The 144,179-nt window shown below is 41.8% G+C and overlaps 1 protein-coding gene and 1 long non-coding RNA gene across 2 annotated transcripts; one reads left to right on the top strand and one right to left on the bottom strand.

The window, feature by feature from the left end:
* Nucleotides 1-23,754: 23,754 nt before the first annotated feature.
* pik3c2b (phosphatidylinositol-4-phosphate 3-kinase, catalytic subunit type 2 beta) lies at nt 23,755-126,168 on the top strand. The gene is given in 34 exon segments (XM_084704004.1): nt 23,755-24,172; nt 28,591-29,358; nt 29,360-29,429; nt 29,768-29,868; nt 30,306-30,466; nt 31,465-31,585; nt 40,532-40,643; nt 40,877-40,956; nt 59,754-59,817; nt 59,913-60,059; nt 60,226-60,259; nt 61,739-61,934; nt 66,689-66,811; nt 75,524-75,691; nt 89,150-89,261; nt 90,569-90,711; nt 98,798-98,986; nt 99,437-99,530; nt 99,795-99,889; nt 100,268-100,448; nt 100,612-100,719; nt 100,886-100,978; nt 108,506-108,635; nt 108,777-108,913; nt 109,158-109,327; nt 111,818-111,974; nt 112,892-113,001; nt 113,440-113,641; nt 113,769-113,893; nt 114,057-114,174; nt 115,343-115,430; nt 115,771-115,877; nt 115,976-116,104; nt 125,370-126,168. Coding segments are annotated over 33 exon segments (4,797 nt in total). The 5' UTR covers nt 23,755-24,172; nt 28,591-28,618; the 3' UTR covers nt 125,562-126,168.
* On the bottom strand, nt 121,733-122,702 carry LOC146273460 (uncharacterized). Its single transcript, XR_014766426.1, has 2 exons — nt 122,146-122,702; nt 121,733-121,913 (listed from the first exon to the last, which is right to left on the bottom strand). It is a non-coding gene; the product is annotated as an uncharacterized LOC146273460 (long non-coding RNA).
* Nucleotides 126,169-144,179: the final 18,011 nt, after the last annotated feature.

The following is a 144,179-nucleotide window of genomic DNA, read 5'->3' as shown; positions in this document are numbered from 1 at the left end:
CCAGCTTGATACCAAATTTCTCCAGCAGTTACCATGGTGTTTAACACATATTTCCAGCTGTAACCAGCTCTATAACACACCTCTCCAACAGTAACCAGCTCTAAAACACGTATCTCTATAACACATCTTTCTGCAGTAACCAGGCTACCACAGCTTCACGTACTGGTGGGCACCATTCAGACCAGCATCTTTAATTCATAATGGAAATTAGGCCATAATGTGGAGGTGGGCCAGGTTGCAATCAGCTCTAACTGCTTGGCTCACCCCATGTGATTTAAAATAGCACCAGCTACCATGACTCCCACACTTACACAGTACACAGGCATGGAGGAGGGCCATATGTGGACATATTCTATGGCATATGAAAACTGAACAGGATATTTAATTGGGGTGTGCTTGCCTTCGGCGAGCACAAACCATTGTAATCTCACATATATATTTATTATTTATTTTAATTGTTTATTTTCGCACCCCTAAGGCTCAGTCAATATTTGGACTACATAGACAACGTCGATGTCAAAAGGTTCGTAATGGTCGCGATTGCGTTGGTTTTATTGGGATTTATGTACCGTTGCATGGTTTAGGTTTTAATTAAGTTTTTGTGGCAAAAGTGAAGCTAACGGTGGCTAACTTGCTAGCCACAGTCACTGACGCTACTGACGTCACTAACGTCACGAAATATCGCGTAACTACCTCTAGCAGAACATTAGTTTAGCAGCTCGTTAACTTCTGGGAGATAGCTAGGCTAACTGCTTTACTGCAAGGGAGCTGCAGAAACGCCACAAGCAAATAGGACAGGGTGATAACTATTTACTAATTTTACTTTGTGATACGAAAAACAATATAAGCTGATATAAGGAAGTAGTTATATCTACTTTCGGAAACAGTAGTCTATTTCACTGAAGCATTAGCATCATGACATTAGCCTCTGTTGTCCAGGCAACACTTACTACAGCGGTCTATGATGCATCTGTTTTCAATCGTTAAAATAAACATTCCTCACAATTACATTTTCGTTGTAGGATTTATTATGATATTAGATTACAAGTAAACGATTTGTTGGTGAAATTATCATTACCTGTGGTTTCAAACCAGTGTAGCTCACTGCAACGCTGTACTGTAGCCTAGTCTAGTACAGTAGCTAAAAAAAAAACATCTCCACAGCTGTTTACAGTACAGTAGCCTACGTAGGAAGTCAAACGGCACATGTTCGGCACAACCATTACTTAAATCAAAAGTCTTTCAATAGGTGAAACTATCTGACTAGTGACTACTAACCTGAACTTCATTGCCACAGCCTAAACTTCAATCTGTTCATGAAAATAATTCATTTCAGCCTAAAACGTACAACGGAAGTAACGTTAAATCAAATTCAACCAACGCAATTGCTACCAAGACAGTCTACTGTAGTAGTAGTTGTAGCCTACAATTTACCAGGGCAGCTTCTCCACACAGCAGGGCTATATCGCATTTTGCCTTTTTACAGACAATGATCGCTACCACTGACATTTTTATGAATGAGTGATTTTCCCCAAAATAAATGTCAAGCTTATTTACGTTTTTGGGGGCATATTTTCAGTTAACAGATGGTACTATTTGAATCACGATTCCTTCTGAGATAGCTGCTGGTAACGTCGTTGTTAAAATAAGCTTCAAAGGGGGTTCTTTATTATTGAATGAATGCAATATGAGTAGGCTAAATGCCTGAAAATATTACGAGAAGGGAAAAACTTACAATGACGTTTAAGTCATAGAGATTAGGTCCATTTTTACACCGGTCTGCCAAATGTATTTGTTTTGATTCAACTATGAGGTTGCTGATCACCATTCCCTCTTGCAGGGGAAATGAGTAGACAACTATTTCATTCTACTCTTCACTCTTAGTATTTTGAGTTGTAAATGAGCAGAAAAAATATGCTTTTAAATCTATGTAATCTTTATAAATAATAGGTAGGCTATGCATTTTAATATAAAATATACAGAAATGTAATTTAAATATGGACCCCTGCAACCAACGCAAGTAAGCAAGCACACCCTACAATTTCCCCAGAAATTGTACCCTCTCTAGTTGCCATTTGATTTCCTGTGTAAAAGCTGAAACGCAAAAGCACTGCATCTGCCAGATATTTGTCTTGTATGAATAATTTAATATATAACTGGCCTGCTTAGTCCTTCAGTAACAAGGTTAGTCCAGCAGTAACAGGGTTAGGGTTAGTCCTTCAGTAACAGTGTTAGTCCTTCAGTAACAGGGTTAGGTTAGTCCTTCATTAAAACAGTTAGGGTTAGTCCTTCATTAAACAGGGTTAGTCATTCAATAACAGGGTTAGGATTAGTTCTTCCAGGCAGAAAACAACACAATTTGTCTACTAGATTATTCAAAGAACGGGTCAATACACTGTTTATAGTGTGTTTGTGTACGTGTGTGTCTGTGTGTCTGTGAGTGTGTGTGATAAATACCCTCAATACGTCTGATGCTGGGACACTTTTACAAACCCAAGATGCTACCCCAACACCCAATAGTTTATATCCAGCCTTCCAGTCTTTCACTTGGATGACCAGCTCTGCTGAAGGGTATTCAGAGTTTCCTCACAGAAAATGTGTTAGTCAAGGTGGTAGGGTAAGATTTGCTGATGGACCGGGGGAGTTTACTAAGTCACACAACAAATCACACGTACCTTTAAAAAGAATATATAAATACCAAAGACAAACAAACTAACCATTCAAAAACTGATATTCCAATAACAGGGTTTCTGCAGGTTTCAGTAAGTCAAATTAAAGACCTTTTTAAGACGTTTTAAGACCATAAAGATCGAAATTTAAGACCTACACGACGCCTTACCAAAATTCAAATAAAATCAAAGAATTTGATTTAAATAAATTCAGTCATTGAAAAATTGTTAATTAACAATTAACAATTTAAAACAAAAAAAATAATTTTACACATAGGTTAATCACATTAGTAACCTTCCACACCCAACATTGTGCCAAATCCCCAAAGCCCCGCCCACAAAAAAAATGGTTGGGAAGTTTGGGATTGCTCGGTTGGGGAAAAAGTATGTCCGAACAGGAGCTGACCAATCAAATTTTCAAGGCGAGCTTTATACGATGATGGACAGATGATCAACAGTAACGTAATCAACCACGTCACCAAAGAGCGATTGGGTTGAATTTGTTTTGTCAACAAACAACATCCTGCGTTGCTCTGATTGGTTGTAGGTATATCCAATGGAGGAAGAGGCATTTGTTTTACGAGTTCGGTTGAAACACGCCCCATACTCACAGCCCAACGGAGCGGTTTCAGGATCATATTCTGACTAGAATTATGAGTATAACAATGTCAGGCTACAAAACCTTACCCCCAAAATGAAATAGGGTAAACAAACTTGCCCTCAAATAGAGGAAGTGTGTGAGTGAGTCAGATGGCTGAGAGGTGAGGGAGTCAGGCTAGTAATCAGAAGGTGGCTGGAACGATTCCCCGCCATGCCAAAATGATGTTGTGTCCTTGGGCAAGGCACTTTACCCTACTTGCTTCGGGGGAATGTCCCTGTACTTACTGTAAGTCGCTCTGGGTAAGAGCGTCTACTAAATGTAAATGTATTGAGTGTGTGACTCCAGCGCCGTCACACCCAATTTAATATTTTTTTGTCAAAGTTTGCAGCAAGGCTCGTACCCGGAGCTGTACTGCTTGTAACCAACAGCGGAATTCGCTGTAATCTAGCCATGTCTCGTTGAAAGTAGGCCTACACTTTCCCATTTTCCACACGTAGCCGAACTTTAACAAACTGTGAGGAGACGCAGACGTATTTTGCGGGCAGGTATTGCATTTATCACAGGATTTGTAGTTTTATCACCGCATATGTACCAACACCAAGATCCCACAGAAAGAACTACAACACACCGAACCAACGTTCTGAGGGCACCTTCTGCTGGTTTTGTAGTCCACTCTATAGGCTACGACTCAATAAATATTTTTTTGCTACTTTATAATAACTTTCTGCGGCCAGAGTTTCTGGAAATGAACGAGGGTACAACTTTTTTTTATACCTGACAAGATTAAATGTAATACCTCGGATGAAAATCCAGCCGTTTTTAAGACTTTTTAAGGCCTTAAATTTCAGAATTTAAGACTTTTTAAAACCCTGCGGAAATCCTAGATAATCGACAACAAACGTTGATGCCACATCACACAAACAAAAGAAGGCTCATTCAAATGTACTGTATTTTTTATAATCTACTAAAAATATATATGTATACACTAATTAAAAAATGTTTTTCTTTTGGGAACTGACCCCAGAACTAACGGTATGCAGATCCCGTCTACGTCCCTGTTTTATCAGCGCCACCTATCACCGCCGAGTGACAGAGACAGAGACAGATGTTATGCCGGCTTTATCCTTATGTAAGACCATGAACCACAGCCCACAGGCCCAGGTTACCAAGCCCTTGCAGCAGTGAGTATAAGCTAGTCAGCGTCCGAATGAAATAACGCTGCGATAATGCTACAGTTCTGAAGTGACTAGCGGGTAGACATCACTTACCTTTGAGGCAGTTTCCTCCATTACCGGGGAAGGTGCTTCGACGTGTAGGCTGCTTGAGCATATCAGCATTTTATGACGTCAACCCCGCACAAACAATGTAGCATACTTTTCAAAGCGCAAGGTGCAATTTAAAGCAGATACATCAAATAAATGCTGTACGTAATATTCCCCAAGTGGACGGAAGGCCGCCGGAAACTCGTTGGATGACACGAGAGGATTCTGGTAAACAAATGAACACTTCGTTGACAGACCACGGATGAGTTTGGCGTTTTGGCTACCGCCCTTCTGAAAATAAGTCTGCAACAACAGTTTCACTACTTAAAGGTCTATAGTTTCAACCTCTCTCCATCCCTACTAGTCAGTGCACCCACAGCATCCGGCCTTATAAAACATCCAGCTTGCCCTATCGTTTATAGCGCAATTACGGTGCGACACCTCCTGTATAGATTTATAACAACATTAACTTGAGGTAACAGGCTGCTTTTTTGAAGTATGATGTAGTTATTACAATAGATTTGTAGCCTGTTTTTGATTTGCGCAGAGCAGCAAAATCACACACCGCAGCGTCATCCAGCGATGCGCTGCGCACAGGGGCTAGGGAACGTGAGGCGGCTGCACCCGACCGAGAACGACTGCGGATTAACGGGGGTAGAGGGGGTATTGGAAACGTTCTAGACCGCAACACCAAAACTGCCCCATCCATATCTAAGCATCACAGCGTTTCCTTATCTTGATGTGTAAGCACGAGTTGCTAGCACGGGACACCACCCGATGCGCAAGAGTGAGCTATTAATAGATAGCACTTTGGCGAGTGATGCACTGCTTACCTGTGTTGCCTCTGGTGTGACCGAGGGGATTTCGGTGTAGTAAGACCTCTCCCTCCGCTTCAACTTCCAGCTGTCAGCTCTACGGTAACATGTGATGCGTGAGCAGTCTGACTGTGCTCGTTTTCGTGTATTGCGGTACAGGTCTCTCATGTATTCTCTCCTCCCTTTCTCTCTCTCTTCTCCTTCCTCCTCTCGTCGCTGTTTGTGAGTCGCAATCGTATCTTTAGCTGGAGCGCGCGCACCCGCCTAGAGCCCACGCGCTTGCTGCTCTGTGGGTCGATGGTGTTACCGCGCTGGGCGCATCTTGGTTACCGCTGAACAGGTGAAGATGGAGAGAAACGGTGAAGAAAGAATGTGGTGCATTGTGGGAATTTATAGTGGGTGAAACCTAATTTAGTCAGGATGGATTTTATTTATAACTTTATATTTACAAATATGGTCTAACTAACGTAAGAATTTAATACATTTACATTTATGCATTTAGCAGACGCTTTTGTCCAAAGCGACTTCTAAGAGAGAGCTTTACAAAAGTCCATAGGTTACTGATCATAACAACGAGACAGCCCCAAACATTGCCAAAACTTTAAGCATACATTGTGAGAAACCAAATAACTGCCGAAGGGAAGAACCATAAGAGCATGCAGTTAAACAAGTTACAATGAAACAACATGAAACTCAAAAAGTGCAAGAGTGTACCTGTAGAAGAACAATCAACAGTAATAACTTTCATTCCAGTAATGCATCAAGCCTGAAGCAACATGTGATTTTTTGGTATAATTCTCTCTGTATGTCTCTTTCTGTGAACCCACTCTGTCATGACTCTCACTTTTTCATCATCCGCCAAAATGTGGAGGTTTACAGGAAGTTGACCATTTGATTTCCTGTGTAAAAACTGAAACTCAAGATATTTATCATGTAGACATTTCAATATATAACTGGCTTGCTGATGATGCAGTTATTGTTACGGTGTGGTACAGAGTGGACCAAAACGCAGCACAGATACAAGTAGGGGTTTATTGGGTGTAGTCCTGAGTTCTGGTCTGGTTAGATGAATCAGCGGATCGGCAGGCAGACAGGGACTGGGTTCTCGGATGATGATCCTGGGTACGAAGAAAACAGGTTTACAAAAGGCAAGTGAATCAAGCAATGCTTGAAGGTCAAAAGCGCATACTACCACAGTAGCTGTGACAACGATCTGACGAGGAGTGGTTGGAAAGCCGGGTTAAAGTATGCAGGATGATGAGGTAATGGGCGGCAGGTGTGTAGGGTCTAGGCAGGATGATACAGGAGAACCAGCTGGGGGTGTAAAAGGGACAGGAACCTGGCCGTGGCCGTAACAGTTATAATATATATATCTATTATACTATGTAGGCTAGTCTATGTTCTCATAAACAAACACTCCTTCTCTCACAACACTCTTTCATTCTCTGTTACGCCCAGAGCCGTGCCTCAGTTTGAGTTTTTTTTTCTGCCCCTAGTGTTTCCCCGTGTTCTCTCTGAGCATGTGATTACCTGCCCCTTTGTCTTGTTAGGTGTGTTTGTGAGGTTTTCAGATTGCTAGTTTGTTGTATTTTGTTTCATCTGTGTCTAGTTTGGTCCATATGTGTATTTATGGGTCCAAGACTAGAGGGACCCCAATATAATGATGTTTTTTTTTTTTTACATAGGGAATCCTTAAGATAATTTTCAGGAATGACTATCAAAGTTGCTACTGTGATCTTAAATTAAAGCTCAATTCCAAACAAGATTTTATTGCACTAAAAAGTTCAAAATATATGGAAAAAAAGATCTAAACAGCCTTCAGGGTTTATTATGAAAGTCTTCCAAGAGTTATAGGTCATTTCAAACCTTTGCATTTAGCACAAGGAGCTCATCTTCACACACTCCACTTTACACACAAGAGCTATGGATTCTTGAAGGCAAATGTGTTGCCCCATTGGACCAGACCCAATCTATTACCCACAATGCCTTTCTGTCAGGGCAACAATCAGGTCTTTGACAGATGGAGAAATTAACATTATATCAGCCCCACACTGACAAAAGGCGTAGCAGAGATGGAAGGAGAGAGATATAGGGAAAGAGAGAAGGTTGAGGAAGGGAGAGAGAGAAAAGCAGCTATTCTGTACAGCCTACATATGAAGTGCCAAAGACTAATCACTGTTAGACACTAATGCAGGGTGCTGATGGAGTAAGAAACCAGCCCACTTCTAACCGCTCAGGGGAACTGTGATCCATGTCGAAGGATCCATTCAGCTTCATGGTTCTCAAAACATGGTGCTAAACAGGCAAAACACCAGTTCACACTTAGCTTATTTAAGTTTACCGTAGCACAGGTACATGATCCATCCTTCACAAAATCCTCCTCATACAGCTTCAAACCCTCAACCACGCTTCTTTGCGTTCAGGAGGTATATTGGATGCTAACACACATTGACACAGCGTGTAAGTGGTAGTACGGGCTGAACATAACAAGATCCATCCTCCCTCCTTCTCCCTCCTCCCATCCTTCAATGATTTCAAATTAGAGCCATTGATAACAGTCTGTCACCAACCTTGTGTTTGTGTGTACAGTATGTGTGTCTGTGCAAATAGTGTGCAAATAGTGAGAGCATATAGCATACTGCTGAAGTGAACATCGAGACCGCCGCATTGACTGCAAGTTATCAAGGCTGTAGTATAATATTGAGTTGAGCTAAAACTTAGTCTCTTGGGTAGAGCTGAAGGGTCAGCAGTTAGATAACCAGTTTAAACTGGTCAAAGAGTAGCTAGCCAGGGAGTCATCTTCGGTTTCAGGGTACTCAGGGTATTCTTTTGTTTGACAGTAATTGGGGGCGTTGTATCTGTGCATCAGCATATTTAAAGCAACTAGCACTTCAGAGGCAACCTCGCCTGGCAGCCTCGGTGCACAAAGACACAGTCGAACAAAGACAGGGAGTCTACCTGCGGGAGTCCACCGAGGAAGGCCGACGAGGCAGATCACCTCTTCTGATAAGTATCAACCTATTTATATTCATATTTAGATTATATTCTACTTAGAACTTATTCATAGCTAGCATGTGTTTCCTTAGCATTCCTGTTCATTACACTACCAGTAGTCGTAGATATGTCACAAAGTATATACGGTCAACTTCTAACCTTCACTACCTATCCAGATCTTCTCCACCTGCCCTCTCTCTTTCTTTAGGGCTCTGGAGCTGCCAGTCTGCTGTGAACAAGGCAGACTTCATCCCGGCGTTTCCATCCCATGCTTCTCTTCATGCCCTTGCGCTGACAGTTCTTTATCGCCCACCAGGACCGTTAGCCGACTTTGTGGAGGAGCTGGACATGCTCCTTAGTGTCCTCCCAGATTATGGAACCCCCCTGATAGTCCTTGGGGACTTCAACATCCACCTCCAAAGAACGCAGTCTGTCGACTTCTTGTCTCTCCTGACCTCCTTCGACCTGACACTGCTGAGCACACCCACGACCCACAAGGCAGGCAAACAGCTAGACCTCATCCTGACACGTAACTGTATCACTGACTTAACCTCTGTAACCCCACTGCACATTTCTGATCACTACTTTATCCAATTCTCTGTCTCTCTCCCTCCAACTACGGCTACCTCCCCTCCCCTCGTAACTTTCCGGCGCAACCTCCGCTCCCTATCCCCCTCCCATTTATCCTCTATTGTAACATCCTCCCTCCCATTGACGAGTTCTTGTCCCACCCCACTAACACTGCCACTGACACCTTGTTAACCACTTTAACTGCATCACTTGACTCTCTCTGTCCCCTGTCAACCAGGCCTGCACGATCTTCTCCCTCCTGCCCGTGGCTTACAGATGTTATTCGTGAAGAACGGTCCACCCTTCGAGCAGCTGGGGGAGATGACGCAAGTCCAAAGACGGTCCGGACCTTGATAAGTATCACTCTCTCCTTAAATCCTTCTCTTCTCACATAACTGGTGCTAAAACCCTCTACTTTCTGAACAATATTAACTCTGCTTCAAAACCCACAAACTTTTCTCTACCTTCACCCTTCTCAAAGAAACCCTTCTTAACCCACCAAACCCCAACCCCCCCCCCCCTCCACCCTGACAGCAGACAACTTCTCCTCCACCCTGACAAAAAAGTCTCAGACATTAGCAGTCGGTTCCCTAAACCCACCTTTCCTACCCCCTCACCCTCCATGACTGACCCACCATGCCACCGCTCCCATAACGCGCACTACGCGCCGTGCGTAGGGCACCAAGGTCTGAGGGGGCACCAAAAATTTGCCAACTGAAAAATCATCATAGTTATTATAATTATAATGCCGATATTATTTCAGTAGGCCTATATAAAAATTACGCACCTTTTAGGCATGTTTATCACAAAACAGGCTAAACAAGAGATATATTTAATTGCTCAAAACGTTACGATGGTGCCCCCCCCACCCCACAAAAAAACAAATACACACTCAACTTCACCCAAGCTCGCCGTGGGTGCCCTTTTCTATCTCAGTGGCCTGACAAACTTTGACAGTAGGCTTGGTAAACTTTTCGAAAATGGCCTCAAAAAGACGACAGGAGTCAGGGGCAGAAAAAGAAATAAACTGCAAGATGATGCCCGTGCATCACTTTCAGGTAAGTCCATGTTTAATTATTTTTAAATACGGGAAATATGCTGCTATAACTTATAGTTAGCCTATGCATACACCTCGAACTAGCTGACGTTATTGCTAATTTTAGCACACTCAAATATGTTAGGTGCAAACTACATTTTGATTTTACTGTTAAACAATATCTATGCATTTGAAATAACTGACGCCAGCTAGATGTTACTTTACTGTACATTCTATGATGCTTTTATATTCGATTGATCAAATAGTTTTTAAATGAGTAATAAAGGTGGAGAGCTCCTAGGCTGCATGCTTTCAGTTTTAAATGTTTATAATTAATTTGGAAAACCATGCTAAGAAATGTAAGGGTGGGGCTGAAAAATTAAGAGACAAAAATACATCATGCACTCAAATAAAGGCCCCAAAATTTCGCATTGCGCACTCGCATTAACTCCATAACCAGCATCATATCAAACACTGAATGTGGATGCATTGACAGGGCAGCTGTGGTGGTGGTGGTGGTGGGGGCGGGGGAATTATGCGTAGGGAACCAAAATGGCTAGCGGCGGCACTGCTGACCCAACTAAATGTCTAAACTCTCTCTCTCCCCTGTCTGAGTCAGAGCTGTCTGACCTCATTCTCTCTCATCGCACCACCTCCTGCCCTCTTGATTCTGTCCCCTCCCCACTCTTTCAAACCATCTCCCCCTCCATCATAACTTTTCTGCTCCATGTCCTAAACTCCTCTCTTACCTCTGGCACCTTCCCCTCTGCCTTCAAACAGGCCAGAGTTACCCCTCTACTCAAAAAACCCTCCCTTAACCCTGCCGTCCTCCAGAACTACAGACCGGTATCACTGTTACCCTTTTTTTCAAAAACAATTGAACGTGCTGGATCCAACAAACTGTTTAACTTTCTCTCTCAGAACAACCTGCTTGACCCCAACCAATCGGGCTTCAAGACCGGCCACTCCACTGACACTGCCCTCTTTTCAGTCACCACTGCCCTCCAGTCTGCCAGAGCGGCTTCAAGGTCATCCGTGGGCATCACTGGCACTGCACTCCAGTGGATCTCATCCTACCTATTGGGAAGATCCTACCAGGTCTCCTGGGGAGGCAAACTGTCAGACCCTCTCCAGCTCTCCACTGGTGTCCCACAGGGCTCCGTCCTTGGAGCCCTCTTCTTCTCTCTGTACACCACCTCACTTGGACCAATCATCACCTCCCATGGCTTCTCCTACCACTGCTATGCTGACGACACGCAGATGTACCTGTTGTTCCCCTCGACCGATCCGGAGATCTCAGCTAGGATTGAGGCCTGCCTCAGACATCTCCGCCTGGATGACTGAGCATCACCTCCAGCTGAACCTTGCCAAAACAGAACTTCTCATCATCCCGGCCAAACCCTCCATCTCCCACAACCTCTCAATCACCCTGGAATCTGCGACGGTGACCCCTTCCTCCTCTGCCAGGAACCTTGGGGTTACCATGGATGATGAGCTCTCCCTCACGGCCCACATTGCTGCAGTCTCCCGGTCATCCAGATTCACTCTCTACAACATCCGGAATATCAGGAGATATTTGTCTGAGCACTCCACCCAGCTGCTTGTCCAAGCACTTGTCCTCTCCAAGTTGGACTACTGCAACTCGCTGCTCGCCGGTCTCCCAGCATGCGCAACCCGCCCTCTTCAGAGGATTCAGAACACAGCGGCACGCCTGGTCTACAATCTACCCAGACGCTCCCATTGCTCCCGTTACTCCGCTCCTCATTTCCCTCCACTGGCTACCCATCACGGCCCGCATCAGATTCAAGACCCTGCTACTGACCTTCCGAGCAGTGAATGGGACTGCACCCGACTACATCAAGTTTCTCCTGCAGCCTTACACCCCCACCCGCCACCTACGGTCTTCTTCAGACAACCGCCTGGTGGTCCCACCGCTCAAGACCGCCCGGTCCCAACACAAGCTCTTCTCCTGTCTGGCCCCCCAGTGGTGGAATCAACTCCCCACCTCCATCAGAGACACAGACTGTCTCTCCACCTTCAAGAGAAGGCTCAAGACGCACTTGTTCCGGGAGTACAATGGTACTTAGGAATGGTTTGCTGAACCCAATGCTAGTTTCCTCAAGGATCCAAATGACTCTTGCTTAGAGACTATTTGCTCTTGTTGGTTAGTGGTAACTGTTTTAAACTGTTGTATTTGCTGCAAAATATTCTATTTTAGTTCATCTTATTTTTATTTTTACTGTTGCTTGCTTTTTCTACAGGTACCCTTGCACTTAGAGATTCATGTTGTTTAATTGTAACTTGCTTAACTACATGCTCTTATGGTTCTTCCCTTTGGCACTTATTTTTTGGTTGTTCACAATGTGTGCTTCTTGTTTTGGCTACCCGCAATGCTTTGGAGCTATCTTGTTGTTATTATCAGTGACCTATGCACTTTGTAAAGCTCTCTCTTGGAAGTTGCTTTGGATAAAAGCGTCTGCTAAATGAGTAAGTGTCTATGAGTCCATTTTCCCTCAGCATTACCCATGCTGTATGTCTAGCTTTATTGACACTCTGAATGGGCTCTACTGCTGCCTTTAAAAATATAAAGCTGCTGTGTTTCTTCAACAATACTGTACCTAGTTTGTTACTATGCAAGTAAGTATATGCTTCTGTGCTTCTGTAATTACGTAACTCTTCGCCATCAACACCTTCAGAAAATAAAAGGTAATTTACAATGTCAATGTAGCTCGTAAGACGGGATGGATGAGGGACTGTTACGGTACTGTCGTTACGACTTGTTAAAACATCCATGGTGTGTATCCACCTCCGTTTTTTGTCCATTTGTGCTTCATCCATGGAGAAACACCGGCTTTTACAGCAAACAAGATAGCAATCTCGAGCTATCAAATGTACACAAGCTTCGAACCGGAAAAGATATTCTTAAAAAATGGACAGAGGAAGATATTAGTAGCACAATGCACTCATATGCCAAGAAGGCTCTGCAGGTCAAGGAAAGCAAGATGGAGGTGATTTTGGTGAAGCAGGTGGGCTCGGACTCGGGGCAACCGTTGCCAAATGCGCCAAAACCACGAGCCGCCAAGAGAAGTAAAACACTTGAGGACAATGAAGGTCAGTCTGTGCCCAATTCTGTTCTGCTAACAGTAATGGAGAGGGTTGAAAAAATGTAAGAAGAGTCAATGAAGAGGTTGCAGTCGTTGGAGGCAACAGTTAAAGACAATACTTGTTCCATAAAAAGTGTCACTGATGCTATGGAATATATGGGGAAACAAATAAAAGAAGCAACAGACTAAGTTGACACTCTAGAGGAAAAAGTTGGATTCCTAGAGAAAGAAAACGGTGTGCTCCGTGACAGGTGCAATTAGCTTGATAATTACAAGACGAGGTGGAATATATGTGTCGCTGGGGTCAAGGAAGAAGCAGGAGAAAATATTTTTTAAATTATGGTGGACCTACTCAGCCAGGTCTTACCAGATATCGCAGACCAACTGGCCTCGACATCGTTCACAGACAGGGACCCCGCTCGGGAGATGCACGTTCCAACCTCCGTATCATTGTGCAGTTTCTATCACGAACCCACAGGGACAAGATTTGGCAGGATGTCAGAACATCGACCGTGAGGAAAGAACGTCGGTCATTATCAGGAAAATAAGCCCCTTCAGGGCGAAACAAAACCCCTCCGCTTCGCGTCGGGGTGCTGTTCGCCCTGTCGGGGCTTATTTTCCCAATAATGACCGGCGTTCTATACATTATCCCTTACATAATGATCTTATCACTGACAACAGATTCATTCTGTTCCTTGATTTTTATAAGGAGTTTGACTCGCTTGAACATGGCTTTATCCTGCAAGCGCTTAAAAGTTTGGATTTGGAGATGTTTTTTGCAGAACGGTGAGGACCCTGTATGAAAATGGTAGTAGTGCAGTAAAATTGAAATTTGGTGATTCCCCTAGATTCAGAGTGTCACGTGGAATCAAACAAGGGAGCCCAATCTCCCCGTACTTGTTTTTGATCGCCTCCCAAATCTTAGCTCTACATGTCACTAACAGTGCTTTGGAAGGAATAACATTGGCTGGAAGAAGTATCATCCTTAGTCAACTGGCTGATGACACAACCATCTTCCTGAGAAATGCCTCCCAGATTCCCCCTGCGATAGAGTTGATCAGAGTATTGTCACAAGCTTCAGGTCTCAAATTAAACTTAAGAAAATGTGAATTAATGTGATATGTGATCCCTGTGAGGGATCAGGTTAAATACCTGGGAACCATAATAACTAAAGACCACAATACAAGAAGTCCATTACATTTTAGCCCAATCATTGAAAAAACAAAAAAGAAATTAAACTCTTGGCTACAAAGAGACTTATCCTTGAGAGGAAGAGTGTTACTAACAAAAGCGGAGGGAATTTCCAGACTTGCTTATTTGGCGGCCTCTTTGGATGTTGATTGTGGGGTATTGAAAATAATTGACAATATGTTGTTTAATTTTTTGTGGAAAAACAAAACTCATTTTGTCAAAAAGTCTGTAATAATGAACACAAATCGGTGTGGGGGCTTAAATTCTTTGGACTTCACAACTTTAAGCAACACATTCAAAATCAACTGGCTAAGACAATTCATTAATAATCCAACATCACTATGGAATTTTATTCCAAACTATATTTTCTCTCAAATTGGTGGCCTGAATTTTCTGTTATTCTGCAATAGTAGTATTAGCAAAATCCCAATCAAACTGTCAAATTTTCATAAACACATGCTTTTGGTTTGGTCTCTCTTATTTAAACATAACTTCTCACCCCACCGATATTACATTTGGCATAATAAGGACATTCTCTTCAAAAACAAATCTTTATTTTTTGACAAATGGTACAGGAATAATATTTTACTTGTTGGCCAACTCAATGACACAAATGGCAGACAGTTATTCAGAATTTTTGCAGAAATGTCAAATTCCTGTTTCGATTAAGGAGTAGTTGTCTTTGATGCAATTTTGTTGTTACTATTCCTTATATAATTCCATATTGGAACAGTTTAATAGAGAATGTCCCTTGGAAAAACGTTTGGTCTTTGCCTTTCATATACATGCTTACTAATAAAGTGAGAGAAGTTACATTTAAATTAATTCACAGATTATACCCAGTGTGCTTAAGCGGTATAAACTAGATATTGTTACGGCGTCATTATTGATTGTTGACATGTTATTCTGGAGCAAAGACGAATATGAATAAATCATGTCTGATAGCCACAAAATGGTTGTGATATTGTTGTAACTTTATGTCAACACTACAACGATAGCATTAACAACTAGATAGGGTACAATTTCTGGGGAAATTGTAGGGTGTGTTTGCTAGCGTTGGTTGCAGGTGGGTCCGTTTTCCCTTCTCAGAATCAGAAGGAATTTTATTCGCCATGAATGTTTGCACAAACAAGGAATTTACTTTGGCAGGGAGGTGCATACATTAAACATATAGGAATATTGAAACTTAAATATGCGGACTAACTATTAGGGCTGCCGCGATTCGCTGAAAATGCGTCAACATCAATATTTAAAATCGACGCATCTTTTAAAACAAATTTTTTATCATAAAAAATACAAAAAACGCTTCAATTCATTATAACAAGTGTTCTTCTTCAATATCACATCGTAATTGGTGCTTGCATGACGTCAGTTGTTGTTGGCTCAAGTCATCGGTAGGCTCCAGTCAACGCTCAAATATCATGGCAGATGCAGAGTCCGACTTGGTTCCGAAACCCGAGTCCTTAAATACCCGAGGCTTCAAAAGTATGGGAATACTTCGACTTAACGCTATCACCAAACAATAAGGTGGTTTGTACACTGTGCAAAGTTTCAATGGCTTACCACAGCAGCACTTGCGCTATGCACAAGCACCTGAAGATAAAACATACAGGCGCAAAAAAGGCAAAACCACCGTTGTCTGGTGTTGTCTATTCATGTTTATAAGGGATAGCCTTTTTAATCTATGTTGTCATTGTAGCTGCTAAATACACGCATTATTAAAGCTATAAATTTGTCTGCCTGCTACCTTAGAGTTTCCATTGAATAAATGTTTAGGTAGGTTAGAATCGGGGTTTATTCTACGTTGGTCGATAAGATGGCTCTCTAGGTTAGCTCTTGCTATTTTGCTAACTTGTTAACCGTAACCATGACGCTTTGCTAGGACAATGGAGGCGTATGAAGTGATTTAAAGACGTTAGCCTTACTCCGGCTCTAGAGTGTGGTAAATGTAGACTACCCGGTTCTTAGATAATTGGCGAATATCGCTATCGAATCATTACCGAACTGGCATAAGCACCAGCCCAGAACCAGCACCTTGGAATTTTTGGTTTAAAAGGGGTGTGTGTTCGTGTATGTTGGGATATGTTATGTACCTTATCTAAATATTTTAATTAACGTTGGAGTTGATAGTTTAAACCTACAGTTTTGTTTAAAAATAATTATTATAAAAAATGTAAAAATAAAACTAAAAATTTTGGGGGGAAAATGAATCGTTTAGATTAATCGACTAATCGATAAAATAGTCTACAGATTAATCGAAAGAAAAATAGTCGTTAGTGGCAGCCCTACTAACTATACAAAAGGAGCAAAGTCTAGCTAATACTAAGGGGAATAAAATAAAATAGTAGTAATAAGTAGTCATAATTTACAATCTAACCTAAAAAAAACAGATAGTGCAAGAGAACAATACAATAGTGCAAATTGCAATGTGCAGGGTGTCATTGTGCAGCTTGTGGTTTAAAGTCAGTGAGAGTCCTTGGCCTTGTTAAAGTGGCCAACAAAGGATGGGAAGAAACTGTTCTTGTGGCGTGAGGTTTTGGTCTTGATGGACCGCAGCCTTCTGCCGGAGGGGAGTCTCTGAAACAGGGAGTGTCCAGGGTGGGAGGGGTCGGCCACAATCTTCCTCGCTCGCCTCAGCAACCTTGAGCTGTGCAGATCCTCGAGGGAAGGCAGATTGCAGCCAATCACCTTCTCAGCAGTGCGGATGATACGCTGCAGTCTGCTCTTGTCCTTGGCAGTGGCAGCAGCATACCAGTGAAATTTTCAAGCGTTTAGCCTACTCATATTGCATAATTCATTAAGAACACCCATTGAAACAAGGATCCCCCTTTGAAACAAGCTACTGTAACAACGTTGTCACTGGCAGTATTTCAGATAGAATTGCGATTCAAATAGTACCGTCTACTAACTGAAAATAAGCGCCCCAAAACGTAAATAAGTTCGATATTAATTTAGGGGGACATGGCTAATTCAAAAGCAGTTTGCTCGAGGCAAGCTGGCTGCCGTTGCTATCCACACTTCACTGATTGTTTGAAAGCGCCGGAAATTAGAACGTTTCTTGTGTAAGGGATCATGTATAGAACGCCGGTCAATATCGGGAAAATAAGCCCCGACAGGGCGAAATTGCACCCCGACGCGAAAACGATGATTTACCACTTATATTCTCATTTTCTTATTCTCATCAGTTCAACATTGATAGAAAATAAACTTAAATAGCATATAGCTACATTTTTAGGCCGAATCCCAATACTCCCCCCTTACCCCTTCCCCCTAGCCCTTAGCCCTCGAAAGTAAGGGGTAAGGGCTACATAGCCCTAGGAAATGGGACACCACTTGGTTACAGGTACGTCGTCTAGCACGTATCGATATCTCCAAAGCAAGTAGTGTTATGCACTGATATTAAACGAAATTCGCTGCTAATGGAGTTAACTTAAAACTCTAGACATGGTAGTCAGAGAAATGCGAGACTGTTGTGCAATTCAGCGCTGTAACATTAGAGTAACAAACTAGCGATTTTTAGAAAAGTTTCGATTTGGAAAATGGTTGCAAATATATATGTTCAGGACTGTGTATAACACAAAACAAGACTGTCATAATTTTTTTATCAATGAATTAAGCCGAAAATATTACATTTATCGGACTCTCTGGATGATCTGGCCGCCATTGTTGCCGGTCGCGCAGGATTCACATAGCCCTAGGTTTCAAGTAAGCTCCCGATCTTACTTGGTTTTAAGGGGTGTATACCCCTTAGTCTTAGCCCTTCCCCTAGCTCAAAAAGAGTATTGGGACACCACTAGCTCTCACGGGAACGCGCAAAACTAAGGGGAAGGGGTAAGGGGAAGGGGTAAGGGGGAGTATTGGGATTCGGCCTTAGCCTAATGCATTAAAAATGATGAACAATGCTTTGATAGGCTACACACTATAGCCGTTAAATGTATGGATGTTAGTTTGTGATTTCAAATGTTTAGGCATCAGGCATAGGCCTATATCTCAATCCAAATTAACTGTGTATAATTATCATAGCAATATAATTGTTAACAGTAGCCTACAATTGCAAAACGAACAATCCACCCTCCTTTTCCCCGACACAAAAACCATGTACTGGATATTGATTAATAGTATGCTATTTACTTTAAACAATGTAAAAAAAGTCCATTAAGATGAGTTTAGAAGGTGTTTTTTGATCAACGAAGTAAAGGTCTAAAAAGGTCCTCCTACGTAGCCTATCGTTTACGACGTCAATCATGGTGTGTCATTTTTTGTTGTTGATTGAAACGGTGGATGAGGGAGCTGTCATTGTACACAATTTAAAGGGTTCGTTCTTTCTGGAAGAAGTCACGTGGCCGTGTGCATTGTATTTGCCGTGGTGGATTGTATGATCCATGTTTTACCTCTCGGGCTGTTTAAGAATTGGGTGCACGCGCAATTAGCTTGACTACTTAAATCTGACTTGAATTAGTAGGATTGCGTGAGCTCAAATTGGCCTTTATGGAACCGCTTTAGGCCCGCTTGAGTAATTAAACTTATTCAAGTCTGGTTTAGGACTTTAGGTCTAGCTTTTTTGAGCGGCCTTTATGGAACAGGCCCCAGGTAGGCTATCCACTTTATTCCTAGCTCCCATGATCCATTTCCTGAATTATGGGCGCGACTTCCGGAGCCGGCGGTTGTCATGGTAATGCTCATAAACAGTAATTGCGGTAATAATTCTGATGCAAAATTAAACATGTGGGAACACAGCCTGTTACACCTGAAACGGGACAATTTGATCATACCTCTGCATTCTACTATCGAGGGATGGTGGAAGGACGACCTGAAAAAGTGGCCTCAAATAACGTAAACTAGCATATTTAGCTACAGGGCTGCCAACAAAAAAAAACCTTGGCGTGAGATTTGGTGCGAGGGGCGAGCTTTCGCTAGCTTCACCCTGGTTTTCTATCCGGTGGTGTCCCAAGCATAGATATATACGGTATAAAGGCCCAAGAACCGGGACCACATTATTCCTCAATATGCCTTCTATTCTTAAATGTTACTATATTAATGAATACTGCAAAAAAATAAAAAATTGCAATACAGTTGGGCTTCTACGTTTTGTTGCAAAAACAGGAATTATGGCTATTAACTTCATCAAAACATAGACTGCACATGATAAATCAAGCAGGTTGATTATGCTACCAGGAAAGGGATGAAGTCACACTGAAAGTTAAAATAGCGTGGTAGATAGTAGCCAGGGCAACCAGCCAGGTCGCATGCTCTCGTTGTCCAGGTCTCGTTCCATTATGACATTGACAGCTTCTATATTTCCTCGGTTATTGCTTAAGTCCTTTCTTGGTTATAAATGGGAAGATCGGTTGAATACGGGTGGTAAAGGATACTTAAAAGCACGGATCAGTGGTTAAGTAATAGACTTTAATCAGTGGGGAACCGTCAGGGCCCTCTAGGCCCTCAGAGAGGGCCTAATATCTTCTAAAAAATATATATTTTAAAAGTAATCTGTTATAATTGTATTTTATTAATCCATAATGTTACAATGTTTCTGAAATAAACCCTTCAATCCTGCCCTATTCAGTGTATGTTGTAATGTAAAGAGTTAAATGAAAAAATCCTGTGTGGTCACCCTATCAGAATTTTGCTGCCTCCATTGTTGGGAGGAAAATGCTATGCAGCTAGCTCTGTGAATGGTGGTCCAGCTATTAATTTTACAGAGGGCCGCTTGATAGAAATTGAATGAAAGACTAATTTTAATTGAGAGTAAAATTGACCAATCATATCTTCCCTTTAAATGGGTGGGCCTTGTTATCGCCAACTTTATGACGTTAAGTTCCGCCCGCTGTGGGAACGGAGAAACCTATGAGAGAAACGCGATCACAAGTCTAATAAACTAGCTAGCCTGTTCGTTCACTTCACAAGTGAAGCTGCGAGTAACGTTCCCGCTAATGAGGAGGACATTTCTCATTTGTTATGCGCCGCTTTCTAGGTTAACTTTTAATGATAAGTTGGAATTAATCAGCAAAGGAAGACCTACACCAGAACTTAATTTTGTGCAGAAAACCTAAGCTTTTGAGAGCCTATATGTTATAGTGTTGTGCAGAATGACGGGTCAATCTGTAGGCTAACTATATATACCAACGCAACGTCATTATGCACAATTACCTTATGCAGAATTACCTTGAATAGTGCAGCAAGGGCTTGCTCAAATAGTGCTTAATGACCAACACAATTTCATGTAGGCCTTAATGCTGTGCGCGCTGTATCGTATTTTTTCCCGACGAGTAATTTAGGTCAGAGGGCCAAGGTTTAAGAGTCACGGTTCACTACTGGCTTTAATAGGTTAGGGTATTATTGTAACAAATATTCTATTGACTACCTCTTAAAAAGAACACGGCAAGTTATATTATGAACTCGTTATCGCTAAAAAATTTGAACAAAACCTTAAATGAACCCGAAAACATTTCACCATTGTGTTGCTCCAGTGAAATGAATTGGATAGTTAAAAAGTGCCGAGGTCACTAAATATTCTCTCCATTGAAATGCACTGGTTGAAAAAACGTGGCATCGTCACGTTAATTTAGAATGTGTCCGAAATATTAGATTATTTTTCGTGACTGGGATCACTATATGAAACGGGCGATTGTAATCTACTGCCCTTCTGCTTGTTTAAGGTCCAGGGTGGCTCATTATTAACACACACGGCTTGGCATATCATTAGACAAATCGAGGAATTCCAACCTCCTAAACTACTGGTAGGACAGGAGGTTCCCTACTACTTGATTCAAATGGGTGATTTTTTTGGTGATTTTCTGCGAATAAATCGACTGATTCATACTGTATCGGCAGGGATGGATTAACGAACGGGCCTACCGGGCCCAGGCCCAGGGGCCCATGAGTTTAGGGGGGCCCTAAGCCAGAGCCTCCGCGCGTGATGTCGCTGTTATTAACATTGTATTGATATGATGATACGACACGATGCGCCGTTGCCGGTATATGCTAGGCTTAAGTCATTAATGTCAGTAACAGGGCCCCAATAGTCCTACTTAGGGATGGATTACCGAACGAGCCTACCGGCACCAAGGGCCCATGAACCCAGGGGGCCCCTAAGCCAGAGCCTCCGCGCGTGATGTCACTGTTATTAACATTGTATTGATATGATGATATGACACGACACGATGCGCCGTTGCCGGTATATGCTAGGCTTAAGTCATTCATGTCAGTAACAGGGCCACAATAGTCCTACTTAGGGATGGATTACCGAATGAGCCTACGTCGTCATTCATGTCATTAACAGGTAGGGATGGAGATTCGAACTGATTTCACTATTCAAATAGCATCCGAAATTATTTTCGAATATCCGGATAATCTATTTTGTTAATGTGGTTCCGGTATGTAATTAGCCTGACGTGACGCAAAGCATACAGTAAACACATGAACCACCACACATTCTGGCAATAATTGGGACTGTTAAACTATTAGATTAAATAAGGGTTGAATAAAGAAAACAAATGAAAGATCAATTTATGAACATGACGAAAAGACAATGAACTTGAAAAAACGCTGCGTCTTCAGACTTAGGCTCTTAATTTGGCGGAAAAGCGATTAGCCTATTATTATGTGAAATAAAAAGTAGGATACATTGGACTAAATTAAACACATTGGGTAGGCTATCCTCCATAAAAACGAAAGACACACAGAGAAATATTACATATTAACTTGGATATTAACTTGGAACCGGAATCCTATAGGATACGGTGCGCCACCACATAATGCAAACATAAACAGCCGATTACGCTAACTCTACATGGCTACTGGTAAGAAAATAAATAAGCCACAACTGCATTAGCCATACGCATTTTTATTCAGGAGAATTAGCATGTAAACATGCTCAGGGGAGAGGCGAGTACGGAGTCGATTTACGAGCAGGCCGACGTAGAAAAGACTGCAGGAACTGAGGTTGCTGCGAGGTACTGCTTAGCCAGGACACTATGCTTCTTGTAGCGCCAAATGAAATGAAAGGAGAACTTGCAGCAGAACACAGGCGTAGCCTACCTTTTTTGATGGTTTTCATCATTTTATAACGTCACAACTATTAGAATTCACAACACGACGGTTTTTCAATAAAACATTTTTTTAAATCAAACTACACTCATAAGTATTCGAAAAAAGTATTCGAATACTAACTTACTTTAGGATATCCGGATATTCGATTAACCACGCCCATCCCTATTAACAGGGCCCCAAAAGTCCTACTGAAAAACTAAAGAGTAGCCTAAACATTCACTTTGAAGATGTCACAAGAAAGAAACCATCATGATACTTTTCAAGTGAGTGTTTATCCCCTCAGTTTATCCATAGGACTTTAGAGGGGCTGAGTACTCCATGCAATATGGGCCCTTCAACCCTGTAGGGAGAAATCCAAAAAGCAAGTGCAAAACAATAGCATTAGAGCTCTGTCGAAGCACCCCCACCCCCATACACACAAATGTGCTGTTTATGTGGCATTTCTGTAAAGTTGTTCTTCATGAAGACTCCATTATGATGTTATCCACCCCTGATCTGTCTGAATGGAGCCCCTCAATCATAACACATAACATTTCACTGTATGCTCTTTTAAATGTTTTACTGGTAGGCCTTAACTAGGACAAGTGAGATTCCTTACATGAGCTTTAAAAAACTATTTTGAACAGTTTATATAAAAAAATAATAATAATCTTGCGTTAATAAAAATGAACTGCGTTTTTTGCGGGGGGGGGGGGGGGGGGGGGGGCCTTGACACGTCCAGGCCCAGGGGCCCGTGGTTTCTTAATCCGTCCATGTGTATCGGGTGTGGTGGTGGTGAAGCTCGCGAAAGCTCGCTCCTCACACGCCAAGGTTTTTGAAAAAGTTGGCAGCCCTGCAAATGTGTAATTGAGGGTCGAACTGCACAGGGATCTTCTCCTAGACAAACATCACATTCTGTCGAGTGTTTGGTTCCTTAGAAAGACTCTGAAAAGTGTCAGCATTCCCTGTACAGCCTAGAACACTGCATTTACCACCGTTGTCCATTTTCAATATGCTAGAAAAACGTTCTTCTTTGTAATTCTGTGGAAGTACACAAAGTAGCGCACAGCACAATTTGGGGCGTGACAAAGGTAAGACCAGAGGCAAAAAGGTGGAGCTTTTTTTCAAAACCTACCGTTTACAGCTACATTTTTTTATTGTTAGATTTGCATAGGATAGCGATGTCAATGGACTTTGAGGTTCATTGTATGTCCATTTTACCCACTGAAGTCGTTATTCAACTGTGACATGGTAAATTCGGTTCTGCAATCAATGAACCCTTTAACTATTGATGTCCCTGCAAAAGCTGATATCAAACTTGCGTCCCTGAACTGTGTATAGTGGGGCAAGGGGAGTTTCTAAAGCCTAGTAGTGCATTGTGCGCAGCAAGCTTGTGCCCCAGTAGAGTTTTATGTCTAACAACGCCCCTGGAATGAGGAACGTTCACGCGTAGGGAAGTGGAATTCTGGCAGGGAGTGAGATTTTGGCACAGCACCTGTTAGTGATACAGCCGGTAGATGTCGTTGCATTCTGTGTTATTCTCTTGCCGTGCCCCTCCAACCCCCAAGCCCCGGACGCTAAGGAGAGAGCGATGCGCAGCCGAACAGCAAACCCGAAAACCTTATCAACTCGCTAACAAAATAACCGGGACGCGGTAGAGGGGACATTGTTCCACAATTAGGCTACTGCATGAAACGGGGAGGCGGGGGACTGGTTTCGACGTGATTAATGATTGGTTTATTTACAATACCAAAGGCTGGAAAGTAGGTTACTGTCTTGAAATTGCTGATTACAGTTCAGAAACAACGATATTTTGATCAATATTTATATGCGCTGGAAGGAAAATATAGGGGATATTATGGAACCAGTACGTTGGTGGCGGCCATAAAGGAAGAACAGGTATGGCATTTTCACTTGGTATATAAATCATCAAACACGGTTTGTAGGCTACACTTTATATTTTGATGCATTTTGTGATCCGTGAAGTTGGTGTCCACTTGCGGTGAAATACCGACTAGCGCAGTGTGAGACCCTAGCTTCAGCAGTAGCCTTCGTTTCCTTAGCAGCAAACCACCACCAGCGATTACGTTTTACAGAATTGGAAAATGCCAATCATCCCACATATAAATATATAGCATATATCAGTCACTTTTGTAGCCTTGTTTGAATATGTCGCAACAATGTTACAGTTGAGGCTATGATTGGTTAAAATAGCTAAATAAGACAATATAGGCGTTAAACGTAGCCAAGCAAGCAAACTGAACTGCCCCAGCAAGCTTTTAGGAGCCAATACTTAAGTCACTGTATTTGTAAATAGTCACTATTTCCGTCTGCTTGTTTCCAGTCACGTCAGGGTCCTTTGACGCAACTAATATGCCATTGATGAAGATGAAGTTGTCTCTTTTTTGATTGTGTCTTAGTCTAGCCTACGAAAAATGAATAATTTCCGACGATGCAGGTGTTTGAGTAGCCTAGCCTAACATTTCGGCCTACATTCTTATCTTTAGTGCACGATTGGCTTCCAATAGGCCAAGTTAATGTTAATGACTTGAATGGCATGGTTTCTATATTTTAAATTCAAAGACAGTTGATTTCTGTTACAGATAGGCATATCGTGTAAATGTTATGGCAGGTCTGCCCATGTAGGCTATAGCCTACAACTTTAAAAGCAGTTTTCATATGGGCTACTTCACGGCCCATAAAAACATTAGGCTGACATCAACTGTATTCAGAGGAGAAGTCACACAAATCTTTGCACATTCATTAAATGTACGATCAACTTTATGGTGACCACCGGTAATTTCCGTTTAACACGTGTGAATGCTGTAGTCAAACACACTACTGCTAAAAATGTAGCTACAAGTCGACAATAGCTCGACATGGATCAAATCTTAACTTAATAATGACTCATTTATGGTTTTACCGTGACTGTTGCTGCACAATTTATCTACTTAAAATTGTGAATTAGAGCGTGTTGTCCCTTGCGGTGCTCAGGAGTTGCTAGTAATTAGAGGCCCGTCATAGCGTGATCACAGTTAAACAAACTGGTCTTACAGCTGATCTTATCGTTCCGATGTGACAATGTTATTAGCCTGACTATCGTCTAGTTTTATGTGACCAGGAACCATGTAGGCCTACGTGTGAGAGACCTGCATTTGCTGGCTTTTTATACCTGAACCATGACGTCGCAGTCAGTAGACAAGTCTGAGTCGATGGCAGTTGAGTTATTATGAGTCATTACAGACAGACATGGTATCAATGCTGTAAAGAGCTACATAGTGCCCACCCTCCCTGTAGTATTTTTAAATCAAATTATTTATTCAGAAGTCCAAAATTGCAGACATGGGCTGTCTCTATTGGTTAACTGTCAACTAATATACGGCCCCCATTCTACAATTCAGATATGCACACACACAATTCAAACATGCACAGACATGCTTGACTCCGCCCCCGTCGAAGGTACACTTGGCTGACGTACGCCCGCACCCGAGATCGAATGCACCACCTCCGACATCTCAAGTGAGGTTAGACCACTACCAACTACTCCAACGAAAAGCTAGCGATTTGCTGGCATGGGTGGCCTTTATACTTACCTGAGTTTAACCTACACATACATAATACAGACATACACACAGACATGTACACAATACACACATGCATATACAATACAGAGATGTAGATACATACACACAATACAGACATGCAAACACATAAAAACAAGATGACAGAGAGAGGTGCACTGATGAACGGATGTGACAGATCACTTCATCATCAATGTAGCATCACCTGGCAACAGTGGGGGTGGAAAAGAGAGAGTGTGTTGGTGTGTGTGTTGATGAGTAGGTGGGGAAATGGAGGGCATGTGTGGATGACGGCAGCCCCTTTGTCTCTGGACTGCAGCCATTTGAAGGTGTCGGAGACTGACCCTTTTCACGTGACACTCACACACACAAACACCCATACACAAAAACACCCACACACACTCTCATCCCCCATCCCCAGACCTTTGTTCTTTCACTCTGGGACACCTCCCCCCATCCCTAATTGAATGGGATTATATCCCAGTGGGGGTACATTCCAGGGTTGTGGAATATAACCCCCCTCTTCCTCTACCGATCCCTCCATCCATCTCTCTCCCTCAATCCCTCTCCAACAATGTCACCCTGCCTTAATCTATACCCCCTCCCTCCCAACTAACTGTCCCCAGTTCAGGAGTCTCCTTAGACCCAGCCTAAAGCCTCCTTAGACCCAGCCTGGGGCTTCCATAGAGCCAGCGTCTAAGAGTCTTACACTCATAGACAGAAAGACCAGAGGTGTCCTCATAGTGGACACAGTGTTCCCCTCCTGGATGGTGTGGATGGCTGAGGTCAAAGTTAAGTCATCATCACCAAGGACCCTCGCTTGCTCGTTCTCCTCAGTTAGGTCTTCCTTACCCTCTCCTGTCTCCAGTCATCCTCCTTCTTCTCGTTTTGGAGCACATTCACATTTCTTCTTCCATGGATGGTTTACCTCTCTCTTTTCTTCTCTCTCATTCTCTCTTGCACATGGACACTTCACACACACACACATGTAGACACACACACAGACAAACATAAAAAATATACAGACATACACAGACATACACACACACACAGACAGAGAGGGCAGACTAAACCAGGAGAACACTGCTCTGGTGAGCACAGTTGGGGTGGCAGCCCTAGTTGTCATGGCAACCAGGAGGTCAGAAAGGTTGTGAGCTTCCTTGGGGCAATGAGATGGAGACACAGCTGGCCTTAACATTCTAGGAAGGCTTTCAAAAAGCACTAAAACGCAGCACAGATTTAAAGCTATTACTTATTAATTATAATATACTACTATATTATTATAATGTATTAATAGTTGTTAATAAGATACAACTTATTATATGTTTGTATTAAGTGTGGCAGATCATCAAATACAACCTCACAGTTCTGTCTGTGTAATAAAAGTGCAGAGAGACCATATTTTAACAGACACACAGCAATATTAATAACACTGACACTACCAGCCAGCCAGGGAAATAACAACAGTATATCTATATAGGCTACTACGTCCATTAAGATGCTTTTCCACTGCATGATACCGGCTCAACTCTTCTAGCTATGTTTATTTTCCGCTGATACCATGCAATGTAGCTGGTCATCATAGTGACGCTACAAGAATCTGCCGTACAAACGTTGCTATTAAATGCTGCTAGAACAGAAGCTTGGCTATTTAAAAATGGCAGATTTGTGTAGTGTCCCGTGTTGCAATTCTATGACTAATCAGTAGTCTGCAGTGTTTCACTTTTTGGTATCGCTTCTGCTGGCTTGTAACCTCAACCATTCAGTTGAAAAGTGCTTATAACTAGAAATGTCAACTAAATGTCAAATACAAACACCGACGACCTATATTTAAAGAAATCCATCAAATTTATCTGGCGACATTCATTGCAACATGTGATTGACAGACTGTCAATTAGTTACAAACTGTTAAAAAATCATGTTTTAGTTCTCGTAGCAGTTTTATTCTTATATTGTTTAGTTCTTAAAAATAGTTAAACTTTTGTACTTTTACTTAATTTAAGATTCGTATATATTTATTGTTTTGCATCTCCCTGCCACAGTAAATTCCGTGTTCTCGTATAACATACATGGCGAATAAACCGAATTCTGATTCTGAGCAAACTCAACTTCAACTCGTCAGCAACACTGCTTATACAGGAATGTGTGGGTGAGCTGCCTGGTCCCTTTTATAAATGTGTGTGTGTGTGCACATTGTATAAGGGTTCAAACGCTCAAAGTCAAAGAGAGAGTTGGAGGGTCTAGAGAATGCTGACCCAGACTGTAGCCAGCATACAGCACTTCCTGTGTGAATATGCGTTACAGCTCTGTGTGTATATGTAGTGTGTGAACAAAGGGTTAATCATGCCCATGGGGAATTAGGAATCTGATACTGAGATTTTTTTTCCAAATGGACAGTATAAGAAGTTATTCTGGGCCAAAAAATGATTGCGAGAAGGCAAGGTAACACACTTTCAAAACTTTTGACGACAATGTAGTATGTACAAAGATAGGAACTATACTGATAGGAACTATATCAATATAAGATAGTTTGCTGTGTTGCATGCAAAATCGTTGTCAGTGCAACCTTCCTGTCGGTGCATTGGAAGACAAAATGGATTTCATGGTGACAGTTTCTTACATGTTTGTGTAATCCCTCCCTCCCCAGATCTTACATTTTCCCAGCGCCATGTCTCCTCGGTGGTTACCTTAGTCCTTCTCTCGCACCCCCCCTCCTTGCCCCCCCCCCATCTCCAGGCCGTGGCGCCCCCTGTTAGGGTACAGCATGTCGGCGCAGACCCAGAAGGAGTGGAGCTGCCTAGAGGCCCTGGGTCTCTCCCAAAAGGAGCTGGTAATGGCTGAGGCCCTGCAAATGGAGTATGATGCCCTCTCTCGCCTCAAACAGGACAAGGGGGTCCCCCCGGTTGACAGTGGGAAAGCCCCCACACCTCCTAAGGAATACCCCTCCCCCTGCCACCCCATCCCCAGCCCCCCCGGAGGAAGCAGCCTGTTGAGGGGCCTCTCAAGCTCGGACCCCTCCCTCAACCACCTCCAGCTTGGGGGTGCACAGACGACCCAGCCCTCCCCAGCCAGGGCTAGCACTTCCCGGGGGAGCTACAGCAAGGATCCCCTTTACATCCTGGAGACTCCGGGGAAAGAGGACTACTTTGGTTCTAGCTACAGGGATTCCATGGGCTCAGGCTCTGCTCTGAGTCTTTCCAAAGGGTTCCCCCTCCCTCCGGATGACCCCCCTCCAGCCATCCCCCCCAGGAACCCCCTCCCCCCATCATCATCCTCAGATAACCCCTTCCTGCCCCCCAGGAACTCTGCCCCTGTGCCCCGCGATGTCAACCTGTTCACCCCAGAGGAGGAGCTGCCCAAGCTAACCACAAGGGAATCGCTGAACTACGACAACCTGAACGATGCCCTCTCCAGGCTCAATGGGGACTGGCTGGCGCCCAGGGGGAGGCAAGTCAATGGGGACCAATCAGGGAAGCCTGTGGCTCGCAGTAAGACCCTCCCCCCAGGTCCCTCCCAGGACGTACACGCCCCTTCAGAAGAGCAACAAAAACCAGCGCAGGGTGTCAGCTGACCCGGTACATGTGGCAAACATCATGATGAAAATCCTTATGACAGCATTATTACATCTAAAAGATAACTATTTTGACGGCATAATGGCATTATAACAATAACCCCTATGACAGCATTATGGTCTCATAACGATAACCCTTATGACAGCCTGATGACATAATAATAACCCTTATGACACAATGACAATCTTTGACAGAATAACATCATAATGATAACCCTAATGGTAGTATGCTAATTTACTATGACACAGATATTAACCCGTATTACAGCATGATAAAAACCCTTATGTCATTCCATATTACACACCTCTGTCTCTCTCCATTTCTGTCTGTGTGTGTACTAGGTGTCTCTGGGCTCCAGGGTGAACGGTTTTGGCTACGAGCTGTTCCAGGTGTCCGAGGAAAAGGACGAGGAAGTGGCTGCCTTCTGTCACATGCTGGACGTGTGAGTAGCACACACACCTGAAAGCTCCTAGTTACATAATCTGTGGAGGGGTGTAGAGTCTGTGTTATAGAGCTACAAAGTGACTATAGGGTTTAAAGGTGCTATTGAGCAATTGTGTTAATCAGCTAATATAAACTGCCAAGTGATAAGGTGATTAATTGTTAAAGTAATTAGTGAGTGTAATTTCTCCCTAATTATAAGCTGGGGGTTTATGAAAAGCATAAGCGTTTTAAGGCTTATCTCTAACACAAGCAAGAATGTGGCGAGTCTTTGCACATACACACACACGAACGGACAAACCCACACACTGTATTTGCTGTTGAATGCCGTCTGTGTTTCAATCTTCTGATGTGGGCTGTGGTCGTGCAGTGGTCGTAACATGGTTGTAATAAAGTTGTGGTCATGTTGTTGTCATGTTGTGGTCATGTTGTGGTCAGGTTGCGGTCAGCATACCCCTGCAACGAGCGCTCCAAGAACGCGGGGCTGGTGTGGTCAGCGTGTGTAGGCCCAGACCAGCTACAACATGGTCTGGGGATCAGCATCAAGGTCACAGTCATCAGTGACCACTTCACAGAACCTCTTACCTTCACCTGCGATGGTGAGACTTGGTGTGTGTCTACTTTTGTGTGTGCAGTGGTGGATTTAGGCATAGGCGACATGGGCAGCCCAAGGCATCATCTTGCTGGGGGTGGCACAGGGCGCCTGCACCAAACAAATGTGGGGCCATAGGGCCTTAAGGCCTTGATTATGCTTAATTTGACCTCAGTTATGGACGTCAACATTTGGCAGGGGGGGGTCGCCGACAGGGGGGTCGCCGGTGGGTTGTTCGCCCAGGGAGCCAGACAAGCTAAAACCTCCCCTGTGTGTGTGTGCATATGTTACCACCAGTAACTCTTTGCACAGACATGCTGGTCCTCCTGTTTTAAGTTCAGCAACACACTTCACTCATCTTGCACATGCACATGCATATACACACACTGTCCTCTGGTCCCTGTCCTGTCTGAGTCCTTTCCTTTGGTCAATGTCCTCTGGTCCATGCCTTCTGGCTTCTGTCCTCTGGTGTCTGTCCTCTGGTCTATGTTATGGGTGTAACGATACTGGGTTCACGATACGAAACATGACACGATAACAAATAAAATAATTAAACAGATATTCAGTTTCAGCCAAACTCATTTTGGCCTGCAGTGATTTGTGCAGTGAATGCATATGCGTGTGCCGCATGTGCAGAATAGGTTGCATGTTGGTACCTCAACCTATAGGATAAAATGCATGTCGTATTGTAAAGAAATCGCCATAACTCTACGATACATATTGTAAGCTTTTTGCATAGGAATATATCATACCATGATAACCCTAACCTCTAGCTTCTGTCCAGTCTGACTCCTGTCTCTGTTCTCTGGTCTCTGTCCTGTCTGGCCCTGTAATCTGGTCTTTGTTTTCTGGACTCTGGTCTCTGTCTTCTGGTCTCTGTTCTCTGGTCTTTGTGTTGTCTGTGTTCTGGACTCTGGTCTCTGTCCTATCTGAGTCCTGTCCTATGATCTCTGTCCTCTGGTCTCTGTTTTCTGAACGGTCTGACTCCTGTCTCTGATCCCTCAGGCTCGTCCACCACAGACCTGCTTATCTACCAGACTCTGTGCTACACTCAGGATGACCTGGACCACATCGACATGGACGATTATCTGCTCAAGATCTGTGGTCAGGCCGAGTTCCTCAACAAGTAAGTTTATGTCCCACTCTATAGGGTATTTTTCACTCACGTCACTCTCTCTTTTTCTCACACTCATCTCACTCTATCAATCTCTAATTCCCACCCTGCTTCCCCAATCTCTCTGTCTGTGTTTTAGGTCTTTCTCTCTCTCTCTCTTTCACCTTTTTTGCAGTGGAATCCAAATGAACATGAACAACCAGATACTTTTCTATTGGCTTCAATTTTATTCTTTTGTTAATACAATTCAAAAGAAAATCTCGATTTAAACTAAAATCCCAAAAGCACAAATTCTCCCCTAAACTAGGTCATTTCTATACATTTACATTTATTCATTTAGCAGACGCTTTTATCCAAAGCAACTTCCAAGAGAGAGCTTTACAAAGTGCATAGGTCACTGATAATAACAACAAGCATTGCGGGTAGCCAAAAAAAGAAGCACACATTGTGAACAACCAAAAAATGCCAAAAAAAGTGCCAAAGGGAAGAACCATAAGAGCATGTAGTTAAGCAAGTTACACTTAAACAACATGAATCTCTAATTTCAAGTGTACCTGTAGAAAAAGCAGCAACAGTAAAAATAAAAATAAGATTAACTAAAATAGAATATTTTGCAGCGAATACAACAGTTTAAATCAGTTGCCACTAACCAACAAGAGCAACAAGTCTCTAAGCAAGAGTCATTGTGATCCTTGAGGAAACTAGCATTGGGTTCAGCAAACCATTCCTAAGTACCGTAGTACTCCTGGAACAAGTGCGTCTTGAGCCTTTTCTTGAAGGTGGAGAGACAGCCTGTGTCTCTGATGGAGGTGGGGAGTTGATTCCACCACTATACAGTAGTTTGCGGCCATAGGTGCCCTGGATTTATCTTTGTGTGCTCACCAGCTTTGACTAAATAGCTAGAAGAACCTTTTCAACCCTCCATCCTCCCCTCCTGTCACCCCGCCCTCTCTTCCTGTCACCCCCCTCCTCTCTTCCTGTCACCCACCTCTCAACCCCCCCTCTCCTCCTCTCACCCCCTCCTCCTCCTTTCACCCCAACCAGTCAGCAGTTCACCAGTCAGCTAATAGTCCCTAGTCAGCTTGTACTAACCAAAAGGCTGATAACCAGTCAGCTGGTAAACAAAATCAGGATTGATTCGCCAAGACAGTGTTTGCTGCAGTGCCACCCTCGTTACCGGGACAGCGAATTGATGGCGCTCAGACAGCTCCTGCAGCGGGTTGTGGGTATCTGAGTTTTGGGAGTTATTTCTTGATAAGGACCAGTGTTTTTCTGTCCACTTCTGATACACAAAAAGCCATGTACTATACAGTTGCGATACAGATACACAACATACACACATACAAGAACACACATCACACACATAATTCACACAGACAAGCACACACACAGACACGCCGAGAAGCACGCACACACAGCACAGTCCAAATGTCAAACTGCTTTTGGCATGATTATCATCAAATCAAATCAAATTTATTTGTATAGCCCTTTTTACACGCAAGCATGTCACAGAGGGCTTCACATACGCCCATAGAACTGCCCCTCAACCAACCTAAACCCTCAAGGAAGACAAGGAAAAACTCCCAGAAAAACTCCCAACGGGAGAAAAAATTGAAGAAACCTTGGGAGGAGCAATTCAGAGAGGGATCCCCTCCTCCAGAGACGGTTGGTAAGAGAGAGGAGTAGAACACAAGCTAAACATAGTCATACAATGTCAATGGGTTTTGAAACACCAAAATCCAGGAAAATCCTTCTCCCCCTCCTCCTAAGTCCCCCTACCCCTTTCTCTCCCTCTCCCTCATCTTCCCCTTCTTTTCCTGGGCTCTGTGCCCACCCCCTTGCTCTGTGCCAGGAGGGGCAGGCTGTCTGATACCTGCCCAGTTGGGCTTACCCTGGCTGGGAAGAGCAGAGACTGCCCTCCTACCACTCTGGAGCCCAGCTCAGAGTGCAGACTGCGCCCCCCCCCCCCCCCCCCCAACACCAAGCAGAGAGCATACTGCCTCCATGGAGCCATGTGTATATCCAGACCTGCTGTGGGTGTGCATCCAAACCTGATGTGTGTACGTATATCCAGAAAGTATTACTTGTCTATCTGAGCCTTATAGGAATAACACCATTCAACAATTCAGAGTCAGTGGTCAGCTTCTTCTTCAGAAGTATTGGAATGGGAAAGAATGTTTGAGGATGCGTCTGGATGTACACGTGTCTCAAATGAAAAAAGGCCTCAATTGTGGCTTTTTTAAACAAGCAGTACTTCTGTATGTGGGCAGCTCTTGCCACAATGGGCACCCCCCCCCCTAAATACGAAACACACACTTCCCCATCCATCACACACTCTATAGACCTCACTGGGAAACAGACTAGTTCAATAGCAAGACTGTTTCCGGTGTAAGTAGTTGCAGCTGTGTTTGTGTGTGTGTGTGTGTGTGTGTGGATGTGTGTGTTTGGGTGTTTCCAGCCTGGTGCAATCTGTGTGCCACAGGAAGTATGTTTCCCCTGATAACCACCACCTGTATAAAGATAGAGGGATTTCTGTGATGAGGTCATGAACAGCAATTTTTCTACCTCTACTTCTAAAATCTTCCTCGCCACCTCTCTCCTTTCACCCTCTCACTCCTTCCTCTCACGCTCTCTCCACCCTCCTCACTCTCTTCCTCCTTTTACCGTCTCTCTCCTCACCCTCTCTCTCTCCTCTCCCACACTCACCCTCTGTCTTTCCTTCACTCTCCTCTCTCTTTCCCTCACAATGGTCCTACAGTGTTTTGCTGTCCAGAGTTAGTGGAGTGAGTCCCGGCTGTGTTATATTGTGTGTCTGTGTGTGTTACTGTGTGTCTGCTCTGTCATTGCATGTGTCTGTGTGTGCTGTGTTATTGTGTGTGTGTGTGTGTGTGTGTTTGTGCTGTGTTATTGTGAATGTGTGTGCTGGGTTATTGAGTGTGCTATGTTATTGTGTGTGCTGTGTTATTGTGTCTGTGATGTGTTATTGTTTGTGTGTGCTGTGTTATTGTCTGTGCTGTGTTATTGTTTTTGTGTGCTGTGTTATTGTGTGCATTATTGTGTGTGTTTGTGTGGCTGTGTTATTGTGTGTGCGTGTGCAGTGTTATTGTGTGTGTTGTGGCAGTGTGTAGGGAAGAGAGCAGGCTTTGTTACCCGGTCTAACACAATTACTGTTTGTTCAACTTTTAACACTATTACATCAGCAATTAGTCTGCTGCTCTCCAGTAATAATAATAATCGTTTATTTCGTATGTGATCATGAAAAAACAAAAAACATAGAAAAAATAAACAAAAGAACAATAACTACATCAGCAAAAGCTTTAGCAATTTTTACAGACAGAACAATAAATTAGTCACAACAAGCACTTTGTAACATACATTCAATCATTGTGGGATCAAAACCCTCCAAAGTAAAAAAAAAACATTTTTTATACACAATGTTGTTGACTAGGTCTACTGTGACCTGTCTGGTTTGAGATAGCACTTGACATTTTTTTTATACGATTAATATTTACATACAATTCATCACAATAACGCACAGAAAATGTATACCTGAGAAAGGATATATTTTTCCCGACGGGAGAAGCAGCACACTTCATTGCCAAATGGCTAACATTGACAATATAAAACGTAGTGTTTTTATACATAACTGAGCATTCACATGTAATTTGTTTATCAGAGGGCCAAGAAGCCAAGTGTGATAATTTAAATGTAACATTCTGCGAACAGCTTTGTTCCACTGAACACATATTGAGTCAAAACCTTTGGAATTAAGTTCCCAGAGCTGTGACCCGTAAAAAGAACAACAGTAACTGTTAAACAACTTACATACTGTATCTGGAGATAAATTACCAATTAGTTTGTTGAAAGCACCATTAAAAACATGAAATTTCAATACACAATCTTCTGAATCGCTCAAACTAGAGTGAACAGTATTAACAAGATGTTTAACCTTATCATACCACTTTATAAGGACACCATCAAGATATACCTTATCATTACCTGTAACTGGTGAACCAAACTATATAGACATAGTTTTCTTTGAATTAAACATAACATTATACTCCTGAGCAAACCGATGACATATCTTTAACATTTCATTGAGACCGCGGATGCTGGGACTGATGAGGGTGAGATTATCAGCGTACCCCAGCCAGTACCCCGGCATAAAAAGGCCCATGTGACAGCCGAGTTGAGACTTAGATAATGTCACAATTAGCTCATCCATATACACAATAAAAAGACAACACACCACCTTGTTTTACACCGTTAGACGCACCAAAGACGCGTGACCGACTGTCACCCCATAGTACAGACACTCGCTGACGTGTATAGCTGTCCAGTAATAAACGAGAGATAAGTGGAGGGACACCTCCGAATTAATAATTTTAATAATTTACCGTAATGAACCTTGTCAAATGCTTTACTGGCATCTAACAGACAGCTATACACATCAGAGTGTCTGCGAACATAATAATCAACAGTTTCCATATACATGGCTGTGCAAAGGGTTGTAGACAGACCCTTTTTGAAACCAAATTGTAGTTCAGATGTATACAAATATTTACCAAATTGATCAAGTATAACGAGATCTAATACCTTACACAATGAACAACACAGAGCTATACCACGGTAATTATCACTAGAGCACAGTGACGCTCGCATGTTTTTTGGTATAGAAACAATGGTAAAGTACAATAAATCTTCAGCTGTATGACCGTGAGTTATCATACAATTAAACAAAATAGATATGAGACAAAATAACCGGTGGGAACCATGTATCAAGTGATCAGAGTCAAAACCACTACCTCTGTCACTCTTACAAGATTTGATTCTTAAAATACATTTCTTAATGACATCGACAGGAACATGAATATTGTTAGGATTATCACAGATACCATTATAAAGATCCCGTTTGACTTCAGCCAGCTCTGTCTGTTTGGTGGGTACACTGGTGAATAATTGTTTGTACTTTGTCACAAATAGTTCAGCTATCTCCTTATTGCCGGAAGCATTATCCAGTCACTGGAACATTGCGGCTGGCTGAGTTGATTTTCTTCAGTTCTTTCCACATATCGCTATCACAACACTCAGCAAGTTTCTGTCTCTTGATGTTAAATTCATTCTTCTTGGCACGTTTGACAGCACGATGATACTGAGACCGAGTCTTTTTCATGATTTCATAAACGTAGCCAGTGTTGGGCTTTCTATTCTCGAGACAGATCCAATGCCAGAATAGAGACCTATCTCTTTCCGGTTTCACATGTTCTTTCCAGCCAGGTATACGTTTACTGGCTGATTTACTTTGAGGGATATTATTGAAACCAGCTCTAATACAGCAGTTTAAAATATCTTTACACAATTTGTCGATATTAGATAAATGACTTGGATTGTTACACGATACATTACTACTTATAACTGATTCATGAGGAACAACCACTTTATTTAGATACATATCCAGACTAGACTTGTAGGACACCCGGTCCTATTCGGTCGCCTTGTACCAGGCACTCCGCTTCTCGCAATGTGAAGATATGTTGCCCGTGACAACAGTATAGTTAACATCACAGAAAAAATTACACTTGACAACATTAAGATTGGACGGATTAGTTGCATCATAAAGAACACAACTATTAGTGACACACTTGTACATGTTATCACTGACAATAAAGTGATCAATAACAGACCTGTGATTTAAAGCATGGTTTGTGTAAGTCCAATCAACAGTAGCCTTTGGACTATCCACACGATTTTAAGGTTGTTTCTACTGACAAAGGCACAAAGGTACCGTGACTGAGCATTATCTCGCTTGAAGCAAGTATTAAAATCCCCACACATAATATAAGCATTACAATTATTTTCTTCCATAGCACATTTAATAGCATCCATAGTGGCCATATACTCTTCAGTGATATGAACAAAAGAGAAATTATCACATGGTAAATACATACAAAAGACTAGAATTTTGTTACACCACATATCCTAGAGCTAGATACATTAATATTTTTAACATAGCGCCCAAGAGATTTTTTATACAATATTGATACACCACCAATTGGACGACATGATAAGATATTAGCTGTTGAATCCACACCTGACTTACTGGCATGGAGATAATCAGGGTGTACATTCCCAACACAATCTAAGTTTTGATCTAGCAACCATGTTTCTTGCAGACACAAGATATCACACTGAGAGTCATTAAGTATGGATTCCAAATAAGAACTTGATCTCCTGAGTCCTTCGCAGTTCAAAGTTGACAGAAAGGGAGAGTTTGTGGTTTGCCGGTCTGCCATGATGAGGGTCTATGAGGATTCCTTCTTCCAGAAGCGCCGACACCCAATGCCGCCAGTTCAAATGGAAGAAACTGTTTCAATGTGTTGGGATTTAAATTGAATTAAATATGCTGTCATATTGTGGACAATTAATTATCCACAGTACAGTGCCTTTCAAAAGTTTGGAAACAGCTAGTATTTAATATTTTTTGAGAGACACCTACATGTTGCTATTGCTTTTAAGCAAAAAAACTAGGTAATTTCACGATAGGAAGATTTACTTTGACAAAAATGAACAGGTATAGGTATAAATATAGCTGCAAGCAGTAATGGCAAATTCCTCCCTCAAAATGGCAAAATGATGTAAAATTGACATAATAGATAGTTACACTGGGATTAACTACAAGACTTGAAACCGTAAATTCTGTCAGAATCCCCCCCCAAATTATATATAACTCTTAACTAGTTTCGAACTTACAACCCTTTGCACATCCGCATTGTGTCTCATCCTACTAAGCCATTCACAGACTTAGACCTTAGACTATTCAGTTTTTGTATCAGAAAATACGCCGTTTCTCCAATGGCAAGCATTGTTAGATTTGGTTAAAGTTCAAACAACTGTAATTCAGTCAGGCTTTGCCGGATTTTGAAAAACGTCTGGGCCACCTACTGTTGAGGACATGAAGTTTGTGGTATTGCACAAAAACACAAACTAGGCCGTTGATGTAAATGTTAAAAGATTTTTAAAAAGCTTCTTGACTTCAATAATTATCTTCTTAATTTGTAGATTCTCCTTCTTCAAACACAACGTGTTTGCAATTACTTGCAACTTGCAATTACTCAATTGCAACATAGAAACCAAATTCACAATGTATAGCCTATTAGCTAGATAGCTAGACCTCGAGCCATAGTCAAGGCTACTGTGATATAGAAAGATTGTAGGCTAAATGTTAGCGGCAATGTGTAAACTTTGAATTTGTATAGGATGCCTATGGCCCTTTTTGATCAACATTCTAGAATTTTCGTTTGTTAAAGATCCTGTAAAGCAAATTCCATGATTTGCTTCTCAGTACATTATATACGTGTGAAATGAGTTCCTGAAAGTATGTGCAAAGCGCAAAACCTTTGTCGCACTGAAATGTGGAGTTAGACCTTTGAACAGTTTTTTTCCCGTATTCAGCTCAGGTTTTGTATAGGTGTATCCAAAACTCAACCGATATACGTCACAGCGACCTATCTATGTCAGATCACAGACGGTTGCACTCTGTTACTCAGCTGGTTCGATGCAATGACAAAGTAATTAATACATAAAACGCACTGCAGGTAGGTCTGTTCTGATATCTGCAATTGATTTAGCTAGTGTTGCTGTTGTTGCTAAATTCAATACATTCGAGGGGGCGGAGATTCAGCTCCTTCAGGCGACACGCCCCCGCAGTCTCAAGCCGAGAAGACTGCAGATTTTCTCACTATTTCAAAGCCTCATTCAACATACTTGTCAGTGTTTTTTTAATTTTTTTTTATTTGGATGGGTAGTTAACAACACATTCTTCTGTGGTGTGATGAACTTAAAACTCCTTTTCAATTCCACTTTACAGGATCTTTAGGTTTGGCCCTTGAAAGCTTCCGCTTTCAGACGCGCAAATTATTGTTTTGATGGAGTTTAGAAGCATAAGAAGTGAGCAAGTTACTATGGTAATTGTTTTTAAACAATGTCAATCCTGTTGCTGTGTTCGGCTATTTGTTGAGATTGGGGAAGAAAATGTTGTCCACAATCAAGATATGTACATTTCCTATATAAACGTGACAACGGGCTGACTGGGTTGCTGCTGTAAAGAATAGCTTACTCGTAGTGCTTTGAAAAGGTTATTTGGGGTGCCATAACTTGTCATGGAAGGAAATTTCAAATCATGCCTAGCATCAGTGGCGATATGTCCTGGCTTACGTTACTGAAATGTATTTGCGCAACAGGCAAGGGATCCACCTGAACAATAAATATACTTCATTAGAGCTAACTCGGTTGTGAATCTGACACTACCATGCGTAGACTACAAGTAGCTAGCTACTGTGGTAAACCTGGCTTGTTTTGCAGTGGTTTAACAGTCTCGCAAAACAGATGATCAGAGTGTTGTGATGGGCTCAAATAAACGCTCATTGCTATGTTTTACAACCAGAGAATTGACCAGAAGACTAGAAACCCTTCTGTCAGAATTTAAAAAAACAATGCCCGAGTTTTTGTGACGTTGGTGACTGCTAGCAAGTTAGCCACCGTTAACTTCACTTTTCGCCCCAAAAACATAATTTCTTCTTAAACCTTGCAACGGAACGTAAATACAAATATAAGCAACTCAATCGCTACCAAGACAAAACTTTTGACACCTAGGTTGTCTATTTAGTCCAAATATTGACAAAGTTTTAGGGGTGGGAAAAAAAAAAAAATATATATATACATATATATATGAGAGAGAACAATGGTTTGTGCTCGCCGAAGGCAAGCACACCCCAATAACAATACCCGCAAAACCAATAGGTTTCCTCCTGATGGCGGAATCCTAATAATAATAATAGGATTACTAACAAAAACAATAGGTTTTTGAAAGGCACTGTATATTCTCTTGTTTTGTGTCTTTGTCTTCTTACCTCCTGTCTTTTTTGCCTCCAACTCCATCTCTTTATCTCTCTGCTCCAGTGATCAGCCTCTAGCAACTCTTGAGTACATCCAGCAGTGTCTGAAGTTTGACTGGGACATTCGTCTCTTCCTCACCAAGAGAAGCACTGTCAACACAGAACTAGCCCGCGTGGTGAACACACACACAGACACTCTCTCTTTCACACACATACACACACACACACGCACACACGCACACAGACTCTCTCACACACACATACATTGTCTTACACTCACACAGGCTCACTCGCAAGCACGTACGCACATACACACACACACACACAAACAAGCCTACATTCATGTTTTTTTTGCAGATGCATTTTTACTCTCAATCTCAAACTTCCATCATCCCTCGATCATTGACAGGAGGAAGATGATGGGACCGCCTCCACTATGAACCACAACATCATGCTCCAGGAACGACCAATCAAACAGACTGTCACCAGGTGAGAGGGCGGGACTATGCTGTCTCTGTCAGACATCATTGGTTGAACCAGAAAGCTGTAATACCAGAGAATGTCTAATCAGGGGAGAACTACCACTCTCGGGAAACTTCCGGCTTCTGAACTTCCGTCTTAAAAACTACAATCAAATCTGAGATTTCTCAACGACAATCAGGCGAAAGAGACTAATTTAGCCGTCTAGCTCCATAGGTTCCCATTAATTTTCCACTCGCCCGCAATCACCCCCAGTGGAACTCTGGTGGAACTGCAACCAAATTCGGTACAATGGGGCTTAATTCATCTTTTTGCACTTCCGTTGTATTTGCACTTCCGCTTTACCGAGGATATCATTCAATTCAATGGAGAACTGCCGAGAAGTCCCGCTGCTAAAATATTAAATAATTAGGTGGATTTGTGCAAAATGTGCAATGTTCGTGTGCTACAACAATTCAACAATACACCTTTTCACTGGATGGCTTGAAAATGACTTTTAAGTATTTATATAATTTGTTTTCCGGTCAGATCGCTGCCCTGCGCTCGGCTGTGCTGCTTTAAGCAGACATTACATCCACCACAAACATAAGATGTTCTAACAATTTCACAACAGGGCATATGCATTTGCTATACTTTGTTTGAAAGCTTAGGTCCTCTAGAATTCAGTCGTGTGATTAATTTTACAGTCAGTATCTGAGATTTCCCTGCAAAACCGACCAGCTAGCATTTTTTGCAGCTACTTGAGGCTCTAGTTTTTACATCAGGTCTCTGCTATTAGCCATAAACTGCAAATGTATGAGTGACAAATTATGCTGTAATAATAAATAGTAACAACTTTTTCATTGAGGGTCTTGGGTACAAGCTTTATGCAACGTGTTTAAATTTACAAGATGTTGTGCACTAGTAATCTTCCCTCCTATCTCATGGCAATTAGAAAGACGCATTATTAAATAATTTGATTGCTGCGTTGTTTCAAAAGCTTAACATTACATTTAGATGCATTGCAGCAGTTGTTTTACTCACTGCCATGCCCATACATTTGGTTATAATCTTGTATCTACTAATATAATGAATTGAGAACACTAAAACATACTAAAATATAGCTAGTTTATCTCTTCTTACACACTTTAGTGATACGAGCAGACAAAAGGAAACGTCGGTGGGTTATTTTTAATTCAGCGCCTTCAGCCAGGGATGCAGATCCTCAACTTTGGTTGGAGGTCAGTGCAAAGTAAATGTCGCCCACAACACTCAGACCTCTTCTTCCCATGGTCAAAACAATGATAATACAGTGTCTGATTCAGTTTTCTCCTGCTGTTATGGCAGTGAATGTGAATGCCTTCTTTCTTGTATAATGTGTTTGTACAACCAGCCAATAAGATCCTACTTTGCACCTTGTTTTTAGCTGGTTCGTTTAAAGCCATTTCTACCTCTTATCTCCCTGACAATCTATCAATGTCAATCTTGATGACTACTAGCAGGCGGCAGTCACAGTACCTAACCATTAAGTAGTAAAGTTTAAAACGTTTTTATTAACAAATTGAATATTTTGCTCTTTTAGTTGTCAGATAAAAGTTTGTGATTTTATTTTTATAATGATATGAGCCGTACTTCATAAATCAGTTCAGTTCCACTTTAAGGTCTCCGAATAGGGTATGTAACATTGGTGTTACATTACCTTTTATGGTATAGAGGGTTTTCACTGACGTCACATTCTGGGCGGTAACCCGGATGCGTGGCCATATTGGAGGCACTCGGTGTAAACAACTGAACGGAGTACAACCAAAGAACGTATATTCTATACTATTTGGTACAACTGTAGCCCTGTCTAATCGACCGAAATGGTCATCAAAACGCGCCCAAGATCCAAAGGCATATAGGGAAGGACTTGGACCACAAGAAAAGGGTCGATATTTTGAGAAATTAGGATTTATTGGCGGTGCAGATCCCTACCAGTTAGCTCCCTCTACTTGGATCCGTGACGACCCGGTGATTCTGCCTTCAGTTGGATATCCCGATATTGTTAACTACCTGGTTTTCTCGCCGGACCCATACACATGCAGTAGTTTGATATGAATTATATTATGTCAATGTCAGCTTTACAGTAAGATAAGCACAGTAAAAACAATAAAAGCAGTAGGCTAATTGTTTTTACTATTACAAATATTATCATTACAATAGAAAATGTGTTATGAGCCGCTGAAACAAACATTTCATAATACCTGACAAGAAATGTGCTGAACAAATACGGATGTTGTCCAGATTCTTCCCTCGTAGATCTTGGTTGAGCTTTGCCAACCACAAGCGCCTCCTTTACTCAGATAATCTCTGGCATTCCTCTCCCTGGTTTTTAATAACTTTTGGAAGACGATAATATAGGGTGATTTCAGGTCATGTGGAACACTTTTTGGTAGAGGCTCCAGTAGACTTAAAAAATAACTGTTCACTCGCCCCAGTGGTGTTTCTTTAAATTGTTTTAGGGCTTAGGAACATTTTCATGTTGGAATGAAATGGGAATACACAATATTTTTGAAGCTACACACTTTCAAACATAACATGACCCCCTCTCTCACTCAGGCAGCATTTTCAGGTAGAGTGGGACAGCTTGTCTGGAAAAGTGGGACAGTCGTTGTCTGTCAGCCTTGTCTGCTAATATAATAATAATTAGTTTATATACAAAGAAACTAGGTGCAAGGGTGAGGCAAGATTCATTTAGTTGTGGGGGTTAACTTATACAATAGGCATAAAGTGTAACTGATGTAAACCTTATTGATCTGCAGTCTATGTGCTAGCTAGCTAGTCCTGCTGCGTTAGCATTTTGTTGGACTAGCGTTAGCGGTCACGCTTACAAGTCTGAAAGCGCTGGTTCGATGAAATTAAATTACTTTTATAGCATTAACACAGCATTACTTGATGTCCCACTTTAGCTGAAAAAATGCTGTCCCACATTACTTGACATGATCAGCTAATGTGGGACAGTCACATAAAATGCTTTTTTTCTTCTAAGAAAGCATTATTTTACACATTTTTGTGTGTGTTTCAATCAGTGATTAAACCCCTTCAATATGCTGCAATAGTACTCATTGTAACTTAATTTAAAATCCTTTGCCAGCCTTATCATTGAGAAATATAATGTCATACGCCGCTGAACTTTCAATGTGTTTTTTCTGTCGAGACCTCTTGTTAAGCCAGATCACGCCTACTCTGATGAAGTCAGACAAATAAAAACCACTGCATAATGACTAGAAGTGTTGTATTTACGAGTCAAGATCAGCTCTGGGGTCTCATTTATAAAACTGTGCGTAGGATTCTTACTAAAAGTGTACGTATGCCCAAAAGCCTAAAATGGCGTACGCACACAAAAATTGTGTGTCTATTGTGTCTACACAACACTGTTTTCAACAGTTTGACGAGATATCATTTGAAATGATAACGTTATCGTATCCACTTCTGTTGTCGAAACAAACTGGATTGACTTAGGTGGGTAGAACCAGAGCCTGTTTAAGGAGAGCGTTGCCACTCCCTATTAAGCCCCATTGTACCGAATTTGGTTGCAGTTCCACCAGAGTTCCACTGGGAGTGATCGCGAGCGAGTGCATGTTGAATGGGAGTCTATGGAGCTAAACGGCTAAATTAGTCTCTTTCGCCTGATTGTCGTTGAGAAATCTCAGATTTGATGGTAGTTTTTGCATGTTCAACATGGATTATAGGTCGAAAGTTGAATGAACAAGTACTTATGTCCTTTTGATTTCTTACAGGGTGAGTTGTTGTTGCCTATAACACGCTAGCATTCTGCTAATGAATGCTGATTGGTTAGTGAAGGACTGATACGACTAGAGCTCTTGCTTGATGGCATCCGAAGCTGAATCAGAATGTCAGAGCATTAGCAACATTAGCAACAACATTAGCAAGCCAAAACTCTTTCTAGCGTGTGTATTGACAGGAAAAGCCTAACCTGTCAGCTGTGTTGTCGATGCCCTGAGAGAAAGAAGTAAGTGACCAGAGCTTGCCGTAAAGCAGTAGCTCTGGTCGTACGATGTGTATGACGTCAATTACATTTTCAAAAGCTTTTTAGAAACAGAGAGGCGACTTTAAAAAAACAGCCAGCAGTGTGTATTTTTTTTGCCTCCCCTTTCGAATTCAGAATTCAAATTACTAGACAAAAAATTATATCCAGAGAAAAGTGGATTTTGAGGGGTATAGCTCCATAGACCTCCATTCATTCTGCACTCGCTCGTTAGCGCCCTCACATGGAACTTCATCCAGTTCAGAACCCGGAAGTTTCCCGAGAGTGGCAGTTCTCTCTATATTAGACATTCTCTGGTAGAACCATAGACATAATAAAGAGTAGACGCCGCAGTGGCTGCTGGGCGCGAGAAATGCGGCCGCCATCTTGGAAAGGTCAAATTCCCAGTTGCGTAGCATCAGAATAAACAAGATGCCGCAACACTGTGCAGCATATTCATGCTCTAATCGGCGAACCATCTTAAATAGGGCTCAGGGGATTACTTTTCACAAGTAATATTTACCATTACAGTACTATTTGTTGCATTTTGTGAATAGAATCTTACCAACGTTGAGAGGACGTTTGAGCAAGAATCTTTGATATTACTGTACTGAAATTGTAGCTAGCAAGCTAGCCTAGCGTCTCCGAAATCATCTCCGATTTCAATTAAAAGCTGTGAATCTAACACAGAAGGCAATCTCCCATGGTCTCCACTCTGGCTCTGCCTCGGAAAACAATGGCTCCCGTTCTGACGATACATTTATTTCCCACTCCCAGTAACCCCTAACCAATGACATGTCCTTTGAGCTTAAGTTATCATGAGTATCTGGCAGTTTTCAGAAATAAAATCGGCAATTGGACGGCATAGATATTGACGCGGGAACCATGGGCATTTTAATGCCCATATTTGAATGGTCCGGCAGAAAAGGGTTTAAAGGAAAGGCCCACTATGAATATTAAAATACGCCGAAACATGTGGCCTGTATCATAGTTACATGTATGACCTTTGCAGGAAAAAAAACGTGTGAAAATCCGTTTGGTATTCAATGCGGTATGATTAATTAAATGCGCTTACAGCTCATTGCCCCAACCAAACAGATTGCACTAAGTGGAGCGATCGGACCTTTCTAAGATGGCGGCCCCACGTCTAGTCAGCGCCAGTAGGCAGTAGCGTTCGATGTGGCGTCTATTTAAGCAATAAGGTACGAGAGGCAGTACTTTATCGCCAATAAAGTACGTGTTTAAGGGTGTTGTTAGGCAAACCCTGGAACACGTACTTTATTGGCGATAAAGTACTGCCTCGAGTACCTTATTGCTTTTATAATACGATTGCCAGCGAAATTATGAATAGTAAATAAATAGTAAGCTGCCTTTCAGCACAAAATAGTTATAGACAACAAACATTGTGTATCGCATTTCAGTAGCCGAGAGAAAATAGTCCCTGTAAACAGTGGCTGTTGCTATGCAACGGACAAACAGCATTGTGAACTGCACGTTTGTTAGCCTAGCTAGATCTCGCACCATCTCATTCATTCAATGCTCATTTTATAAAAGCTGCCGTTAAAATAACAATGACAATGGGACACTTTCAATAAAATAATATTTCATTTAAAAACAGTAGGCCTAAACATTCTAAATCAATCATTAATGTTTCGTAGGCACTGGGTATATGGTAGCTAGCTAGCCTACTAACCTACATATGCTGTAAACAAGTTACGAGTGACTTGGGACTCGATAAACGAACATTAGGCTGTTGTTAAGGTTAGCTTATGTTGATTTGGATATCTCCATGAATTGTGCATCCGTGGAAAACGTTGTTTTAAGAAGCCAAGTCAAGGTCATGTAATTGCGTGGCTACGAAGCTCAAATTAAATAAGTGTAGTCTAGTTAGCAACTATAGACCTGAGCTTCCGTCCAACGTTTCAGTAGCTAGACCAGCTAGTTAGCACTGATAGCACAAGACAGTGCAATATTATTGCTCAAAAATTAACCGAATGTTGCGAGTATAGCTTGCTAACCATTAAATTGCTGCATGCCAGTAGTTACTTGTAGACAGTCTTTTTCTTCGGCAACATTTTAGTTATTTTGAGTGCGCACTAATATGGAACGCTCCCGTTTTAAGGTAAATGTAATAAGGCATACTAGAGCATTCTCTGGGCGTACAGTACTTTATGCTCAATAAAGCACACCCCGTGACTCACTCTCAACCAATCAGAATGCTTGATTTAAACCACCCGTATTATAATTAAGCATTCTAAAACTGGTTGTTCCCATCCTTGATTGTGATTGGCTATATCGCATTCCATGCCGTTGTAAAATCCAGCATAACCTCACAGGTTGTCCTCATAACATTCCTTAACATTCCAATTACTGCGCATCGAATATTTCAAATTGAAAAAGACGGCAAAGATGTCCATCTGGCTGTTGCGTGGCAACGATTTATGTAAGAACTATACTTTGTAGTAGCGGAAGAATGACGGTTTATTATTAAACTATTTTGTTTCTCTTGGGGCTTATTGCTTAAATTGCCTAAATCGTTCCCTCAAAATGCTAAATCGTTTCCACGAAATGCTAATTCGTGGCCACAAAATGCTAATTCGTTCCCACAAAATGCTAATTCGTTCCCACAAAATGCTAATTCGTTCCCACAAAATGCTATTTTGGGGATAACGATGTAGCCTTACTATATTGCGGGTAGTGTGGGGCACATCAGAGCACTCTAGGTGCAGTCATGGACAGAGCTGATTTGATTGTATTGTATTTTAGGCTGGTGAATGACCGTGATAAAGTTGGTTTGAAGTTCGATATTCAACAGATTCAGTATTATGTTATTTTAACGGTGTTTGCACCGCTTCGACCGGCCGCTTAGCCAATGCTTTTGGCTGCCTAAACAACGCGTATGTTTAGGGACCATCAACAAATGACACGTTTCAAAAGTCAATAGCTTCTCAACCACATAAACTAGGAGTGTAAAAATAATGTCAAACTGTTGAAGATGTATGCATTCATGCTGCACAGCCTTTATTTTGTTCATTTTCATCTCAAGCTATTAAAAATGTATTCTTTATTCAAAATAAACCTTAAAATGTCAATAGCATTTTGGTGATGTGACCTATACTGCCCTACAAAGGCAAAAGAACGTTACTTGCCGAAGTGTAGAACTGAGAAAAACGACTTAAAAGTTTTTGCACTTTCAAGTAGTTGTCGTGCCACATGTAGTTTAGGTAGGACACTGGAAATCTAGCAGTGTGATGTTTTAGTGATTACACATTATCTAAATGTATCTAAAAATGTTGATCTTAAACTGCACTTTTGACCGCTATTTTGAAGTTACCGTCGTATACTATAGTATACTATTTGTGTTAATGACAGTGACGTATCCAAACTATTATACTCCTAGGAAGTGGAGTCAGGTGTAAAACCCAAAGGCCAACTGTAAAGTCAAATAGGTCTGGACTGGTAATCTGTCATACCGGGCAAATAACCGGCTGGCTGAGGCACCTTTTGGGCCGGTGTAAAATAAAAATGTAATAAAAAGAATAATAAATTTCCCATTGACCGGCCCCTGAACCAGGGATGGCATTGGTTCTTTCTATATGCTAACACTTGGATATCCCAATCACTTCTCTTAACAGGCTCCACCCCTCTCCTGCTGTTTCTTGTGTCAGATGCAGTGGCTCAGAGTCCGACCGATTGCGGTGGGCCGGTCTGAGAAAAAATGCCAGGGCAATTTTGTCCCAGTCTAAAGCTACACACTACAGTAAAATAATGTCACTATACCTGCATGTATCTGCAGTTTGCACACTTAAGACATTTAGAGCCATGTATGTGTTCAGGAGAAAACAATAGCCCATAATCACAACAAAAAAGCATAACCATCAAAGTGCTGAGACGTCACCCGTGCAAAAAAGGAAAGAAAATGTCGGTATGCGAGCTTCCCGAGAAGAGGTAAAATTGCCAAATCGATACACAAAGGTGTTAGCAACTACAACTATCAGCAGCTCAGGAAGACTCCAAAAGACGAACTATATGGTGGTAATATCATCAGGAGTCTTACAAAAGATGTTCTGAAAATTATTTCAGTGCAAAAAAGTATGAGACTCCATAATGATGTCCTGCTGGAGTTGATGCTCACACAGAAAATTATGAAGCAGTGTTCTTTTGGTGGTCATATTCAGCACCTGCAAGTGGACCCATTTGGAGTTTATATGTACATGGATGTAGGAATAAATATAATGGTAGAGCATCTTAAACAACCCACACCAGTTACTCTCCATCTTGACGCTACTGGTGGTGTTGTGTCAAAGATCCCAAATTAAAACAAAAGGGTTCTGTACCATGCCTTTGTACTGCTAGGTATGGGCAAAGATAAGTCACCTGTCCCCATCTCTGAACTTATCACCAATGAACGTCCTATACCAACATTAACATATTGGTTGATGGAAACCGTCAGAAATGTCTCCGGGTGCACATTGTGCAGAGAACGACAGGTAGAGATAGACTACAGTTGGGCTCTGATGGATAGTGTGCAGCTGTCCTTTAACAGGAAACTATATATGCCTATCTTGAAAGTGCCCATATTGTCATAGAAAAATTCCAAAAATCAACAGTGACCTTCATAAGTTCACAGTTTTACACCTTTGCTCTGCCCACATTGTAAAAGCTGTCTCACAGGGATTTGGGAAAGGGTGCAAGACAAAGGACTGAAGGAGTATGTCACATATTGCTTTGCAATTTTGTTGAACAGTACAAGCATGGATGAAGCTTTTCCTGTGATCCAACACGTGTGTACTTTTCACTTCAATGGAGGATGGTGATCTCGTCAAAATGAAAAAACATTCTGAGCATATTGCATGCTAAACACATAAAAGTATAGAGCATGTGAAAGAAGACTCAGAAGATCAGTTCCATGGTGAAATGAATAATCCTTGTTTTTATTGTATTCAGGCAAAGGTATTCAGGCAAAGGTATGCAGGCAAAATCTAAATGGGGAAAAAGCCTCTGAGGTGGTGGTTGTACATTTTCAAAAATGTGCTTCAAATAATGTGAGATAGAAATGAAAAACCTAAAGGCTGTGCAACATGTATGCATAGTCAGTGAACACTGAAATGAATTTGAGGATTATATGTCACATGATCAAAAAGCTATTGACGTTTGAAGGTTTATTTTGAATAAAGAATACATTTTTAATAACTTGAGATGAAAATTGTAAAATGAATGCATACATCTTCAACAGTTTAACATTATTTTGACACTCCTGGTTCATGTGGTAGAGAAGCTATTGACTTTTGAAACGTGTAATTTGTTGATGGTCCATAAACATACGCGTTGTTTAGGCAGCCAAAAGCATTGGCAAAGCGGCCGGTTGTAGCAGTACTAACACCGGTTAAGATAACAACACAATACTGGGCGTCAGAATATCTGTTGAATATCGAACTTCAAACCAACTTTACCACGGTCATTCATCAGTCTAAAATACAATCAAATCAGCTCTGTCCATGACTGCACCTTTAGAGTGCTCTGGGTATATGTGCCCCACACTACCCGCAATATAGTAAGGCTACATCGTTATCCTCAAAATAGTATTTCGTGGGAACGAATGAGTATTTCGTGGTAACTATTTAGTATTTCGTGGGAACGAATTAGCATTTCGTGGGAACGAACTAGTATTTCGTGGGAACGATTTAGTTTTTCGTGGGAATTTTTTTTTTTCTTCAGATGTCATGTCTGGGGCTCCGTAGACGAAAGACATTCCATGAGTTGAAACAGCCTGTTTAAGGCATAGAGTTAATATAACTAGAAACAGCAACTTCTGTCTTCCAAGATGGCGTCCCCATTCATTTCTATGAAAAGTGCTCAGTGGCGCAGTGAGGCAAGCGAGAGCGCGAAACTAGACGCAGCCATCTTTCCACTTCCGTGTCTTCCGGTCTAGCTTTAAACAGTGGCTCTTTTTTTCCCAAGCTCCGAGACCTCGTGCACGCTTGCAACTAGCTGTACACGTCATACTTTGCGACAACCAGTCGCGAGCATTGATTGATAAGGTTACGAGCCTATGTTACGAGCGTGTGAGCTTAGGCATTGCAGTGGCAGAATGGGGTACACGTCGGACAAGAATCAGACACATGATGCAAACTTAACGGAAATGTATTCTGTCACTTCCTTTCACTTGTTTTTTAGAAATAGGCTATAGGGCTAAATATAGGGCTATTCTAGATGGAACTCATCACATAGGTTGTTTTTTTTCTTCGTGATATGAGTATGATTTCCAACGCATTGTATCGGATGAAATAAACTGTTAGCATGAACAGCTCCGTCTTTGTTCTCGCCAGGCAACGAAAGCTTTATAGTTATTTTGGTAACCGAAATCTTCCATAATGCAGACTTAGCATAGCTTACTGTATTAAAATATACTTTATTGGACATTTGCCTTTGAAAGGGGAATATTCGAAGAACCATATAGGCTACAAGACGTTTCCATCAGATGTAAGTGGGGGTGAAACATATAGAGTCACTGAGGACCTTCAATGTACCACAAAAGCAGTCTGGCTTGATGACACGATCAACAAAATAATAATGGGTGTGTTTAACAAAAGCTTCTGAAGGCAAGACTAACATTATTTAAATATAGGCCTATATAATTTCCTATTGTGGTTACCGGTTAAAGTATTAATCTTCGTCTTTATGCTCGCGCTCAACATATTATATTTGCCATCATGTCATGAACGTTTTTACGAAAAATCAAATCTGTTTTAAAATAACGGGAATAAACTATATTAACAACATGTCATTTATGTGTGACATTTGCTTAACTTGCTGCAACAGGGCAGGCAACTCAAGCCAGTTCTCCCTGTGCTCATTCAATATAAGTCTATGGCTCATTCAGCTCCATGTAAATCGGCTATCGGCCAATGTGAACTATTGTGCTCGTGCCCTGTTAGTATCCGCAAGCACATTTGCAGGCAACTTTTATTGACGTAGGCAAATAAATGGGGTGCTAGTTTACACATTTCGGATTGGTCTCAAACTTAGCAAAAATCGGGATAAATTATTCTATGAAAAAGCTAGTAGTATGAGCCAGGTTCGAGAATCGAACAAAAATTATTGGGGGAGATAGTTTTGTAAATGTTGACTGGAGTTAATAGAATAAAAACGACCGGAAGAGTCGGAAACCTAACTGTAATGCAATACCACCTACATCCACCGGGGCCGTTGCTTCAAGCCGAGGGGCGAAGGGTGGGGGCTTGAGAACTGCCCATAATTTGAAAACGAAAATGCATTCTGAGCGGCGCAGCAGTGTGACGTCAGTAGCCTCTCTTTTTCAGCTACCTGCTGACCGAGCTACCCATCTTGTTCGGTAGGGGGCGGTGTGCACATACGCATTGCATTACATGACCAAATTTGCCTAGAAATTGCCTGAATTGCCGGGTCTTTAGAGGACGCATCACAGATCATGGCGCTCCCTCAAATTGTGCATACACTGATAGAATTAGCTGAGCTGGTAGAAACTAATAATATATCTGAGTCTGATGCCCGTGATCGAGTAGAACAAACTGAGTTGCTAGTTGCTTGAGGAAGACCCAGATCATCTGGGATAGCACACATACTTCTTGCCGACGTCGGCCCGATGTGTATAAGATACGTCGGCAAGATGTAGTATGGAGATAGTTGGTATTTGATCGAAACTGACTTCCAGATGATTTGTGGACGATGAATCAAATCACACCCGGCCGCACTACAGATATATTCTGATAGATAACTCCTTATATGCTGTTAAATAGGCTTTGTCCGATCTCTCAGAAAGCAAATATTTCACTAACCATAACCGATATGAAATGTCACTTAGCAAATGAACATAGCCTATAGGCTGAACATTGACTTTGATAAGAATAAGGAGACAATGAAAAATATGCTTGACCATCCAAAATTGGCTATTAGCAATACAGTACTTGATTCAACCTGGATTTTCTGTGTGGGTATTATAATTAAGAGACACAATTGAAGTTCATGATTTCATATCAGGCTGGATGTTGATGGCATCAAGCTCTTAAAAGAGCTCCAACACAGAAAAGAAAACAACGAAACATAAATATATAGGCTATAGCTTTGCCAGTTGTTCCACGTCTTCCATCGGTCTCCGCCGCCCTCCGAGTCTGTCTCGACTCACTTGGTAACAGTAACTGCCGATTTTGGCAAAGGAGAAGACACAAGTGTTTACAAGTTTCATAAGCACTTGCTCAATACTGTTCCTCCAATGAGCAACTGAGCTTTTGTTCTGAGGTAAAGTTTGGTCGTTCTGAAATCGTCGGCTTTTCCCTGTGAAAGCAAGCTGTTTCACCTTTGGCCTATTTCAGACAAAATCTGAATTTCCGCAATCTGAATCTGAATTTCAGCAATCTGAATTTCAAGAATCTGAATTTCAAGAATCTGAATTTCAAGAATCTGAATTTCAAGAATCTGAATTTCAAGAATCTGAATTTCAAGAATCTGAATTTTTGAAATGTGTATTTTTGGATCAAATAATTCCGTTTAATTAAATTCGGCATACAAATAATTCAGATATTATATATTAAACAGCAACATATTTCAGTTTTATGAAATTCGACACACAAATATTTCTTAACTTTCATATTCAAATTCAGATACCTTTGTCAGCTTTAGCTCCATACACTTTGTACATCTTTACTGTATCTCCCCCACACATAGCATTTCACTCCACTCACTTTCTTCCAACGTCAGAACCACACACCCCTGTCACAATAAAAGCACACAAGAAAATACCTTACAAGTATCTGCACAATTAGAGGGAGCGCCATAATCTGTGATGCGTCCTCTAACGACTCGGCAATTCAGTCAATTTGCCGGCAAATGTTGTCATGTAATGCAATGCGTATGTGCACACCGCCCCTTACCGAACAAGATGGGTAGCTCGGTCAGCAGGGAGATGAAGAAGAGAGGCTACTGACGTCACTCTGCTGCGCCGCTCAGAATGCATTTTCGTTTTCGAATTATGGGCAGTTCTTTGCGGGCAGAACACGAAAACCAAAATGCATTTCTGGAAATGCATTTGAATTTGAATTGTGGTCACGATTTTGCAGTCATGTTCTTGAAAATGAAAAAGCATTTCTGGAAATGCATTTGAATTTGAATTGTGGTCACGATTTTGCAGCCACGTTCTTAAAATGAAAACGCATTTCTGGAAATGCATTTTCATTTTCGAATTTTACATTTCAAATCGAATTTTGGTATCTATTTGCTGGGGCATATTTTGAAAATTAAATTTCAAATGTCTTTTTTGTTTTCATTTTAATTGAGTGAAAGAATGAGCAGTCTTAAAGAAGAAAATTAAAATGCAAATAGAATGATTGATTACTCATTTTATTTATCAGTCAAATAATTCAGCCACATTCTTAAAATGAAAAAGCATTTCTGGAAATGCATTTTCATTTGAATTTTGGTCACGATTTGCTTCCATAGCTTAAAGGTGACATGACATGCTGTTTTTGGATGCTTTTATATAGGCCTTAGTTGTCCCCTAATACTGTATCTGAAGTCTCTTTCCCCAAATTCAGCCACGGTGCAGAATTATAGCCACTACGAGTAGTCCCACAATCAGCTTTCCTCAGAACGCGCTGTTTCTGTGTCTGTAGCTTTAAATGCTAATGAGGAGGAGAGGGGCGGCAACATGCGCTAATGTTTACAGGATGTATTGCAATGGCTCGTTGCCCCCGTTGCTGTAAAATGCCTAGAATTTAGCGATTTTCATCTGATCACCCTGGTTTGCAGAGGTGCACACTCAGTCAATTTAATGTGGAGAAAGGCGGATATCGCGAGCCATAACACCAACAGCATAACGGTTATCCAAAAATCAAAGAAGTGTACAACACTGGCGTTACAGCGTTTGTATTCACACACACACTTGATGCCATTTATCTTTACGTCAGCAACAGTAACTCAGCTGTTAGCTGCAGAGCTAATGTTACAGCCACATTCTAAGGGTAGCAAGATAGGTAACCATATACAGTAAAGCAACAAAATGATATAGCGTTAGTTAACTTACTTGTCCAAGGTTTGTAGCTTGACCAAGGAGATTTAGTAATGATCCAGAATTTAATTTCAGCAAGGCCAGCTTTGAGTTGGCTCAAGTTGAGGAAATGTTTGGCGCAGACATACAACACTTTGGGAAGTTGTGTCGGCGCATTTCCAGCGAAAATACAATTAAGATACGGGTTGTGCAAAGGCTCGGATGAAGGAACAAAAAAAAAAGATGTGTGCTTGCATTTGTATATCCAAGCACTGCAGCAACTGTTATGCTTCGTTTGTTTGCTCGCCATGATGTCTCTCCAGGAAAAACCGATATCGCACTCGCCCTTGCACGGTGGTAGCTCAGTTTCTCATGGGCGGGCTAGATGATCTGGTCGGGCAAAGCAGAGAGAGGGGAGGTAACCTTCCCCCTATCTACGTCACTAGGGGGAGATTTTCAAACAGCGCAATTGAGCCTTCATTTTGTCAAAGGCGGAGAAGAACACGCAGGGCTTGGTTTACACTTATCGAAAATTCTAGCCACTGGGGGACCGAAGGCAGGCTAGGGGAACTCATATTAATGTTAAATAACCTCATAAAATGAAGTTTTCATGTCATGTCACCTTTAATAAGGAGTGGCAAGGCTCTCCCTAAACAGGCTCTGGTATTGCTAACATTACTCATGATCACTGTTCTGCCCCTGGCAAGCATAGAAAATAGGTTTGGCAGTTTAGCGTCATCTAGTGGTCATATAGAATATCACATTTTTTCCGTTGGTCATTTGCAGCAGCAACAACAGGCTCGTGTTATTGTTTATTGTTTCCACGGCAACAAGAGCCGGCTTTGAAATAATTTATTTTTAACGTTGATAATACAAATAACACTACTCTTTGAATCTGAAATCAATATCTATCCTTGTATTTATGTTAAATGTTGCTTCATCAATTACCACCTCAATCATAAAGATGTGTAATAATAGTACTAAACATATATTCCATATTACAATAACGTAGGATTACGGCACAGTGTTCATGGGAAACTTAGGCTACTGCAGGGGGATACATTAACAATAACCATGCCGAGAACATAGCCGTATCGTTCATGAAATGCCTCATGTAGGCTATCACCGGCCAAACTGGCTAGCGAGTTTTTATTATGAAAATGAAATTTAGCCCGCATTTGGCGGGTGTTAATTTAGAACCCTGTACGTAACGCTATCCGCAATGCTAATTTCCGCTTTGTTAAACACTATTGACTTATGCTAAAACCGAAGTTCAATGCCTATTAATATAAATAGCCTACAGTATCCTCCGACCAGCGGTGGTGCGAATAACTCGGATATACATGAAAAAAGGGGCCTGAGGAGAGAGTTCCGGCTTCAGGGGCCTGAGGAGAGAGTTCCGGTTTAGAGAGGCCTGAGGAGGGAGCACTGCATTTGGACCCTATTGAACTGAATGGCCAGACCGAGTACAGAAGCAAAATCAAAATTGAGCAAAGTATGTAGGACGGCAGAGGCAGGCTACAAACAGCAGCCATGCCTGTCGAATGTTTGGCTCCTTGGGACGACTATGAGTGTTAGCCTTCCCTGTACAGCCTGGAACACAGCATTTACGACAGTGGTCCATTTTCAATATCCTTGTTATAATTCAATAGCCTGGCTGCCAGCCCAACTTCTCCCCGCCCTCAAAAAATTTTGGTCGGGAAGTTGGGTCTGGAGGGTCTCGTATTGGGGAACAACTACAGAAAAACAGAATCTGGGTGTACAAATGAAATTGCCAGGGCGGGCTTAAACGATGATGGACAGATGATCAAAAGTAACGTAATCACCCACGTCACAAAAGAGCACTTAAAGTGAATATGGCAGGTTAACCACCACTGTTGATTAATGGGTACATAAAGCACTCAAGATATGTATATTATTCAAGAAATCTCAAAATGGTGTCTCAAAATGGTGTTCAAGACCAATTGTTGACGTTTTTTGTGTTAGCATTAGCATTTTAGCGCAATTCGGCGATGACGTCACGTTGGGGAGTCGTGGAGGAGAGTAGCCTCAGTCTAGTACTAGAACTATGGCGATTTACCGGGATGAAGAAGAGGTGGCAAGAACGACTAATGTATATGATGGCCCGCAGCCGTATAATTTTGAACCAAGTCGACCTTATGGCCGTCAAAGCCAATTAAATGGATTGCTCATTGTACCAAGGAGAATGAGTGGCGAGTTGATAAAGTCTCCCGGTGAGTTGCTATCATTTAGCAACGCAGCAACGACACCTGGAGCTCGTCTATGAACAGCAGTGCACATATACAATTTATTTTGACTGTCAGTGAATAGCACCGAGTGGAAGTCAACGTTTTCTTTATATCTAGTGATCATTCAGGGCCTGACATTAACTTTTTGAGGCACTACACTAAGTAGCCTACATAAGTTCCACTTTTTCATGCACAGGTCACGTCCGGGTAAAGATTGTGCCTTTGACCAACGAAGATGAGCTGTAATAATATAGCCTACAAATGATAACAATTGAGGTGTTTAAAAATCGTATTTGTTACATTAAACATTTACACAATTTCTGCAGAATAAACACGTTCTGTTACGTACTGTATTGCATCTTCGTCCCAATATCTCTAGCTACAGACCGTGCAGCTAATTTGATGCCCACTTGAACGGGGGCTTACTTGAAAGAGGAATTATTTACTGCGTCTTCTCAGTTACATAATATGTGCTTTGAAATACTGTGACTTGCTAAAGTAGGCAAATGGCTAAAACATAACATTTTATAATAATTTCAGTCAATCAAACAGCTGCAAGACCCAGTGAAATGTTAGAATCAATGTCTATAGCATCGCTAAAGAGGAGAGAGGGTATAATTTCTGGGGAAATTGTATTGTGTGCTTGCTTGCGTCGGTTGCAAATGGGTCAGTTTATTATGAAACAAGCCGAACCCCCTTTGATACATACAAGCTTTTCTAACAACGTTGTCACCGGCAGTATTTTTCAGATGGAATCGCGATTCAAACAGTGTACCAACTACTAACTGAAAATATGCCCGCAAACACGTAAATAAGCTGGACATTTATTTAGGGGGAAATGGCAAATTCAAAAGAAGTTTGCTGGAAGCGATCATTATCAGTAAATAAGCCAAAAGCGACAATTTCTGTCGGTCTCAGTCGAGCAAGCTAGCCTAGCTGCTGTTGCTAGCCAAACTTCACTGAATGTGCTGGAAATGAAAACGTTTCTTTTGACAGAAAAGCCTGTGGCATTGAAGACAGTGACACACCACACTAGCTTGAGTTTAAATACATTATTTAATGTGACATTACTTAGTGTACATGCAAGTCTTGAATTTCTTAAATGTATGATGCTGCCACTACAAGGCAAGATACGATACTACCATTGTAGAACTACTTACTGTGCAACAGTCTATCCAGCCTAGGCTAGCACATCCAAGAAAGTCGTATCTACTGCGTTGTCTCAGTTACACTATCAGGGCTTGTAAACACTGTGACTTGCTAAACAAACAGCTGCAAGAACCAGTGAAATGTTATATACTGCCACTGCTAGCAAACTAACGTTAGCTAGCATCGCTAACGACATTGGCTAACTCAACTTCGGTAGGCTATCCTCAGTCTTTGCAAGTTGGCCAGTGCAAGTAACATAGCTTTTTTTTAGTTTTTTTTTAGAGTTTTAACTTGTCCAGTGGGCCAAATACATTTCTATTCCACTTGCCCTACAAAAAAATCCACTTAGTTTCCTCTAGTAGTACTAGTAGTACAGCAGAAGACATCATGCTAGCTATGGGCTAGCTATTTTTTTTACCTGCCAGTCCCACCTGTAAAATCCCCCCAATATCATCATCGCTAATTAAATATTTTCCCCGACGTTGTAAACACATTTCCGAGATGTCCCAAGTTTTGATGGTACTAGCAGAGCCCATATTAGACATTCTCTGGTACTAGCCTAGTAGTGTTTATTTCCAATGGATTTCAATGGCCTTAAAGCAGACATTTGTCTGTTGTCTCCCCAACGTGACGTCATGCAATGCATTGTGGGGGAAAGAAGAATCATTGCAAAAAGTTGCAACTTTTTTGTATTATATTACGTTTTGTGACACCCAACAACATGAAATACAATGGATAAAAGTTAAAATGTTTATTACCAACAACCAAATAGCGCAAATTCGTTGGAAAAATCAACCTGCCATATGGCCTTTAAGTTGAATTTGTTTTGAACAAACAACATATTACGTTGCTCTGATTGGTTGTAGGTCTATCCAATTGAGCGAAGAGGAATTTGTTTTCCAGGTTAGTTTGAAACACGCCCCGTAGTCAAAGCCCAACGGAGAGTTCTCAGACTCATATTCTGACTAGAATTATGAGTATGACAAAGTCAGGCTAATAATTCAAAACATTCCTCTTTGAAATTCCTTAGAAGTGGCTTACACAGAGCAGCGCAGCTAAACTAGTATCGGAGATCTACGATACCTCAGACTGGGAAAGAACACCAGCGAGTGGGCTGGTCTGGTTGTAAATTTTGGGGCGTGACAAAGATGCAGACTAGAGCCAAAAAAGGCGGGCCATTGGACTGATGTCAGTTGAACCGTTTTACAGCCACATTTTTTCATTTGAGATTTGCATAGGAAAGAGGTGTCAATGGACTTTGAGGTTCACTGTATGTTCATTTTACTCACCGAACTGTCGTTATTCAACTATGACAAGGTAAAATCGGTTTTGCAATCAATGAGTCCTTTAATATTCAGGATGTGGATGTGTTTTTGAACAGGGAAGCGTTGACTCTGCTCCTGGATACCTTCCACAATGAGGCAGAATCCTTTTTGCTCTCTGAGGTAACCTACGTGCACAGACAGACATTCTCTCTCTTTTTTTTTGCACCAGTGTTGACGTTGACAACATGAAGCCCTGACCTGTCTGTTCTGTCTAGGGTGAGCTTCCTCTGCACGTGGAGCGCCTCGTCCAATCAGTGAAGGCGCTCTGCAGCTCTCTGGCGGCTGTGGAAACGCCAGACATCACAGCCGCCCTCAACCACCTGCCAGCATGTCCATGTCGCCTGCATCCCAGAGTTCTAAAGGTAAACACAGGCAGCAAACCACCATTGTTTCTCCCTTGTCCTGTGTCACTTTTAGACATGACCGCATGGTTTTAACTTTTAAGTTGAAAAGATAGCTGCTGTGGGTTGCTCACCTCTGATGATTGTATTGTAAGAATTAAGAATGTGTGTGTGTTCCTTCCTCCAGGATGTGTCTGTGCTGGCCAGGAGAGAGAACAGAGGTAGGCTATCTATGGACACTGTCTATTATAGTGAGCAGTGAAACCTCTAGTGGAGAAGAGAGGAGGCCGAAGGAAGAGTCAAAGAATGAAGAAGAGGAGAGGAGGGCCAGAGAGAGGAGAAGGAGGGAGAGTGGAGAAGGGACAGAGAGAGGAGGAGGTGACCACAGGGTCATGCCTCACGTTCACCACGTGTGGCATCCTTGAACCGCCACGGATGTCCGTACTGTCATTGCCATCTTAACATTCTTCACAACAGGAAAGAGACTGGTCTGTGAACAGGACGTGCACACACATACAAACACTTAAAGACATGCAAACACACACACTGAGACACACGAGCACACAGACACACACACACACACACACACAGAGAGACTCACACACACACACACACACACACACACACACACACACACACACACAGAGACACACAAACACATAGAGACACACACGAAAAACTGCAAAAAGGTCGACTTTTGGGAAAAAATTACCCCCCCTTCCACCAGCCTGGCTACGGGCCTCATTTACTACTGCAAAATACACAGAGGCTCTTGTTGACTTCAAACCTACAATTATTGGCCCAGGTAATGTTTCTGGATTGAACACAGCAGACTGATTCAGCAGCCGCTCCTTCAGTCTGTGTAGATGTGAGGTTGTGCTGGTTTAGCTCAGCATTGTAGACATAAGGTTTTGCTTCAGGCTTTGTGAGGTTGTGCTGGTTTAGCTCAACTGTGGAATGTCTGATAGAAGTTGTGTTTACATTTCTTGTCAGAAGTGGAGATGGGTGAAAGGTCAATGTTGGATTGATTACCATCAACATAGGTTGCGGTAGAGCTTAAGATCTTTTCCCAAACCCGACGGGAGTGGTCAGGTGATGCGTTTTGAATAGCACGAAAATGGATACTGAGGAGGTGAAACGGATGCTGGCCTCTGGCGATTACTTTTTGTTATTTATTTGTTCCAACTTCAAAGTGGCCTAAGCTTACGTTAGTCATGAATAAATTATGTTAACATTTTTATAAATTACTAATTCTTGACAAAAGGCAAAAGAGCTGTGTGGGTGCGCACATTTGAATAATGTCGGGCTGTAAACGGGTTCGGGCTTTTAAAAAGCTGTCAATCAAAATGTACTTGTCGGGGTCGGGCCAAATTTAGTTGGGCTTGGGCCTAACTTTTAAGGCCCGATTACAGCTCTAGGTTGTGGCATGTGGCTTTATTGAGTAACATAATGGAGTATTTTTAGCACTTGGTGTGTTTCGTTTTTACTGTTATTTATAGAGGCATGTAGACTTTGTAGAAACTATTATGACTTCCTTGATTCTTGAATGTTTGCTATCTTTATATATTTTATGTTCTTCAGAACTTAAGTAAGATGAAGAATCATTAGATATTTCAAAGTAAAATAGAAAATGTTTTTTAAGTATAAAAGCTGAATTAGGAAATTAATGCTTAATGTTTATATTTTTTATGTATTCAAAGACTCTGTGGTGGAGAAGCTGACGGCTGCCATCTTGGATCTGGTGGATCTGTATTGCAGCACGTTCAACGCAAACTTCCACCCGGCGCCACAGGGCACACGCCCAGCCACGCCCAGCCAGGAGGCTGGCCTGGTCACCAACGTCCTCTCCTTCAGCGTCTATGCAGCGCACCGTGTCCCCATCACCTGGGCTGCCAGGTAGCACACACTCGCACACACACACACAAATACACTCATACCCCCACACACACACATACATAGGTTTGTTTTTCCATCCTAAATAAACATAACCTGGCCTGACACAATCACATGGCTTCACAGACATCAACATGCACACAAATACATGCTCCCATGCAGTGTTACATTTACATAACATTTAGTCATTTAACAGACACTCTTATCCAGAGCGACTTACAGTAAGTACAGGGACATTCCCCCTGAGGCACGTAGGGTGAAGTGCCTTGCCCAAGGAGACAACGTCATTTGGCACGGCTGGGAATCGAACCAGTGACCTTCTGATTACTAGCCCGATTCCCTAACCGCTCAGCCATCTGACTCCCAGATGGGCAGTAACGTTGCTACAAGCAGCACCGTTAACTACATTTCTCAGTATTATGGTGGTAGCATTGTTGTTTTCTGAATCAAATCACTTTTCAGTAGCGAACCAATTTTATTGATCAAGTACTGCTTACAATATTTTCACAAGCATTTCTGAAGCTCAGGTCTGAAATACAACTACTAAAGATCAGGAAAGTAGGACGTATGAGTATGGAGCCACAGCCATACCTGTATGTGTAGCCTACAGAAACACTTCATAGGACAGTGACATCATGTATCAATCTTTGGGCAGATTCCTGCAATTTTGCTGCAGGGGAATAAAGACACGTGAGATTGAATTTACTTAATGGAGAGATGGCAGAGGGTGATGACATAGAGGAATTGATCCTGAGGGAGTCGCCGAGGCTGTACCTTACAAACCATATTAAACAATTGAACAATTTTGCCTGCCTTTCTGTTTGACTGACAGTTTTATTGATCACTGACATTTTGAATACATAATTGTTATTAATATATATACTGTTTTTTTTTTTTATATCTTAAATGTAGTACACTACTTTTCCCATGTTGCTGTAGCTTAGCTTGATACACTTCCCCCCAGGAGAACTGAAGGGTATCAGTGTAGTGAAACTTAATTTACCATAGAGTAACTGGTAGCTTAGGTCATTAAATTTTCCAAGTAACTTTTTCAACACTGCTCGCACATATACACATACATTAGTGCAAACACGCTGGCCTGACATTAAAGCCACGGACATGTACACATTGCACAAGCCTCCATATCTGTCCACTGTGAAATCCCCAGAGGACCAAATATTTATGAGGTGATGCACACTCCCTTACAGAAGGAAAATATATTGCAGTATATTGGAAAATATAATGTGATATTTTAGGCAATATATTTCCATATATGGGATTTAATATGTATATTTTATAATTCATTGCAACATATTGAACATAAATATATAATATATGTGTTTATATATCCCAAAATATATGCAATTTTACATTTACAAATACCACCATAATGTTTTCCGATTTATATGGGAAAATGTATTGGTAATATATGTAAAGATAAAGTGTCAAATGTATGTTTAATATAAGGTAGAATATATTTTAAATTTATGTAAAAAAAAATATAGCTGCAAGCAGCAATGGTGGATTCCTCCTTCAAAATGCCAAAATGTTGTAACATTTACAAAATAGATAGTTACACCGGGATTACCCAGAAGACTAGTAACTATTCTGTCAACCACAAAAAATGCCTATGCCTGGAATTGAACCTGCAGATCACAACTTCTCATCCAATTGAGCCATCCCCAAATCTGGGTTCTGCCATGTTTAGGAACTGAATAATAAAATAAGATGTTTCTCCTATGGCAAGCATTGCCAGATTTGGTCCAAGCTCAAACTGTTGTAATTCAGTCATATTTTCACATATCAAGGTTAAACTTTGCAGGGTACTTCAGGGGGGTGTCACCTTAAAGCCTATTTCTGACTGGGGAATCCTAATTATATGGAAAGACATACATAAATATATGTACAGATATGTGTTCAATACACTATATTGAATATATTTTAAATATAGGTAAAATTTTCTGGAAAAATATTGGAAATATATACTGACAATGATCGCTTCCAGCAAAATTATTTTGAATTAGCCATTTCCCCCTAAATAATCTGTCAATCTTACTTAAGTTTTGGCGGAATTTTGTTTGAATCGCAATTCCATTTGAAATACTGCGGTTCGATTCCCAGCAAGGCATAAATGACGCTGTGTCATTGGGCAAGGCAATTCACCCTACTTGCCACCGGGTATTTTCCTGTACTTACTGTAACTCACTCTGGATAAGATCATCAGCTAAATGTAAATGTATATATCACTATGTCTGTACATTGTGCATGTTCTCATATATGTACACATACATTGTACAATATATCTTTCCATATAATTGTACATCTATTTAAAATATATTCTACCATATATGAAGCATACATGTGACACTATATCTTTACATATATTACCCATACATTTTCCCATATACAGCGGCACACATATGGTGATTATATAAATACATAATTGCATATATTTTGGGATATAACCACATATATTTTATATTCATGTTCCATATATTGCAATATATGGAAAACGGCAATCATTTGTATATTCTGCAATGTATTGCAATATATTACATGAATATATATTATAGTGTATAATATATTTATCATCAATATATTATCCCATGTATTTCCATATAAAATATATTTTCTACAGGTACACTTGCACTTATAGCGATTCATGTTGTTCAATTGTAACTTGTTTAACTACATGCCCTTATGGTTCTTGCCTTTGGCATTTATTTTGGCACAATATGTCAAAAAGTGCTCCATGTTTTGGCTACCCGCAAGTTTTTGGGGCTTGTTGTTATTATCTGTGACCTATGCACTTTGTAAAAGGTCTCTCTTGGAAGTTGCTTTGGATAAAAGCGTCTGCTAAATGAATAAATGTAAATGTACTTCCCTCTCTCTACCCTTCTCTCTGGTTTCCCTACCCCTCTACTCTTCCCCTCCACTTTTCTCCTCCCTACTTCCCTCTCTCTTTTCTTCTCTCCTGTTTCTCTCCTCCAATGCCCTCCTTCCTACTTCCCCCTCTCTACCCTTCTCTCTGGTTTCCCTACTCCTCTACTCTTCTCCACTTTTCCCCTCGATCCACTCTTCTCCTCCCTACTTCCCTCTCTCTGTTCTTCTCTCCTGTTTTCCTCCTCCACTCTTCCCCTCCTCCCTACTTCCCTCTATCACCCGGTGCATAATTTTTCGGAGATTCTTTTGTTTTTGGGTAGGCCTTAGATCAAATTGGGCCTACCCAGGCCTACCCGTGGCTACGTGTCTAATTTTCATCCCCCTTTTCTACTTCTCTCTTCTATCACCCTATTCCTCCTTCCACGTGGCTTCTCTCTTGTTTGTGTACTCAGCCTTGCTCCCCCTCTCCTTCGCCCCCTCTCTGCTGTCCCCCTCTTCCTTTAATTCAGTTCATTTATCCTGACCGAACAACTGCCCCTCTCTCTTCACTCCACTGGCATGATTCCACATCAAGTGGCAGATGTCACCTCACACACATGCACACTAATCTCAGCCCATACCAGACCACACTCACTTCACACACATACATACACACACGCACACTAATCTCAGACCAGACCACTCTCACATGTCCTCCACTATACTCTAGAATCTTGCTCCAGCTTTGTTGCCCTCTCCCCCTCCCCCCAACCAACACACACACCACTTTTCCTTTAGTCACCCTTCTCTTTGTATCCCCCTTGAAACTGTAACATGATTGGTCACTTTCAAGAATGGGAGCAGGCTGGCTGACAGCCTGGGAACCCTGCCTAACCTCCTGACCCCAGGGGGCGGGGCCAGGGAGCAGGGTCGTCGGTCATGAGGCACCTGTCCGGCAGGGGTGGAGGGCAGGGGTGCACACATGCCATCTGTGTGGTAGAGATGAATGGAGGAGTATGTGTGTGGCAACAGTTGGGTTTTCACAAGGGACAGCATGCTTGGAAACCACTTAATTTTAGAGTTTTCAAGGTAACTGGGACATTCTCTTAATAGTGAAATATAACAATCCTGATTTCCAGACTTTTACTTTAGGTCTGAATCCAACTTTCCAATCCAATTTCCTTGGTCTCACATTAAAACTTCTCCTTCTTTCCTTCCTCTGGAAGCCCATTGGTTCCTGCACTACTGCAGGAGTGGGGGCCAGAGTCTAGGGGAATCCAGGAGGGAGGGAGAGAGGAATGGAGAGAACTCAGTGAGGGAAGCTTTTAATAGAGGCTGAGAGATTGAGAGGGGGGAAAAGAGATGGAAATGAAAAGATCGAGAGAGAAAAAGAGGGAATTGCTAAGAGAGTAGGAGAAAAAGAGGCAGAGAGAAGATTAGTACAGGGGCTAGGACATAATCACCCGACTTTCTTACAGTGTGAAGTTATCCACAGTCCCACACATACACACTTTCACACACTCTCATACACACTCACACTCAGCTCCTGTCTGTTTTCCCACAGTCAGAAAAGCCTGAATTGATCAATTCTGAAGTATTGCTCTGAGGAGTGTTTTGTTGTAACTGTCACTCACAGTCACATGATTCCAATGTGCATTTGGATTCGCTCCCTTTCATGCTCCCTTTCATGAATGTCAGCTGTTGCCATGACAAGGTTAGCTTTCTCATGGAGGTTAACTGACAACAACTTCTCCTAGCACATTTCCAACCGCTGAGATATATTTGTATTAGATTTACATTAGCGTGCATTACCCCAGATTTAAAGGGCAGTCTTTGGTTACATTTCCTACCCCATGTGACCCTGTTGGCTGACCTCTGCTTCCTCTTCCTGTCAGCTATGAAGGATTCTTCCTGTCGTGCTCCCTGACCCACGGAGGGGTGGAGCTCTGCGCTCCTCAGCACACCAGCAAGCAGGCTGTCAGCAAGCATCTCTTCCACCTGGTGGTGTGGGACCAGAGGTAGGCAAGCCTCAGAGGCCTGCACCAATCACAGCACACCTTACACATGGAAAGTTGTGTAAACAATGCTTATCCAAGGCTCAGATAGGAAGTACATACTGCAGCTGCCCTTAGGGTTGCTACCTTCAATACAGAAAAATAAGGGACGCCTGCTGCAGTGGAGGGCACACCCCTCGGGGCCACGATGACCACAGGCCCGATGACGTGCCAGTGGTGGTAAATCACAACTTAAAACATGTTTTCATTAGTGCTGTCAAACGATTAAAATATAAGTCATAGTTAACTCGCGATTAATCACAATTAATTGCACATTTCTATCTATTCTAAATGTCCCTTGATTTCTTTTTGTCCCATTCTTTTTTCAAATTTTAATGCTCTTATCAACAGGGAAAAGTGGTTCGGATTGCTTCGTGCAAATATTTTTTTTTATTGAAAACAACAGTGCAATCGCCTGGCAATGGAACCATTTGGCAACTTTTTTAAAGTAAACTTTCCATTCAGAATCTTATTGGCATCCATTTCGGCGTCTCGCACTCTCCATTCACTCAAAACGTAACGTCAGCCTACTACCAGAGAATGTCTAATATCCGTAAACGGGCTCTTCTACTACTCTTTAGCTGGCTTGCAAGCCAAACAAGTGTGTGTGGCGTGCCTGTTGTTTTGTTTCCAGTCTGGCTAGATCCGGTGTGGTGTTGTAGTTTTTCTAACGTCGGTAGTTGTTGCAACAGCATGTGAAAAAAAACTACAAAGTTTGCTAGGCCAAAAAGAGCGTTAATCGCGCGATAAAAAACTTTACGCCGTTAATAACGCGTTAAACTGACAGCACTAGTTTTCATAAATATATTAAGATTGATACATGGACATTATAAAAATATATCTGCTATTGAAATCAGTGTGAACAGATGCATTCAGTCTCTATCACAACTCAAGTAGTCATATCGTCATGGCTGAATACATAGCCATGACGATAATAAACATAGGCCAACAAAGTTTGACGGGGGGGAGGAGATCTGGAGCTGCCTCCGCCATTCTTTCAAATAAACTCTCCGCCAAGAGACCCGTCCTCCTCTGACTCTGATTGGCCGTGAACCTGAAATTAACCAATCAAACCAACGTTGGCAGCGAGTATTACCCAATTAGGGGCAGATGATCTGCATGGGGTGCTGCATTGAAGAAAACTCGGGACAAACCCCATCCCGTATTGATTCAAAACGGGATGCGCTATTTTATTCTCACATACGGGATAATTCTGTATATTAAGGGACGGGTGACAACCCTAAGGCTGCCCTTCCAAAGCACGTTATGTTGCATGCAAAATGCAAGCATACTGACAGATAGGCGGATGGACAAACGGATGGATGAACAAGCACATTGCATTCCTGTAGCTGACACCAGGGGCCTGTACTAAGAATCAAGATTTGGCGTTAGCGAGGTAACTTCAGGTTCAACCCAGGGTTTTCTGTACTACGACGGTGGATCACTTGTTACCGGGGTAGATCGCCATGGTAACACATGCTGAACGGCTAACCTGGTCGGAAGCAGGATAAGTTGGAGATCAGAGATCAACCGGTATAAAAACCCCACCCATTAACTCATTCTTGACGATAATGTCGTCACCGTTCATAGTAGATCCTGTGCAGCTTGGTGCGCGGATAGTGAGAGGTGCGCTCAGAAGAGCCAGAACATTTAGAGACTGACAAAACCCATTTGCATTCCCTCATGAGTATCTTTCTGAAAGATATAGATTCTTAGCAGAGGGAATTACGTATATTGCCAGCTTCTTGAGCCGTATGTTGCCAATGCGACGCATTGAAGCTGTGCACTCAGTCCCACAGACTGAATGCATAGCGTTTCGTTATTTTGCTATGGGTAGCTAGTTTTATAGTGTGGGTGATGCGGAGAACCTGAGTAAGAACACGGTCTGCATCGCAATTTGGAACAGATTTTATTTAATGGCTGTTGCCACCATATTCTGATTAATGGAGTGATGAAAAAAAGATATCCAAAGTGCCCCTTTGTAAAAACTTTGTACTCCTAATACGTTGACAAAATGAAAGAAGGTTTTTCACTCAATGTTCTGATTTCTGTTCTGGAAATGTATGCAAAGAATATCATATTTTACAACGTCATCATTTGCTCATTTAAACATAGCCCTACATTTACAGGAAACTAGTAATGAAAACATTATTTGACCTACTATTAGTTATCAACTTGGGAGGTTTCATGTTGATATGTTATCCCTATTCACTGTGTCTCCCCTCAACCCTTTTCTCCTTGGGTTGCTTTGACCCATTTTCTAATCATTTCCATATCAGAAATTGGGGTTTCTTTCAACCAAAACCTTTCAAACCAAAAAGAACAATGGGTATCTGTACAAAGCTCTTCACAAGTGATACATAAATGATCATTTCACTACTTTCATAGATTTTTGATGTTTCATTCACTTTTATAGCATTTTTCAAAAATAATAAATAGGACATTGAAAGAGAGAAGTGGTGAAAACCCCCACAAAAGATTCAAAAGGCACAACAAAAAAGCCACAAAAAGATCAAATCGTTGACAAAAGTTTAACAAATATATCCTCATGTGTTCTCCCTCCCCTAGGAACAGGAAAAATATGTCAGTGTAACTAAGTTTAGTGTCGTTCATTCAGTCATGTACGATCTCGTCTCATATTCCAGTTTTTCTATCTCCAGCCTTGTTTTTTTAAATTCAAAGCCTCTTATAATCGAGCTCCAGGGTTCTTTTATACAGGGCCTTCACACTGTCTGTTCCAACCTGAAACAAATGAAGAACATTGTCCCTTTGCAAGGCACACTTGGAGAAAGTTGAAGGTGTCCATTTGACTACTGTGGTTTTTTGCTTATACCTTGTGTCTTTGTCTTGAAGTGGAGGCCCTAGGCTCGGGGAGGAAGAAGTTCCTCTTCCTGCTGAGTTCAACACCATAGAAATGTAATCAATTGAGTCATATTTGAAATGAGCACTTGAAGGACTTGTGTCTTATGTTGAGACCACCACAATTAGTAAGTCATTACAGACACTTCAATCACAGCCACACGTTCACACACTCTCACCATTTGTGTTGCAAGTGGTAAATAAAACTCAAAGGTGTACCCCCAAAATGAACAGGCAGACACAGTCTCCTGATCATCTACGACCTCCACTTGAGAAAGTAAATGGTATATTTGATCCATATTCAGCAACCACATATGGCATACATACTGGCGTATGACTATTAGTTTCACTGTTACCTCTGTATGGCACAGTGGGACAAGAGTGGGTGGTGGCAGCAACACCACTGTGTTTCCTGTCACTGCAGAGAACAGTAATACATTTCACTCCTACAATATTCATAAATAATTGTTGAACGAACATGGTCACATAGATTACTTGAAACATACATATGCCTGGGCTTCCAACCTGCTGCCACCAGTTGCCTAATTCTTCTTCCTGTTGGCTGCAGGCAATTTCATTGTTCTATAGGCCTTTTGTAGCTGTACAATATCCTACAAAAGGGACTAATTCAGGCAATTCAGCCTTGTACTTGTTGGCCTTAAAATATGTGTAAGTATTGCCTACTGCTACTTTCCGTTTTGAATTATAGTTTTATATTTATTTAGCATTTGCTCCCACGATCGTTTGCCACTGCAGGGTTGCAACTAAAATAATACAGCAACAAAAGTTTAACGTTGTGGAATGCACCCGTGTAAAGGTCACATCTTCAATAAGTCATGTACCTTACGCATTTACAGTGTATGCTATTTTTTGCCAGCTTGGCAGCAGCGACTTTGTTGAATTTTGCCTGTATTATGTCTGTATTCCTGATATGCTTGTATTACAATATTTCACGCAGGAGGAGTAGACAAAGTTTGTAAGATTATTGTCTGCTCCTCCTGCGTGAAATATCTCTTGTTTCGTCCAAGTTTGCGATTGGACATACGATGCAAACACCGCCCCTTTATGTGAACGTGCACGTCTCTAGATTGGAAAGATCTGGGTTGAGTTAGAGAGTTGATAACCGCCGTTGTAGTACCGCTTATCGTGACTGCAATTGTTAGGCTTCGCGTAGCCGGGTAACTGAAAGTAATCCAGAGCATGTTGATCTTGATTTGTAGTACAGGCCCCAGGTGTTTCATTTGTCTGCTATGTTTTGCATTAACCTATTTTCTCTGTTTCAACTGCATGGGGAGGGGGGAGGAGCAGTTGACATTGTGTATGTGGGTGTTAGTGTCCTACTAGTAGTAGTTATAAGCTACATGCTACCTAGTCTGCTGTGTTGTTCGTGCAGAGACGTTAGCAGATTCCTCCATTGGGTCCTCCCTCTTCCTGTCCCTGTTGTTCAGTTATTTTGAGGAACCATTGTTGAGGTATTTTTAGTCAGACATCCTTGTGTATATTACCGTCGCTTGTATATGTATGGTTCCATGAAGAGTGTTTGATAGCTTTGTTAGGCATTCACAGTGAACCTCTGTGTGTCAAGGACCTCTTGACCAACGGGTTCACCGCCTCCTATGACCTGGTTGAGCTTGAGTAGCAGAACACACCAAGCTTCACCCACCCTGTTCTGGTCAGGAGTTACAGAGTCTTGAGGGAAATAGTTACCTATATTTATTACACGGCTGTTCTCAAGCCCCTTCAGAGCGAAGCTACACCCCTCCGCTTTGCGTTGAGGTGCTGTTCGCCCTGTCGGGGCTTATTTTCCCGATAATGACCAAAGTTCTATACATTATCCCTTACATAAAATGTACATACGGTAATTATCAAATGTAGATCTATATGTAACGCCTGTTCTGCTGTGTCAAGGACCTCTTGACCAACGGGTTCACCGCCTCCTATGACCTGGTTGAGCTTGAGTAGCAGAACACACCAAGCTTCACCCACCCTGTTCTGGTCAGGAGTTACAGAGTCTTGAGGGAAATAGTTACCTATATTTATTACACGGCTGTTCTCAAGCCCCTTCAGAGCGAAGCTACACCCCTCCGCTTTGCGTTGAGGTGCTGTTCGCCCTGTCGGGGCTTATTTTCCCGATAATGACCAAAGTTCTATACATTATCCCTTACATAAAATGTACATACGGTAATTATCAAATGTAGATCTATATGTAACGCCTGTTCTGCTTTACCGCTATTCAACAGCGCCCAAGTTCGTTTACTTACACTCTAAACTAAGTAGACTGAACCCTAGAATGAACCCTAGTATGAGTGTGTAAATAACGTGTAATAACGTACTTAATGTACAAGGTCTACAATAAGTGTAGAGTGTGTTACAGGCTACTTCAATCGAACATAAATATGAAAGAAGATGATGCAACCTCTTAAAGGTCCTGTATCGCCCGCGATAGAGATGCTGCGCCCCCCCTCCCTCAATGAGAACGCACTCAATTCAAAAAAATATTTTTTTAGACAGTTTCACATATGATACCTCGTTGGAAAGCTACGATTCTTGTGCTTCCATTGAAATAAACCAATTCAAGCTCAACTCGCAACAGCAAGTACAGTCAACGTGTTTGTCTGATGACCGTTCCTTCAACAATGCCAGAGAAAAAGTTTTACTTACCTACGATTACTTCGGAATGTTCCAGGTATGCACACAACTCATCAAAACCTAATCTGCTTACATTCCCAAAGGTCCAAAGTATCAAACCATGTCGAGTAGTGGTCCAAACAATGAATTATATCCACACATAGCCACAATCTTGTTGCTTCATTCTTCCGTCGTCAATTTCTTTTTTTTTCAGTCTCTCATGCACTATCGCTCATAGGAGGAGATGTGGGTCGAGTACAAATGCGGGGGTAGTCTTAAAATGGCCGCTACAATCTACCCTTTTTATTGACACCTTGCTTGACCCAATAGGAGCTTCCATGCCCCGGTGACATGCCCTCTAAAGCCAACTAGGTCTGTGCGTCCCGCCCCCTCCACACGATTTTTTCTAACTGGCTTCAAATGGCTCTGAAATGAGCTAGTTATCCTTGTAGCTTAGCACTAGCTGTAGATGGCGATACCCTATATGCTAGGTGTTGTGGAGCCTTCAAAATAAAAGTTGATTGCACAATATGTCAGTGTTCTATGAGGGCCAATCCTAGGAATCAGATAAAGCACTCCAATGTGTTCATGCTTCAGTTTTTGTGTTTCAGTAATACTAATGAGGGATTTAGCTGTTATATATGATAGTTCTAAGTACCACCTTTCATTAGAGATAACAGTTATACCTTTTTATCCTAAGAATTTGACCTTGGTTACAAGGGTCATTCTGGAGTCTCCAAAAGGCCCTTTTAGAGAACGCCTGGATGTACTCTTATAAAATCATTTGTCAAATATGAATATATTGTGGTATTATGTTTGACTTTTGATTTGAATTGGGTAAGGCTTCAACCTGTGGTCCAATGCTGTCTTCCAGCTAATACCTACCACCTCTAGGCCTCTTCAGGCCTCTGTTTTCAACACAAAATCTAGGCGGAAATAGAAACTTTCACTTTCCTTGTGTTCAAGCTTCTATTACTCAACACCAGTAGGACTGACAGGGGTCCTGACAACAAGAAACATAACTTCAGACTGTCAGCTTTCAGAAGAGTCCATTTACATGCATGTACTCCAAATGGTTCAAGAACAGCTGTCAATTTACTTTGGGTATGCTGTTTAGGCATTTTTAGGCACATAGGAACATAGAAACAATAAGATTAAATTAAAAAGGATGACCCTTTTAATGATTCGGTGGGACATAAAACTTTAACATTTATGTATTTAGCAGTAGTTTTTATCCAAAGCGACATCCAAGAGAGAGCTTTACAAAAGAGCATAGGTCACTAACATATACAATAGTAACAATAGTAGGTTTAGCTAGCTTATACACTAGGCATCGAAGCTACGTTTAGCTAACTTATACTGGTTCCTCAAGTTGACGCACCACGAGAGCTAACCATCCAGCTTCTCTTGTGAGCGGTTGCGTCCCAAGAGACAAAAAAGAAAGAAAACATAACATATATACAGTGCCAGTCAACCAGGGCGTAACTTCCGCCCTACCAAAATCAACCGAAAACCAATTATAACAGTGCAATTTTGCAATTGCCCTTGATTGACACGTTCATTGACCAAACACATATTACAAATTTACTGGTAGTAGTAAATAATAGGTGTTGGGTAACGTTACTTTTTAAAGTAACTATTTACAGTTGCTAGTTACATTCCTTGTAAAGTAACTAGTTACGTTACTTAGTTACTTGCTGTAGAGAGTAAGCCGTTAAGTTACTTTTGCGTTACATTAAGAAAAGTATTTTATTTCTAAGACAATTCACCTTGGTCACTCTTATTCCCAGAAGGCACATTTAATGGGTTGACCTCAGCAATAGCACATATTGTACTGAATATTCAGTGTCACTCGCATATAACATGATCAATCCTCATTATGCAGCAAGACGGATCAAGGTAATAATCCACTATAATGAAAAGCAATATTTGAATGAAGTTCTTCAATCAAGAAACTCTTTAATCAATAAATTATGTTGTAAAATGTCAGGCAGGAGTCTACTAGTAAGCTAGCTCTACAAGGGCTAGGTTTGAATCTAGGAGCAAAACGAAGCTAAGCTATAACTAGGTAGGTTATATAGCAAAATGGTGTTCACTTATGTACTGAACGAGACTATTTTACTTACTGTAATATCATCCTAAACCGAAACCACTGAACGATACAGCAACACATCACACAAGCTTGAGTTCAATACATTATTTAATGTGACATTACGTAGGCCTGTACATGCAAATCTTAAATAACTATTTAGCTGGTCGGCTCCATGACGCTGGGTAAATTTAGCTTGTGAGACTGCGCACCAAAAGAACGAAGGGGAACCCACCTGTCAAGCAGATTGAGACGTTTTCATAGATACCTAGCGAAAAGTAGCCTCAACTTTGCTAGACTTTTAGCTACATTCTGAGTGCTCTCGACCAAAAGACTAAATTAAGTAACGCGTTACTTGTTTGAACAAGGAACTAGTAACGGATTCATTCAATTAAATAAGTAACGCGTTAAGTTACTCGTTACCTAACAAAAGTAGTCTGACTACTGTAACGCGTTACATTGTAACGCATTACACCCAACACTGAATAGGTGTTTTAGAATAAATGATAAGGACGCTAATACGGATTGTTAAACCTGTAAGGAATGTAGATATGACTCACTAAAGGTGAACATGTGTTTAACAATATATGTTAAGGGTTATTCATATTTGTGCACACATAAAATAACCCAGGGGGTTACATATATACGGATATAGTAAACTATACAACATGTTGATTCAGTATATGTTATATATACACATCAACATGTTTTACATTTATAGATCTGTATACATAACAATACCATATACAATGATATGTATTTATTTGGATGGTTTTATTCAAAGAGATGTCCAGATTTGAACCTGCAACCTCCTAATCTGCTGTCTAATGCTGAGCTATAGCTCTTCCCCATGTGACCTATGTAACAAGTATAGATCTCTCTATATACATTGTTTTCATACACTATGTAATACCTCAAGATTGGATTTAACTGTACATTAAATGATCACAATGAGTATAGTGAATGTGGGCAGTCTCGTTTTCCTGTCAGATTTTTCTACACACCACCCTTATCAGCCTTGCATCACTCATTTCTGTCCTCCTTTCCTCCCCTCCCTCTTTCCTATTCTCCTTTCCTCCCCTCCCTCTTTCCCTCCCAAGGATATGCTTCCCAGTTCAGATCAACCAGTTGCCGCGGGAGACTCAGCTGACTGTGACCCTGTATGCCAGTGCGCTGCCACCACCTGGAGGGGCGGAGGAGAAGGGCAAGCAGCGCCGCAGCATCGAGGCCCTGGGCTGGGTCACCATGCCCCTCTTCAACTTCAGACAGTGAGTCAGCAGGACCATATAGCTAACAAAAGGCTAACAGACAAGTTATTTACAGTGCAATAAAATACGCCACTAAGTTTATGTTAATTTTGTCAAAACATATTTCTCTCACTGTAGTGGGACTAATGGCTGACTCAAAGAAAAGGTTCAAATTGACATGCATAGCACTTACATAACTGTTGACATAAATAAACTTAGCATAATCACATGATCCCTGACCCTGCAAAAACAGACATTCCAGCTTCTTTTGGAAGGAACAGTTGCAGTGGACTGGTACCATGTAGCTAGCTGGCTAGCCCATGAAGGAACAGTTGCTGGGGACTGGTACCATGTAGCTACCTGGTTAGCACATGAAGGAACAGTTGCAGTGGACTGGTACCATTTAGCTAGCTGGCTAGCCCATGAATGAATAGTTGCAGGGGACTGGTACCATGTAGCTAGCTGGTTAGCACATGAAGGAACAGTCGCAGGGGACTGGTACCAAGTAGCTAGCTGGCTAGCACATGAAGAAACAGAGTTACTGTTACTGTATACTATGCAGGCAAAACAACAGTATCTGGTGGATGAAAGCTTACCTTTTTCATATGAGGTGTCACACATAACTTCCAGCATCTGGGTAGCCGCCGCTGAATTAAAGCTCTGTTTAAATTGTTTGCTGGTCGCCGGCCGAACACATTATCCAGGAGCTGTATATTTAGACCAGTCCTGATCTGTCCAGCACCACTTTTAGACGACTCTGCCTTGTAGTCTCTGTAGTCTTTCTTTATTTTATTTTTATTTATTTGTTATTTGGTCGTTTGTTTAAACCCCCCTATCTCCAACTCTCTCTGTAATTCCTCATTGTTTTTTCTAACTGCCTTATCCAACGTATCTTGTATTTCAGACGATGTCCATATTGCTATAAGCATATCACATTCGTCGGTGGTCCACTGCTGTATAGATTTTTCTGTTGACATTGTAATTAGTTAATTGTATGATCTGTTATAAAGTAAAAGCTTTTGACGGCTCAGCTTAAAAACAATGGTGGCAAAAACTTTTGTTGCGGGTAGGATAGCCACGCCCATAACCTCTGTGACGTTGGTGGTGCCCAATTTTTGGCCCAGCTATTCCAGAGCCGTGCCGTTGCCGGATTCTCAGCAGCGGCACCAGCACCATGTTGGTGGAAACGGGGTACTGGAGACCAAGCAGCCGGCACACCAAAACAAAGACATTAAATATTTTAAAAGACTTAAAACACAGAATACCACACACAGCGAACGTATGCTTTCTACCGTGCTTGTGTCTGAGAAGGCACAAAAGGCTAGTTTTTTAGTTGCCGAGTTGCTTAGTAAATAAAAAAAAACACACACTTTAGCAGAGTTGCTCATATTACCAGCCTGCAAAAAAATGGTTGAGGTAATTGCTAGGGCCAGATGCTGCAAAAGAAATTGAAAAAATCCCCCTCTATGATAACACGATCAAACGTCGCATTGATGATATGTCGGAGGACATGGAATCTTTACTGAATGAGAAACTAAGGCTAACGCCTGGGACACACTGGCTGCGATCAGCTGCGATTAGCTGTGATCTGCTGCGAAGTACCTGGAAATTTGCGCTTCAAATAGACGAGTTCACAGATGCTAGTGGCCTTTGCCAACTGATCGCGAACGTGAGCTACGTGGATGAGGACAAATTTACAGAGAACTTTTTATTTTGCAAAGAACTGGACAACCATGCTACCGGAGATGAGATATTCAGGGTAACAGATGAGTACTTGAGGAACCATGATCTCAGCTGGGATATGTGCGTAGGTGTTTCCACTGACGGGGCGGCCTCGATGACCGGTCGGGTCAAAGGCTTCGTAACGAAAGCCAAGCAGAAGACCATGGTAGCGACGCATTGCATGTTGCATCGGGATGCTCTAACTGCAAAAACGATGCCTCCCTGACGGATGTTTTGAATAAGGTCGTAAAAATAATAGGGCTGTCAAACTTGCAATCTCACTTTAACGCGACAAAAAAATAAAAAGTGCCGTTAATGCAGGTTTCTTTTTGACCCTGGGAATCACCTGTTGTCACATGACTTTGACTGCCGACGGTAGAATGATGGAGAGAGGGCCTTTAGCAGACCCCCACCCCTCGCCCCTCGGCTTGAAGCAACGGCCCCGGTGGATGTAGGTGGTATTGCATTTCTTTCTGGAGCAAAGACGAAGATGAATACTTTAACTGATAACCACAATAGGATATTATATATGTTTAAATAATATTAGTCTTGCCTTCAGAATCTTTTGTTAAACACACCCATTATTCTTTTTTTTATCGTGTCATCAAGCCAGACTGCTTTTGTGGGGCACTGAAGGTCCTCAGTGACTATGTTTCACCCCCACTTATATCTGATGAAACGTCTTGCATATAGTTCTGTTAATATGCCCCTTTCAAAGGCAAATGTTCAATAAAATATATTTTAGACACACTTCTCAAGTTTTTTATTTATTACATTATTATCAAGTCTTGTTATATCACGTTATATCCATTAGTAGGTGTTTGGTTTTGTAGGTTGAACACATAAAACACAGGCCACATTTCTACACTGATGTTAAATTGAAGGCAGTGTGAATTTCGTGGCATTTCGTTTGAATATAAAGTTGACAGTAAGCTATGGTAAGTCTGCATTATGGAAGATTCCTGTTACCAAAATAACTATTAAGTTTTTTTGCCTGGCGAGAACAACGACAGAGCTAGGTGTTTAGGTTAACAGTTTATTTAATCCGATACAAGGCGTTGGAAATCATACTTAAATCACGAAGAAAAAAAACATAATATGTGATGAGTTTCATCTACAATAGCCCTATATTTAGCCCAAATAGCCTATTAAAAAAAAAAACTAGTGAAAGGAATACTGTACAGTGACAGCATACATTTCCGTAAAGTTTGCATCATGTCTCTGATGCTTATCGAACTTGTACCATATTCTGGCACTCAGTTCATACACTCGCAACCATATAAGTCTATGCTCTTGACTGTTTGTCGGAAAGTATAACGTGTACAACTAGTTGCAAGCATGCACGAGTCTCGGAGCTAGGAAAAAAGCGAGTTACTAGGTGCGTTCGACTTCATACAGGCTGCTTCAAGTCAGCTGGGCTGCAGGCGGCTACAGGCGACGCCGGAGCTGCATGAAGTCAAACGCACCTACTGTTTAACGCTAGACCAGAATACATTTTTTTGACCGAAAGAGCCGGAACTGGAAAGATGGCGCGGTCCGGTTTCACGCTCTCACTTGCCTCACAGCATCACTGAGCACTTTTCATAGAAATGAATGGGGACGCCATCATGGAAGACAGAAGTAGCTGTGTGTATTAATTAGTGGTGGGCATAGATTTTTTATTTAAATCTAGATTAATCTCACTGTAATCTTGGCGTTAATATAGATTAAAATGGCTAATTTGAATTCCGCCAAAGGCATTCAGAATATGTGTGCTACCCAAATAATGACTAAAAGTAAGTCTTTGAGAATGGGTTTCTCAAGCTAGGTGGCGCATTAGACCAGGGGCTCATGTCCTGTTTCCAAAATGCATCACAAACTGCTTGAGAAAGCTGTTCTACTATGATAATTGGTGATAAAAATTAATTATGTTCAATAAAATGTACTTGTGTTTATTAACTGTTCATTAGATTAGTTAGGTGTCTGATAGAGCTGTGCTGACGGGTTTGCCCCGGTTGCACTCACACAGTAGTTTGACAACGACTCTTCCCCTGCGTTACATCAGTGCTTGACCCGGCATTGTCTGCATTAGCTAAGGGATGCTTTGCGTTTAGGTGGTATTTGAGACTGGAAGAACTCCTACAGTAAACTAATTCTGCACAGCACAATGTGCAAACAAACTTAGTCTTGTCGAGGTTTCCATTGGGAAGCTTCTTATAAAGACATTTTCCCTGAAGCAAACCGGGCAGCTTCATAGCTGCATCCATGTTAGCACGTCACGTTTTGATGTGATAATTTCATACACAAGGCATACACACAGGTTCGAAGACTCGTTCTCGCCCCCTACAGTGCAATTCGGCTAGGAATACATCCGCGCTAAAATATAAAGGTGAAAGTCATCATAGCTTGCGTAGTATAGACCCAGCTCCCAACCCAACTTTGAGAATAGATTAACAGCGATATTTTTTTATTGCCGATAAGAGTCTCACGTTAACGCATAACGTTAACACCGATAACGGCCCACCACTACTACAGCCCAAAGTCTTCGTGATTTCCCCAGCGCCCCATTGCTCCACAATTCCTGAAAATTGGTAAACATATTTCTCATGGGGAACAAAAAAACCTCAAGAACCTATAACGGCCGCCATATTGGATTTTTCTGTACAATAAAGATTAAGGAAACACGTTTTTTCACTACTCCTCCTTCAATTCTGGTCCAATCTTCCCCAGAACTGGCACACATCATCCTAAGAGCAATCTTCACTCAATTCTTCAACCCATTTTTGATGTTAGAAACCGTTTGTCCGGTACAGCCAAATAAAATCTGCAACAAAGCAACCAAACAGGAAATTTGGTCAAATCTCAGCAAATCTTTGAGATATCAACACCAAATTTGGTTTATTGGTGGAAGACACTACAACATGTTACCATGTACAAAGGCAACATCAGCTCAATGGGCTGGGATGGTGACCTGCAAAGTATAAGGTTGTAGGTTCGAATCCAGCCACAATCTTTTGGCCTGTCTTAATTTTGATTATTTGTTTAGTTAAACAGGCATGCGCAATTTCATGCAATTTCACCTTGAAATGTCATCCGTTTCTTAACCTTTGTCCCAAAGCTGACCAAAGCTAATAGTCATATCACGCAGTCGGAGCACAGCTAGATAATCAGCGTCAGCGCCCTTGGGTACCTAGCATGCAGTGAGGTATGTCAAAAAACGCAAAGACTTGTGGAAAATAGTTTGGTTGCAACAGCCATGCGAGGGATTTCAGTTGTTGTAATATAATCTTGTTGGTCACCCTGATTGTGCATGTTGTGTAGTTTAATCGGACCAGAGAGTCGGCTGCTGTAGTATCACAAGTTATTCTCGCGAGCAGCTGAACATGAGCGCTGCCTAGCCCTGTTGCCCACATGACTATTGTTAATTGTGCATTGACTTAGATTCTAGAAAGAGATACTCTGCCCTTTCTAGTCATAAAATCTCAACAGTTGGTGTGTAGCAGAGAGGATCGAGAGACTTGTAACGTTATGCTCATGAGTTCAAATCCCCATTCAGCGTATTGTTGTTGGCCAATCATGAAGTAGTTTTGCTCTCTTGTTGTCCAACTCTCAATCTTCAACAGTGAACATGTTTATAATATTTTGCCATTTTGCGGAGGAACCAGCATCACTGCTTGCAGCTATATTTAGGATTCCTCCGTCAGGAAGAACCCTATTGTAATTGTTGGTATTATTATAAGGGAACCTATTATTTTTGTTAGTATTCTTATTATTAAGGTTCCTCCGGTAGGAGAGAACCTATTGTTATTGTTGGTATTCTTAATATTCTTATTATTAGGTTTCCTTCGGTAGGAGGGAACCCTATTGTTATTGGTGGTATTATTATGGTAGTCCTATGGGAGTCAATGGCAACCCCTAGACCATAACTGTAAAAAGTTGTGAAATTTGGCATGTTGAAACTGCTGCACATTAGTAACTACCATACCAAACATGGGTCACTTTGGACAGAAAGTGGCGCTACAGGCCACACCCCAATTTGACAATTTTCAAAGTGACGCCATTTGCGTCCCATTTGTCCCAAAATTCTGAAATGTTGTATATGACTTATTGCTCATGAGGAACAAAAAAGCCTCAAGAACCTATAACGGCCGCCATCTTGGATTTTTCTGTTTGTCCGGTACAGCCAATCAAAATCTGCAACAAAGCAACCAAACAGGAAGTTTGGTCAAATCTCAGCAAATCTTTAACATATCAACACCAAATTTGGATTACACCAATACCATGTACAAAGGAAACTTCATACCTCCAAAAATTATGGATATAAAGCAAATAGAATTTATGGCTAACGGTAAAATAATGCTTTACACATCCGCCGGCCAAAAACTGATACTCTGATTCAATCACAAGTTCATATGAAGACTCTTGAGAATGTTCAGTACACAAATTTGAGAAAAAGTTGACCGTAAGATGAAAAGTAGATTTTTGTGAATGTTTGAAACATACATGCTTGGCTAATTGCTAGGGAAATTTCCAATTAAATGTCTCCCCTGCTCCTCAGCGTGCGTGCGCTCGATATTCTCACACACTCAGCCTTTCCCTTGACACACGCACGAGTTTGGCGAGACACACACACAACATTTCAGAACAATGGGCCTCATTCACCAATATCTTCCTAAGTTATTTCTTAAATTTGTTCTTAAGAAAGTTCCTAAGAAAGATCTACGTGTGATTCATGAAGTGTTCTTAAACAGCAGAATTGGACGCAGGTGTGTTCTTAGAATGATGAATCCCAATATTTCGTAAGTTGAAAGCTTGTGCCCCGTTGCTCCTATTTAGCATAGGTAGACGCCCCGTTAATTCCCATAAAAGGGCATGATATGGCAGGGCCGTGTGCACACTCAGAGAAATGTCAAAACGACGTGGTTAAGACGGTGGAGGCCTCGACAAAAGACAGAAAAACGTAATACCGTAAAACTTCAAATAATAGCCAAGTCCCAAATAGACGCCTGTCTCTTTTAAACGCCTGGTGTGACAACAGATTTGGGTAAATAAAGGCCGGTCTCAAATAGAGGCCTGGTCTGTTTTTTTTTGTTTTTTTTGTGTCAGGTTGTATTTGATCTTTTAAAACCCGTCAGATCATTTGTTCTATGTTTTGATTTGATTTCACGTGACAAACGCAACCGTTCATATCACTATGGCAACATAACAAACAAAAGGTTAACAAACTTTCTTTTAGTCTTCAGTTGTTCTTAATTCTCTCAATACCACCATGGAGACAAAAAGAAAAAAGTACGATTTGACATTTAAGCTGACAGTTGTCAAATTTGCCGAACAAAATTCTGGAGAAGCAGCGGCAAGACATTTCTCAATTGATCCTAAGAGAGTGCGAGAATGGCGTAAACATAAAGCAGAACTGCAACGTCTCTCCGAGGAAGACGACAAAAGGGACAGACTGCGAGGTGGAGGGAGGAAGAAGGTCAGTGAAGAGCTGGAGGTGAGCGTGTGTGAGTGGATCCACAGCATGCGGGCAAAGTATCTCAGAGTCTCACGTAAAATGATTAGGGCCAAGGCAAAAGAAGTGTATGCAACAGTGAGTGACGGCAGGGATGAGGAGAGATTTACTGCCAGCGCTGGCTGGCTGGACAAATTCCTGAAGCGCAACGACTTTTCAGTCAGAAGACGCACAACTGTAGCCCAGAAAGACGCCAAGCACTTACTGAGAAACTGGTGAATTTTGTAACATATACAACGCGGATTATTAAGTCAAAGAAAATACAGCCGAAAAACATTATAGCCATGGACGAAACAGCGGTGTGGTTTGATATGGTGGGCTCTACAACGGTGGATGCAAGAGGTGCGCGCAGTGTCCCACTGAAAACCACAGGTCATGAGAAGAGCCACTTAACTGTGGTGTTGGCTGCGAAAGCAGACGGGACAAAAATGAAACTTTACATTGTCTTCAAAGGGGGGATCAAGGAGGTGAAAGCAATGCAAAATATCAGTGGGGTGGTGGTGGCCACTTCCAAAAATGGATGGATGAATGAGGAGCTGACTGCAGACTGGCTTCAGTGAGTGGTGGGAAAGCTTAACTTCGCCCCTCGTCTCCTAGCCTGGGATTCATATCGCTGTCATATCAGCGCAGCGACCAAAGCTGAGCTCAAAAGGGGCTACAACATAACCACGGCTGTGATACCCGGTGTCTGTACAAAGTACATACAGGCCCCTGATGTCGTATGGAACCAACCGTTCAAAGCCAGCCTGCACGAGTCATATGACAACTGGATGGCAGGGGATGTGGACAAGGAGTACACAGCTGGAGGAAATATGAGGGCCCCAGCTCGCCGCTTGTTGGTGTCCTGGGTACTTCAAGCGTGGGAAAAGCTAGATATGGAGTAGCTTCTGATGGAAGCGAGGATCACCTTATCCATTGTTTCAAAGAGGGAGAACCATGCGCATCTGGGCGGGAGCTGTTACTGCAAGCAAGGCAGGCAGAGTTAGCGGAGGCTGGAGAGGGAGAAGTGGAGGAGAGCGACGTGGAGGAGGAATTAGCCAATGAACTTGTCATTGAGGATCGTGAGGATGATGATAGTGATGAATAGAGTAATTTTCTATCACATGATTGCAGTTGTTTTACAGGGTAGCGTTCTTTCTTGTTGATGTGTTTCGGGCAACAAGTTCATATATGATGGATTTTAGCGGTAGATATTGTTCTGCCCATTGCTGTCACATCGTTTCTTTTTTATGCTGCCAATACCGGTAATCTAAGACATTTCTTACATTAAATGTTTTTTAAACATACGGTATTCGTTTAGCCGTAATTTATATTGTTCTGCCCATTGCTGTCTCATCGTTTCGTTTTTTTTTTTTTTTTTTTTTATGCTGCCAATAGCCAAAGACAATTCTTACATTAAATGATTTGTTAAACACATTAGAATTAATTATAAATATTAATTAAATACAAATAAATAAATAAAAAATATATATATTGTGGTAACCTCCTATTGTCAATTAAAGGCCTGTCTCTTATAGACGCCTGTCTCAAATACAAGCCGGTGCATTTCAGCGATTTGGGTAAATAGAAGCCCGGGCTATTATTTGAAGTTTTACGGTAATAATTCTGAAGTGGAGGTACAGCTGCAAGAAGTTAGCGTCAAACGACACATCATATTTAATAGCTTCGGCTGTGGATACAAAGCAGTAAATAAAACTGATGCATGGTATGCAATTACTCCTGCAGTAAACGCTGTATCTGGAGAAGTGCGCAGAACTGATGAAGTAAAAAAATAAATGGTTTAACTTTAATCTGAATGCTTAAGCAAAACAGACAGCTTTTTGACTGTTACAAATATCCATGAGGACTGCTAGTAGCCTAAAGCGTTCCAACAGCTAGCCTACTCGTCGCTCTCTGCAATTAAATCGGTATGGTCAAGGAAGATGTGTATACAATAAATACGCCATTGTGTGGTGTAGTCCTAGTGTGCGAAATAAGCCTACTTTGGGTCTATAAATACAGTGATAAGTCACTTATTATTTGATGGCAAAGTTCCCTGTTAACATAATTGATTTGAATCGAAGGCAAAGCAAGGCTAGTTGACAGTTTTTTGAATGACCCATCTCAGAGTAGCTTTATAGATTGTACGATTACCGTATTGAAAAAGAAGAAGACATAACATAATTGCTGCAGTAAAGGCTTCATTTGCAACAGGACAAGAAATATGCAATATAGCTTCCATTGACAGTATTACCCTAACTCTGGCCCTTCTCTGAGCGCCACCACACATTCTAACTCCTCTCCCTCTCCCTTGTCCCACTCCTCTCCCTTGGCCTGGTACTTGTCTTCCTCTCCCTTGTGCAGGCATTACTGTATTCTTACTTTCTTGTGTTGCTCTATATTGTTCTTTCTCCACCCCAGATCAGCCCAAAGATGTTTTCTGTACTGTCTATATACCATATGGTCATGCAATTGAAAGAACACCTGTTGAGTGTTTCCAAGTTGGGAATCAGCTGTGATGTACAGTATTTGCATAACTTCAGCTGTTTCTCAGTAGCAATGGAATAAAATACAGGGGATATATTTCTGTTTCAATTCACAATATAAACAGCTGTTCACTTTGATTTTAGCCAATAATTTAGGTTTTGAACATGATGTTAACCGTTTTGCTGACAGTGTGAAAGCATTGGTAAATTGGGCAGTAAAAATCGATTGTTTTGGTCTTGGTTGAGCTTGTGTGTAAAAGAAGTTCAAGCATTTAAAATTTTACTCTATGCATTTTGTGTCAAAGCAACAACAAATGTGTTAATTGTATAGCCTACACAGATGGATGTTGTGCTCACTGTTTTAAGAGTTTAAGAAACTTGTTAAAGGTATTGAAAAAACTGTCGTAGCGATTGTAAAATACTGTATTTATATAGGCCTAGCGCAATTCAAACACAATGGAAATTCCAAGTGCTTTACAAATGAGCAGAAGTGTAACTGTAGTCTGTATTTATTAAAACAAACAAAAAAATTGTTAAATTATGAAAAGTATTAGTTGGAATTAAAATATTAAATTATAAAGGAGCGAAATATTCAATTTTAAATTAGAATGGACGAAAAAGGTATAACTATTTATTTTGCGCAAACGTCAGCTCTCAATTGTGCGTAAGAGTGCTCTTGGGTGTGCGTAAATTCTGTTTATACCTAAGAACAAATCCCAAATAAGAAAACATTGGTGAATGCCTGAATCTTCGTGAAAACTGCCTAAGTGGGGTTTGAGAACAAATTTGTTTGTAAGAACATTTGGTGAATGAGGCCCAATGTGGGCTGACCAAGCCCCCACTCACTCCTTGATTTTCAGCATAGGCCCTAGAGCAGCGGTATTAAAACTTTTCCCCTGGCGACCCCCCAAAATTCCGTGGTGACGTTTAGCAACCCCCTATTCTAGTGACTAGTGGAAACATGGGGGAAACCGGAATTCTCCTCCCCCAAAAGTAGCTAGCGCTATGGCTGGATACTCCTCTCGATAACTAAAAAACGTTCGAATTTCTTCCACAATCGACCGAATTGGCCAAACAAGGCATGTGCATTTACCTTACAGTGTACATAATCTAGCTAGTTAATGTTGTTTTTCCAAGTTTTCTAGAAATCTGCTCAAATCAAGGCTTAACAGGGCTACTACTACCGTCATAGCTGCCTGTCCTGTCAAACACGTAATTCTTTCCTAAACAACTTGCGTCACTCCCACAAACAAATGCTTCGTAAGTAAAACATTTAGACTTTTAATTGACAATATTGACAACACATATTAAGAAATGTGTCTTTACTCATAACATCGTCTCCGATTTCAATTCAAAGCTGTAAATCTACTGTAGGCAATCTCCCATGGTATCCGCTCTGGCTCCGTCTTGGAAAACAAGGGCTGCCGTTGCTGACGATACATTTATTTCCCCCTCCCAGTAACCCCTTAACCAATGATATGTGCTTTGAGCTCAAGTTGTCATGAGTATCTGGCAGTTTTCAGAAATAAAATCAGTGATTGGACGGCAAAGATATTAAGGCAGGAAACATGCAAATTTTATTTCCCATAATTGAATTGTCAGGCAGGAATCATCTCGTCTCTCAACATTTTTTGGGTCGCGACCCCCACTTTGAGAACCGCTGCCCTAGAGGACCTTGGTGTAATTGCATTTCAGATTTTGTATGCAATGGTAAAAAGTTCTCAAAAACATTGATAGTATAGGCCAAGAGTAACTACCAAACCACACATTGCCCAACATTACCCGTAGGTGACGCTACAGGCCACGCCCTGACGCAAAAAGATCAGCCATTTATCCAATTGTCTTGAAATGTTGTGTACATTTATGAAATACATGTATGTATCATGTCATTTTTATAATGGTTTGCAATGTTGAGGAGGAACCCACCATTGCTGCTTGCAGCTATATTTAGGGTTCCTCCGGGAACCTATTGTTAGTATTCTTATTATTATTAGGGTTATTCCGGTAGGAGGGAACCTATTGTTTTTGTTAGTATTCTTCTTATTAGAGTTTCTCCATCAGGTGGAACCCTATTGTAATTGTTGGTATTATTAGGGTTCGTCCGGTAGGAGGGAACCTATTGTTATTGTTGGTATTCTCATTATTATTTTTCTTCTCCTTGCGCCCCAATATCTCAAAAAGTCCCTGGTCAAATTTTCTAATTTGGCACATTGATACTACATCCAAGTGGGTAAGCCCACACCAAATATGGGCCACATCGGACCATTGGGGGCGCCACAGGCCACGCCCAAAAGTCACATTTTCAAAGTGATGGCATTTACACCCCATTGCTCCAATTCTTCTGAAACTTGGTGTACATGCCTCATTTCTGATGAGGAACAAAAAAGCTTCAAGGACCCATAAGGTCCGCCATGATGGATTTTCCTATACAGTGATAATTTTGGAAAACCTTCAAAATTCCTCTTCTCTTGAACCAAAAGGTCTAATTGACTTGACATTTTTGTACAGATATGCATCATTGCCATAGTTCCTTAAGGCAATTGATTCAAATACAAAATGGCAAACCTAATAGGCTTTAAGGTGACATGCCTCTGAAGTAGCATGCAAAGTTTCTCCTTGATATGTCAAAATATGACTGAATTACAACTGTTTGAACTTGGACCAAATCTGACAATGCTCGCCATTGGAGAAACAGCTTATTTTATTATCCAGTTATTGAACATAAGGTAATCCATGCCTGGGAATGGCTCAGTTGGCTGAGATATTGTGCTGGTAAGCAAAGGGTTGTAGGTTCAAAACCAGTCAGAGGCATAGTTTTAATTTTTTTATTCTGACAAAACGGTTTCTAGTCTTCCGATAAATCCTCCGGTTGTAAAACATAGCAATGAGTGTTTATTTGAGCCCATAACAACACTCCGATCATCTGTTTAGCGAGACTGTGTAAACCACTGCAAAACAAGACAGGTTTACAACAGTAGCTAGCTACTTGGAGTCTATGCATGGTAGTGTCAGATTCACAACCGAGTTAGCTTTAATGAAGTATATTGATTGTTCAGCTGGATTCCTTGCCTGTTGCGGAAATTCATTCCCGAACAAATCGCCACTGATGCTAGGCATGATTTGAAATTCCCTTCCATGACAAGTTATGGCACCCCAAACAACCTTTTTAAAGCAAGCTATTCTTTACAGCAGCAAGTAAGCTATTCTTTACAGCAGCAACCCAGTCATCCCGCAGTCCCGTTTTTATGTCCCATAAATAAAACTAAATTACAGCTGTTTGAACTTTAACCAAATCTGACAATGCTTGCCATTGTGAAACAAACTGAACAATCAAATGTCTAGTGTATTCACAAGTATCTTAATGGCTTAGTAGGATGAGATGCAGTGCTGATGGGTGAAGGGTGGTGGGTTCTAATCCAGTCAGAGGTATTGATATATTTTTTTTAATGACAGAAATTACATTTTCAAGTCTTCTGGTTAATCCCAGTGTAACTATCTATTATGTAAATTGTACAACATTTTACCACCAGGAATCCACCATTGCTGCTTGCAGCTATATTTATGTATTGTAACTGTATATATATATTCCCCTACTCTGCTGCCAGTGTTGATTGCTCACACATCTGCCGAGCAACTCGCAGGTTGGTTGGGTGTCCAGCTTATAGTAACTCATAAAGGTTAAGTAATATTATTACAAATGTAGATGCCTTTTTAGAGGTTTATATTGGCTGTTAGGTATTGTTAGGTACTTGTTTAGAGTATTTCAGGGCAAAAGGTAAACATTTGCCTTCTGCTCCACAGCATCTTGACTTGTGGCAGGAGGTTACTGGGCCTGTGGCCGTCCACACCAGGAAGTGGGAACGCCCGTTCCAGCTCGCCCAACTTCAGCCAGCCGGACAGCGTCATCCTGCAAGTAAGGAATACACAGCAGACATATGCATGTATGCATAAAATACACACATATACAAAAATAGACACAAATACACACGCATATTTGCACAGATATACACACACAGATACACACAATGCACATACAGATACACACACGGATACACACAGATACAGCACCAAACACCCATCAATTAACACATCAGTTTTATCTTTCATCTATCTCTTCAGCTGGTAAGAATGGCGTTGGAATGGATATAGTATGGACTTTCTATGAAAGATTCAGGTGTCTTTATGACCAGGCTAGAGTGATGACTCGGGTTTGGTTTTCACAGGTGCCTGTAAGGCATCTGTGTGTGATTGACCCAGGTGTCCCATTTGTTATACCCAGGTACACAGTGAGTTCATAGGAGGAACGACCATGTAGTGTAAACACAGATGGAGAAGTTCACACACACACCAAGACACACATAAACACATACATTCACAAACACACATACACAGACACACATTGTCTCAGTAATACCAAACTTTGACAGCCTCTGCTTCCAGACCACTGGATCCTACTAGCACCCTTGGTTTTAGTGCACTGGCCTGTGTATGAGTTTGTGTGTGCTGGTTTGTTATCTCATTAGCCACTTAATTACTATTTGCACATAGAGGGAATAGGGTATTGTGCACATACACGCACACACTTCTCTCGCACACACACTTCCCTCATCCGGTATGAACCACTTCTGGGGCCCAATGTACATCTGCCCTTAATTAACCTACATCGAGCCCCTTCATAAACATTCCCGTGCTCACGCTCACTCACAAACAATCATGCACTCGCACACAAACTTACACACACACCATAAAACCTCTTACTCTTCCTGGCCTCGTTTTTTGCATTACCCTTTCTTTAATCTCTCTCTGCTAGGCAGGAATATCATCTCCTTTGGCATTTCATTTGATTTTCTTTTTCACATATCTCTCCATTTCAACCCTCCTCCTCCCTCTCCCCCCTCTTTATTTCTCCTTTTCTCTCTGTCTCTCCTCTTTTTCGCATCAAGCACATGTACAGGATATGTCTCACAGCTGGATACCAGCTGGATGTGTTTGGGTGTGTTTTGGTGTGTGTGTGTGAATGCGGGCGGGTGAGCGTATGTTTGGGTGTGTGTCTGTGTGTGCATATGTGTTTAGGTGTATGTATGTTTGTGCTTGCGTTTGCGGGGGGGGGGGGGGGGGGGGATAGATAGACCCTGACTGTACCCTTTTCTCTGGTGGAGTCAACAAACCAGCAGACTAAACACGACCTCCCCCCCCCCACCCCCACCTCTCGCCAACAAGGTGGATTTTCCTACCTCAGCCTTCGAGGTGCGCTTCAGCACCCCCCCACCCGCTGACTTCTGTCCCCAGTATGAGTTCTCTCGTCTGGACACCATCAGCCAGATCCAGCTGCAGAACGTGCTTCACAAGAAGTCCCTCTTCTGGTGAGTGCCTGTCTGTATTTCTGTCTATCTGTCTGCCTTTCTAGCTGTCTGACTGTATGTCTGTCTATCTGTCTGACTTTCTAGCTGTCTGACTGACTTATCAGCCTCTCTGTCCGCCTGTCTGTCTTCCTGTCTCTCTGTCTGTCTGTCCCCTGGGGTTTAGGATAAGGCTGGTACTACCTCAGTGCTCAGCTCCGCGTTCATTATTCATTATTAAAATGCATTTACATTTATTATTTGTACATTTAGCAGACGCTCTTATCCAGAGCGACTTACTGTAAGTACAGAGACATTCACCTCGAGGCAAGTAGGGTGAAGTGCCTTGCCCAAGGACACAACATAATTTTGCACGGCCGGGAATTGAACCGGCAACCTTCGGATAACCAGCCCAATTCCCTAACCGCTCAGCCATCTGACTCCCATTTATGTTGCATGTCTTTATTTCTTATATTTATATCTATTTTGGTGAGGGATGTTTCAGCAGAACGACGGAAAGAAGACAGCGTGTGCGTGTGTCTGCATGGGTTTATTTGTATATACTGCATAGTGATCAAATTTGTGGCACACACACAAACACAGTTTCCTGGAATTATATATAGGGCACAGTGCCCGCGATGATGTCGGTGACACACACAGATTTCTGGAATTATAGATAGTGCAGTGCCCATGATGCAGCTGGTGAGGACATTTCTTCTCAGTTGTTTTGGTACCAATATTTGTCAGATCACAATTGAAATTCTATGTCATCTCTCAAGTACTTGTTCAACCTTCACATCTATTCTAATCAAATTGCCAATGCTGTGGTATCCTACATTCATAAAAATGATTATGTAGCCTTGTCTGCTGTTTCCTATGTAAAAAATTGCTTTATTGATCAAAATTTACTATATTGGTTAAATTGCCTTACCAGCACAAACATTTAGTTCATAACAAAAGTCATTACATGCTCAATGGTTGAGCCAGTTGTCATAATGATAGGCCTAATTCGCCATACAGCACTTATACATTTGCAATGTGCTCCAGGGCTGCCAACTTTTCCCAAAACCTTGGCGTGAGATTTGGTGCAAGGGGTGAGCTTTTGTGGTGCATTGTGGGTAGCGACGCAACGCGATCCAAATGATTCGAGTTGAGATTTTCTCAACTTTATGCAAATGAGGAGCAATTTTTGTTAGCAATGGCCAATCGGAGTGTTTTCTAAACATTTCTAGCTTTCAGTTTTTAAAATGGAGGAGAAACTAATTGCCTGTGTGGCTGCATATCCAGTCCTGTACGATACGTCTCTGTATTTGTACAAATACATTAATAAAAAGAATGAGGCCCGGCGCAGGGTTGCCAACGTTGTCGGTGCTTTTTTTGTACTCAAATTCAGTCTTTTGTCACATTACGTAACTTCATTCTGTGGTAACTAGCTTTCTAGCCCGGCTGGAACTCTCTAGTCGTATCAACAGATTAGCAGAGTCTTTGAGTAATATAATAAAACGTTTTTACACATGTCAACGTGTATGTCTATTAAACAGTTTTTTATTTATTTATACAAGTTGTATTTTGATTGATGTTGCGAGTACGTCAACCCAAGTCTGCACACTTGGCCATGACAACTACAACAGTGACTTTAGAGAACTACAGTACAATTCTACATTCATCTCCACTGCAGCGACGCAAATCGCTTGCCATCCTACAGTTCACCTCATTCGGGGGCGTATCAGACAGATTCAAGTAGAATTGTAGTTCTCTCAAGTTACTGTTACAGTTGTCATGGCAAAGTGTGCAGACTTGGGTTTACGTACTCGCAACATCAGTCAAAATACAACTTGTATACAAAATACAAAACTGTTTAATAGACATACACGTTGTGTAAAAATGTTTTATTATATTACTCAAAGTCTCTAATCTGTCAATATGACTACTGTAGGGAGTCCCAGCCAGTTACGTTAAGTTACGTAGCTAATGTGACAAGACTGAATTTGAAAGTATTTGAAACTGAAAACTAGAAATGTTTACCATGGTTGAAAAACAAGAAACCAATCCGATTGGCCATTGCTAGCGAAAATCGCTCCTCATTTGCATAAAGTTGAGAAAATCTCAACTCGAATCGCTTGGATCACATTGCGTTGCTACCCACAATGCACCATGCAAGCGATTTGCCTGGCATCATAGAAAATTCATGGAAAACCTGTTGTCGCTCGCATTGCGTCGCTGCAGTGGACACGCACTGTTACAGTTAGAAGAATTCCAATTTCATTCAGTCATGTGATGTCACAAGTGTTGAATATATCTACACAGTCTTCAGAGCTTTACAGTTCTGTAAATATCCTTATGGAGTCCAAATATTCATTGACTTCACTCTCAAACACAGGAAAGAAAGTTTTCGAGCCCCTGAACTTACATTTATGGATGTGATATTTACCTAGCTCTTAAACTCCTGCACGCTTGCAACTACCTTTACACGTCATACTTTGCGACAACCAGTCGCGAGCATAGACTTAAGGCCGCAATATGCTTCTCCGACTCCGTTTACGGATGGGCGTGCCAACGGATACGAACGGATACACTTTGTTTATGGTTCTCTGTAGGCTGTGGGTGCTGAAAACAATTCACCGCCAGAAGAGGAGGTGGCGCAACAGTTTTTTGTCGAAGATGACCTTAGAAACAAATTACAAATGAGCCGTTTCATCAATAAAATAAGCACATTTTTAGCAACTACAATGCCCATTTCTCGTTTAATTCAGATGCTGATTTACATGTTTAGCTGAAATATGAATTGTAAAAACTTACAGCAATGGCGGTCAAAGGATTCTGTTCGTCTTATTGGTCACAGCAACCCCGCCACTGACTTACGCGGTTCTTAATACGGACCAATCACAGCCAAGGGGGTATCCGTAACTATCCAAAATTATGGGGATAGTTAGAAAATTCAGGAGGTGCACGTCAAGCTCTCCGGGGCTCTCCAAGGGCTCTCGGAGAGCTCGGAGAGGGTGTTCCACGTAAAGGAGGGCGTTCCCATATGTCAGTTTTTTGGAAAACGGAGACGCATATATCGGCCTTTAAGGCCGCTAGCGTGTGAACTGGAGCTAAAGCATTGCAGAAAACTGGCAGAATGTGGTACAATTACGATCAGTTTTTTGTCTAAGACGACCTTAGAGAAACTGTCTTTGTGTGGAAGTCGTCGTCGAGTGTTTATTTACCGAGGTTATCGAGAAGTCGGAGCAAATTGACAAATTAGCTTTCAAATCTGAAATATGAATTGTAAACTTACAGCAATGGCGGTCAAAGGATTCTGTTCGTCCTGTTTATCACGGCAACCCCACCCCTGACGCAAGCGGTTCTAAATACTGACCAATCACAGCCAAAGGGGGGCTCTTGGAGAGGGCGTTTCATGAAGACGAGGGCGTTCCCACGTGTCCGTTTTGGGGAAAACAGAGAACACTAATAAATCGGCCTTCAGACTCACCAAATATACGCTGTTAGTTTTGCTTCATGTTTTTAGTATGACTGCTGAAGTATTGTGTCGGATTAAAGAAACTGTAAACTTGAATATCTGCCTCCGTCGTTGTTCTAGCTCGGCAAAGCAAGCTAAATTAAGCCTATACCTATGTTACTATTATAACTATGATGAGTGTTGCTTACTATAAGGCTACTACCTTACAGTTACTGTTAATGCCATTGTTGTGGTTTTATAACAATATAACGACCATAACAATATTGTGGTTATCAGACATGATTTATTCATCTTTGTCTTTGCTCCAGAAAAATCTATAAAGACGCCGTAACAAGCCATTATATTATAATTAATTAGGCCTATATTAGGCTATAATTATGTTTGTCATGCTATGAGCATAATAACGTTCATTACAAAATGGTAAACGACCATGTTTACAGACAACTTTTCTTGACATTAGTAAATAAATGGGATGCTAGTTTACACATTTCGGATTGGTTTCAAATTTAGCAAAAATCTGGAAAAATTATTCTATTAAAAAGCTAGTAGCATGAGCCAGGTTCAAGAATCGAACACAAATTATTGGGGGAGATAGTTTTAAATATGTTGACTGGAGTTAATAGAATAAAAACGACCGGACGAGTCAGGTAGCAAATCGGAAATGCAATACCTACATCCACCAGGGCCGTTGCCTCAAGCCAAGGGTCTGCCTATTCTCTATTTTCCAATATGCTTAGTTTTATTTAATTGCGAATGCCTTTGTGTGACAAAGTGGGTGAGAACACGCCTGTACTCACCACTTGTCACGTTGGCGTCATGAGGTCTGGTGAGTCTTACCAGTTGCATGTGTGCGTACTATACTTGGTTTAGGTGGGAGTATTTGGTTTCAGTTAATGTCAAACACAGTCACAATCTTTGATTAGTAATGATACCTTTTATTTATGTTGCAGGATACAGACTAAACAAATGTTTGTTTCATTTCTGCACACTCACGGTTTTTTGTTTAGATCCACCATTCAGGACTCCGGTTTGGGAGGGGGCCGCCTAGCACTTCCTGATTTTATGGTGGAGGTGATGTCAGAGATGACATCATGAGTTGAACCAAGTGGAGGGGGGGTACTGTGTGTATTCATGTATGTCTCTGTTGCATCGGATGGCTGAGATCACCCACATCTTGGTTTGGGAATTCTGAAGAGGGCTAGGGGACCCACCCTATAAAGCCAGTGAAGGGTTGCTTGATTGGGGGAAGGTTGTGCTGCCAGAGCGAGGTAATTTTGTTTTGGTTAATTATGATTTGAACCTGCTAAGTATTTTGTTTTTTTTGCTTCTGTTTCTGTTGGTTCTTGGAATGAAGAACCTTTTTATTTAAATCCTCAATTCATGCAAATCTCCTGAGTCCACCGAGTCTGCTTGCCTTCCACCTTTCTGGACGTTTGAGCCACACTACCTCACACTTTGTTATTGCATTAATTCAATCGCGGTAGCCAACTGCAAATCAAATCAAATGTATTTGTATAGCCCGCAAGCATGTCACAGAGGGCTAGCCAACAGAGTGCCCGGTTCTCGAAATGTCAGACCAGACTCGCAGCAGACCAGAGGACCAATCAGAGTGAAGGGGCTGTGACGCGGAGAGCAAGCCAAGCTGCGGCAAATAATGTTTAAATAATTTGTAATTATTGGAAGTCTAAATGCTTATCCAAACAATGTCAGTCCTGGCACTGCACTCCATTGGGTTATAAAGTGGACGCATGCAGAATATGAACTTTGCAGAGTGTCTGGTTTATTGGTTGAACGTGGAAAACCAAATGGTCATTATTAAAGACATTAGAGAGATTAGTGTGTATACATGTGTAGGTGGGGGTCTTTGTGTGTGTGTCATGGTTGTCTTATACCTTTGAGTATTTCCAAAGAAACAAACTTCAGATCATTCAAACTGACTTACAAAACTTGTAAAACGTATGAACTTGAAATGAAAAGGAAGAGATGCTCCAGAATAAAGCTTTGGGTTCCTCATGAAGAAAAGCTAACAGGAAGCTGCTCTTCTAAGGTCCTCTTTTGCTGGATAATTATCTAAGCCACAATTTGAGCCAACATAACTGTTCTTTAGCAGTAGCCAGATCCGGCAAGATCAGCCAATCCTGACAAAGACACCTGGGCCTGGCCAATAGACAACAGCAAGAGGACAGCCAATCCCAACAGATGAAACTGTCCCCAGAGGCCTGTTCCATAAAGCGAGTTTACCAAATAAGCCAGACTTATGTCAGTTAGTCTGACTCATTTCTTGTTCATTCGGTTCCATAAAGCTAGCTCAACGTAGTTCGAACTCGGTAACTATTGCAACTTAGGCTACGAAACTAGTCTGGTCAGGGTCAGACTAACTGTCAGGCTTAGCGTGACTTGGTGCTTAACCAGACGTCCCTGTAACACTGACCCAACAGGAAGACGATGATTTACCACGTATAGTCTCATTTTCTTATCCTCATCAGTTCAACATTGATAGAAAATCAACGTAAATAGCCTACATAGGCTACAACATTTAGCCCAATGCATTGAACAATGATGAACAATGCTTTGATAGGCTATGCACCATAGCCGTTAAATGTATGGATGTTAGTTTGTGATTTCAAATGTTTAGGCATCAGGCATAGGCCTACATCTCAATCTAAATTATCTGAGTATAATTATCATAGCAATATAATTGTTAACAGTAACCTACAATTGCTAAACAAACCTAAATCTGCCCCCCATTTCCCCGACACAAAACCCATGTAAAAAAGTTAGCACTAGGCTACTGGATAATGTTTTAATTAATAGTAGGCTATTTATTTTAAACAATGTCAAAAAAGTCCATTTAGATTCGTTTAGAGGGTATTTTTGAATTAACGAAGGTCTACGTTCACAACGTCAATCATGGCGTGTCATTTTACTTTGATTGAAGCGCTGGATGAGGGAACTGTCATTGTACACGATTTAAAGGGGACGTTCTTTCTGGAAGAAGTCATGTGGCCGTGTGCATTGCTTTTGCTGTGGTGGATTGTTTGATCCATGTTTTACCTCTCGGGCTGTTAAAAAATAGGGTGCACGCGTAATTAGCTTGACTACGTAAATCTGACTTGAATTAGTAGGACTGCGTGAGCTATAATTGGCCTTTATGGAACCGCTTAAGCCCCGCTTGACTAATTAAACTTATTCAAGTCTGGTTTAGGACTTTAAGTCTAGCTTTTTTGAGCGGCCTTTATGGAATAGGCCCCTGGTCTATAGTATTTAGGGATAATGTGTGTATGTGTCACTGTAGTTAGGGTTGGTGTGAACGTGTTACAGTAGTTGGGAATGGTTACAGTGGTGAGGGGTTGTGTGTGTGTGTGGTCAGGGGATAGGATTGGAGAGGGATTGGTAATTAAATTATGACAAAAATATCAGTATGTGATACATTGTAATCAGATGTCTTTTCAAACTCATTTTCGGCCTACAATCTAAAAATGTTTGATTTATTTGGCTAGTTCACCCCTACGTAAAACCTAGCCGACTGAATGAATTAATGAATGAACAAACGATCTAACAAAACAATATTAACCAAGGAGGAAATGTGGAAATTAGGTTAAACTGAAACAAGGAACGTGGTGTATAATTGTATGAAATGTATGATGAAAATTGGTTAGCAATTTCGCCAAGCAAATACCAAGAAATAGGTTGCAGCAGTTTGTCTTTCAACTACAGTTGCAAAATCCGAGATGGGACTGAGCTTGAGGCTGAATCCCAATACTCCCCCTTACCCCTTCCCTTTAGTTTTGCGCGTTCCCGTGAGAATAGCTTCGGTGACTTATTGTCGTACAAAATGACTGTCAATCAAAAGGAGATGCAGTCTTTCGCGAGACCCTCCAATCATCACGTGGAAGCCCAGCATCCAGGCCAGCCCACTCCTCCATTCACCCCCAGAGACGCTCAGCGTCCGAGGCAGGACATAATCTCAACATTCATCCAATGACCGTATAGTTTCGAAGCACTGAAAAAAACTGTTCAAAGCAGCATGGAAGCTGAGCTTCAACAGGGAAATGCACTGATGCTACGGGGATGTATGAGAAGGAAATCTGTCGACCTGCTAATATGTAGCTGATTCTGAACAAACTCGTCTTCGATATGAATGTGTTCTAACGCATTTAAAATGTTAACACAATAGTAAATATTTGACCATACATTTTAATTTTAATTGCAGGGGAAGCTGAGCTTCCCATGCAGTCTTAAAGAAATCGGCACTGATTGTAATACATTGTAACACGCACCCCTAGCCAGCCACAATGTCAAATACATTGGAACATGCAGTCTAGCGTGCACACACACAGCCCAGCGAACACATATTTACAAACAACTCGACTGAACAATTTAATTATCAGGCTGTGGCCTAGATAATCGGTGTGGGACTAGTTTAAATACACTCGTCTACTTTTTTTGACGCTAAAAGAACGTTGACTTCACTACAGATGGGTAAATGCATAAAAAAAGGGGCAGCAGCCCCTCCTGCCCATTGCACAAACACGGCCCTGGGTGTGTGTGTGTTGGTGGTTAAGGGTGATGTGTGTGTCTGTGTGTTTTGGTAGATGGGGGTGGTGTGTGTGTCTTCAGAATGATTGGTAGCCCCTATCTCTACAGGTTGACCCTGGAGGACCGGCACCTGCTGTGGGAGAAGAGAGCGTTCTGCCAGGCCCAGAGTGGAGCCCTGCCCTTGGTGCTGGCCAGCGCCCCCTGCTGGGAGTGGGCCTGCCTGTCCGACATATACGCTCTGCTGCGCCAGTGGGCCTGCCTCAACCATCTGGATGCCCTCGGACTGCTGCACGCCTCGTAAGACACACACACATAAGCACACACAGATGTAGAATCACCAGGCTACACCCACAATCATCCACCAATCCCATATCAACACACCCTCAATGAGTAAAATGGAAAATACCACACTGATCTTCTGCTTGTCACCGAAGCAACAGTAACCCCAGCAACCGACTCCCCCAGAGTAACGGTCATCAGGGGCAACTGTTGCAGCCAGGTGCGTGGCAATGTCAGTGCACCTTGTAAAGTTGTGTTATTGGGTGTGATGTGAGCGGGACGCAAGGTTTACTACAGGCTAGAGAGAGCTCAGCCTGGTGAATCTACCATGCTGACCAACAAACTGGACCTTGAAGCCATATCTTAGCTAAGCAGTGGAGAGAGTGTGTGTGTGTGTTTCTGAGGGTTATAAGCAATTCAGTGACATTGTACACTGTTCTAATGAGTGTTCGTATGTGTGTGGACCAGGTTTCCAGACCAGGAGTTGCGGCGGACAGCTGTCCAGTGGATGGACTCCATCTCAGACTCAGAACTTCTCGACTTCCTGCCTCAGCTGGTGCAGGTACCCCCTGGAGATAGACCACCCCTGCCCTACCCTACCCTGGGGGTAGACCACTCCAACCCTAACCTACCTTGGAGAAAGACCACCCCTATCCAGTCTGTCACCTGTAAAGCCTGTTAAGATCCCACTGAAAATATCTTTCTGTAACCCCTCTCTCCTTCCCTACCCCCTGTCTCTTTCTTTGTCTGTTCTTTTCTCCCTTTGTCTATCCCTCCAACTACCCCTCCCTCCCTCCCCCCCTCTATCTCTCTCTCTCCCTCCCAGGCTTTAAAGTATGAGTGTTACCTGGACAGCCCCCTGGTTCGTTTCCTGCTCCGTAGAGCCATAGGAGACATCCGCATAGCTCACTACTTCTTCTGGTGAGCCTCCCCCTCTGCCCACACATACACATGCTCACCAACTCTCACACGCACTCACTAATTCACACACTCACTCACACAGTCAAGTCAAACACCTTAGTATTGTTGCACAGAAAAACATACATCTTTACCACGCCTTTACTCAGAAACACACACCCACAACTAAGTTATTGAAACGTAAACACAGCATGTTTATACCACATGTCCCTTGTTGGAAAGATGAGGAACTGCAAATGCCAGACTTTGACTATGTGAGGCTTGGAAACATGAAATCCCTCTCTCCTCACTTTCCCCCAACCCCAAATCCCTTCCACGCCCTATTTCCTCATCTTCCCCTCACCCCCCTTCCTCCTTTAACCCACCTCCTCCCTCCCCCAGGTTACTGAAGGATGCCCTTCAGGACAGCCAGTTCAGTGGGCGTTACCAGCACCTGCTGGCGGCACTGCTGTGCTGCGTGGGCCGTGGTCTGAGGGACGAGTTTGACCGCCAGAGCTGGCTGGTGTCCATCCTGGCCACGCTGGCACAGCGCGTCCGTGATGCCTCACCATCCAGCAGACAGGTGTGTGTGTGTGTGTGTGTGTGTGTGTGTCAGGTGTATTGGTGTGGTTGTGGGGGCTGGTGATTAAGGAGGGTGGTGATAATTCATACCTCTCACTTGTAGCTTACATTTGGCTGCTGGGAATCTTGTTTTGTTCAGCTTGTGTGTGTGTGTGTATTTCCAGGCCATCCTGCGAGAGGGCCTGGAGGAGGTGAAACACTTCTTCTCTGTCAGCAGCAGCTGTCGTCTGCCCCTCAACCCAGCTTTGCTGGTCAAAGCCATCAACATCCAGGTCAGTGTGTTTGTCTGCACTTGAAGACTTTTGTCTTGAATGTGTATTGTTGTTTGTATGTGTTTGTTTTCGGCGGGGTTCCAAAGTTTTTGTAAATGCAAGTTATCTTCATCATCTCCTGATGTCTGTCTGATGTCTGTTTATTTCCCTCTCTCCCCTGGGATAGTCATGCTCCTACTTCAACTCCAACGCTGTGCCCCTGAAACTGTCCTTCCAGACTCTAGACCCCAGAGGAGACAACGTCAATGTCATCTTCAAGGTACGCCAGGGTCACAGTCCTATAACACCTCTGTGTCACAGGCATACAGCACCGCAGTAGAAACACATTGAGCACCCCTGTAGAAACACCATCCCAGTACAAACACAGTGAGGGCCCAGTAGAAACACAGTTCCAGTAGAAACACTGTCTTAGTAGAAACACAGTGAGGGCCCAGTAGAAACACAGTGAGACAGGGCTTGAATTTTAATTTTTTCCTTGGTAGCATTGGTGCTCCCAAATTTGAAAAGTTAGGAGCACCAACAAATATTTAGGACAGGGGTACTCAATTAGAAACCCACAAGGGCCACTCACCAAGTTTCCATTCAGTCCAGGGTCCGGAAAAGTGATGGTTTATTTTTCTGGCCCTTACCTCAGAGTTCCGGGGGTAGGAATTTTGTTCAAAGTGTCTATGCTCTGTGTCATAGTGACGTTTCTCATTACCACTTTTGACAACCGTCTCATTGCAAATTAAACATCGGTTTTGTGCTCCCCACCGGTAGCACAAATTCATACTTGTCAGTCCACTCGGTCTGAAATTTGCGATTTTCGGAATCAACTTTTTGTTTTTTTGTTGGGTTTTGTCACGCCATGATTTTCGCTATGGAAGAAATGGGTACCGTTAGCAAATTGTTAGCCTGCGTTGTTGTGAATGACACACAACCCGCGTGGCCCACAGTTTTTACAGCTCCTGGACCTTTTGGATTGGACACGGAAGATAGAAACCACATCTAGTAGGAAAAAAAATATAGGCTATAGCCCAAAATCACGCACCAATGAAAACTCACTTGGATCATGACTAAATTAGAATGTTGATTTTGTCTTCGGTCCAAATTGTATTGTGTCTGGGTCCGGCTCCGGACCGGAGTCCGCCTATTGAGTACCCCCCGATTTAGGAGCACCCACCGAAAATGTTTGATAACCCCTTTCCACCAAAGTGAACCAGGAGCTAGTTTGAAGCTGGTGCTAGAGCCGGTTCGGAGGTGGTTCAATTTGCGAGACTTCCAAGAACCGGTTTGCTTTTCCACGAGCTAGAGAGCCACCACAGAGCCACGTCATTACATCACTGTATATGTCTCATCTTTCCCAGCAACGCTAGGGAAGCAGCGCCAAACACAAAGCAGAGCCTGTCTAAAGGCTGTTTATCAATCCAAAGAAGCGATGTTGAGATTCGCGTTTTCTTGGCTATTGCGTAATACCCTGGCCTCGCTGCAATATAACAACAATGGCATTATCAGCACAACATGTTATACAGTTTTGCTGTATAGTGCTTGTGTATTACATTTGTGTTAAATATAGGCTCATATTTAATAAAGTTTAAAACAAACTAAAAATGTGTGTGTGTCATTTAACTCATTTGATAGGATTATGATAAAATGCAGCAACTAGTGTCAGCACTGCAATGCTAGCTAGGTTATTGAAAAGTCTGAGAACATTTACAAATTAGCTGTTTCATCAGTAAAAGAAGTACATTTTGAGCAACTACACTGTCCACTTCTGGTCACATTTTAATTCAGATGCTGACACATACCGTTTAGCTGAAATATGAATTGTAAAAACAGCAATGGCGGTCAAAGGATGTTTTTCTTGTCGGTTAGGGTAACCCTGTCCCTGATGCAAGCGGTTCTCACTTGGTTCCAACTTTGGCCCAGCTCTGATGTGGTGCTACTTGCAAACCACTTTCCCTGGTTTGGAGCCAACATGGATTATAGGTCGAAACTTGAATGAACGAGTACTTATGTCAATTTTTACAGGGTGAGTAGTTGTTGCCCATAACACGCTAGCATTCTGCTAATTAATGCAGATTGTATGACGTCATTGACATTTTAAAAGGCTTTTTTGAATAAAAAAGCGACTTTAAAAAAATCTAACACCAAGCAGAGTGTATTTTTTTTGCCTCCTTTTTGCCTCCTTTTTTGCCTCGTTTTTCGAATGCAACATTGAAATTACCAGACAACAAATTATATCCTGAGAAAAGTGGATTTTGAGGGGTATAGCTCCATAGACCTCCATTCATTCTGCACTCACTGGTGAGCGCCCTTATATACATGCGTCAACGCTCGCGTAGGGCATTGTGGGAAGGCAAGCGGAGCGTTGCAAGCTGGATTTTCTCAACTTTATGTAAATGAGGAGCATGATCAGGAACTGACCTCCTCTGTAACCAGCTTACAGAAAACGGTTCAGACGGTTTAGCCGTCTAAAAGATCTGTAAACCTCACCTACCCTGGTAACGACGCTCCAAAACCAAGTCAAGGAGTTAGTCTAAGCAAAGAGTATAGAAGCACAAGAGGCGACACTCGCCGCCATTGTGGAGTGAAAGTTCCAACTGGAGTTACTGGACAACAGCACAGATAGTTGGCTACATACTAGCTATTGGTAACAGATCATTATATATATTTTTGTGTTGACGTTAGCTAGCTAGCGTTGGCAGCTGTGTACCTAGCAAGCATTAGCAGCATTTGTTTCAGTTAAATGAACGTAGTTAAAGGGGCGATTGACTTGTTTTTGGGGTATTTCATACTGTTCCTTAAGGTCTCCGAATAGGGTATGTAACATTGGTTGGGTTGAAAATGGCCCGGGTGCTGTTCTATGCCCCCTGACAGATCCTCTGAAATGTTCCCGGGAAAAAACACTAGCTTTTCTCCTTTTATGGTATGCTCATTATTATTTAGATGAGCTGCGCGCTGATTGGTTGGCTTTCAACGAGTGAAGCTGGGGAGCAAAAACGCAACACGGCCAACAGCAGCACTCGCTGAAACACCGAAGTTGGAGACTTGAAATAAAAACGCACAAATAAATCTATTGTGTCTACACAACACTGTTTTCAACAGTTTGACTATATATTATTTGAAATGATAACATTACTTGTTTCCACTTCTGTTGTTGAAGCAAACTGGATTGACTTAGGTGGGTAGAACGTTAGGCTATAGCTTAGCAACCAAACCATATCCTGATTCTTCTCGGCTTCAGTTAGCCAACTAGCTCTAGATATCTTGCTGAAAAATAAAATGACAAAGATCTGGACAAACATGCATCGTGAATTGTAGATTTACTTTACACAGGTTATTAGGGATGGAGATTTTAACTGATTTCACTATTTGAATGGTATCCGAAATTATTTTCGAATATCCGGATAATCTATTTTGTTAATGTGGTTCCGTTATGTAATTAGCCTGACGTGACGCAAAGCATACAGTAAACACATGAACCACCACATATTCTGGCAATAATTGGGACTGTTAAGCTATTAGATTAAATAAGGGTTGAATAAAGAAAACAAATGAAAGATCAATTTATTAACATGACGAAAAGACAATGAACTTGAAAAAACGCTGCGTCTTCAGACGTAGGCTCTTAATTTGGTGAAGAAGCGATTTAGCCTATTATTATGTGAAATAAAAAGTTGGCTACATGGGACTGAATTAAACACATTGGGTAGGCTATTCTCGATAAAAACGAAAGACACACGGAGAAGTATTGCATATTAATTTGGATATTAAAGGTGACATGACATGAAAACTTAGTCAAATGGCTAGTACATAATAATTTCAGTAAATCAAGCAGCGCTGCAAGACCCAGTGAAATGTAACCAATGTTAGCTAGCATCGACATTGGCTAACTCATCTTCCATAGGCTATCTTCAGTATTTGCAAGCTAGCTAAACTTATACCATATCTAAAATAATTTGTAGACATAACAATGGATTTTGTCACTAAATGTTGGTGTTAACCTTTTATTTTTCCAAAAAATTCCCTTTCTACCCGGCAGAGGCTGATTTACCAAGGGATCCTATCAAAGGTGTAGAGCTAGCTATACTTTACAGTTGAACATTAGCTGATATTTAAAGGGGCGATTGATTGCAAAACCGATTTTACTTTGTCATAGTTGAATAACGACAGTTCGGTGGGTAAAATGAACATGCAGTGAATATCAAAGTCCATTGACACCTCTTTCCTATGCAAATCTCAAAAAGAAAAAATGTGCCTGTAAAACTCTAGCTTTTCAACAAAGCCACCCGTGTGACGTAGGATGGGGGACCACCCTTTTTGGCTCTGGTCTGTATCTTTGTCACACCCCAAAATTTACATCCAGACCAGCCCGAGGTAGCGTCTATCTCCGATACTAGTTTTGCTGCGCGCTGCTCTGTGTAGGCTACTTATAAGGAATTACAAAGAAGAACGTTTTGAATTATAACAAGGATATTGAAAATGGACCACGGTCGTAAATGCTGTGTTCCAGGCTGTACAGGGAAGGCTAACACTCACAGTCTTCCCAAGGAGCCAAACATTCAACAGGCATGGCTGCTGTTGTCTATGAGAAGATCCCAGCAAAGTTCGACACTCAATCATTCATTTGCTCTGAACATTTCACCCAACCTTGGACAATTTCAAGCAGGATTTGCCAGGAAGCTGAACCTGGAAAGAGGTGCTGTTCCGACCGTATGCTCATTGCAACCACAAGCTATAAGGACATGAAGAATACGAACATTAAAGAACATCCACACCCTCTGAAAAAAAATTGGCCTATGTCTTCGCTTTGCTCAGATCACTGCTGCCATTGAATTTGTACACACAGAAGAATGCGCTACTAGTTTACACCTGCTTTTAATAGGCGGAGAATTTCCCCCGCAGAATAGAGGCGCACTCTTACTGGCAGTCTTTGTAAATACCGCAGAATATATAATTAGGCGCACTTTACGCATTTCCTCCCACCTTTTGGGGTGGAACTCCCACTTTCCCCATGACCTTCCCACTTTACCCAAGTCCCTTCCACGAACAAATATTGAAAGCACAATTTGCCTGTTCTCGCTCATGTGGCAGGCAATCTGCAATTTTAAGTGCGCCCTGTTTGTAAATAGCCCGCATCGGTAAGTCAGTCTTTGCGATCAATTAACGCCTGGAAACAGGTGCAAACGGCTTGATAAATGAAGCCCACAGTCCTCTGATAAAAAGTGTTATGAGAGAGGGTCAGGAACAAAAAGTTTCATTTATGCCGATGTCCAACTTCTATACATTTCAGACCCAACCCAATATCTCCCACGTGCTTTGCATTTTAGATCTATTTTGTCATGTCTCAGGCTATAAACTCAATTTACAGAAGAGTGAATTGTTTGTAATTAATGAGGCAGCCCATAAATACACATCCAGTTCTCTGCCTTTCAAGGTTTCAAATAAATGTAGATATCTAGGTGTCAATGTTGTGGATAAATTGTTGTGGATCCACCAATTTTTCACTTCTCCTCAAGCTGACTGAACTTAGCCTTGAGCATTGGGGACACCTTCCACTCTCTGTTGCAGGCTGTATTAATTCCATCCAATATTATTCCCAAATGCACTTATCTATTTCAATGTATCCTTGTATTCATTCCCAAATCATTCTTTCACAAACTAAATTCTATCATTTCATCTTTTGTGTGGAATAACAAAGCTCCCCGCATAGCGACAAGTGTCTTACAGCACCCAAAATGTCTTGGTGGTATGGCAGCTCCAGATTTTCTTGCTTACTACTGGGCTTCTAATATACGACCAAGTGTACACTGGCTGTATGAGGATCCAGGTCCTGATGCACCGTGTGGTGTGTTCTGGAATCCTCATCTTGCCTACCCTTCTCTTTCCCAGCATTGGTCTATTCCTCAACTTCTGAATCCCCAACGGCCTTTACTAAAAATAAGATTGTGAGATCAACCTTAAAGATATGTTGACGGATGCGTCGTCATTTTGGATGGACATGTTTCTCTTTAAAAATGACTTCTTTTTTTTTGACAGAGATTAGTCATTGAATTTTTCTGTGACCTCTACTCTGACGGTATTTTTCCTAATTTGACCAGCTCTGTAGCCAATTTAACCTCGCCAAAAGTAACTTCTTATGCTACCTTAAGGTCAGAAACTTTCTGCGTAAAACACTACAGGTGTTTCCAGCACTGCCACCATGCAACCCATTTGAGGTACTTGTTGAGCGACCTGAATCATTCAAGAGTATTATTTCCATAATATACAATACATTTACACAGGAGCACCACTCACTGCTTCCCTCTTTAAAAGCCGATTGTGAATTTGATTTAGGTGAAAGCATAATCGACGATATGTGGCGCTCTATCGTGCAAAGAGTACATGGTTCAGCGATATGTGCAAGGTCTAATGCATTGTAAAATTCTACACCGATCACACTGGACCAACCTAAAACTTTCAAGGCACTTCCCAGACTTAGTCCTATCTGCGGTCGATGCAATTCATTCCCTGCTACTCATACCCATATGTTTTGGACTTGCAGCAAACTTTTGGTCTTTGGTTTTTGAGGCTCTCTCAGAATGCATAGTGTTGCTTTCGTCAACGAAAATTATGACTAAATATTGTAGTCAAGGAACCTTTGTCACGTGATGAAAACGAGACGAGACGCAACATAAATGCTGGTCATGTGACAATGACTATAATTACATGTATAATGCAATATTGTTGACGTATAAAAATGAGACTAAATGTGGTTTAAAAAATAAAAACTATGTTAAAATGTCTCAATTTTTGTTGACCGTGACGAGACGAAACGTTATTTCGTCTCGTTTAGTCGCATTATTATTATTAGCCTGAGCCAACTCAGGCTGTGGTTAATATGTCTTATTTCAACATTAGCTTTAGACGTTAGCTTTAAATGTTAGCCACTAGAGCTGAAAACGACTGAGACAAACGTGTGACTAGGGTGTGTGCGTTTCCTTGTAAGACTGTAAAGTGGGTTAATATGTGTGACATGTACTGTGTGTGTGTATTTGTTTGTGTGAGAGTGTAAAGTGGGTTCTTAGTTCCTACCTGACTGACTGACTTCATGTTGGCCAAATAATGTAGCTAGTTTTGTCATTCACATAGCAATCACATTGAACTGAATTTTGCATCAACAACACGACTTTGAATACCATATTCTAGACCAGTGGTTCTCAACCCTGTCCTCAGGGACCCCCTGTCCTGCTTGTTTTTGATGTTTCCCTGCTCCAACACACCTGACTCAAATGCATGTTTGTTACCAGGCTTCTACAGAGCTAGATAACAACCCTTTTATTTGAATCAGGTGTGTTGGAACAGGGAAACATCTAAAACATGCAGGACAGGGGGTCCCTGAGGACAGGGTTGAGAACCACTGTTCTAGACCAATACATATAGTACATTTAAACAAATGGTATTGGCATTGACATGCCTCCCGAGACTACTGCTTAGACTACTTCTGTTTGTGATTAAAAAGAGACAAAAATATAATTTCCATTGACTAAACCTAGACAAAAATAGTCATGGATAATTCTGACTAAAATAAGACTAAAATGTTCAGACTTTTTGTTGACTGAAACTTGACAAGACTAAAAAAAGTATGAACGTATCGAAAACGAATACAAACTCAAATGACATCTTGACACAAAGAGTAGACTTAAACTAAAACCAAAAAACAAGACTACTCCCCAACTCACTACTCATTTAGTTAGAGACATGACAACCCTGAGAAACTAACCTGCTTCCATATCTTTATCTCTCTCCCTTTGTCCTCCCCCAGTCGGGGGACGACCTACGGCAGGACATGCTGACACTGCAGATCATCCGTGTGATGAACAAGATCTGGATCCAGGAAGGACTGGACATGAGGATGGTCATCTTCAGATGCTTCTCTACTGGAAGGGGGCGAGGTAAAGAGGGGGGGAGGAGGGAAAGTGAGGAGGATGAGGGAGGGTGAAGGGGGAGCTGAGTGGGAGTGAGAGGGAGGGATATATTAGAGAGATGGAAGGAAGAAGAGGAGGATGGTAGGATTGATGGATCCCTCTTTTAAGGCATGGTGGAGATGATTCCCCAGGCGGATACCCTGAGGAAAATCCAGGGAGAGCATGGGGTGACGGGCTCCTTTAAGGACCGCCCCCTGGCGGACTGGCTGCAGAAACACAACCCCACCGAGGATGAGTATGAGAAGGTACAACAACACTAGAAAACCCTGAATCCTAAACCCTGACCCCTAAACCCTGCATCATCAAAAACCCTGACCCTAAACCCTGACCCCAAACCCTGAATGCGGAACCCTAAACCTGAATCCTAAACCTTGAACCCTGATCCTGAACCCTGATCCTAAACCCTGACTCCAAAACCTGAATCATAAACCCAAACCTGAACCTTGACCCTAAACTCTGAACCCTGACCTCTGACTTGAATCCTGTCAGGCGGTGGAGAACTTCATCTACTCGTGTGCAGGCTGCTGCGTGGCTACATACATCCTGGGGATCTGCGATCGCCACAATGACAACATCATGCTCAGGACCAGCGGACACATGTTCCACATTGACTTCGGCAAGTTCCTGGGCCACGCTCAGATGTTCGGCAACATAAAACGGTAAGGATCCTGGGAAACACATGCCCAGAAACCTCTCAGGCTCGCAAGTTAGGGTTAGGAGATAATATTCTGGGAAATGTAGGCCTAGCTGTATATATATATTGTTATCGATATATTACTATGTGGTTGGGGACTGAAAAGAATGCATGGTCTTATAACAAGAAGTAGAATCTGATAGGACAGTTTTATGAGAATACATGAAAATAAAAAGTTAGATTTTTTTTCTTCAGCAGAATAGATTTATAATTTAGAAATTACCTATATACTATACACAAGTTTACGCGCCAAAACCAGGGGGCCGCCATAACTCCACACATATGCAATTAATTTCCGCCGGAAGTGGTTTGCACAGCGTCTGCCGGTGTAAACACAGCGATGTCTATGCTAGCTTGGGATCACGGTTCTACTACTTTGACATACTTGTCGTTTGACATTTACTACTGGATAAGTTGCCAACGTTGTCGCATGTACTTGTGGATAACGTTGTCGCTTTTCCTCATGTTGTAAATGTTATATCCTCTTTGTCAGTACGATATCAGTGCTTTGTCGGCACAACGGAGCTAGCTAGCAAAACAAACCCAGCCCGCCAGAACGGAAGTAGATTGCATATAGGGGAGCAGTTCAGGGAGTAGAGCGGAAACGGCTCAAAAATGTGTCTATTGCAGGGCCCATGGTATCTATTTCAGACTGTGACTGGTTGCTAGTTATTCTACATTAACGGTAGGGCTGTCCCCACTCAGTCGACTCGTCGATTTTCTGGTCGATATGCTCTTGGTCCATTAAGATTTTTTTAGTCGAGCTGCCGTATGGCAGTGGGAGATCTAATTCCCGCTTGTGTCACCATTGCTGAATTAAAGAAATGTTCTACAGAAATTGTAGATTATATTATTTAAGACAAATAAAGCAACTCAAAAAATATATATTTAAAAGAAAAGGTGTTACAGTTTTCCCTTTCGTTAATCTGTACTTTGTTTTGTGCACACGGCACGAGCACAATTGGCTGACAAACTACAAACTCTGCCATAGCCTACTTTGTCGGTGTTATTAGGCAAAATGGATTTCATTTACAGTACATTTACAAAGTACCGGGTGACTCAAAAAACGTTGAATGCAAACTCTGCCAACAACGGTTTATTTTTCATAGTTCGACGTTGAATATGATGTAGCCTACCACCTGAAAACCATAAGTTGGCCAAATTCGCTCATGCTAACGCGCGCTGGGTTGAAAAATCAATATGCCTATTATAAGAATCACATCCAAATCGAATGACATTATCTTCTCCAGCCAAGACAACACAATCTTTCTCTGTTGCACCGTTCCCCACTCGGCTTCATAAGTTTACATGCTGCACTTTTTCAGGCTGTGAATAGCGCTTTTAATTTGTAGTACATTGTAATAGATAATTAATAATAACCAATCAGGCATTTTGTATTATATTGGCATTCGTTAACAACAGGACTGGAGACATGAGGCTTATTATTAGCTTATTTTATAGCGACTAAATCTGGAATGTCCAGCAGCTACATTGAGTCAGATCGGGAAAAAGTTTGCACATTTATGTTAGTTAAGTTGTCAATCTCCCTTCTTACATATGTATTTCTTTCATATTATCTCAAACATTGAGGTAAAACATCACACAAAATGGTTTGATGAAAAACATTGTGACATTTATAGAAAAAACTTTTCAAATTTCGATTAGTCAATTTTCAAAAGGGCTTAGTCGAGTATTGGTCGACCAAAGAAAATCTTAGTCGGGCACAGCCCGAATGAACAGACAGAATGGTTTTTTTCTTGTACATATCCCTACACTTATTTTATCAAAGAATAATTAACTGGTTTAAATTAACCACTTTTTATTGTCTTGCTGTTCGGGTAGCCAACCAAATTAGGCACTTTTGTTCTTTTGATTCCGGGGGTGTGGAGTCCGGTGGCCTGTTGTACTGTTCACGAGGCCATCTTTTGCAGAGTCCCCTTGTCTTTAATGAGTAGAAAGCTGTGCACTAGGCCTATTTCTAGTTGCAATTTCAATGCAAACCGTTCATCAGCAATACACATAGGCCTACCACCTTTAACTTCATACAATGTCACATGTGAATGTTTGCAAGAAATAATTACATAAGTAAATGGCAGCCTTTTCTATCACCAGTGCGAGCTGAGACTAAGGAGGATACTGATTGGGTGAGGGGTTTGCAAGATCCATGGGTACATCCTTTGAAGGAACTTTTCACAAACAGCTCATTCAAATAATGTAACTCAAGGCACTGCACGCTTCAAAACTTTGAACACACGGAAAGGCAGAGATTCCTGAACCTATAGCTGGATGACATAAAATATAATGAATACACTTTAATATGTATATTTATACTGCATTTAAAAGAATTCTCTCTGAATTCTCAATAACAAGTCAATATGAGCAGAAGTGGCCCGCTCCAAGAAATTTGGTCCTGTGTTCTGATTGGTGTGTGTGTGCCGCGTACTGTGGTTGGCAGGGACCGGGCTCCGTTTGTGTTCACCTCTGACATGGCGTACGTGATCAATGGAGGAGACAAGCCATCCAGCCGCTTCCATGACTTTGTAGACCTCTGCTGTGAGGCCTACAACCTGATACGCAAACACACACACCTGTTCCTCAATCTGCTGGGCCTGGTAAGTATATATACACACACTTCTACACACATACACTTGTTACTCAACCTACGGGCAGCGGTGTAGTGGTAAAATTAGAGGTGGGTAAACTCTGAATTTCACGTCTGTTCCCCCCCCCCCCCCCCGTCTTTTTTGCTTACCTAGTAACGAACGTACGGTTGCCGAAAAACTACACGCATTGACCGTGAGACACGCATTTCAGACCTTTCACAGAGAATTGAGAACCCTGTTCATTTATTTATTATTACGTTTCATTAGGCCTATTTTTATGGAACCTGTGAGGTTGGCTTGTATCTGCATCATCGTATTTGAAAGCACGTTATGTAGGCTAGCCGTTTGTTCCTGTCTTAATGCGATGTTGTGCGAACCAAAACAACGTTTACAAACGTGAATTGATCTTAGGCCTACTCTGTACTTCAGGCTTTTTGCGGGCATCTGTGGGAGTGGGAGCACTCGATGGTCTCTTCAAAAATCGCCTGATATCCATGGCTAATTAATCCATTCCGAACAGGTAGACCAATCCACAACATGTATGTGTGTACATACTTCGTCCTGATTGGTGTCACAGCCGCAACGCATTGATTGGAGGGTCACAGACTACACATCGCAGATTAAATGATTTACACAGCGTTTATATGTTAAACAATATGAATTTTAGTCTTTGGTGGCAGAATACGAGGCGCAGGGAACTTAAATGTGCGTTAACGCGCATAAACGCAATTTAGAGGTGGATAAACGCTATTTCCGAATTTCGGGAGGTGCGTAAATGGCGTTTACGTGAGTTAAGCCCCCACTACATCCCTGCCTACCAGCACTGGTGAGCGTACACACACACACCATGTATACATACCTGTTCCTGGACCTGTATGGACTGGGGAGTGCACACACACATACACATGCCCCTCCCCCCTGTGTAGATGTTGTCATGTGGGATCCCGGAGCTCTCAGACCTGGACGACCTGAAGTATGTATACGACGCCCTGAGACCTCACGAGTCAGAGGCAGACGCCACCATGTATTTCACCAGGTAACACACTACACACACACAGAAACTACATCCACAATCTACACAAACACACAAAAACTCAAGACCCCACAAATCTGAGGCAGACGCCACCATGTACTTCACACTTTTGTCACACATACACCCAAAACAAACACCCACATGCACAGAAACACAAACATACAGAAACTACACATGCACTCATACACACTGACACACACTCACAGACACGCACATTCTAGATCTTCCTCTTTCTTATTTTACACTCCCTATCTCTCCCTTCTCTCCCTTTCCACACTCCCTCTGCCCCATTTTCCCATTTTACACCTCCTCCCTCTTTCTCTCCTTATCTTCCCTTCCTCACTCCCTCTGCCCCATTCTCCCTCTCCTCCTCCTCCCTCTGTCTCTCCTTCTCTCCCCTTCCTCTCTTCCTCTGCTCTGATCTCCCACTCGCCCCCCCAGACTGATAGAGTCCAGTCTAGGCAGTGTGGCCACCAAGCTCAACTTCTTCATCCACAACCTGGCCCAGATGAAGTTCTCCTCGTCTGAGGAGCGGCCCGTGCTGTCCTTTGCACCGCGTATCCACACGCTGAAGAGCGACGGCGCCATCCGCAACCTCTATGTGTGTCGTCACGTCCGCACGTACACACCCAGCAAGGGCACGGTACGCTGTCACTCCACAAACCAGCACAGGGGATGTTTTAATGTGTTAAATGTGTTTGTGGCAGCGCAATACTTGTCTGCAACATTGCCTTGTAGTATGACACGACATCTGTGTGTGTGGCATGCAGGCGTACGTGGTTAAGGTGGAGAGAGAGGGCCAGCAGGTGGCAGTGTTGGTCCAGAGGAGCTTTGAGGAGTTCCACGAGCTACACAGCAAACTCCGCCTCCTCTTTCCCTCCTCCAAGCTCCCTAGGTAATCCACAAATTTCACTTTTACACACATACACACACAGACGCATGTACAATACAACCACTTGTACAGTCACTCACTGTGTCACTGCTAACCACTGGCCTCCCTCCTCCCCTCCCTCCTCCTCTTCCTGTCCCTCCTCTCACCTTCCCTCCTCCCTCCTTAGCTTTCCCAGCCGCTTCGTGATTGGCCGTGGACGGGGGGAGGCCATGGCTGACCGGAGGAAAGATGAGCTGAATGGATACGTCTGGCATCTGGTACACACAAGCCCCGACGTCGCTCAGGTAACCCGCAGTACTTTCACACTAACACTCAACCCTCCCGTCACACACACGTCATACCTCTCTCTCTCTCTATCTCTCACACACACACTTCCGCTTTATAAAGGTACTACAAGAGAATGTATTAAACAGGCTCTGGTACAAATTTTAGGCTAATAGAGCATAAACTGTGCAGTTCGTGGCTGCCATAAAAGTTGGAGAAAACAGAATCAGACCCTGTATTATCATTGTTTTGACCATGGAAAGAAGAGGTCCGAGTGTTGTGGGCCGACATTTACTTTGCACTGACCTCCAACCAAAGTTGAGGATCTGCGTCCCTGGCTGAAGGTGCTGAATTTAAAAAATCCGCACTCAACGAAACTTTATTTTTTAAATACTCAAACATCTCCGCAACTTATTGAGTGGTGTAATAATCGCGCGACACAACAAATCAATAATGAAATAAGTTGCCAATGCTTTTAATAATCGATTTTAATCGATTTAATTGATTCGTTGTTGCAGCCCTAATCGATACGTGTGTAATCAACACACATATCGTATTGTGATCAACACTTGTTGCCTCTGGCGACATAGCAGCCAGCAGACGACGATGTATGATGACATAACCGTAACCAAGTGGTGGCTCATTTCATAGGGGTTTGTTTTCACCCCTAGCCCTTACTACTCGGTTTCGAGGGACAAGGGAAGGGGTAGGGGAAAGACAGAGAAATGGGATTTGGCCAAATTCTTAGAATTGAGCTTCTCCTTGGTGAGTGGTATGTCTCCCTCTCTGTCTCTCTCCCTTTCTCCCCCCTTCTCCCTCTTTCTGTCTCTTTCTCTCTTTTTCTCTCTATGCCTTTCTCTCTGTCTGTCTCCCTGCCTCTGCCCCCTCTCTTTCTCTTTCTCTGTCAGGGTGGAGAGAGTCTGATATTTGATTTGCTACCAGGGTGGTTTTATTTCACCAACCTCAACAGAATATCTCTTAAACTCACCAACAAGGCACTTTAACACATACTTTCACACAGACAAACGTGTCACACTGACAATTAGTTCAAGCTTGTAACCTACCCTTATTTTCTACATGGTCAGTGAGCCCCCACTGACTGTGAAGCCCCAGAACATCAGACTTGGAGTCCTGGAGATTCTCTCCTTCTCTGATAACGTCTTTATCTCTCTCTCTCCCTCTCCCTAGTGTGACCTCATCTACACTTTCTTCCATCCTCTGCCAAGGGATGAGAGACCAGGGACAGTGGTGAACGCACTTCATAGCAGACCTTCCGGTAACACACACACGCTCAAGCATATATACATGGGCGCAAACATGTATAGATAAACTGTACACACAGACCGATACACACAGACACATACATGCACACACACACAACACATATACACGCACACACAACAAACACACAAACACAGATACAAACGCTCACACAAACACATGACTTATTCAGGCAATCGATTCAGATCGTCAAGATAACTCACATGTTTGAACGTGTCTAAAGTGACGTGGCATGTCACACACACACACACAGCCACACACACACACATAGGTGTTCGGCCTCTATCCACTTGCCTGAGGAAACATTAACGCTGTTTGACCCCCCCCCCCTCCAGAGATGATGTGGGCTCCGGTCTCAGGCAGGGTGGTGGGGGAGGTCAAACTCTCCATCTCCTTCAAGAGTGACAAGCTCTTCATCATGGTGATGCACATCCGAGGCCTGGTGAGCATGTGTGACAGAGATTTGTATGTGTAAAGGGATTTGATTCATAAACACTTTTTGTATGTGTTATCATGGTGATTGACCGTGTGTGTCTTCAGCAACCGTTGCAGGACGGGTCAGACCCGGACCCCTACGTGAAACTTTACCTCCTCCCCGACCCCCAGAAGACCAGCAAGAGGAAGACCAAGGCGGCGCGACGCACCTGCAACCCCACCTACAACGAGATGGTGAGGAGGGTTCCCATCACCAGCCAAGTTACACCTGGCAGAGATGCATGTGGGGCTAAGCTAGCTAGCTATCCGCATTAAACCAAACTCACACAACACCAGGGCAGACCTACTTCTGTTCATGTACGCTAGAATGGGGACAACATTGAGTGTGTTAACATGAGAAACCCGATTACTATTAATTGTCGGTTCAGGCAGGATGACTCAGTATTGTTGTTACTGATACTTTATTCCACACAATACAAAACATAATTGTAATATTGGATTTGGCATATGGTTGTGCTCGCAGCGGCTCCCTGCCGCACCCAACTGATAATACTGTCTCCTGCGACAGTCTCGACATCTGGGCAGATGTTGAGTGTTCCCCAACACAAACCACATGCCAGACGAGACAAATGTATGAGACTGCTGCGTGTATGTGGAGCCCATAAGGTGCTAGGAAATGTGAATGATATGAGTGTTGTGTTCGCCATACTTACCCTCGCAGGTGTGTTCAGCAGACGCGTCCTGAGCCGTATCTGTGTGTGTGAGTGACGCGAGTGAGAGTTGCTATGCTAACTGAAGTAAATGTGGCTCAGAGCAGACAGTGCCCCTAAGCTTTATCTCGTCATGTTGAATTGAATTGAAGCGAAGCACTGCCTCTCCCAACTGAGGCACTGAGAAGATTGGGAAAGGTTGGAATGTGCTTGACCGACACGTGACGTCAGCTACGTTGTTACTAACCCGGGAATTAATGCAGCCCGCAAAACACTTGCCCATGATGCACGTCCAGCTTGTAGACGTCTCTACCTGATATCAAATGCCACAGAGGATCTACCCTGGTTGATTATATTCACTGTGCCTCATTATCACAAGACACAATGATCCTCTTCCTGCACCATATTTACCCCACGACAGACAGCCACAATGATAGGATACAAGGTCACATTCAAGTCTTTATTATTGATGCACAAACACCACAAGGCCAGCCTGGCCCTGAATTCCTTTGGGCAAGACCACGCAAAGCAACTTGCATAACATACGTATCAGTACTCAGACAGAGGGCCTCACATACATACATTCGCAAACGTAGCGTTATTAGCGCCATGGCCAACCCGCAGATTGCGCACGCTGTGAAACTTCAGTTTACGTCGTATTTACGAAACCTGAAGGTCATCGGGTAATCAGTGCCTTTCTCCGCCCACTAAACCGCACATTGTTAACATTTAAACGCGCAATTAAATGGGCCTCCTTCTGTCTTTCTATCATGGATCAGCCACCAAAGTCAAAACAGCGATGACTGTTTGAAATGATCCTGATGCCAATAATATGCTTTTAAAAGGGGCAATTGACTGCAAAACCGATTTTACCTTGTCATAGTTGAATAACGATAGTTCGGTGGGTAAAATGAACATACCGTGAATATCAAAGTCCATTGACACCTCTTTCCTATTCAAATCTCAAAAAGAAAACATTTGGCTGTAAAATGCTAGCTTTTCGAGAGAGACGAGACGAGACGAGATGCTAGCTTTTCAACAAAGCTACCGGTCCTACGTAGGACCAGTGATCGCCCTCTTATTGGCTCTGGTCTGTATCTTTGTCACACCCCCGAATTTACATCCAGACCAGCCCGAGGTAGCGTCTATCTCCGATACTAGTTTAGCTGTGCGCTGCTCTGTGTAAGCTACTTATAAGGAATTACAAAGAAGAACGTTTTGAATTATAACAAGGATATTGAAAATGGACCACGGTCGTAAATGCTGTGTTCCAGGCTGTACAGGGAAGGCTAACACTCACAGTCTTCCCAAGGAGCCAAACATTCAACAGGCATGGCTGCTGTTGTCTTATGAGAAGATCCCGGCGAAGTTCGACACTCAATAATTCATTTGCTCTGAACATTTCACCCAAGACAGTTTTGACAACCTTGGACAATTGCAAGCAGGATTTGCTAGGAAGCTGAACCTGGAAAGAGGTGCTGTTACGACCGTATGCTCATTGCAACCGCAAGCTATAAGGACAGTATGATGTTGTGCTAACATTTATTAGCAATGCTAACGTTTCCTGTATAATGTAGCATACCAGGTAGAATGCTAAATAAGTTTCTACACACATCAAATGACTCTAGCTAGACTAGCTGTAGTCGGCATTAGAAGGGAAGCTTCCGAAAAATAGCCAGAAAACGAACAGCAGTCTGGCTTATTGCTAACGCCTGTCTAGATAATCTATTTGAAAGAACTGGAGAAAGGTCTCCAAATAGGGTATGTAACATTGGTTGGGTTGAAAATGGTCCGGGTGCTGTTCTATGCCCACTGACAGATCCTCTGAAATGTTCCCGGGAAAAAACACTAGCTTTTCTCCTTTTATGGTATGCTCATTAATATTTAGATGAGCTGCGTGCTGATTGGTTGGTTTTCAACGAGTGAAGCTGGGGAGCAAAAACGCAACACGGCCAACAGCAGCACTCGCTGAAACACGGAAGTTGGAGACTTGAAATAAAAACGCGCAAATAAATCTATTGTGTCTACACACTAGTTTTCAACAGATTGACTGTATATCATTTGAAATGATAACATTACTTGTTTCCACTTCTGTTGTTGAAGCAAACTGGATTGACTTGGGTGGGTAGAACGTTAGGCTACAGCTTAGCAACCAAACCATATCCTGATTCTACTCGGCTTCAGTTAGCTAGCGTAAGGGGTCCCATTATCGTCCACCTAGCTCTCGACGCTCGTTAGCAATGTTACCAAAATGTCGTTATAATACAAATTAAAAACGTTATGTCACAACATTGTACTTTAATGTATAGATACACAGCTATATTATAACATTCCGGTTTTGAAATCCAATCAGGATATGCCTAGAAATGTTACTTTCCTGATTTTAGCAGTTAGTCAGGGGGTCCCATTATCGTCCACCCAACCACTTTCAATGGAGAAATGTCAGTTTGACGCTGCGGAAGGCAGATGCTACACATACGGTTTTAGAGCGTATTTACATACTCAAATGTCAAAGTAAGAAGCTGTAATTTGGTGTGCAGCAATATAAGATGTATACATATCGATGAGTTACTTTATTTCGTTGCTGCTGCATATCTTCTTTAAGAAATTAACGAAAGAAACGGTTGTGGACGATAATGGGGCCCCGAACGTTGGAGATTTAGAGTGGACGATAATAGGGCCCTTTACACTAGCTAGCTCTAAATAATTTGCTGAAAAATAACATGACCAAGATCTGGACAAACATGCATCGTGAATTGTAGTTTTACATTACACAGGTTATTTATTTGAATGAAACACAGTCAGGAACATGAATCAACGTTAGCCCCATTGCCAATAAACTAGGCTAAATTATCACACATTCTACCTATGCTCTTGCGTTAGCAGGCTAAACTTGTTTACATGCCTACAGTCTAGGTGTTCCTAGTAACAGTTACTAGCAATGCTACCGTATCCTGTATCAAGCACCTGCCTTTCTCCAGTTCTTTCAAATAGATTATCTAGACAGGCGTTAGCAATAAGCCAGACTGCTGTTCGTTTTCTGGCTATTTTTTGGAAGCTTCCCTTCTAATGCCAACTACAGCTAGTCTAGCTAGAGTCATTTGATGTGTGTAGAAACTTATTTAGCATTCTACCTGGTATGCTATATTATTTATAGCCTTCCCTGTAGGCTACAGCCTGGAACACAGCATTTACGACCGTTTCAATATCCTTGTTATAATTCAAAACGTTCTTCTTTGTAATTCCTTATAAGTAGCTTACACAGAGCAGCGCGCAGCTAACCTCGTATCGGAGATGGACGCTACCTCGGGCTGGTCTGGATGTAAATTCTGGGGCGTGACAAATATACAGACCAGAGCCAATAAGAGGGCGATCACCGGTCCTACGTAGGACCGGTAGCTTTGTTGAAAAGCTAGCGTTTTACAGACAATTTTTTTCTTTTTGAGATTTGAATAGGAAAGAGGTGTCAATGGACTTTGATATTCACGGTGTGTTCATTTTACCCACCAAACTGTCGTTGTTCAACTATGACAAGGTAAAATCGGTTTTGCAGTCAATTGCCCCTTTAAACGTCTACATGTAGCAACATAGTTGACATCATCGTGCACAAATATTTTAGAATTGTTAAGATGTCATTGAATACTGCAATTCCCCAGAATACTATTAAACGTATTCAGGAAAAACAATCAAACGGGTTGTCCTCCCTAGCTACATACAGCAGCTTCTGCTAAACGCCGTGCTTCCCGCAGACAAACATATCCCATCCCATGGTGTCCCGCCGAATCACAACCACATTCCTACACTTGACCAAGCGTTTCTAAAAGATTCAGCCCACACAGCAGAATCCACCATGTAGGCCAATGGCCTTTACCTGACACATTATGCTCACGCCACCTAGGAACCAGATTGATCGTACACAGCGTTTGACTCGAGAACACGCAGGAGACCGAGAATGTCTGTGTCGCACTAGCAACGCAAGTGCCGGGATCCCTGCTATATACCACGCCATATTAGGAAGGTTTGCCTTGACGCTTGATGACAATTGTTAGTGACACGCTAGATTGCGCGTCCCCTGCATGAACCAGCTCTGCTTGTTTTATGCCAATAATACAGTGGCGGCTGCTGGTCTTTCAAATAGGGGAAGCTCATTTTCGGCTTACATCATATAATACATTTTCAGTTCACTGGCTAGTTTTCCCCTACGACACTAGCCTTGCCTACTGTATGAATGAATGAACGAACAAACTACAGAAAAAATATTAAACCTGAAGGAAATTTGGCAATTAGGTTAAATTAAAACAAGGAATGTGATGTATAATTGTGTGAAATGTATGATGAAAATTGGCTAACAATTTCACCAAGCAAATACCAAGAAATAGGTTGCTGCAGTTTGTCTTTCAACTACAGTTGCAAAATCCGTGATGAGACGGAGCTTGAATAGCTTTGGCAAGTTTTATAGTACAAAATCGCTGTCAATCAAAAGGAGATGCAGTCTTTCGACAGACCCTCCAATCATCAGGCGGAAGCCCAGCGTCAGGCCAGCCCACTCCATTCACCCCCAGAGACGCTGAGCGTCCAGGGTGGGACACAATCGCAGCATTTATCCAATGACCGTATAGTTTCGAAACACTGAAAACAACTGTCCCCGTTAAAGTCCATGGAAGCTGAGCTTCAACAGGGAAATGCACTGTGGCGCTACGGTAATGTATGAGCCAGAAATCAGTCAGTCGACCTGCTATTATATGTAGCTGATTCTGAACGAACTCGTCTTCGATATGAACGTGTTCTAACGCAATTAAAATATTAACAGAATTGTAAATATTTGACCATGATTTTTTTTAAATGTTAAGGGAAGCTGAGCATCCCTTGCAGTCTTAAAGAAATCGCCACTGCAATAATACGATTACTCCGTTTACATGTGTAATTAGTTATGCGATTACTCAATACATGCGTCTACATTATTATTTTTATTAATCGTTGTATACTCCACGGACAAAACTTACCCACCATCATCCTTCTGCAACAATGTGTCGCTGTGTCTTCCTGTATCGGCCCTACTGCTGTATGTTTCATTCAATCACCACATTGAATCCTACTAGACTAGTGTGACCTTTGTACTCCGTCCTCCAACTCAACCACTCGTCACACGCAGTTAGGAATTGTAACCAGTTTATTTCTGCAACGGAATAATGCACGTGTCGGGGTTTCACTGAGAAATGGTTTCTAAACCGACAGACATTCTCCCCAATTCTGTGGTAACCGCTGTGATCGTATAGTGTATTTTTTTTTATTACACGATACAAACTCTCATAAAAAGGTTAACAGTGAAGTACCTGCAACGGAATAATGCACGTGTCATGGTTTCACTGAGAAATGGTTTCTAAACTTAAAGCAGAATAACATAGCTAGCATCAAACATGGCTAATCAATCAAACAAACGAAAAAAAGTTATATTCAATACCCAAATCCAAACAATTGCATAAATCTAACCTTTTTCCAGTAAATAATAACAATAAATACACTTTTGAAACCATATTTGATCCAACAGTTCTTCACCCAACTTACCTACAGACATTCTCCCCAATTCTGTGGTAACCGTCCCAGAATTCCAGTTTTGCTGCCGGCTGCATTCGTCCGGTAATTACAATAAAAGGCCAGTAGATGGCGTGAACTCCCAACATTATGCAGTAATTTAACTCCGTATTCACATCGTTACTAGCCTGAAGTTGTCATACTCATAATTCTAGTCAGAATATGAGTCTGAAAACTCTCCGTTGGGCTGTGACTACGGGGCGTGTTTCAACCGAACTCGTAAAACAAATGCCTCTTCGCTCAATTGGATAGACCTACAACCTATCAGAGCAACGTAATATGTTGTTTGTTGAAAACGAATTCAACCCAAGGGTTCTTTCGTGACGTTGTTGATTACGTTACTGTTGATCATCTGTCCATCATCGTATAAAGCCCGCCCTGGCATTGGTCCGTCCATATCCGGTTTTATGTAGTTGTTCCCAATATGAGACCCTCCAGCTTCCAGACCAAATTTTTTTGTGGGCGGGGAGAAGTTGGGCTGGCAGCCAGGCTACATCGTTACACTAGCTAACCACAAACTTCTGCTCGGCGTCTAGCTGGTTACTTGTTAGTAAGTAACAACCTTTTTGCACGAGCATGCTAGCGCCACAAACACACGTTAAACTGCAAATGTTTACTCTTCGACAGGTCTGCAAACGCCTTTGTAAGCAGAGATTTTTTTAAATGTTTGTTAACTGAGACCGTAGGTAACAAATAGAGGCGTTTGTGGACCCGTGCAAAAACCATATAGAGGGTTTTCACCGACGTCACGTTCTGGGTGGTAGCCCCTAGTGATGTGACGTTTGTGAACACATCCTTATAAGGACTCGGGAGTAACGAGTCCTCTCAACGAGTGATTCCTTCATTTCCCGACTCGGTCTTTCTACGAGTCTTTGGATAATTTTTCACGTGACCTGCATAGGTCGCTGTAGCTAGAGGAAACGAACGATTCGTTCATTTCCCGACTCTGTCTTTCTACGAGTCTTTGGATCATTTTTCACGTGACCTGAAAAGGCTCTGTAGCTAGAGGAAAGGAACGATTCATTCATTTCCCGACTCGGTCTTTCTACGAGTCTTTGGATCCTTTTTTCACGTGACCCGCATTGTATTTTTTAGTAGAGGAAACAGTTTCCTTATTCCCTTTCGCGTGGCCGCTGTTTTAGTAAGACGTGAATGATATTCGCTCAAGTCATCATATACTGACTGGTTTTGTTATTTTCACTTTACATTTACACTTACAGTTTAGTGCAGTGTAATTGTTTGACGTGATAATTAAATGCTAGTGTGATAATACATGACCAAATCATACAATTTCATGATACATTATTTTAATGCAGGGATTTCTTTTGAAATAGTATCTGCTGGTGCACATGTCATGCACTAACCTACATGAGAATATCATACGTGTTTGCAGTGGACCTATAGCCCCCCCCCCCCCCCCCCCCCCCCCCCCCCCCGCGAGAACGAGATTCAAAGAACCGAATCAGTAAAATGAACCGAACTTCCCATCACAAGTAGCCCGGATACGCGGCCATATTGGAGGCACTCGGTGTAAACAACTGAACGGAGTACAACCAAAGAACGTATATTCTATACTCTTTGGTACAACTGTAGCCATGTCTAAACGACCAAAATGGTCATCAAAACGCGTCCAAGATCCAAAGGCATATAGGGAAGGACTTGGACCACAAGAAAAGGGTCGATATTTTGAGAAATTAGGATTTATTGGCGGTGCAGATCCCTACCAGTTAGCTCCCTCTACTTGGATCAGTGACTACCCGGTGATTCTGCCTTCAGTTGGATATCCCGATATCCATAACTACAGTACCTGGATTTTTCGCCGAACTCATACACATGCAGTAGTTTGATATTAATAATATTATGTAAATGTCAGCTTTACAGTTAAATAAGCACAGTAAAAACAAAAGCAGTAATTGCTTTTACTATTTACAATTACAAATATTATCATTACAATAGAAAATGTGTTACGAGCCGCTGAAATGAACATTTCACAATACCTGACAAGAAATGTGCTCAGCCATCAGACTTACCTTAGAGCTATAGTTATACTTTGTTGCCGAGCAGATGTCACGTTGTTTAGGTCAATCGCTACATCTCCAAGGCACCGTAAAAAAACATTTGTTTACCCTTTGCGAACTGTCAGGAGGTATACAAACGGATTTGTTAACTTTTGAGAACGTCTCTGGACCAATGAGAACAGCGTATTGGTCAAATTATACTAGTATAAGAAACACAGTTATCCTTTTTCCGTGTTAACAACTAGTTATTTTGCTTATCTTGTTTGAGGATAGCTTATTGTATGTTATTGTAAAAAGGATTTTACTTTAGGTAGCCTATTTGATGCAGAATCAAATGACAACGGCGTTCATGTTACTTTTAATAGTAGAGTAACGGAAAGTGGAAGACATCGTAATCTTATGATTCAGGCGTCTATGCTCATTACGCCTACGCTAGCTCAAGCTCTTTACAAAATGCAGATGTAATGTATGTGGTTGTTTATTTAGGTAGGCTAAATTTAACCATACCCACTGTGACTTCATAACAAGTGGCAGACATGGGCAGTTTCCAAAAACCGCAATAAAGCAGAGTAAGGTTTTTAAATGGATTAAAGAATCGAATGATTGGACAAAAATCCAGGTGACTTTATCAGGTTATGAATACGCAGATTAAGACCTTAACCCGACTTTGGAAATCAAATAAAGGCATTTACAGGATCAGTTTAATAATCACATTATTGCCATTATCGGGTTATAGTAGCCAAGTACAGTAGACCAGCAAACACAAAATCTGTGCAATATATTTAATTACTCAGTCATATTATTATTATCCTTACTTGATTTGCTACTTTGTTGTTTTGCACTATGTTGTTCTTTTACTCTGGTTTGTCGTTTGCCCTCTCTGCGCTGCTCTAATCCTATGAATTTCCCCTTTGTGGGACTAATAAAAGATTATCTTATGATTGACGTATTAGTGTGCATGTAAATGCACTAAACGATATTTTCCCTTCTCCTTGTTCACTCTGTTTCCCCTCCCCCTTGCTCTCTACATCTCTCACCTCTCCCTGCCTCGTCTCTCCCTCTCTCTACCTCACTCTACCTCCTCCCCTTCTTTCTTTATATCCTCGCTCTCTACCTCCTCTCCCCCTCTCTTTACCTCCTCGGTCTCTACCTCTTTTCCACCCCCCCTCCTTCTCACAGCTGGTGTATGAACGTATTCCTCGGGGGGACCTGCAGCAGCGTGTGATCCACCTGCGTGTTCTGGGTGACGGGGCGTTCTGGGAGAACACGCTGCTGGGCGAGGCCTTCATCCCCCTGAAGAGCCTGGCGCCTGGCCAGCATTGGGTGGATTGGCACGCGCTGGGCACGCCCGGCACCGATGTCCCCCGCTGACAGTGTATTTGGATGTGTGAGACAGAAGGAGTGTGTTTGTGTCAGCATGACAGTGTCACAGTCTTTCCAGATTTTCCCCCCAGTGGGGGTGTGGGTGTCCTGAATGGATGCCTATGTGACTGTGAGTGTCTGTATGTGTGTGACTCGTCCCGAGCGAGGTGTGTTTGTGTATAGACAGCTTCAAAGATGAAGACGTTTAGTACTGGACACTGTATTCCATAGGGTTTCAACCTCTAGAAGTTTCAGAAGTATAAAATGTACCAATCTGACCAGCACAAGAAGGTTAAAACGGTGAAGTAAAAATGTGTATGGAAACTGTGCTGCACAGAGATGCCTCGCTAGTTACCATGACTATGGGACCTTCCCCTACTTTGTGGGGGCCTTCCTAGGACCACACGAGCCGTCCGTCGACAAGTCTGATGGATTGTTTTTTTATAGAGAACATTTATAGTAAGTTATTTCTTTTGTTTAATGTGGCTAGATTGCCAAGCTCAGTTGGATTGCCTGGTTGTGGTGTGTGTGTGTATGAATTAATAACTGTGTATGTAGGCTTACTCGCATTGATGTGCTATAGAAACATGCAAATATATCTTAATATTAAATTTGATTAATTGGTTGGGTTCCTTGCTTTAAGCTTTTAGAGATGGTAAGAACTAAAAAATGGTTGCCTTGTATGATATGGTAGATATTTAGTCACCTGACCTGCCTATGGTATGGCCCTAGCCTATCACATTACAGACAGGCCTGGTTCACTGGCCCAGGTTTGTCTGAGTGTCTCCTGTCTGTCCTGGAGGTCACAAGTATCTCCATCTCTGAACTGTCTCCTCCTCCTATCCTCTCTTCCCCCGATAGGAAGTGATCGGCATTAAAGTTAGCTGGTCTAAAGTGATCTGCTCTAGAGTTAACTGGTATGAAGTTATCTGTTCTAGAGTTTGTTGGTATGAAGTGATCTGTTGTAGAGTTGGCTGGTATGAAGTGATCTGTTCTAGATTTAGCTGGGCGGATGAACACAGAGAGTTAGGAATACCTGGATTACCTCATTTTTCTGTGAACCGATTATTGGAGGGGAGACCATTCAGACTGACGAGATGTGAACACAGGAGTGTGTGTCCTAGAGAATACAGGAGAGGAAGTGTGTGTCCTAGACTAAAGAACACAGGAGTGCCCTGTTGTTGTATAGCCACTGTGTTACAGCTGTACAGTTGAGCTCCCTAACCAGTTTGATGCTAATGCTAATAGCTGATCTATCCAAGCAGAGACACTGTTGCTATAACGCTTAGTTGTTTGTGTTTCAAATGTAGTACTGTACATTGAGATTACACAGATGTAGCATACTTTGTGTTATAGGGGGAAATCCACACATTGAACATATTTTATTATAATGTAGTTATTTTTCAAACATGTTTGCTAAAAAACTTAAATGCATCCACTAATATTGTTTTGCATGAGCCTTCCCACAGCTCTGGGTGTATGTGTTGAGTGTGTGCTGGAGAAAACGTGTGTAGATTGTTTTGTAAAGTTCACATTCAAAAGACATCAACATAGTAGTTACAGACTTTGTGTTTATGTGGTAACCTTATGAGAACAGTTTTACTAGTCAATCATGTACTTCCATTTGTTCTGTTCCTCACAAAAATGTTACAGTGCAAGCAGTTAGTTACTACTGGGTGGAAGTTTTTACACATTTGACAGTATCATGAAACTGTCTGCTGTACTACCTGAGGGGACTCGATCCGTACTGTTGTTGTTTGTGTGTGTGAACAGTTTTTTGGCACTGAAACACCATGCGCTGTTCCCATTTCACTCTTTTCAAACAGTGTATTTTCATCTGAATTGAAACCCTGCCTCTGTGCAGAATGTAAAAATTCCACATTCAATCTTAATCTGTCCTACTTCATCGAGATAATTGGTTTACGCAAGCAAAGAAAATGAATACCGTATTTTTGGGAAATTAAGCCGCATTGTGCACCGCACCCCCTCAGGATGAGCACTTAGTGTTTGTAAATCGGAGTATAAACCGCACTGCAATATAACCCGCACTTTAAAAGCAAACAACGTTACGGTTGCGCCGGCTAGCGTTGTGCGGAACAACGCTCAAGATTGATTATTTGACCAGACACACCATCACAGCGGACAGCTTGGATAGCCATCTAACGAGACAACATTCCCAATCAGGGTGAACACTCAAATTATCTAAACTACACACCATAGTATTACACATATCAAAACAGAACGAACAAAACAATAGAACTCCAAACTATGCTTATCTAACTAGGCCAAATAACTTATATTGATATTCTGCTTCTATACTCTTTGACTAAGCTAATGCACTTAACTTAGTAGCTTTTCAGTTTGCGGCTGGGCATTCTGGGTACCAAGAGCATTGTCGCTACAATACCAAGCAATGCACAAGTATAGGCGATCTTACAGCATTGTGGAACACACTTCGGCTGTGGATAGTATGTCCAGAAATAATGCCAAGTCACTCATCTAGTGGCAACATCCATTGTTATGTCTACTAAATTATTTTTGATATAGTATAAGTTTAGCTAGCTTGCAAATCCTGAAGATAGCCTGCTGTAGCAGACCATTGTATGTGACAACGGACAAGGGTGTTTTGTCCCTCGGGAGTTGCCGTAGGCTTGATGCTGGACCATAAACTTTTATCAGAGCCTGTTTAAGGAGACTTGCCACTCCCTATTAAGTAGCCTGGTCCTAACCAGACCCTCGTACAGGGTCGGATCCGCCCAGAGCCACTCTTGATTTGCCATAACCAATCGCAAGCGTTCGCCTTAGCCAACTCCTTCACCACTACTGTAACGGAGCTAGCTGCCGTAGCTGGAAAATCAAAATGTTCTCGAACCCCGTGGGGAGGAGGGCCACAACATCATGACCACCAACAAAACTCAGCAAGGAATGTTCTTGCTCCGGCTTTAACCTATGGATATTCGGCAGCGTTGCCACAACCGCAGAATAGTTTCGCTTGCATCTTTCTCCGCCGCCATTACTGAACTACTCAAACTAGTGCACAACATTAACGTCATCGTTCTCAGCCATTCCCTCTGTTCGCTGATTGGACCTACAAAAAATGTGTTTCTGGAATTTGACTTCAGAGCCGAGCGCCAAGACTTAGTACAGAAGCAAAATCCAAATTGAGCGGAAGTACGTAGGACGGCAGAGCCAGGCTACCTATTAAGCCCCACTGTACCAAATTTGGTTGCAGTTACACCAGAGTTCCACTGGGGGTGATCGCAAGCGAGTGCATGTTGAATGGGAGTCTATGGAGCTAAACGGCTAAATTTGTCCTTTTGATTTCTTACAGGGTGAATTGTTGTTGCCCATAACACGCTAGTATTCTGCTATTGAATGCTTAATGGTTAGTGAAGGACTAACTACGAGAGTTCCCGCTTGATGGCATCCGAAGCGGAATCAGAATGTTAGTAGTTTTGTAAATGTTGACTGGAGTTAATAGAATAAAAACGACCGGAATAGCCGGATGTCTAACAAGAAATGCAATACCACCTACTTCCATCAGGGCTGTTGCTTCAAGCTGAGGGGCGAGGGGTGGGAGTCTGCTAAAGGCCCTCTCCTCCATCATTCTACCGTCGGCAGTCAAAGTCATGTGACGACAGGTGATTCTCAGGGTCAAAAAGAAACCTGCATTAACGGCACTATTTGTTTTTTTCCGCGTTAAAGTGCGATTGCATTAACGCGTTATTAACGCGTTACGTTTGACAGCCCTATTATTTTTACGACCTTATTCAAAACATCCGTCAGGGAGGCATCGTTTTTGCAGTTAGAGCCTCCCGATACAACACGCAATGCGTTGCTACCATGGTCTTCTGCTTGGCTTTCGTTACGAAGCCTTTGACCCGACCGGTCATCGAGGCCGCCCCGTCAGTGTAAACACCTATGCACATATCCCAGCTGAGATCATGGTTCCTCAAGTACTCGTCTGTCACCCTGAATATCTCATCTCAGGTAGCATATTTGTCCAGTTCTTTGCAAAATAAAAAGTTCTCTGTAAATTTGTCCTCATCCACGTATCTCACCTTAGCGCTCAGTTGGCAAAGGCCACTAGCATCTGTGGACTTGTCTATTTGAAGCGCAAATTTCCCCCTTAGGGCCAGAGATATATGATGACCTGATCGGCACTCCAAGTGTAATAGACCGGGGAGAAGTTCGTCTTTTGCAACCGACATGCGCAGTTGAGCCTCCTTGACAGTTGTGTGACGTAGGTTAATAATTGGTCTATTGGTACATATAAGTACGTAGGCCTCCAAAGTAATATAAAGTCGGTAAGTAAGTAAGACTTTATTTATATAGCACATTTCATACAAGAATTGTAGCTCAAGGTGCTTTACATAAAAACAATAAAAACAAAGTAAAATTAATTATAAAGTCTACAACTTTACAAATGTTCACCGTAGTCTACAATTAATTTAGTAAAATCTTAATATGTTTTTTTATTCAAATATATCAACTAATATGGTGTATTTGATCAGCTGCCCATGCTCTGTTCAGAGTCAATCTGATTCTACATCACTTGCAGGAAAGCCGTCAAACTCACTGTCTTCGGAGTCTGAGTGGAAAAGAGCTTGTAACTCCTCTGATAATCGTTAATTTACCTTAAATGCGTGGTTTACTCCGACATCTAATGGCTGCAGTGTCAGGCCTCCAGGGATTATGGCTAGCTTTGAACGCTGTTCTCTTATTTGCTTTTTGATATTCGCGGTGTGCTGCCATAGAGTTCATAATGAGGAGACCTTCCGGATTAAAGAAAGACCCTGGGCGTTTTCTACAGCACAGTTTAAGCCATTTGCTTAAACTTCCCTTAAATCACTTATTCCTTGACCCAGCCTTTCTTGTTACACATGACAACGCAACCAGGAGGAAAGTTTTCTCTGGGCATGGTGACCCGTTTAAAAATTATACACTGAGGAAGTTTAGTGCCATCTGCCATACAATTTAGTACAGCTGTAAAATGGGTCCTCTAGTGTCCAGTTGTTGTAACTTTCACAGATTTTTCACCAATGCTGGCAACTTTCCGAGTTTGGGGACCGTCAAAAAACATGGGTACTTCATCCATGTTCCCAACTTTACTTGGTGGGAAATTGTCTTCTCTTATAATCCCATGGACAAATGATTTAAAATCCTGTACCTTTTCCTCCCAGCCATCATGTAATTTCTTATTTATAAGAGTGTTATAACTTCCAAATGTTTTCAGTTGTTTTGTTCTAAAACTGGACTATTAGCCACTTCAAAATATAACGCACAAGAAAAACTGTAAAATCGGAGTACCAGCCGCGGCTTATTTTCCCAAAAATACGGTAGTCTCTTTAAAAAGTTATTGGGAAAGGATATCTTGGATTTTAATCTTTCCAACAGTCACTGGGGGGCAGGTTTCCATATTTTGACCAACAATTTATTAAATTTTTTTGGTATACACAGGTCTGGTTTGCCTGCATAGTGCCATGGCTGAAGTGTGATTCGACTAATTGATTATTTCTGATTTATGGCAATTGTATCTGGTCATGACTTGTCATGTCTAAATACATTAGTGACATGGTGTTTCAATCAGGTGTGTTTTGATGCCTGGTAGTCCCAACTGAAAGGGCAGAAATGTATTAATGAAAATGGACAGATATAGTTGAAGTTACAGCCTGTTTGTGTTTACGTGCTATCCTTATGAGAGAGATTGAAGTAAAAGTGTCTGATTTACAGGCGATTCTGGGAAATATGGGTTATATGTCCCAAATATTACAATGTCTTACCCTGGTCTCCTTACCTTTAGGACCTCCAGAGATTGTGTCAAATCCTCATACCAATCATATGCTTCTGCCCATCTGGCTTAGAAGCTTAATGCATTACTCTGCTAGGACCTTTCATGAAGTTAGGAGTCTGACACCTACAGATGCCCAGAACGGTGTGTCCCTCGGGAAAGGAGACAAGGACGAGTAGGAATGGGACTGGGCTCTGAGACAACTTGGGATTTGATGTTGGGGAAATTAAACAGAATGTAAGTTCAAAATGAACTGAATCTTGAGTACTGTAAATACTGAAAATATTGTTCAAGTGATTTTCACTATCATGAATCACTTCATTAGAGTTTTACCCCACTTTTGATGCTTGTGATTTTTAAAAAGCTGTTACTGTTACTTTTGTAATATTATTTGCACTAAATAATAACAATAAACTTGAATCTAAAGTTATCTGTGTGTCTTATCAAAGAACTGTGTCAGATGTTGAGATTGCAAATGCATTTGTCATCATGTCTTACTGTTGCACCATCCATTTTCTGGAACACAGTCCATAGCTGTGAAATCAGTCATAACACAACACCAAATCACAAGGACTTGTGTTTCTGGGTCCTGACAACTCCACACTAGTCAATCCCTTTCTGATTGTAGAGGAAAGGTTTGGTTTATGGAACAGCTCGACCATCTTCTCTATTTTGAGGATGCACAAAACAGCTTACTTTTATTTCTGCTACTCTTGTGTGGTGTTTTACATGAGACTCAGAAGAACACATTTTCACTTTTCAGTCCACACTGCCCCCCCCTCCCCCATTCAAATGTCTAAATGTCATTATAATACATTAACTGAAAAATACAAAAATAAATGAAAAAACACTAAAATCTAATGTTCAAATGTGGTATTAGTTTACGGAAAGTGTTGTATTATTTTAAAAGTAAAAACCCAGTAATATTGTGTGTTCATCAGACCTGTGAACACTGGGCGAGTAACACAACACTACACAAAGGTAAAAAATGTATAGGCATCCTTTTGGACATAGCAGTGCATTTGTGGAGTCAACATAAGCAGATAAAACTTGATATAGCCTGTACCAGAAAGCATTCTTCATCCATAGGAACAATACTGGTATTGGCCTGTTTGGCTTCCCTTCTCAGATTTAAAACGGTTTCAACTGACTTACTGTATATGCTGCTAAGCTCATTGTTGATGCTCTATGTAGATTGTCCTTGCTAATCCTCTTAACTGTGTGTGTGTATGCGCACATACTTTTAAGACTACAATGTGTGCCACACCCAAAGCAATATCTACATGTAAGACTTGCATCAGGCTACGTTAGCATTAGCCTGGGTTCACAGTCACTACTATAGAAACAAAGCTCATCGTATTGCATGTGTGTTACTCAACAAACCTGACAACCAAGACACCACAGTTCAATTGTGGAAGACTTTATGAATAGGCCAAGCTATGGGATGATGAGTGTAATAATCTGTGTTTACGTAGTCATTGCTTATGAAGTAGCATTTATAATAATGTTATCATTTAATATAAATAATGCACAGTTTTACAAACTCTTCAATATACAAATTGTATATTGTAATTTTCACACATTTGGATATTAAGGATTCTGTAAAGCAAATTCCATGATTTGCTTCTCAGTACATTTTATATTTGTGAAATTAGTTCATGAAAGCATGTGCAAAAACGTTGTCGCACGAAATTAGTTAGACCGTTGAAGAGTTTCTCTCCTATTTTCAGCTCAGGTTTTGTATAGGCGTGGAAAAAACCCAACCTATCTACGTCACAGCGACCGATCTATGTCAGATCACAGATGGTTGCATTCTGTTACTCAGCTGGTACAATGCAAAGCCAAAGTAATTAACACAAACACTCAGGGACTCATGTACTAAAGCTTTTGTACCCACTTCAGGTGTATTCACGTTGGCCATGGCGCTAATAATGCTACGTTTGCGAATATACGTACATGAGGCCCTCAGAGACTGCAGGTAGGTCTGTTCTGATATCTGCAATTGATTTAGCTAGTGTTGCTGTTGTTGCTAAATTCATTAAATTCTACCCCCAGTCTCAAGTAGAGAAGACTGATTTTCTCATGATTTCAAAGCCTAATTTAACATACTTGTCAGTGGTTTTTTTTTTCATTCGAATTTGGATGGGTAGTTAAAGGGGTCATTGATTGCAGAACCGAATTTACCTTGTCATAGTTGAATAATGACAATTCAGTGGGTAAAATGGACATATAGTGAACCTCAAAGTCCATTGACACCTCTTTCCTGTGCAAATCTCACAATAAAAAAATGTAGCTGTAAAACGGTAGGGTTTAAAAAACTCTAAATGCAAAAAGAAAAGGCTCCACCTTTTTTGGCTCTTGTCTATACCTTGGTCACGACCCTAAATGTGCTGCTCGCTGCTCTGTGTACTTCCACAGAATTACAAAGAAAAACGTTTTTCTAGCATATTGAAAATAGACTACGGGGATAAATGCAGTGTTCCAGACTGTACAGGGAATGCTATGGGGCTATTATTGTAGCAAAACTATTCACAAATGCACAGCACGATCCACAAATGCACAGCACGATCCACGAATGCACAGCACGATCCACCAATGCACAGCAAGATTCACAAATGCATGGCACGATCCACAAATGCGTACCACAATCCAAAAATGTGCACCGAGGTGAAGTTAGTTTCATATTCGACATTCGACATTCGTCTCACATTCGGACTGTTAGGGACTGGGTGAAAATTACCGATACAATTTTTAAAAATGATGACTTTTATAGTATGATAGAAGATCGCTAATCTTTGAAAATAGCATGAAATCCTTGATAATCTCAATATCTTTTTCAAATGTGTGTCAAAAAATCTTGAATATACACCAAATTATTCTAATAATATCTGGCCTACTTCCACACCCTTTGCTTTTCCAATAACGTTTGAATCAAATTTCAATTAATCGCTTATCTCTGAAAATAGCATGAAATCCTCGCTAATCTCGAGTTTTTTCAAATTTGTGTCAAAAAATCTCAAATATACACCAGATTATTCAATAATGTCTGGTCTATTTCAACACCCTTTACTTTTCTAATAACGTTTTGAATCAAATTTCAATTAATCGCTAATATCTGAAAATAGCATGAAATCCTTGCTAATCTCTATATCTTTTTCAAATGTGTGTCAAAAAATCTCAAATATACACCAGATTATTCTAATAATGTCTGGTCTACTTCAACACCCTTTACTTTTCTAATAAAGTTTTGAATACAATTCCAATTAATCGCTAATCTCTGAAAATAGCATGAAATCCTCGCTAATCTCAATATTTTTTTCAAATTTGTGTCAAAAAATCTCAAATATACACCAGATTATTCTTATAATGTCTGGCCTTCTTAAGCATCCTTTGCTTTTTCAATAAAACGTTTGAAAAAATTATCGAAAATTGCTAATCTCTGAAAATAGCATGAAATCCTCGCTAATATCAAAAACTTTTTCAAATTTGTGTCGAGAAATCTAAAAAATACACCATATTATTTTAATAATGTCTGGTCTACTTGCACTTCCTTTATTTTTTCTATATTGTTTTTAGAAGAATTATATAAAATCGCTAATCTCTGAAAATGGCATGAAATCCTCGCTAATCTCAATAACTTTTTCAAACTTGTGTCAAGAAATAAAAAAAATACACCATATTATTCTAATAATGTCTGGTCTACTTCCACTTCCTTTATTTTTTCAATATTGTTTTTAAAAGAATGATAGAATCTCTGAAAATAGCATGAAATCCTCGCTAATATCAAAAACTTTTTCAAATTTGTGTCGAGAAATCTAAAAAATACACCATATTATTTTAATAATGTCTGGTCTACTTCCACTTCCTTTATTTTTTCAATATTGTTTTTAGAATAATTATATAAACTCGCTAATCTCTGAAAATGGCATGAAATCCTCGCTAATCTCAATAACTTTTTCAAACTTGTGTCAAGAAATCAAAAAATACACCATAATATTCTAATAATGTCTGGTCTACTTCCACTTCCTTTATTTTTTCAATATTGTTTTTAAAAGAATGATAGAATCTCTGAAAATAGCATGAAATCCTCACTAATCTCAATGGGCCTCATTCACGGAATGTTTTTACAAACAAATTTGTTCTCAAACCCCACTTCCGCAGTTTTCGCGATTGTGTATGAATTTTGCTAGGCTTATATAAATACATTATTTTACAATCGCTATGACAGTTTTTTCAATCCCTCTAAACAGTTTCCTAAACTCTTAAAGGTCAAATAAAATGCTGTTTTTGGATGCTTTTATATAGGCCTTAGTGGTTCCCTAATACTGTATCTGAAGTATAGTTGCCGAAATTCAGCCTTTGTGCATAGTTACAGCCACTACGAGCAGTCCCTCAATGAGCTTTCCTCAAAACGCGCTGTTTCTGTGTCTGTAGCTTTAAATGCTAATGAGGAGGAGAGGGGCAACAACATGCGCTAATGTTTACAACGGATGTATCACAATGGCTCGTAGCCCCGTTGCTGTAAGATGCCTCAAATTTAGCCATTCTCATCTGATCACCCTGGTTTGCAGAGGTGCACACTCAGTCATTTCAATAAGGAGAAAGGCGGATATCGCGAGCCATAACACCAACAGCAGAAGGTTATCCAAATAACAAAGTGTACAACACTCGCGTTACAGCGTTTGTATTCACACACACACACTTGATGCCATTTATCTTTACATTAGCAACAGTAACTCAGCTGTTAGCTGCAGAGCTAATGTTACAGCCTAATTCTAAGGGTAGCAAGCTAGGTAACCATATACAGTAAAGCAACAAAATGATATAGCGTTAGTTAACTTACTTGTCCAAGGTTTGTAGCTTGACCAAGGAGATTTGGTAATGATCCAGAATTTAATTTCAGCAAGGCCAGCTTTGTGTTGGCTCAAGTTGGAAAACAGTAGTGGCTGAAATGTTTGGCGCAGACATACAAAACTTTGGGAAGTTGTGTCGGTGCATTTCCAGCGAAAATATAATTAAGATACTGGTTGTGCAGAGGCTCGGATGAAGGAACTAAAAAAAGATTTGTGTTTGCATTTGTACATCCAAGCACTGAGCAACTGCTATGCTTCGTTTGTTTGCTCGCCATGATGTCTCTCCAGGAAAAATCGATATCGCACTCGCCCTTGCACGGTGGTAGCTCAGTTTCTCATGGGCGGGCAAAGCAGAGAGAGAGGAGGTAACCTTCCCCCCTTCTTTGCATTAGGGGGAGACTTTCAAACAGAGCAATTGAGCCTTCATTTTGTCAAAGGCGGAGAAGAACACCCAGGGCTTGGTTTACACTTATCGAATATTCTAGCCACTGGGGGACCAAAGGCAGGCTAGGGGAACTCATATTAATGTTAAATAACCTCCTAAAATGAAGTTTTCATGTCATGTGACCTTTAACACAGTGAGCACAACATTCTTCTGTGTAGGCTATACACATTTCTTGTTGCTTTGACACAAAATGCATAGAGTAAATACAAATTTTAAATGCTTGAACTTCTTTCACACACAAGCTCAACCAAGACCAAAACAATCGATTTTTACTGCCCAATTTACCAACGCTTTCACACTGCAAAACAGATAACATCATGTTCAAAACCTAAATTATTGGCTAAAGTCAAAGTGAACATCTGTTTATAATGTGAATTGAAAAAGAAATATATCCTCTGTATTTTATTCCATTGCTACTGAGAAACAGCTGAAGTTATGCAAATACTGTACATCACAGCTGATTCCCAACTAGGAACAATGTTTTTTTTGCTTAAGAATTCAGATTAAAGTTAAACCATTTGTTTTTTCACTTCATCAGTTCTGCGCACTTCTCCAGATACAGCGTTTACTGCAGGAGTAATTGCATACCATGCATCAGTTTTATTTACTGCTTTGTATCCACAGCTGACGCTATTAAATATGATGTGTCGTTTGTCGCGATAACTTCTTGCAGCTGTACCTCCACTTTTTCTGTCTTTTGTCGAGGCCTCCACCGTATTTACCACGTTGTTTTGACATTTCTCTGAGTGTGCACACGGCCCTGCCATAACATTCCTTTTTATGGGAATTAGCGTTTTTCTCTGCTAAATAGGAACAACGGGGCACAAGCTTTCAACTTACCAAATATTTGGATTCATCGTTCTAAGAACTCACCTGCGAACAATTCTGCTGTTTAAGAACACTTCATGAATCACACGTAGATTTTTCTTCAGAACTTTCTTAAGAACACGTTTAAGAAATAATTTAGGAAGATATTGGTGAATGAGGCCCAATATCTTTGTCAAATTTGTGTCAAAAAATCTCAAATATACACCAGATTATTCTAATAATGTCTGGCCTACTTCCACACCCTTTACCTTTTCAATAATGTTTTTAAAAGAATGATATAAAATTGCTAATCTCTAAAAATAGCATGAAATCCTTGCTAATATTAATAATCTTTTCAAAATTCAACTGAAAAATCTCAAATATAGACTACATTATTCTGATAATGCTTTGCCTACTTCCACACCCTTTACTACTTCCACACCCTTTACTTACCGGTATCCTTACCAGATGCCCAAACCACCTCAACTGGCTCTTTTTGACGCAAATGAGCAGCGGCTGTACTCCGAGTTCCTCCCGGATGAGTTAGCACCTCACCCTATATCTAAGGGAGACACCAGCCACCCTCCTGAGGAAAGCCATTTCAGCTACTCGCGACCTAGTTCTTTTGGTTATGACCCAACTTTCATGACCATAGGTGAGGGTAGGAACTAAACTTGACCAGAAGATTGAGAGCTTTGCCTTCCAGCTCAATGGTGCAATAGTGCAAATGCAATATCACCCCCACTGCACCGATTCTCCAGCCAACCTCCCGCTCCATACTCCCCTCACTCGCAATCAAGACCTTTCTTAAATTAAATGAAGACAAAACTGAAGTCCTACTATGTGGCCCGAAATCCAAAAGAGAGATGCTTACTAAGAATCTAGGAAGTTTAACCCCCTGGCTTAAACCTGAGGTGACAAGTCTCGGTGTAATCCTGGACTCAGATTTGATTTCAACTCCCACATTAATAAAGTTACCAAAACTGCTTTCTTTCACCTGAGAAATATAGCAAAGGTACATTCATAAACCAAAATGATGCAGAGAAGTTAATTCATGCTTTTATATCCAGCCGGCTAGACTACTGTAATGCACTTTTCACTGATCTTCCCCAAAAAAACGACTGAAAGACTACAGCTCATTCAAAATTCTGCAACTAGATTATTAACCAAAACTAAAAAGAGAGAACACATTAGTCCTGTCCTAGCTACTTTACACTGGCTCCCTGTTACCTTCAGAATTGACTTTAAGGTCCTATTCCTGACATACAAAGCTCTACACGGACAAGGACCTAGCTACATTGCTAACTTTCTTATAAACTACGCACCAGCTAGAACACTGCGATCATCAAATGCAGGCCTTTTAGAGGTCGCCGGAAGCAGCCATAAGAAGACTGGTGATGCTGCCTTTGTCAATTACGCCCCAAAACTATGGAACAAATTACCCATAAATATCAGAGAAGCAAATACGCTAGACATTTTTAAAAGACAGCTTAAAACCTACCTTTTTACCAAAGCATTTAACTATTTTTTGATCTCAGAAGGGCCTTACAACTGGTAGTAGTTATATTATTGTTTTTATAGAATTGCTTTGTATTCCCGCAAAGATTTCGGCTTGTGTTTGACTTGCACTATTGCTTATGTGTTATATTTTATCCATTTTGTTGAGTTATTGTATTTTGTTATTCTGTAGTTTTTATTATTATTATTATAATTTTACTTTATTTTAGTTTTTTATTTTAATTGAGAAACCACAAAGACTGTGCAAGAGTGCATGTGTTTTGTTATATGTTTGGAAACTGCAAGTGCAGCTCGGATCTAAGACGTATTAGAGAGACCGCAGGTAGAGTGCAGCTTGTCTGGGCTGTTATATGTTTGGAAACTGCAAGTGCAGCTCGGATCTAAGACGGATTCGAGAGACCGCAGAAAGAGTGCGACTTGTCTGGGTTGTTATATGTTTGGAAACTGCACAAGGCAGCTCGGATCCAAGATGGATTCGAGAGACCGCAGATAGAGTGCGGCTAGTCTGGTTTGTTATATGTTTTAGATCTATTACTTTTATCACTTGTATTATTGTTTTTGTTGATTTTATGTAATGCACTTTGAGCTGCAATTCCTGTATGAAATGTGTTATATAAATAAAGTCTTACTTACTGAGGTACTTGAACTCCTTCACTTGGGGTAAGAACTCATTCCCTACCCGGAGTAAGAACTCCATCGGTTTCCTGAGAACCATGGCCTCAGATTTAGAGTAAATGGACTGCATTTCCATAGTGCTTTTCAATGTTTCCTCTCATTCACCCATTCATACTCTCCCTCACACATACCGACGGCAGCGAGCTACCATGCAAGGCGCCGGCCTGCCCATTGGGAGCAACTTGGGGTTCAGAGTCTTGCTCAAGGATACTTTGGCACATGACCTAGGAGGAGTCGGGGATTGAACCGGCAATCTTGCAACAACCCTCTCTACCCCCTGAGCCACAGCCGCCCCAGAGGTGCTGATCCTCATCCGAGCCACTTCACACTCAACTGCAAAATGATCCAGTGAGTGCTGAAGGTGACGGACCGATGATGACAGGAAGACCACATCATCCGCATAAAGTACAGATGGAATCGCCAGCCCACCTAACCGCAACCCTTCCCCACCCCGACTACGGCTCAATATCCTGTCCAGAAAATATCACAAACAGGATTGGTGACAAAGCACAGCCCTTGTGGAGACCAACCCCCACACGGAACAAACTCAACTTTGTGTCGAGGACCCGGACACAACTTTCGCTTTGGATGTACAGGGATTGGATCCCTCAAGAAGAGCAAGAACCCCAGGCTTTGCCACTGTGGAGTTGTTTGACTACCTCAGTAACTACCTCATAGGCTGCATTTCTCCACTGCGGCTTTGGCAATGCAGGTTTTTAACATTGCCCACTCCGGTTCAATGCCCCCAAACTCCGTAGGGATACCTGAGAAACTGAGTTGAAGATTTCGTGAACAGGGGCTTCCTCCAAATGGTCCCATCTCACCCGCACTACTCGCTTGGGTTTACCAGGTCTGTCCAGAGTCTTCCCCCACCCGCTGACCCAACTCACCACAACATGGTGATAGGTTGAAAACTCCAAAACATACAACCTCAGATCCGACGACATGATGACAAAATCAATCATCGACCTTCGGCCTAGGGTGCTCTGGTACCACGTAAACTTATGACCATCCTTATGTTCGACCTTGGTGTTTGTTATAGATAATCCATGACAAGCACAGAAATACAACAACAAATACCTATTCGGGTTCAGATCAGGGAGGCCTTTCAAGTTCAAGTCTTTTATTCGTCAGGTACACAGAACAACACAAGGTTAGACTGGGCACTGAAATTCTTAAGACAAAACAACGGAAGCACCTGGCATAACATATAAGTACACTGAACATAATTTGCATCTATGCTGAGCTTAAATAAGTGAAACTTCCTAAATATACAGAACAATAAATAATCGACTATACTAACCCTAATTCTAAAACTTCCTAAATTACAGATAACAATAAATAGTACACTATATTAACCCTAAATGCACAAAAAACCTGTTTCAACCCTATAACCTATTCTAACCTAAGTGGAGTACAGTGCAATAGTGCAAATTTGCAGATCAGTGACTATGTCAATGACCATACAGGAGTCTGGTGGCGAGGTACAGTAGTGCAATGTAACTGAAGAGCAACCAGTAGCTGAAAGTGACAGTGTATAAGTGACTAGTGTGCAGTAAATCAATGTCCATATCAGTGTCCATTCAGAAGCCTGATGGCCCTTGGGTAGAAACTGTTGTCCAGTCTGCGTGTGCGCGACCGGATGCTGCGGTAACGCCTGCCAGAAGGCAACGGGGTAAAGAGACTGAAGGATGGGTGGGAACAGTCTCTTAGAATCCTGCCGTTAGTGAGGATGACTGAGTCCATACCAAACTTCTTCAGTCTCCTCAGGAAGAAGAGATGCTTACAGGCCGCTTTGACCACCTTGTCCGTGTGAACAGACCAGGTGAGGTCATTGCTGATGTTCACCCCAAGGAACTTGAAGCAGCTGACCTTCTCCACTTCCGATCCATTGATGAGTAGGGGTGCATGCTCCTCCTCCTGCCGCCTCCTATAGTCCACAATCATCTCCTTGGTCTTGCTGATGTTAAGAGAGAGGTTATTGACCTGACACCATGATGTCAGGGTGTCAACCTCCTCTGTAGGCTGACTTGTCTTTTCCTCCCAATCATGCCTCTCCGGGTGTCCCTGTCATTTTCCACATATTCGTTGAAGTCTCCCAGCAGCACTATGGAGTCCCCCTGGGGCCCTAAAAAGGCAAAATACTACGATCTTCTGTTCAGTGCATATGCACAGACAATAGTCACACTTTTCCCCCCCACAACTAACAGGTGTAGGGAGGCGACCCTCTGGTCCACTGGGGTTGCTTTCCGCATCCTCCAACTCCAACAAATGCATCAGGTTACTGAGAATTTGTGTATACAGTTTTCTTACATACTTCCTTTTCTAATCTAGGGTGTCTGGTGCTGTCTTGGCGTTTAGGGCTACAAACTCTTTAGTTTGCTTAACTACTGCACTAAATCACACTTGACCGGTGGGGACTAGGGATGGAGATTTGAACTGATTTCACTATTCGAATAGTATCCGAAATTATTTTCGAAAAACCGGATAATCTATTTTTATTAATGCGGTTCCGTTATGTCATTAGCCTGACATGACAAGCATACAGTCAACACAAACCACAACACATTCTGGCAATAATTTGGACTATTAAGATATTAGATTAAATAAGGGTTGACTAAAGAAAACATATGAAAGATCATTTCATCAACATTACGAAAAGACAATGAACTTGAAAAAACGTTGCATCACCAGACGTATAGGCTCTTAAACTGGCGGAATAGCGCTGAGTTTATTACTATGTGATATTAAAACTTGAAATACTTTGGAAGACATTTAACACATTGGGTAGGCTATCCTTGATAAAAACGAAAGACACACATGGAGAAATATTGCATATTAACTTGGATATTAACTTGGAACCGGAATCCTCAGTGCACCACCACACAATGCAAACATAGCTGATTACGCTAGCTCTACGTGGCCGCTGGTAAATAAAAAAGCCACAAAACCATTAGCCATATGCATTTTGCATATGCATAGGCAATTGACTGCAAAACCGATTGTACCTTGTCATAGTTGAATAACGACAGTTTGGTGGGTAAAATGAACATACCGTGAATATCAAAGTCCATTGACACCTCTTTCCTATTCAAATCTCAAAAAGAAAAATGTTGGCTGTAAAAGCTAGCTTTTCAACAAAGCTACCGGTCCTACGTGGGACCGGGGACCGCACTTTTTGGCTCTGGTCTGTATCTTTGTCACGCCCCCGAATTTATAACCAGACCAGCCCGAAGTAGCGTCTATCTCAGATACTAGTTTAGCTGCCGCTGCTCTGTGTAAGCTACTTATAAGGAATTACAAAGAAGAACGTTTTGAATTATAACAAGGATATTGAAAATGGACCACGGTCGTAAATGCTGTGTTCCAGGCTGTACAGGGAAGGCTAACACTCACAGTATTCCCAAGGAGCCAAACATTCAACAGGCATGGCTGCTGTTGTCTTATGAGAAGATCCCGGCGAAGTTCGACACTCAATCATTCATATGCTCTGAACATTTCACCCAAGACAGTTTTGACAACCTTGGACAATTGCAAGCAGGATTTGCGAGGAAGCTGAACCTGGAAAGAGGTGCTGTTCCGACCATATGCTCATTGCAACCGCAAGCTATAAGGACAGTATGATGTTGTGCTAACAGTTATTAGCAATGCTAACGTTTCCTGTATATAGCATACCAGGTAGAATGCTAAATAAGTTTCTACACACATCAAACGACTCTAGCTAGACTAGCTGTAGTCGGCATTAGAAGGGAAGCTTCCGAAAAATAGCCAGAAAACGAACAGCAGTTTGGCTTATTGCTAACGCCTGCCTAGATAATTTATTTGAAAGAACTGTAGAAAGGCAGGTGCTTGATACAGGATACGTTAGCATTGCTAGTAACTGTTACTAGTAACACCTAGACTCTAGGCATGTAAACAAGTTTAGCTTGCTAACGCAAGAGCATAGGTAGAATGTGTGATCATTTAGCCTAGTTTATTGGCAGTGGGGCTAACGTTGATTCATGTTCCTGACTGTGTTTCATTCAAATAAATAACCTGTGTAATGTAAATCTACAATTCATGCATGTTTGTCCAGATCTTTGTCATGTTATTTTTCAGCAAGTTATTTAGAGCTAGCTAGCTAACTGAAGCCGAGTAGAATCAGGATATGGCTTGGTTGCTAAGCTGTAGCCTAAGTTCTACCCACCCAAGTCAATCCAGTTTGCTTCAACAACAGAAGTGGAAACAAGTAATGTTATCATTTCAAATGATATATAGTCAATCTGTTGAAAACAGTGTTGTGTAGACACAATAGATTTATTTGCACGTTTTTTTTTTCAAGTCTCCAACTTTGGTGTTTCAGCAAGTGCTGCTGTTGGCCGTGTTGCGTTTTTGCTCCCCAGCTTCACTCGTTGAAAACCAACCAATCAGTGCACAGCTTATCTAAATATTAATGAGCACACCATAAAAGGAGAAAAGCTAGTGTTTTTTCCCGGGAACAATTCAGAGGATCTGTCAGTGGGCATAGAACAGCACTCGGGCCATTTTCAACCCAACCA

The sequence above is a fragment of the Hypomesus nipponensis genome, chromosome 9 (genome assembly GCF_054491055.1).
Source record: "Hypomesus nipponensis isolate SF chromosome 9, ASM5449105v1, whole genome shotgun sequence".
NCBI lineage: Eukaryota > Metazoa > Chordata > Actinopteri > Osmeriformes > Osmeridae > Hypomesus > Hypomesus nipponensis.
Note: the sequence above shows the minus strand (reverse complement) of the source record. Positions and strands in the feature narration are given on the sequence as shown.